Here is a 136,036-nt window from a genome sequence, read left to right as displayed (position 1 = left end):
AGACTCCTCCTCTTCCTCCTCATTCTCCATCGCATTTCCTCTCCTTCCTCACATCTCAGCTCATTCTCCCACTGGGCCTGGGCTCAGGCCCTTCCCACCTCCCTTGTAGGCCAAGCTGCTCTCTCTTGCTTTTTAACCACCGAGGGATGGGCTAAGGATGGTGACATACCTGAGCCTAAAAGAAAAATTTGAGGCAAAGGTAGGAACAGAAGATAGGGAGAGTCAGAGAAGCCAGGGCCTATCCTCTCTGATTCTTCCCCAGCCTGAGGACCAGGCTCACCATTCAGCTTTGGGGTGCATCATCACATACACACACCCCACACCATCCCTCACCCCAGCTCTCTTTATGGCCTCAGCCCCCCACAACTCACTGGTCTCCAGGCAACAGCACAAAGGGAAAGTGGAGAGAGGGGCCAGGGAGGCCCAGATGGAGCTAGCTGTAACCCAATCCAACCCAGTACCTGGGGGAGGGGGGGGAGGCATGGCTACCAGAGGAGGCCACCTAGCAAGGAGTGGGGGGAAAGGGCAGAGGTTAGGAAATATGGCTTCAATCACAATCGTCTTGATCAGTCCAGGAATTGGAGGAGAAAGATGGATATCACGAACCCCAGAGAAAACGGAGAGGCACAGAGAAAAGCGTGCCCCAAAGGGAACAGAAAGGGGCGCCAGGAGATAGGAGGGAAGAGAAAGATGAGTTGCCCACCCTGAAATTAAGAGGCATAGAGGAGCAGAGGCAAGAAGCTCTCTGAACTGAAAATGGCTGAGGTGTCAGTGACACAGGAAGAAGAGCAGAGACATGGGTCCTGCCCATTCAGGACAAAAATCCTCTCCTTGTCCTGGAGCTGGGCAGGATGGCAGAGAGCCCAGGACCAGAACTCAGAGTAGAAACAGTTTAGGAGGCCCACAGAGGGAACAACCTTGAAATTCCTCCCATCACACCCCTAGCTCGGGCTGAGTGTGGCGTCCCACGGAACCTTGCCTCCCTCTAGTGGCCACAGCTCCCTGTGTGTAGCCCTTGCCTGCTGGGTTCTGCTCTGTGTCCCAGCCCCAGGAGAGGGTTTCTCCTCCTGGGGAGTTCCTGGGACCATGTGCCAAAGTCAGGGCTCCCCTGGAGCTGAAGAGTGATAGTGGGTCTCCAGCCACACACTGGGGTCCTGCTCAAAGGCCAACCCAACACTTGTGGCTTTGACTCTCCAGTTTCCTGAAGATTCCATTTCCTCAGACCGTCCTTTGTAGCCCCGGGTACCACTCCCCTCCCTGGGTCCCCATCTTGCAGGGGGTGATGCCCACACAGTGCTCTTACCCAGAATGACCAAGACTGCATGGGGGAGAGGCCTAGATGGGAGCTTTTCCAGTACACAGCTTTATCCCCTCTTTGGTCATGGCCCTCTAGGAACCTGAGAATAGTTTGTACCCCTTTTCCTAAAAAATGCACACACACATTTTTGACACTTCTAGGAATTCTCGGTGGAGAACTTTTGGTTCACCCCGGTCCCAGGGCCAGGCTTGATGCTGAGAAGGCAGGAGGGCAACAAGGGTCCCCACCTGGCCAGGGAGGGGAGGCAGTGCTATCGTCTTAGCCATACTTGTTCAGTTTCTTCCTCTTTTTGGGTCCTCCCCAGCTCTGCTATCCGAGTTCACCAACTTTCGGGTGTGGGCGCTCCATCTTCTCTCCCCGCATATGACTAGAGTAAGACTCTTCAGACACAACAACGCACTGTGATTCAGACTTTAATGGTGGTGCTCATTCCCACGCCACAGATGTGGTGGTGACTGTGGAACATGGCACAGGGGAGCAAGACATTGCTCTGGTGCAGCTGGAGGAAGAACAGGGAAGCCAGGGCTGAGGAGAGAGTGATGGGGAAGCGTCCCTGGGGTACACAGCCCCCACCTCGACCTAGCCGGCTTCGGTTCAGGGCTGGTGTACACAAAGGGGCGGACACCAAGGCCCTTTCCTTGTTACCCTTCCGGTTCCAGCAAGACCCTCCCAAGCCCAGGCCATCTTCGATTCTACAACCCGTGAAATACACACACAATCTACTCTGGTCAGGCCAGATTTGGGCTCTGGAGTTAGGGAGAAATAATCAATCAATAAGACTAATCAACAATAAATAAATAAATAATCCCCTAAAGTCTCAGGCCAGGTGCATTAGATCATGCAGCCAGCGCTCCCTTCCACCTGGGCATGATGCCCTTCCTGGGCTCCCCGAGACATGGAAAATGGGTGGATGCAGCACAAAGCACAGTGACCCATGGCCCCTCTCTGAACACCTCACCAACCAACCCTGATGCACCTGTGAGACCATGATTGCTCTGCCTGGATGCCCTTATAATCCTCAGTCCCATGGCCAATTTTTGAGGAGAAAGGACAGAGAAGTGGAGAGTATGGAACCAGGGCGGGGGTGGGGGTGGGGAGCACACAGCAGGGGGCCAGACAAGCCAAGGAACATGGCGCAGCAGGTCAGCAGGGGTGTCCAGGGTGAAATGTCCTAGAGCAGGACAGGAAGGAAGAAGCTCCAGGAGGACGGGAGGGGTGTTCCAGGTCTCTGCGCAAAGTCAAGGGATCACAGCACGCTGGGATTGCGGAAATTATGTCCGGCAAAGCGGGCTTCGTCTCCCAGCTCTTCTTCAATTCTGAGAGAGATGAGCCAGAAAGGAAAGAATCAGGGAAGCAGGACGCTTCTGCTCTGAGGAAGCCCCTATGCTCTGAGCCAGGCACACCACCTGCTTCTAGGTCCTGGCCCAAGTGTGGACATGCCCTGGCTTTGACCTCCGGGAGCCGTGGATCAGGCCCTCAGTAAAGCCATCATTCAAAAACAAATATTTTCTGGATATCTACTGTTTTCCAGGCCCTGGGTATTGGAGATGGGATGGTGAGCAAACAGAGCTTTTAACCCTCTGGGCCCTGGGCTCCCATCATTCCCCAGGTGTCCTCACCTCATGAGCTGGTTGTACTTAGCCAGACGCTCAGAACGGCATGGGGCTCCAGTCTTGATCTGAAACATCCCCAGAGATAAGCAGCTCAGTGGCTGCTTCATCCCCTAAAAGAAAACTTACAAGCTCCCTTGACATTCCCTTGACACCTGCGGACCCCTGGAAAGAGAGCCCCACCCACCTGACCAGAACCCACCAATTCCACACAGATCTCTCTTCCACTCACCTGGCCTGTGCATAGCCCCACCACCAGGTCAGCAATGAACGTGTCCTCAGTCTCTCCTGAGCGATGACTCACCATGACCCCCCAGCCATTCTCCTGGGCCAGCTTGCACCTGCAGCCATACACACCAACACTGATCCCCCAGCCCGCACACCAGGCATTCTCTTCCTAGCCCATAGAACCAACATTGGTTCTATGTCAAGAAACCCCTGACAGAAAGCTCTCTGGGAGGAGCACAGAGCGTAGGGTGGATTGGGGGGTGGGGCAGAACCAAAAGAGCTGGGAAGGTGACTGCAGGTTCCCCACTCCCTTCAGCATCTGTGCCAGTATGAGGCTGGGCGTACTTGCCAGAGGTGTCCTATAGAAACGGGCTGGGTTGGGGAGAGTCTGGGGACACTCACGCTTGGATGGCTTCAGTGACCGAACCAATCTGGTTGACCTTGAGCAGCAGACAGTTGCAGGCCTTTTCCTCCACCGCCCGCTCAATACGCTTTGGGTTGGTCACTGTCAGGTCATCACCCACGATCTGGATCCCTACATTAGCTGTGAACTTGGACCAGGCAGCCCAATCATCCTGGTCGAAGGGGTCCTCAATGGAGACCACTGCAGGGAGAGCAGGAGGGGCTGCTGACCCTCCCTGGGGCTCTGCAGCAAGCAGGAACACCTTCCCCTATCACTCTCTGAAATGACGAATCTCCTGGCTAACTGAACCTCCTTATCCTTGCTCCCTGCCTCCAAGATAAGCTTGCCCTGATTCCTATCTCAATTCTTTCAGAAATCCTTCCAGGGGTGCCTGGGGTGGGGGGGGGCAGTTGAGCATCCAACTCTTGGTTTCAGCCCGGGTCCTGATCCTGGGGGTCATGGGATCGAGTCCCTTGATGGGCTCTGTGCTCAGCATGGAGTCTGCTTGAGATTCTTTCCCCCTCCCTCTCGTTCCCCTCTGCTCCTCCCCTGCCTCATGCTCCTTCCCTCTCAAATAAATATTTAAAAAATAAAAGAAAAGCTGCCAAAAAACAAGGATACAGAGTTTTTCTCAAAACTATCTTTGCATTTTTCCCACTTTCACTACTGGGAAGCTTTTCCTTGGTGCTATTCTAAATCCTCATTCTGCTACTTTCTCTTGCTCTGTCTCAGGGAAATAGAAACCAGCTTCCTCCATGCGGGGGTCACAGCCCTTGGAAGGCCTGGAGAGAGGAACCCAGCTCCTCCTCAGCCTTCCTGTTCTGCTCCCATAGAGCTTCCAGCTCCGCTCCACATCCACAACTTCCTTAGTCAAAAACACCTATAAGTACAAGTTCTCTGCTGGGCCCGGTAACCGTCTCACCATCTCTGGTTCCTTCCAAAGCCTTCCCCGTGATGCCAGTAGCTTTGGAACTTTGATCAGGACGAAGTAGATGAAACAGATTCACCATAGGTACCTGCACATTTACACTACAGACACAGCCCGTCTCTGCAGGAGGCTCTTTCACCCCCAGGCCTGATTCTCAAGCTCTTCTCAGACCTCTGTCTGACACCTGAATCAGCACCCCATAAGGTCCAGAGTTGCCCCACACGTCCCTGCCTGCCACTTGACCCTCGCGCTGCCCTCCCTCCCACAACCCTTGTTCTCACCAGGATAGTCCCTGACAAAGTCCTGGTAGAGGGCCCCCAGCTGGTCCCCAGTGATGTATCGAGAAGGATCAGCAGGAGACTTGAAGTCCAAGTCATATTTGCCATCACGATGAAACTCCGAGGCAGCGACATCCATGCCAATGACAATCTTTTCTGTGTAGCCAGCCTTATCGATGGCTTCCTTCACCAGTTCCAAGGCTGGGGATGGAATACAGTGAAATTATCAGCGGGAAGGGTGGGCAAAGGGGAATGAGAGTAAGAAAGGAATTCAGAGCCTAGGCGGAGCACTGTTGCTAAGGAGAAGCCGTACTCCAGTTGCTGGTGGGGTTATCCCCAGAGCTGGGAAGAGAGGCCCATCTTCTAACAGGGCAAAGGAATGCAATTCTGTTCATAACAGATTTTTTGTAAACAGTTATTATTTATTGAGAGCTAACTATGTCACCCAGTACAATGATGCTAAGAGGTAGATACTGTTATTATTCCCATTTTACAGATAAGAAAGATAAGCACAGAGAAGTAAGAAAGATCACGAGGCTCCTGGGTGGCTCAGTGGTTGAGCGTCTGCCTTCGGCTCAGGGCATGATCCTGGGGTCCTGGGATCAAGTCCCACATCGGGCTCCCCACAGGGAGCCTGCTTCTCCCTCACCCTTTGTCTCTGCCTCTCTCTGTGTCTCTCATGAATAAATAAAATCTTTAAAAAAAGGAAAGATCACCAGCCAGTAACTCTTCAAGTCAAGGTTCAAATACAGGCAATTTGGCCCAAGCACCTGAACTCTCTGCCACTTCTTGTTATTGTTTCTATTCATTATACAGCTCCTGCCAAGGCAGAGAAAAATTGGACATCTTCAAGGCCTGAGAGGTTGGGGTGGAAATGGGATAGACTCAGAATAGAATCTCTAGAGTATGGTGTGTCTCATCAAACTGAGAATCCTATGAGGTTCAAGTCCAGGATGGATCCAAGTCACCTAGACCACCTCCCAGCATTCCCAGGGGCTCTAGTAAGAACTTACAGTTGCTCACAGATCTGGCTGTGCAGATGAGGGCTGTCCTCTTAGGCCTGCCTGTGAATGAATGTGGCAGACCCTTGGGGACCCAGCCCCAGCACTAGTACCTCTCTGAGCCACCCATACTCCTCAGGTCCTAATAAAACATGCAGCTCTTCCTGGCCCTCCATCCCAAGACAGAGTGAGACCCAAAGCAGTCAGTGGGGCTCCTGGCCTCACCTTCACTGTTCTCCAGGATGTTGGGGGCAAATCCGCCTTCATCTCCTACGTTGGTGGCATCCTTGCCATACTTGTCTTTGATGACGCCCTTGAGTGTGTGGTAGACCTCCGCCCCAAGTCTCATGGCATCCCGAAAGCTCTCAGCGCCCACTGGGAGGATCATAAACTCCTGCATGGCCAGCTTATTCCCAGCATGAGAGCCACCATTGATCACGTTAAAGGCCTGGGGGCCACAGAGCAGAAAAGTCACAGAGCACTTCCCTCCTCCACTCCTGGGAGTGTTAAGCCCCAGCCTCCCAGACTTGAAGTCTGCTGTCCCCATCTTTTCACTTTGGTTGACTCGATGCACTTTGCCCTCATCATTCCTCACAAGGTTTCATGCTTTCCCCCACCCCACTCCTAGGAGAGGCCTGGGCACGGCGGGCAGGGCTCACCGGCACAGGCAAGATGAGGTCCGAGTTTCCAGCCAGCTGAGCAATGTGACGATACAGGGGCAAGTCCCGCTCGGCCGCCCCTGCCTTACACACGGCCAGGGACACACCCAGGATGGCATTGGCCCCAAACTTGGCTGGGAGATTAGAGAGGAAGGTGCTGAGCATGTCCCCTGTCTTCTTGAGCCCTGGCCTCCACCTATACTCCCCAAAAGGAGCCAGTAAAGGAGACCCCCCCTTCTGCATTCCTATAACACCTCGTTGGTACTCTCCTAAAAACAGTGGGGAGACACGCACACACACATGTGACTTGATGGGAAAGGGCAGAGAGCTCCACCTATTTCTAAAGATCCTGAGACCACAGACTATCTCCTGCCAGCTCACCCTCTTGGTGCTGCAAGAAGTTCTCCCTTCTGTCCTAATGTCACTCCCTCCCACCGCAGTTAAATTAATCCTCTTATTTTGGCTTTGGACGAGAATGGGAGATGGGCTCAGTCCTGGCAGGCCTTCCTTGGGAAGCCCCCACAGTGCTCCATGTGGTCTGCTCCACACGTCCTCCCCCTCATGCCTCCCCACTTGCTCCCAGCCCTGGCTTACATTTGTTCTCAGTCCCATCCAGTTCCAACATCAGATTGTCCAGCTTCTCCTGTTCCACCACGGAGAGACCCTGTGTGCAGAGCCACCATCACCTCCTGCCAGAATGGAGGCTGGGCCCTAAAGCATAGGGCCCTACCCCATACACACATACTCTCCTTGAGAGGAGCTTGTCTGCATCGGGGGACCTGAGCTTCATGGGAGCAGGGGCCAATGAAGGAGCCTTCCCACTCTTCCCTTGGTAACCATGATTCCCAAGAGGTGGGCCTTTCTCCCTTTTCTCCCTCCTCCTCTAATCCAGGATTCCTTCTGGGGACCCTGGTTCTGCCCACCCACATCCCCCACCCCCGCCCCTGCTGCCCCCAGCAAACTGTGGGCCTCACTGAGCTGATGAGGGCAGGAGCAATGGTGGTGTTGATGTGGTCCACTGCCTTCAGGACACCTGGGGAGAGGCAGAGAGGCCAGAATGGGTCAGGCTGGGAGGGGCGGTGGGGGGCATGCAAGAAGGGTGTCAGGAACCTGTGGGAGGTAGGAGTATAAACTGAGCAATGAGAGAGCCTGGAGGAGAGCAAAGTCCTCACCTTTGCCTAAGTAACGCTGCTTGTCCCCATCCCTCAGCTCCAGGGCCTCATAGATACCAGTGGAGGCTCCACTGGGCACTGCAGCCCGGAAAAGACCTGGGAGAGGAACATGAAATAAGGGAGGGGGGAGGGCACAGAAGGATACTAAGGGGACCAGAGATTCCTTCAGCCTTCCAGTTCCAAACAGCCTGCTTCGTCCAGTCCCATCCCCACACTGCTCGCTCGCGCTCTCTCTCTCTCTCACACACACACACACACACACAGTCTCAAGCACAGGCATTGGCCTCCTCATTTGCCCAGCTGAGGTCCCACATGCACAAGTAGGAACCCACAGATATGAAGCTATGCAGGCAGCGCACACATGCACACATGCACACGTACATAGGTGCACACACAAACGTGCAGAGGCACGGTATATTCCATATACTAAAATAGAACACAGAGATGGGCCTATTCTAGCTCCCCTGGACGAGGAGGACCCAACCCCCATAACCCAGGCTTTCAAGCCTGGCCCAGCACCCCATCCCCACTGGGAATCAAGGCAGCTTCCCTCTGGGGCCAGGGGAAATCCAGCCTGAAGGCTGGGGAAAGGCCCATGCCCTGCTCACTACCTTTGGCCGTGTGGAGATCCACCTCCACCGTGGGATTCCCACGGGAGTCCAGGATCTCCCGGGCCCAGATCTTCTCTATCGACATGATGGCTGAGATCTTGGGTGGAAAGGAAGGAAGGAGAAAGATAAGAGGTTTAGAGAGGTGGAGCCTGATCAGTGGGCGGGGCTAAAGGCTGGGAGGGACGGGAAAGAGGTTACTGCAGTGGGTGGGGGGTGGGGAGGCGCTGGCTGCAGTCCGGGCTTTAGGAGGGACCCCCCCCCGCCGTGGGGAGAGAAGGTCAATGCAGTGGGGGGCGGGGTAGGATCAAACGGTTAAAAGGGAGGACACCGCAGGGAGGAGGGAGGGGCACTGGCAGAGGTTCCCTGGCGCCCCCTCCGTAGCTCCAGCAGCCGACTGGTGGGGTTCCCCCATTTCAGAGTGTAATGGCTGCCAGGCTTGCATTTCTCCTTGGAGCCAAGAAGAGGATGGGCTGTCTGGGCAGCTGGGGCCTCTCCTCCGGAGCCCCCATCCCACGCCAACTTAACACCCAACCCCCACTCTACGATCCCAGGTTCACCTCAAACTACGTACGTCCCTCCTCTTCCCAAGAGACATACAGTGGAAAAGTCTGGGGAGGGGGTCCTAAGGAAGCCCTCAGACCCTAGGGGTTGAGCAGGGAGGGAGAAGAGACCTGGGGAAAGAGGCAAGGCTGGGCCCATCCTCCCTGTCCCAACCCCGCCCGCCCCCCCCCCCCCCGCTGCTAGACAAATTCTCCCCTCCTCCCATCCCTCCCCCGTGCAGCAGCAAGAGGTAATGTAAAAGGAGAGAGGCGATGTGGGGGAGGAGTGAGAGAGGAGAGTCTAGAAGTCCAGGGATACTGAGGAATGGGAAAAGAAGATATTTCCCCACAAGCAAAGCCAGGGGACGTGCCAGGATAAAAAAGCACAGTCGGCGGGGGGGGACCCCGAACTTAATTAACATCGACAGAACCGGAGGCGAAGAGGGGCATGGGGAGAGGGTCAGTCAAGGGTGGAGAAAGGCCCAGTTAGAGAGGAACAGGTGTAGAGAGGCCCGAATGAGTTGGGGGCGACGGCCAGAAACCGAGAGGAGAGGTCGCAGAAGGCCGGGGAGGGAGGGTGCCGGGGAAGGTGCGGATGACGGAGCAGGTGCGCAGCGCGGCTGGGCGAGGGATGCGCGCCGGCCAGGGGCGGGGGCGGGGGCGGGGGGCGCGGCGGCTAGGGGAGGGGGCCGGAGGGGCTTAGGGGCCTGCTGGGGCTTCACCTCGGGGCTGCAGACTCAGCCTGTGGCGGCGGCGGCGGCGGCGGCGGCAGTGGCGGCAGCGCAGAGCGAGCGGGAGTGGCGGCGACGGCGGCTGCGGCTCCCGGGCGGGGGGCGGGCGGGGGGAGGCGCCGATAGGGCCGAGCGGGCGCATGTGACCCGGAGCCCCCGATGAGTCAGGAGCCTCGGGCGGAGGAGCACGTAGGAGCGCGGGCGGGGGGCCGACGGCGGTGGGATGAGGGGGGTCCCGGAGGAGAGCGATGCGGAAGAGGCTGGGGGCGACCCAGAACCCGGACCCCAGCACCCACGCGCTCACACCCACGCCCCGCTCCCCTCGAAAGTAACAGGCACAGCCCCGCACCAGTGAAGCCCATGACAGCCTTGGTGTCTCATAAACTCCCTCAGACACAAGAGTATCAAAATGTCTCTTTATTTGATAACCAAATTGTTCCTAACACACCCAGCCGCCTCCGCAGCTCCTCCGCAGCCAACTCTACAAGCGTCCCCTGGGCGCAGGCCTGGTTCCCCCAGACCTGCCTGAGGGCTCCCCCCCGCCCCGCCCCGCCCCACACACGCACCCCGAGGTTCCAGGCGGGGCTCGGGCCCACCCCGAGGCTGCCCAGGTGCCCCTCACAGAGCCTGGACGGCAGGCGGGGATGAATTCCCAGAGCTGAGGCAAGAGAAGGTGGGCTCTGTCTCAGAATGAGGGGTGTGAATGTAGCAGCACGGCTACCTGGGAGACTTCTCAGGTCCTGGGGCCAGTGTCAGATCTCCTGGAGGAAGACAGCAGAAGTAAACCCCCTGGGCCATGCCTCATTCCCCTTGCTGTCTGTGACCAGGTCCAGAGTGCCCAGCCACCACACTTCCTTGGCTCATCTCCTCAGTCTCTTTCTGCCTCATCCTACCCTTCTTTCCCTACCCCAGCTTGTTTCCTGTCATTTTTAGCTTCAGATTTTTAGTGCGAGATCTTCTTCCCCTGCCTCCTCTCCTCCACCCAGCTTCTATCCTCCACCACCACCTCCACCCTCCTTCCCCTACCCCCACCATGCCCCAGACCTGTCCTTTCTGGCTGATCTACAGATGTGTCAGATGTGGCTATCTGCCCCACACGGGCCTCTTCCTTCCTTTCCCTCTCCTAATGTATTCTCCTAAGCCTTTCCTCACCCCTTTCCAGGCCCCTCTGGTCGTCTCTACTCACCCTGAGACACACACCCTCCACCAGACTCCTAAGTCTGTCTTTCCAGGGGTTCTCCTTGCTATATCCCTTCCTCAGCCACCTCCTCAGCGAGCAACTTCTCTTGCCCTGTCTGACAGACCCTTGGCCTCCTCCTCCTGCCTCTCCATCAGCTTCCTTACTCTCCTGGGAGGCGGGAAGAGCTACATAGATGTCTGCTCCAGTTCTGAGTCGTGCTCAACCTCAGCCTCCTGCTCCTGGGTCTCCTTCAACCTCTGACGGATCTCATCAGCATCGGCCCGCTCCTCCTCTTCATAGAAATCTTTATCCAGGCGTTCGAGGTGTGCTATCTGCACCAGGACCTCCTGGCGGTAGTCAGCCTCATCTGTACATGGGTTGTCCAATAGCACCAGGGCTCGCAGCTTGGGCAGGTCCCGAAGCTTGGCCAGCTCCTCCAGGTGGGTCACCATGTTGCCCCTGCCAGTGTGGTCAGGAGGGATTTACCCCGGGGGCATAATGGGTTTGGGGGCCCCTCCACTGCCGGGAATAGGGCCTCTGGGGGACTCTCCCACTGGGTTCCAGTTTCCCTAGAAACTGCTAGGCATAGCCAGATAACATGGCAGAGCCAGGGCTGTCCGACCTTCCTCCACTCCTGCCTCTCCCCTTCCAGGAAGCTGTGAGAGCCACAGTGTGTTCTGCAACACCCCAGTGTGCTGATCATATTTCTCCTTCTGCAGCCACAAAGCTGGGTCACAGCCCTGTCTTGTAGTTGGAGGGATGGGGAATCTCCCTCCCAGGGTCAGACTTCTCTGTCAGTCGTATCTAATCAAAGGTTAGAAAGGAGGCCCCAGGCCAGTGGAGCAGGAACTAGATCTAAGCTCAGGAAGGTGGGTGCTGTGTTGGTGCTCCCCTCAGAAAGGAGCCTAGGGTTAAGGATGGTCTGAGGCCTCCTGGCCTGAAGAACAAGCTTCATCTAATGTGCCTCACTGTGCAGTATGTTTCTTTTCATGTTCTTGCCTCATGCCTTTATGAAATCAGATTTTTTTAAGGTTTTATTTATTTATGAGAGAGAGAGAGAGGCACAGAGACACAGGCAGAGGGAGAAGCAGGCTCCACGCAGGGAGCCCAACGTGGGACTCGATCCCAGGTCTCCAGGATCAGGCCCTGGGCTGAAGGTGGCGCTAAACCGCTGAGCCACCCGGGCTGCCTATGAAATCAGGTTTAATCGTTTCCGCCTTAACCTCAATAGAAGTGACTAAACCTCATGAAGAGTTTATCACCGGAGGGCTCCTTGCACTCTGTGCTGGACTGCACTGTGCTTTGCAGGGCAGGGGGCTTAGTATCTTTGGCCCCAGAGGCATTTCCCAGTCATTGAGATACCTCTTTCCCACTACCCTTACTTCCAAACAACCCCAGTTAGCAGTCACTGAAGGCTGGGGCGGGGGGGGGGGGGGGGGGGGTCTCTTATCTCTATCTGGACCATCAATAAGAAAAGAGCACTCCCCCAACCCTACCCAACCAGAATGGCAGAACTAATTAGCAAAAGATCGCTCTAAGAACCATGGCAGGAACTGGGAGCTTCAAGGTGTAACCATCTCTCCCTACTTGGAGGTTCTCTTTCCATTGCCAGCTTTGAGAATTTGACCGTGTTGACTAAGCAGGCAATTTCCTGACATCTTACTTAAAGAAACATGCATAAAATCCTCCATCAGACAAAGAAAATCCGCCAGATCAATCCCCAGTGGCTTTCTATCTAAAGATTTTCTCTCAAATACTCTTCTCTCCTCAAATAGGAGCACATCTTTTTTTTTTTTTTTTTTTTTTTTTTTTTTTGTATCAGTAAGGGAGCCATCTTCTCAGGAGAAGAGAGGCAGGAAATGGGAAGGGGAAATAGGGGTCCAGGAGATGTATTAGGGCAGTGGAAATTTACATGGAATAGGACCAAGAAAAGAGAATTGGAGCCAGACTGCAAGTCCCTTGAGAATGAGGACCATCTCTGGCACATAGCATGTTCTCAATAACTGTGGATTGATTGAATAGAGAATCAGAGAGGGATGCCCAGGTGGTTCAGTGGTTGAGTGTCTGCCTTTGGCTCAAGTCATGATCTGAGTCTTGGAATCGAGTCCTGCATCAGGGTTCCTGCAGGGAGTCTGCTTCTCCTTCTGCCTTATGTCTCTTCCTCTCTCTGTGTATCCCTCATGAATAAATAAATAAAATCTTTAAAAAGAAAATTATAGCAGAGAACTTCTCTAGTCTGGAGAAGGAAACAGCCATCCAAGTCTAAGAGGCACAGAGAAACTCCCCTCAAAATCTATCTCTTACGAATAAATAAATAAAATCCTAAAAAAAAAAAAAGAATCAGGGATCCCAGGCTATACACAGTCAGAAAAGGAGGGGTAAATATCAGGTTGAAGAATGAGGTGAGAATCTAGGAGTGGACTAGGATTGGGGGTTTGGAACCAGGGAAGAACATGAGGTCAAGAGCTTCTCCTGGTCCAGGGCAGGAACAAGGTGGGACCTGGAAGGGGTGCCTACCTCAGGTTGAGATACTGCAGTGATGCCATTTCCTTGGAGAAGCCACTCAGAGTTTCAATCTGGTTGTCTCGAAGATGCAAGGTAGTGAGATTGCTTAGGTTCTCCAAACCCTCCACCTTCTTCAGCATGTTCTGGGCCTAGCCCCCAGGATACAGTCCATGGATTGGGAAAAGGTGGTAGGGACAGGGAAGAGAAGTCAGAGATGCAGGAAACTTAAGAGTGGAGATGGAAGGGTGAAGGAGGGGAGTGAAGATGGGTAGAGATGGGTGTAAACAGTAAAGAAGCCTAGGAGAAGCTGCTGGTCCAGAGAAAGGCAGCAGTAACCCCCTGCTGCTCATCCCATCAAAGCCACCTCTGATTCAGGAGATGCTTCAAACCACCCGGATGCCCAAGAACCCTCACTGCTCCACCGAGGAGGAATGCCTTCAGCACCATCCTAGAATGAAGAAGCTCACAAGTCAAAAAGACTTAACATTTCAGTGGCTCCCTTGGCTTGATATCTGTACCTCGGTTATGGCAAATTATGCTACTACCTGTATCAAAACAAATTGTCTCTATTCTCATGTATTATGCATTAGCAGCCCTGCTAGGTAGGCCTGTCGTTAATTGCATCCCACAGCATCTGGCACCAAGTGAGTGCTCAATAAATGATAATGATAAATGAACCAAATGATCGTGGTGATGCTGATGGTGTTAGTAGAGCCTACTAGAAACCAGGCATCCTGGCCCCCAGAACACCACCCTTTTCCCTACACCAACCACCCTCTAACCCAGCGAGCTACCAGGTAGAGGTTCTTCAGCTTAGGAAGATTGATTCCCAGAGTGCTCTCCAGCTGGTTCCCCCGAAGCTCCAGTGTGTGCAGGCTGAGCAGCTTCTGGGGGTCCAGACCTGCCACCCTGCGGATGCGGTTCCCTAAGGAGCAGGAGAGTGTTAAGAACTCAGAGGGCCGCTTCAAATGTTCAGCAGCAGAGCCTGAATGTTGGGAGCCTCTGCATCATCCTCTCCCTCCCATATGAGGTGGCTATGAGGAGGGACAGCTCCAGACTTAACACCTCTGGGGCCCTGGGGCACTCCTTCTCCTCCCTCAAATCTTGGCTCAGATGTCAGCTTTTCAATGACCCTTGTCCTAACCAACCTGTTTGCAGTTGCTACCTGTGCCTATCTCTAGTCCCTTTATCCTAATCTATTTTCCACCACACACACATATCTCCTCTTAACATACTCTATAGATTTACTTAGTTATTATGTTTACTGATAGTTGTCTGTCTCCCCCTGACTAGAATGGAAGCTGTATGAGACTAAGGATTTTGTTTGTTCACTGCTACATCTCCAGCACATAGAAATGTCATAATGGAGCATAAGGACTGTCTGAATGAATGGATGGATGGATGGAAATTGCTGTGTGGCACAGCCAAAGACCACACTGCCCACTTCTGTTGGCCCCAAGCTAGGAAGGAGAGAACCTTGTGTAGCCCAACTTAAGGACCTACCTTTGAGATCCAGGCTGCCCAGACGAGGGTGAGAGATGCCCTCAGTGTCAGTGATCTGGTTATAGGCAAAACTGGCAACCTGCAGGTAGGGCAGTTCATTCAGCTGGGCACTCCGCAGATTGTTGCCATCAGCCTTGAGCCAGAGCAGGTGGGTAAGGTAATTGAGTGGCGACAAGTCTGTCAGGTGGTTCTCAGAAACATCCACATAGCGCAGATGGATGTAGGAACGCAACAAGTAGATGTCTGTCAGGTCCCTAAGAGATGAAGGAGGCCAGAGTTAGGGTTAAGTACCCAGTAAGGAGCAGAGGTGCTAAAGCAGAGGACAATGTGGAGATGGAGAAGAATGGGTGACTGATGGGAGTGGTGAGGGAGGAGGAGAGAAGATAGGTGGGTTCTTAACAGTGATCAGGGGCATATGTCTGCAAAGAGCCGAGAACTGACATTCTGATGGACAATTGAAGGAGTCCAGTAGGAATTCCCCAACATACCCTTGCAGCGTCTAATTCCCCAGGCTAGCTCTAATGTGGGGAGTCACAGGGCTCTGGAAAAGCAAGTTCTATCCTTCCCTTCCACTGGCCAGAGTAAGAGAGATCCAAACTCCCAGCAGCAACACCCAGTAAAGAGGGTGAGAAAGGAGATTGGGCCCTACGACGGCAGCCTGGTCCTCCATAAGCGCACCTCTCTTTAACCTCCAGCTTGACATAAGCATGAGCCAGTCCATTGCCTGTCTTACAGAGCAAAGAAAGCCCTTCCTTCAACATGTCCTCTGTGAGTGGCGTGGGCATCCACTGCAAGAGGAAGTGGAATCAGGCATCCCCTTCCAGCCCAACCCGATCCCTTAGCCTTAGGACCCCACCAATTCCAGGATTTCATGCTCTCACTTCCTCTGAGTACTCCTCTCCCTCCTTCTTGTAGTCCTCCCACTCCTCTGTTTCCTTCTCATCATCTTCCTTTTCCAGATCATCCTGATCTGGCTCGAAATCTTCCAGGTCTTCATCTGACATCTTTCTTCTCCGCTGACGACTCTGGAGTAACAGATCAAGCTCAGTGTCCCCCCCCCCCCCCCCCCCCCCGCCAAGAAAGAATGTCTGTCTCCTCGGCTCTCTGTTCCCTTGCCTCCATTGACGGGATACCCTTCCCATCCATCATCCCTGACCTCCTCCCAACTGCGTTTCTCTCCTTATCCCTGCGAACACTTCATTTTGACTCCCAGCCTCCACTTCTGATTTCCCACCAAGGACTTCTGTCCCTTCAGTACGCCTTTCCAGGCCTTTCCAGCCCTCCAGCGGGGCTCCAACTGTCTCATTGTAGCTCCGCCTCCCTGCTTCTTGGCCTTCTCCTCCCCAGTTCTTCTCACCTCCTCCTTAAGCCACGTTCCCCTACCAACCTCCTACAACCCTCCCCTCCTTTCTATTCCTAAGTCATGCTCCATTCATTTCTTTTTTACTTTCCCACCCTATCTAGCCCCATTTCCCTGTCCCCTCTGGGGCACCAGACTGACGCAGTCTCCAACCCGCCCACCCAATCGTTCGCAGAGGGGCGCAGACCCTGGCTCTGCTCCACTAAAGGTGAGGCTCCGGAGAGGGTCTTGGCTCTGACTGGGAAAGGTTGTTTTGGAAGAAGGGAAAGGCTCAAGGAGGCGTTGTGTACTGCTGTTATGGCAACGAGGGGGCGGGACACTTGGCTACTTCTTTGGGGCAACCGCTGAGAGGAGGGCCTCGAGGGGCCCGCGACAAACTGAACGGAAAATCCGCCCCAGAGCAAGCGGACCAGTAGTGGCCCGGTAAAGAGGCCAAATTCCCAATCCGATTACAAGCGTTAATTGGCAGGTAGCAAGAAGCAGTGGGTGGGGCTTGGAATTGAGAAGTGGGAGGGGAGATGGGTGGGGCTATGCGAAGTCACCCAAGACGTTAAAGGGACCGCACATCCTCAAAACAAAAGTATTGTGAATTCAAAAGAAATATGCTCTGAAGCTAAAGGGGGAAGAGGAGCAAGAAATCCCAAGGTACGTGGTCTGGTTTCTACTCCACCCCAGCCTTGCACTCAGTTGACCTTTGGAAGGTGGCTTGGTGGAGTGGAAGGAGCCCAGGCCAATGTACCTTAAGACCTGGGTTGAAGTCTTGGCAGATCTGCAGTTTACTAGCAACTTACCTAAGACTACTTTCTCATCTGTAAAATAGGCTTAGCTACACCAACTGAGGGGTATGAGTACAAGCGTAATCTATGCTAGTACATTGTAGATTGCTAAACCCAATCTACAATGGGTTGGGTTGTAGATTGCTTCTCACTTTTCCTCATAACTTAGACTGGTTTGATACAAACTTCTTGGGGGTGCTAGTAAGAGAGAAAATCCAACAAGTGCCCAATGAAAAACTCTTCATCCAACGTTGTTATATAGACAACAAGACCTGATAGAGCCATGCCCAGGCACTCAGGTCTGTGTGACTTGTTGAAAGAGATGAGAAAAAAGTTAAGATTCAACAAATATTTCCAGAGCATTTGTGTCAGATACTGTATGAGATGCTTTCACAAGTGATTTAATTTTTACATCAATCCTGTGAGATAAATACTTGAAAGAAGAGGAAACTAAAGCTCAGGGCAGTTAATATTTATGACACAATTCCTGCCAGGAGAAAGGAAGACAGTACCAATCTTTTTTAAAAAATATTTTATTTATTTATTCATGAGAGACACACACACAGAGAGAGAGAGAGGCAGAGACACAGACAGAGGGAGAAGCAGGCTCCACGCAGGGAGCCTGATGTGGGACTTGATCTGGGGTCTCCAGGATCACACCCTGGGCTGAAGGCGCTAAACTGCTGAGCCACCACGGCTGCCCCAAGACAGTACCAATCTTATGGAATCTAATATAAATAAAACAATTAGGCAACAAAGTAAGATATCATATGATTAATTGTTAAATTGTGTGTTACAGATATTATAAAACATGCAAAGTGATCTAATGGAAGATGTGGTGGGCTGGAAATCAGGACATGTTTTCTCCTGCCCTGTCCAGCTTGGATAATACAGACAAATCTGTTTGAGGGACGCCTGGGTGGCCCAGTTGGTTAAGCGTCTGTCTTCTGCTCAGGTAGTGATCTTGGGGTCCTGGGATAGAGCCCACAGCAGGGACCCTGCCTCTCCATCTCCCCTGCCTGCCTGCTCCCCATGCTGTGCTCTCTCTCTCTGTCAAATAAATAAATAAAATATTTTTTTAAAAAATCTGTTCACTTGATATCATGGAACTAGTAGGGGCTGTAAAGGCAGACACACCAGGTTCAAAACCCACTCTACCATTTAATAGCTATGTGTTCCTCAGCAGGTTATATGATTTTACTGAGGTTTAATTTTCACATTTGTGAAATGGGGATAAACATGTCCACTTCCAGAAGAATTCGTAGAAGGTTAAAAGAGACAATGGGGGGAAACCGCCTTATACTTAGTTGACCCTCCTCAGCCAGGATCTCCCTGCCCTCCCCACTTCCCGCCTGTTTCCTCAGTCCTGGGATTGTTCTGTGGAGTAAGACAGTAAACATGAAAACACTCGAGAAGGTTAGAAATGCCAGTGCCAATAAATGATACCATATTACTGGAGTGGAAAGGAAGAGTCCATGTGGTTTGATGTAGCCAAAGGGAAAGGATGTGGTTTTTCCCTGGCCCAGAAGAAAGAAGAAGACATATTAGGTGGGAACAAAAAGCAATGACAGAAAGATTGGGGAAGTATCACTGAGCATACTTTTATTAAGCACTTTCTCTGTACCAAGCTGTAAGTACTGGGCACTCAAGAACAGTAAAACGGTTCTCGTCATCTAGAGCCTTACAAGCCACTGACTGGGCTAAGTAAACGAGTAATTCAATATAATGAGACAGATGTTATAATAATGATACCTGACACTTACAGAGCTTTTACTGAGTGCCGGGGGATAATTTTATAGTACATGTATCTAGATAATATCATATGTTCAGGGCAGAGATTCCAGACAGAGGAAGCATTTTTCATAAGGCCTAGAGGAGAAAGAGCCCATTTGGTATCTGTGCAAAGAAAGTAGGTAGTTCTACTGGATGGAACAGTAGATATGCTTACAGGGATGAGGCAGGAGCTGCAAACAGAGCTGATCACACTAAGGCTTTTATCCTAAAAACCATGAGGAACCACTAGAGGTTTTATTTTGTGTTTCATTGACGAGGATTGAATCTACACTGTGTAATGACAGCTAGATGCCTACATCCTCTTTGATGACATCCTTTCCTCTAGAATGGTCTAGGTAGAATTTCCTGGAATTATAAAAGTAATATTGAATTAAACTTAAAATGCAAATACTAGAGAAGTGTATATAGAGGAACACACAAGTCCATGAACTCCATCCAGCATCACTATCATTTATGAATAAAGATATAGATTTTTTTAAAAGACAAAAATGCTATCAATCATACACACTGTTCAACAGGATTATTTTCATTTAATAATATGTCTTGGACATCCTTCATATCATTAATCATATATCTACCTCTTTCTTTTTGATAGTTGCCTATTATATGGACATATGGTCATTTTTAACTGTTCCCTATTGCTGGATATTAACTTTATTATTTTTTTTAAGATTTATTTACTTACTCATGATAGACATAGGGGGGGAGAGAGAGAGAGAGAGAGAGAGAGAGAGAGAGAGAGAGAGAGAGGCAGAGACACAGGATGAGGGAGAAGGGAGAAGCAGGCTCCATGCCGGGAGCCCGTCGTGGGACTCGATCCCGGGACTCCAGGATCGCGCCCTGGGACAAAGGCAGGCGCCAAACTGCTGAGCCACCCAGGGATCCCCTGGATATTAACTTTAAAAAATTGTCAACATTGGGGCACCTGGCTGGCTCAGTGAGTAGAACATGGGACTCCTGATCTTTGGGTTGTGAACTTGAACCCCATGTTGGGGGTAGAGTTTCCTTTGAAAAAATGCTTTTTCAAGTTGTTTTTCATGTTACTGTGAATCATTAATTTTTTAATTGATGTTTAGGAGCTCTTTATGATTTGGAGACTAACTGTGGCAGAAACTGCCAGTTGCTTACCTATTATTGAGTCTACCCTTCTTCCTTACTAACTGAACTGTTTTTAAACAGCATTATTTTATTTTTTAAAAAAAGTTCTTCTGGGACACCTGTGTGGCTCAGCGGTTTGGCACCTGCCTTTGGCCCAGGGCATGGTCTTGGAGTCTCGGGATCGAGTCCCACGTCTTCTGGGGGGCTCAGTGGTTGAGCGTTCGCCTTTGACTCAATTTGTGATCCCGGGTACCCAGGATCGAGTCCCACACTGGGGTCCCCACAGGAAGCCTGCTTCTCTCTCTGCCTAAGTCTCTGTCTCTCTCTCTCTGTGTCTCTCATAAATAAATAAAATATTTAAAAATAAAGTAAAATGAAATGTAGAATGCAGTGGCTTTTAGTGTATTCAGAGTTGTGCAACCATTACCACAATTTTAGAACCTTTTCGTTACCCCAAAAAGGAACCCAATGTCCCTTAGCCATCATGTCCCTCCCTTCTCCCCACTCACCTCTGCCCCTGGTAACCATTAATTTACGTCCTGTCTCTATAGATTTGTCTATTTTGTGTATTTTATATAAATGAAATCCTATAACATGTGGTCCTACGTGACCACCTTCTTTCACCTTAGCATTGTATTTTCTTTTTTTTTTTTTAAAGAATTTATTTATTTAGTCATGAGAGACACAGAGAGAGGCAGAGACATAGGAAGAGAGAGGAGAAGCAGGCTCCATGCAGAGAGCCCAATGCAGGACTCAAACCCAGGACTCCAAGATCACGCCCTGAGCCAAAGGCAGACACCCAACCACTGAGCCACCCAGGTGTCCTAGCATCGTTTTCTTTCTTTCTTTCTTTCTTTCTTTCTTTCTTTCTTTCTTTCTTTCTTTCTTTCTTCTCTTTCTAAAGATTTATTTACTTATTCATGAGAGACACACAGAGAGAAAGAGAGAGAGAGAGAGGCAGAGACACAGGCAGAGGGAGAAGCAGGGTCCATGAAGGGAGCCAGACGCGGGACTCTATCCCGAGTCTCCAGGATCATGCCCTGGGCTGAAGGCAGCGCTAAACCGCTGAGCTACCCGGGTTGCCCAGCATCGTATTTTCAAGGTTCCTCCATGTTGTAGTATCTACCAGTATTTCATCCCTTTTGAGAGCTGAGCAATGTTCCATTGTATGATTTATACCACATTTTATTTTTTCATTCATCAATTGATGGATATTTGGGTTGTTTCCATTTCTTTGCTATTATGAGTAATGCTGTTATGAACATTCATATACAAATTTTTGTGTGGCCATATGTTTTCATTTCTCTTGCTTACATACCCAATTAATATCAATACAAAAATAATACTTTTAGTATCAAAATATTGAATTCTATGCTATCATGAATAGATTCCAAAGGAGGACATAATTCTTTGCCACAGAGATTTCATTCTGAAATATTTACAGTATCAAAATATTCATTCAGTCAACTATATGTTGAGCATTTGCTATGTACTAAGCATTTTGCTAAGAGCCTAATGTTATATGCAAATCCTCAGAAGGAAACTATTTTCATTTGAACAATCTATTACAGGAGTGCCTGGCTGACTCAGTTGGTAGAGCATGCGACTCTTGATCTTGGAGTTGTGAATTCAAGCCCCATGTTAGGTGTAGAGATTACTTAAAAATAAAAAATAAGGGATCCCTGGGTGGCGCAGCAGTTTGGCGCCTGCCTTTGGCCCAGGGCGCGATCCTGGAGACCCGGGATCGAATCCCACGTCGGGTTCCTGGTGCATGGGGCCTGCTTCTCCCTCTGCCTGTGTCTCTGCCCCTCTCTCTCTGTGACTATCATAAATAAATAAATAATTTAAAAAATTAAAATAAATAAATAAAAAATAAAAAAGTTTCAAAAAAATGAAAAATCTATTATAAATACAACCTGACCTCAGACATTTCAACTTAGTTTATTGGCAATTTTTTCCTTACAGGTAGAACTGTAAGGAGTGGAATTGCTGGATCATATGGTAACACTATATTTAACTTTTTAAGGAACTGCCACATTGTTTTCCAAAGTGGCTGCACCATTTAACATTTCCACCAACAGTGTTTGAGGGTTCTAATTTTGCCACATCCTGGTCAACATTTATTATTATCTGTGTTTTTGATTCTAACCATCCTAGCGGCTGTGCTGTGGTATTTTCTTGTGGTTTTGATTTTCATTTCTCTGATGGCTAAAAATGTTGAGCATTTTTTTATGTGTTTATCAGCCATTTGTATATCTTCTTTGGAGAACTGTCTATTCAGACTGTTATTTTTTAACTGGGTTTTTCAGTCTTCTCATTATTAAGCTAACTAACAGAACTTTTATATTACTGGGGGCAGCATTGTACCCAGCTAAAAAATATTTCTCAGCCTGCATTGCTGATAGGTCAATGATATTATTAGTGAAAGTCACTGGATGAAACTTCTAGAAAGTCCCTTTTTCCTCTCCCTTTCTCTTACTGTCTAAAACAGGAATGTGGTGGCTGCCATTCTAGCAACTACATGGGACCATAAGATGATGGCAAGAACATAAGCCACATGCTAAAATGCTAGAACAAATATAGAGAGCAGCATATGAAATATAAACTATCACGAAGCTCTTATACTAACCCTGAACTGCCTCTGGAGACTTAATTTTATAAAAGAGAAAATAGGTTAAGCCACTGGGTTTTGGGGATCTATGTTGTAGCCAGATGCAATTCTTACCTGATTATAACCAATTATCTCAAAACGTAGTAGCTTGAAACAACATTCATTATCTCAGTTTCTCTGATCAGGAATCCAAGAGTGGCTTAGCTGGGCTGCATCCAACTGTTGGCGAGGGCTGCAATCATCTGAAGGCTTGACCGAGGCTGAAAGATTTGCCTCCAAGGTTCATCCATGATATGACAGCTGGCAAGATAGTTCCTTGCCATATGGCTTCTCTATAGGGCCACCTGACTGTCTTCACAATATTGCAGCTGGCCTCCCCCAGAGCAAGGGATCCAAGAGAGAAAGAGGCCAAGAGGAAAGCCACTATGCCTTTTATGACAGTCTCCAAAGCCACATACCACTATTTCCACTTTATTCTGTTCTTTAGGAGCTAGAGCCACCCAGGTGCTCCATACCTTATTATTTCTAATAATAAAATAGATAGCCTGTCTATTTAATAGAAGTGGAAGATTCAATAAAGTTTAAGATGGTGGGTCACCTGGGTGGCTCAGTGGTTGAGTGTCTGCCTTTGGATTGAATCATGATCCTGGAGTCCTAGGATCGAGTCTCCCATTAGGCTCCCCAGAGGGAGCCTGCTTCTCCCTTTGCCTGTGTCTCTGCCATGCTGTGTCTCTCATGAATAAATAAGTAAAATCGAAAGAAAGAAAAGAAAGAAATGAAAGAAAGAAGAAAGAAAGAAAGAAAGAAAGAAAGAAAGAGAAAGAAGAAAGAAAGAAGGAAAGAAAGAAAGAGAAGAGAGAAAAAGAGAGAAGAAAAAGAAGAAAGAAAGAAAGAAAGAAAGAAAGAAAGAAAGAAAGAAAGAAAGAAGAAAGAAAGAAAGAAGGAAAGAAAGAAAGAAAGAAAGAAAGAAAGAAAGAAAGAAAGAAAGAAAGAAAGAAAGAGGGATCCCTGGGTGGTGCAGCGGTTTGGCGCCTGCCTTTGGCCCAGGGCGCGATCCTGGAGACCCGGGATCGAGTCCCACGTCGGGCTTCCGGTGCATGGAGCCTGCTTCTCCCTCTGCCTGTGTGTCTGCCTCTCTCTCTCTCTCTCTCTCTCTCTGTGACTATCATAAATAAGTAAAAATTAAAAAAAATTTAAAAAAAAAAGAAAGAAAGGAAGGAAGGAAGGAAGGAAGGAAGGAAGGAAGGAAGGAAGGAAGGGAGAAAAAAGAAAAAGATCTATTTGGAGGTAGAATGGATTACTCTCCTTACTGGGAGGCCAGTGAGGAAAAGTGTCATTGAGGGAGAAAAAAAATGACAAGGATGACCCCAAGGGTTTCTGGTTTGAAGATCTGAATGGTGATACAGAAGAAAAGCAGAGTTAGGGGGAAAGATACAGGATTTGGTTTTGGCTATGTTAAGTTTGAGATGTCTGTGAGTCACCTAAAGGGAGAAGTAGGAGGTTAGCTAGATAAGCCTGGCACTGAGAAAAGAGTTCTTGGTTGAAAATAGAAATTTGGAATTCAGTGTAATATGCAATGATATGCTGAAGCTGGGTCATACAGGCTTGTAAGAACTGATACTTTTTCATGAATTCTGTAAGCCAGGTGTTAAAGGCAGTCATTTTTTTAAAGAAATTGCATACATATGATTTAAATTGTGTTTTATATATTTTTAAAAAAATTTTTAGGGCTGCCTGGGTGGCTCAGCTGGTCAGTTAGACATCTGCCTTTGGCTCAGGTCATGAGTGTGTGTGTGTGGGGGGGCTGCTTTTCCCTCTGCCTGCTGCTCCCCATGCTTGTGCTCACACTCTCTCTCAAAAACGATTTTAAGTAATCTCCACACCCAACGTAGGCCTCAAACTCACAACTCAGAGATCAAGAGTCGCACACTCTACTTACTGACCCAGCCAGTCAAGCACCCCTAAATAAATTACATATTTTATTTATATATATTTTAAGAATAAGAAGTATTTACAAGTCATCACTTTCCAATTATTTCACTATATTTTTATAGTAGCTTGCCATAACAAAACACTGAGTATTTTAACAAGAAAATTTAATTTTCTCATAGTTCTGGAGGCAAGAAGTCTTAGGGCAACGTGTCAGTAAGTAGGTTTGATTTCTTCTGAGGCCCTTCTTGCAGATGACTGCCTTATTGTGTCCTCACACAGTCTTCTCTGTGCACTGCACTTTTGTGTCAAAATTTCCTCTTCTCAAACTGACACTAGTCAGATTTGGGCCTACCCGACGGCCTCATTTTAACTTAATCATCACTTTAAAGGGCCTATTTCCAAATACACCACATTCTGAGGTACTGGGAGTTAAAGCTTCAAAATATGGACCGGAAGAGGGCAAATTCCACACCTAACAATGTTGCTATTATCTATGTTCTTAAAGTTATTTACCTCTTGAAATCAGTCATGGGGGTAGTATTTAGCATTTCAGTAAATGCTCAAAATTAGGGCTTTTTGTTCTCCCCGCCATGCCCGCAATGCCCGGTGTCATTTAGTAGCACATCACAACTAGGAAGGTGTTAGTCTTGAGTATAATTTGAATCTGAAAAGGAAGAAATACATACACACACACACACACAGGAGTGTGTATATGTAGATGGTATACAGTGCATAACCTACATATAACTTATATATATATATATTTTTTCTATTTTATTTATTCATTCATAAGAGATCCAGAGAGAGAGAGGCAGAGAAAGAGGCAGAGGGAGAAGGAGGCTCCCTGCAGGGAGCCTGATGCAGCACTCTACCTCCGGACCCGGGAACATGACCAGAGCCAAAGGCAGACACTCAACCAGTGAGCTGCCCAGGTGTCCCTCGATGTTCTTTTATTTTTTTAAAAAGAACTCTGAGATTCTTTTTTTTTTTAATTTTTATGATAGTCACACACAGAGAGAGAGAGAGAGGCAGAGACACAGGCAGGAGCAGGTTCCATGCACCGGGAGCCCGACGTGGGACTCGATCCCGGGTCTCCAGGATCGCGCCCTGGGCCAAAGGCAGGCGCCAAACCGCTCGCCACCCAGGGATCCCCCTTGATGTTCTTTTAAAAAGTAATCGGGGACATCCTCCCATCGGTTTGGATTTACCCACAGGGATAAAACGTCCTTCCCTCCTCCCTACACTCTGAGAATCATTGAGGAGGAATGAACCAAGCACAAGCCAGGGCAATACCCCATTAAGATTCACTAGAAGTGGCATCTGGGTGGCTCGGTGGTTGAGCAGCTGCCTTTGGCTCAGGTCGAAATCCCTCGGTCCTAGGGTTAGGATGGGGTCCCAAGGCGGGCTCCCCGCAGGGAGTCTATTCCTCCCTCTGCCTATGTCCCTGCCTCTCTCTCTCATGAATGAATAAATAAAATGTTAAAAAAGAGAGAGAGAGAGAGAGAGAGAGACGGGGGGGGGGGGATTCACTAGAAGTAGAGGCCCTGAAGGATATAAAGGTGGAAGAAAAACTAGAAAAACTCGAGTCAGTGTTTTTAAAATTAGCAAGGATAAACAAAGGCGTATTAGACTCGGCAAGCAAGATATCGGATGACTAATCTAGGTGAGGTTTGCGGAGCTAAAGCGTTTATGATCATCCTAATAGGTGTGCGCTCCTCTACCCTAGCGTTTCTAGCAGAACCGGGGTGTCTCCTACTTCCGGCCTCCCCGCTCCAAGGTGAACAGAGCTTCACTCCCTCAGACTGGGCGGACCTCTACACTGGGCGGGAAGGAGGCCAGGGGGCGGGCGAAGCAAGGAAACTTTCCGAGGTGGAACCCCAGGGGGCCTCTGGCTGTAAAGAGACCCAGCAGGTAAGCCTGGAGCCCGAACCTGGCCGACGGCCCCGGCCCTTCCACGCCTCTCTGGAGCCCTGAACCAGAGCCCCGCTCCGCGGCCCGCTTCAGGGGCCGTCGCCTGCGAGCGCCGGTTCTCAGCTTCGGGCTCTGGCTTCCGCCCCGGGGCCTTTGTTCCGGCGCAGAAAGTTCCAGACGCGCCGGAAGGCGGATGGCGGGGGCGGGGGCGGGGGCGGGGGCGGGGCTGCCTCCGCGGCGGCCGGCCACGGGCGCGGCCGCTGGGGGGCGCGCGAGCCCAGGCTCAGGCCGCCCGCCCACGTGACCGCGGCGCGCCAGGAGGCCGCCCCCGCCCGCCCGCCCGCCCGCCGCGCGCTCCGCCGCGCGCTCCTCCGCCCGCTCCTCCGCCCGCCGCCAGCTCCGCCGCGGTTACGAAACAAGCGCCCGGGGCGGCGGCGCGGGGAGCCGCACGTCGCCCAGGCCGACGGATTTTCCGTCGCCATTTCGTCGCCGCCCTTGTGTTTTGCGAGTGGCTCCCCTCTTTAAGTCCTGGTGGTGCCATCCGGCAGCCCCGTAGTCTGGGGCGGGTCGTGTAGCCTCCCCAGGCCGCGGGTGACGAATCTGTAGAAATGGGATCCCGTGGCGCGGAGGACTTCCTGAGATGCCGCGGAGTTTCATCGTAGGCGCCCGACGTGAACCTGCTGAATAGGGCCGAAGGTCGCCAGCCCGCGTTCCGCGCGGGTCCGACGGGGCCGGACCTTGTTCTCTTTGGCTCCAGTTCCCTCGGTTCCTCTATCCGACGAGGCGGACCGCAATTCTAGTGTTCTGGCTTTAAAACTAGGTTCTAGAGTGTTCAGATGCCTCTCTCGTACCACGCCCCGTGGGAAGGCAGTCACGGCGGTCTGTCCGCCCCCAGCGTGGCACGGAAACCCGACCTCAAGAAATCCTCTCGAGTGGTCAAGATTCCCCACATTTGGGAGCCAGGTCATCAAGTTCTCCCCCAACTGCTAGAGTGACAGCGAAGTACAGGTGATGATAAGCCTTTAATGAAGACTGGAAGAGCACTAAACATACTGGTGGAAAAAAGGAGTCAGGTATATGAGCCTAATGATGGCAGTACATGGCAAGGCAAGGAAAAAGAAACTCAAGTCAGAGTTCAAGCCTCCTGCCAGAGAAGACAGCTTCAGGTGGAAGAATTTCAAACATGGCCAAGGAGAACAGGGAGTAAAACTCACCCAGAGCTACTAAAAACAATTATTGGCCAAATAGCTATCTTCTGTAATAGAACGAGGCTGGTATCTTGGGGTTGGGGGGGGGCGGGGGCGCAGGGGAGAAGGCCCAACTGCTTTTATATTTCCAAACTAGAAACACAGGCCCTTGGTTGAAAACAATTAATGACCTTGTGACCACCGTTCTGTCCCTCTTTCATGGCGGCAGTGTAGCCCTGTATGTAATAAAGCCAGACATGTTCTACAGTGATACAAATGCCAGTGCCCTAAAAAACAAAAAAGATTCGCTTGTACTCCAGCAATTAAATGCAACGTGCTAGGTGACTGCAGCACTTTCCACAATTGGGATTTATAGTTCTACATTCTAGAAATCCAGTAGGACCTTATAGAGAAAGGCTTTGGCTTTAGTGTTGAGCATAGACTACAGTACCATCTGAGGGGCCACACTGTATGAACGTGCTCCAAAAGACATGAAAGGCTACCTCTCCCCAATATCACCCTTGTCCTTCACTTTGCTGACCTAGGCAGGATGTGCTATTTCAAAGCCACATCTATGGGAATGAGTGAGATTCCTCTCTGACTCCCAGAGCCATGAGTGCTGACCCTAATCTAAATGTGATAATGAGGGGTGCCTGGGTGGCTCAGTCAACCAAGCATCTGTCTTTGGCTCTGGTCATGATCCCAGGGTCCTGGTATAGAGCTCTCTGTTGGGTTCCCTGCTCAGCAGGGATCAGAGAGCCTGCTTCTCCCTCTCCCTCTCTGCTTCTTCCTCCCTCTGCTTCTCCCTCTCCTTTTCCCTCTGCCTGCCATTCTGGCTGCTTATACTCTGTGTCACATAGATAAAATTGTTAAAAATAAGTAAATGTGGTAATGTGTTGGAAGAGTTGGACAATCTTCAGTATTGCCAGTTACATCACTTATATTAAACAGTCATGGCTACAATCAAGCTTAAAACAGCCCATGCATGTTAAGAAGAATGTGTTTAGGATTTTAAGGGGTTTCTATTAACCAAGAAATGAAACACACTGTTCAAGTGGCCTAGCAAGTGAATCATGTTGGCTTTGTGAAAGAAACTGAACTTGGAAGCCACAGAGAAACACTAATAAAAAGAATGAGGAACTGATAAAATCATCCCAGAAGATAAAGATATGATAAACAGGAAGGGAAACCCAGATCACTTCTTCATAAATATGTTAAAATTGCTGCAAAAATGCTGAAATACCTGAATGATTTCATTCCTTTTTTTTTTTTTTTTCAAAGTAGGAGCCTCATCTAACATAGAGCTGGACTTGATGAGATGCGGTGGAGTTTCATCATAGGTGCATCTAACGTGAACTAGTTAAATAGGGCAGAAGGTTGCCAGCCACCGTTCCATGCAAGTGTCAGATGGGAGACCAGACTTTGTTCTCTTTGGCTCTCACAACCCTGAGATCAAGACCTGAGACTGAAATCAGGAGTTGGGAATGCTTACCCCCACTGAGCCACGCAGGTGTCACTGAATGATTTAACCTCAGAATAAAATCTCTCTGTGGAAGAAACCAGAAAATTAAATGTGGTTCACACTATATACTTATAACTCAGCAATTCTGCATATAAGTTATACACCCAACAAAAGTGAGTGCCTAGGTCCACTAAAAGACTTGTATAATACTGTACATAGTAGCTTTCTTTAGAACAGTTTGAAAACAACTCAGATGGCCAGCAGCAGTAGAATAAATTGCAGTATGTCCATACAATGGAGTAAAAAAACAATGAAAATGATGAGCTACCATTTCATGCAACAAGATAGAGGACTTACAGTCATAATGGTGAGAAAAATAAGTCAGGCACAAAAGAATATATGCTCTATGGTATCATATGAAATTGAACAGGCAAAGCTAATCTATACTGACAGAAGTTAAATAGGAGTTTACCTTTAAGGATGTAGTGTCAGGGAAAGGGCAAGAAGAAGCCTCTGCAATGCTAGAAACATTCTTGATCTTTTTGGTGATGGTCACACAGCACATGTAAAGATGCATTGAACAATTTAAGATTCGTTTACTTTGTATTTGCTACAGCTCAATACAAAGTAACAAGATAGCATTATGTAATATTTGTAGCATTATGTAATATTTGAGCTGTTATCAACAAATGTTTGAGCAGTTCAAGATTCAGTGGTAACAACTGGAGAATACCATGTTTAAAACAACCAGCAGCTGAGCAGGTGCAGTTCTCAATCTTGAACTAGAGTCGGCCGTGTTTGAGGCTTGCTCTTTGTCCCCGAAGCCTTCATCCACCCGGTTATCATATAGCTCCTGCACTAATATTCATCATAGGCCACTGCCCACAGTCATGATGTCATTTTTGTAGTCACACTGGCAAGAACACCCACATTGGGTAGATGATGGGTATTCAGGTTCACATCTTTTTGATATATTTTCTTGTCTTCAATTAAAATGATACAATTTTATTCATACATCATTGTATGATATTGCCCATACTATATTTTATAAATACAATATAATATTTTATAAATACTAAATGTAAAACTAACATATGCTATGTCTAATAGATGGTATAAATAAGGGATTTTCAAGGGTAACTTTGATGGTAAGACATTGTTGTCCTCTCATCTTTCCCAACTCTCTATCCCCACAAAATGTGAAGCTTGTAGCCTAGTGCCTGACTTACAGAAACTGCCAGTTCACCGCCTTCTGCCTAGACTCCCACCTCCCACAATCCACATGTGCTCTTCCCACCAAAGTTGCCAATGACCGAAAGATCTCCTTTAATCACACTTGAGTTTTCTGTTCAGTGTCTCCTCCTTAACCCTCTTACTCTACACGCTCTCTCTGGGACCCCTCACTGATTCTCATAGTTCAGCTTCTTTTTTCTTTTCTTTTCTTTTTTTTAATTTTTATTTATTTATGATAGTCACACAGAGACAGAGAGAGAGAGGGAGAGAGAGAGAGAGAGAGAGGCAGAGACACAGGCAGAGGGAGAAGCAGGCTCCATGCACCGGGAGCCCGATGTGGGCTTCGATCCCGGGTCTCCAGGATCGCGCCCTGGGCCAAAGGCAGGCGCCAAACCGCTGCGCCACCCAGGGATCCCTCTTTTTCTTTTTTCTTTCTTTCTCTCTTTCTTTCTTTCTTTCTTTCTTTCTTTCTTTCTTTCTTTCTTTCTTTCTTTCTTCTCTCTCTCTCTCTTCTTTCTTTCTTTCTTTCTTTCTTTTTTAAGATTTTATGTATTTGAGTGAGAGAGCAGGAGCAGGAGGGAGGAAGAGGGAAAAGCAGGATCCCTACTGAGCAGGAAGCCTGATTGGGGAGGGGGGGGACTCCAGGACTCAGGATTCAATCCCAGGACCCTGGAATCACGGCCTGAGCCAAAGGCAAATGCAAAACCGGCTGAGCCCCTCAGGTGGCTCAGAAGCTCAGCTTCTGACTAAAGAATGTCGAACCTCCCAAATTTATACCTCCAGCACAGGCCTCTTACTACTGCTCCAGCGCTGCAATTTTCATATGCATTCTGGATGGTTCCATCTGGTTATTGCTCAGGCACCTCAAAAACATGTCCTAAAGTGAACTCACCATCCCTCCCTCACTCCTCTGGCCTGTTCCAATTGTTTGGTACTACCTTCCAACAATTTTCCAGGCTAAACATCCCTTTCTCTCACTTCTGCATCTAATCAGCCCACGAATCTTGCCGTTTCATCAGTGTTTTCTTGAATTCTTTTCTTCCTTATTTCTACTGCCTTATTTCAGGTTCTTGACACTTGTCACCCAGGCTGCTATAACCGGTCTCTTCTAGTTCTCTTTCCCTTGAAGCTTCCTCTATATTTTTGTGCCAGGATGGCTTTTCTAAATTTTTTAAAAGTAATCTTTACACCCAACATGGAGCTCAAACCCATGACCCTGAGATCAAGTGTTGCATGCTCTATCAACTGACCAACCGGGCACCCCCAGGGTGGTTTTTCTAAAATGAGTATCTGACTATGCTTCTCTCTTGCTCCCTTCCTATGTATCTCCCCATGACTGGCCTGTCCTGCGGAGGACATTTGCATTCCTTAACTTGGCCAACAAGGCCACTGTCATCTAGCACTGACTTCTCTATGCTTGTCTCTCATGCTCCCTTCTAGCTGCAGGAAATCTGAAGTCTTCAAACATCCTCAAATCCATTTTTTTTTTTAAGATTTATTTGAGAGAGAGAGAGCATGCACAAGCAAGACAGAGGGAGAAGCAGACTCCCGGCTGGCAGGGAGACCAACACGGGGCTCTATTCTAGGAGCTGGGGATCATGACCAGAACCAAAGTCAGATGTGTAACCAACTGAGCCACCCAGGCGCTCCTGCTTCTGGCTTTTGGCTGACCCCTCTGTCTCAAATGTCTTCTCCATGCAGCAGCCCTGTAGAACACCCATCCTGCAGAGCTACCTCTCCAGGTCAATTCCTCATCATTCTTTGAGATTGAGCCCAGTGTTACCTCCTCCAGGACACTTGCTTAACTGCACTTGATTCTTGGTTAGAAGTCCCATCCCTTTGACTCCCATAATACTTTTATATCTCCACAATTTCATCTATTACATGATTTAAAAAAAATTAGAAATGTCCTGTTAACCTCCTTGGGGATTCACTGTTACACCTTCAGTGGCTTAGCACAAATGGTTAAATTTGAACCAGAACTGCGCTGAGTTCACATGTAACCTCACTGAATGTCCTAGGCAGCAGATACCAACAGGATCTCCATTTTACAGAGGAAGAAACAGGAAGAAACTGAGGAAGTTAAGTAATTTGCTCAAGGGCAAGTGCATATTGGCCTTCAGGAATGCACACCAAGTTAGCCTGGCTCTACATTTGCCATCATTCATCACTATATTACATTGCCTTTCTACAAGAGTGGACACTTAGTAAATATTAACAATAGTTTTGCTTAGTGATTGCATCCTAGGTATCATACTTTGTGCTAAGTGCTTTACCTCAATTATTTCAACTCCACAACAATCCTGTGAGGTTAAGTACCATCATTATTCCCATTTTACATAAGAGAAAACAACTTTGGGGCACCCGGGTGGCTCAGTGGGTTGAGTATGTGACTCTTTGATTTCGGCTCAGGTCTTGATCTCGGGGTCCTGGGATGGAGCTCTGTGCTCAGTGAGGAGTCGACTTGAGATCCTCTCCCTCTGTCCCTTTCCCCCTGTCTCATGAGTGAGAGCTGTCTCTCTCTCTCTCTCAAATAAAAACTTTAATGACAGAGGGAGAGAAAACAGGTTTAGAGAAGTTTGGTGACCTCTCCCCCAAGGTCATAGAGCTAGTTAGTGACATAGCTTCACTCACAACCAAAGTCTTAATCAGTATACTGCACCATATGAGACCGACAGCTCAGGAAGGCACGGACGTCCAAGATGAAGACTAGATAGAACAGCACGGAGACCTAGGACACCTATTCTGAAAACAGAGTTCAGAACCTCAGGTATAGAACAGACCGACTCACAAGTGGGGCAGAAAGAGACCGGTCCAGAAACAGTGACCCAGAATCAAAGGGACATAGAAATAGATTTATGTGCAATGAAAGCCCCTCCTTGAGGAATTGGTTGCCCAAGCAGCTCAAAGGTCTTGACGTCGGAGAACACACTTCCTGGGATCCCAAAGCACTGATAAATCAAAGAGCTCATTCTGAGCCCTGACAGCCTGGTGCAGACTCCGCGGCCGCCAAGAAGGGTTAAGCACCCCGGGGGGGAGGGTGGGGGGACGGGTGGGGACCCGAGGTTACCCATCAGGAAATGGGCTCTAGGGGGGCGTGCCCTCCACTGGAGCGAGCGGCCCAGGGTGTTAACCGCCCACGAGGAGCCCCCGCGGGGGCGTGGCCACGGGGAGGGGCGCGACCTGGGGCGGCGACGAGAGGGTTAACTGCCCGGGTGGGCCGCCGGGGGCGGGGCGGGGCGAGGCCGGGGGAGGTGCTGGAGGCGGAAGCCGCCGGCAGTCTGCGCCCAGCGCGGCTCGCCTTACCTTCGGCCGAGCTCCTCCTGAGGGCTGGTGACCTCTGGGCCTGGGAAGCTGAGCGAGGTTCGAGGGCGGTGACGGGGCACGGGGTGGGCAAAAGGGACAGCCCGTGGAGGGATCCAGAGGGGCGAACTCGCGAGTCTCGAGGGAGCGGGACAGATGAGCGGGGCAAGGTGATGGGCCTAGGACCTTTGGGGGAGCCAGGAGGACGGGGAGGGATGGTGGGCAACCATGCGGCGAAAGCTGGGGTGCCAGGGCAAGGAGCTCCCGCCAGGATGCCGCACTTTAAACCTTCTTCTTTCCCAATTCCTCTCAGGTTAACCCCGAGCGGGAGCTCAACTTTCAGAAGAGAGGGGCCCCAACAAGACTCGGGGATTCCTTCAACTCCTCACCTCCATGGGCCAGACGGCCCTGGCAGGGGGCAGCAGCAGCACCCCCACCCCGCAGACCCTGTACCCTGACCTCTCTTGTCCTGAGGGCTTGGAGGAGCTGTTGTCTGCTCCCCCTCCTGATCTGGGAGCCCAACAGCGCCACGGCTGGAACCCCAAGGACTGCTCAGAGAACATCGAGGTCAAGGAAGGGGGGTTATGCTTTGAGCGGCGGCCCGTGGCCCAGAGCACTGATGGGGCCCGGGGTAAGAAGGGCTACTCGACGGGCCTGCACGCCTGGGAGATCTGCTGGCCCCGGGAGCAGAGGGGTACCCACGCCGTGGTGGGCGTGGCCACGGCCCTCGCCCCGCTGCAGGCTGACCACTATGCGGCGCTGCTGGGCAGCAACAGCGAGTCGTGGGGCTGGGACATTGGGCGAGGGAAGCTGTACCATCAGAGCAAGGGGCCTGGGGCCCCTCAGTATCCGGCCAGACCTCACGGTGAGCAGCTGGAAGTGCCGGAGAGGCTGCTGGTGGTTCTGGACATGGAGGAGGGAACTCTGGGCTACGCTATTGGGGGCACCTACCTGGGGCCAGCCTTCCGCGGACTGAAGGGCAGGACCCTCTATCCGGCAGTAAGCGCTGTCTGGGGCCAGTGCCAGGTCCGCATCCGCTACCTGGGCGGAAGGAGAGGTGAGGCCTGGGGCAGGTGTGGGGAGAGTGTTGTTACTGATGGCCATGGTTTGGGACGGAAGCTCGACGCCTTATAAGAGCAGAGGGAAATGGGCCTTCGTCTGACCTGCCTCTGACTTCTAGTCAGTGCAGGGCAGGGGAATGACAAAAGGTCCACACAGCTGTTACTTATCTTTATCGTCCCGGCAACAGTAGATATGAAAGCTAGGCTTGGGAAGGCCACTCACTAGTTAGTGGTGAGCCCACAGAACAGAGAGGCACTCCGGGGATTAGGACTTTATAGCAGGTGTTATCAGCTCCTGGTGCAAGAGGTGTAAGGCATTAAATGGGGACCGGGCTAGGTGTGTGAAGAGGAGTGGCAGTGCCAAGCACTCAGGGTGTGGACCAGATTCCCTGGGTTCTGACCGGTCTGTGCGTCCTCCCTTCCTCAGACCCCAGTAAGGGGACTTTGAGGCCCTGGGCACTTGGAAGGAAAGCAGTGAAGGGCTCAGGGCCTTTGGGTGGGGCTACAGGGGTGGGGACCTGCTTTAGGAAGGAGGGGGCCAGGGCTTGGGGCTGATGGAACCTCAGGGCGCTCTGCAGCAGTCTTCAGCACAGGGTGGGTACCTCTCCGCCCCTTACCCGTGGTCAGCTATTCTTGAGTGGGGGGAGGGCCATCCTTCCTTTGACTTCATCAGCCCCAGCCCCAAGGCTCTATGCAGCCAAAGCCTGGACCAGCTCCACCACTGTCTGAGCGTCCTTGAACTGTTGATTAGAGGGCCTTAGTGGAGCTTCACCCGCAGCTGACCAGGGACTTGTGAAATCTGTGATGCCTCCCAACCCAAGAGCAGGTGCAGAACTTCCGGGTGCCTTAGATCTCCCTATCAACCAAGATGCAGGGCATGAAAGCAGCAGGGAACCTGGGCAGGACAGTGTAGTTTGAGGAAGTGTGGCTGGTGGCCATACCCCTACTTACCTTCCCCTCCTTCTCTCTCCCAGCGGAGCCACACTCCCTTCTGCACCTGAGCCGCCTGTGTGTGCGCCACGCCCTGGGGGATACCCGGCTTGGCCAGGTATCTGCTCTCCCCTTGCCCCCTGCCATGAAGCGCTACCTGCTCTACCAGTGACTCCTGTGATACCACAGATTGCGCTGGGGCCTTACTACCCATCCCCTGGGGGGTGGGGAGGCGGCACTGCTGGCCTAGACCAGCTACTACTTAAAGCCGGTGAGGCTGGGCCTCTACCCCAACCCAAGCTCTGGGGATCCAGCAGCCCTGAGCCACCCACAGGGGTGGCAGGGAGGGAGCTATTATTTGAGGCTATGGCCACCTGGTATGCAAGACATTTTTTTCCAGTAAAAACAGTAAGAGACACGCTATTGCAGAAACCTGTTTGTGGTATTTTGTACGAGTGTCCTGTGGCTGTCTCAAGAAAGAAAAAGATGATATGGGCAAGTGTTGTGAAGAAGGACAAACCCCAGGACTCAGTGCCAGGTGTTTATTTCCCCCCACATGTGGGATTGCTCACATACACAACACACACAGGCGTTGGCACCATGGGAGAGAGCAGCACCCCTGGCCTCTGAGGGGAGGACAGGGCTTTTCTCTCAGCCCTTGGCCTCATGGAGCGAGATGGGAGAGGAGGACAGCTTCTTTCTCCTGCCCTCACTGGGGACTGAGGGGGCCCATAGGCAAATCCCACCCCTTCCACCTCTCAGCCAAGGAGAAGTCACCTTGGTGACATGTTTAGTTCCAACCATTACAGTAAGTGGAGAAGGGATTGGCCTGGTCCCAACCATTACAGGGTAAGGTGTAAACGGTAAGGAAGAGGTATAGTTTGGCCACAAAGGGGGCAGGTGACACCATCAGAAGCATGTGCAGGGTGGGGGTGGGGGTAGGAGCACAGTTACTGAGCTTCTGAGCTACCTAGTCCCTGGCTTAGCAGGAATAGGGGAGATGGATGGGCTTATTGTTTGGCGTTGATGATATCCACAAACTCAGGCTTGAGGGAAGCCCCGCCCACGAGGAAGCCATCCACATCAGGCTGGCTTGCCAGCTCTTTGCAGGTTGCTCCAGTCACAGAACCTGGGAAGGGAGAAGACAGAGGGAATGGTCAGGGAAAGGACAGGAGGCTGAGTTCACCCCCATCTCAGGCGGGAGCCAAACCTGTTTACCTCCGTAAATGATACGGGTGCTCTGAGCCACTGCATCAGAGACGTTGGACTTGAGCCATCCCCGGAGCTTTTCATGTACTTCCTGGGCCTAGAACAAGAAGCCAGACCAAGTAAGCCCTTTTCTGTTTTTCACTCAAAGGCTAAAAGACCCTGGGCCCCAATGAAGAAAGGTAGTGTGGGGCAAGGACCCACAGATCTGAGCCAGAATACCACAGCTCCAATCCCATCCAGACCCTGGAATTGATGTCCTTGGACAAGTCACTTTCCTCTGGGCCTGGGGACTCCTGTCTTTAAAATGAGCAGTTGGTTCAGATGATCTCTGTTGCACTCTAGTCCTACCGAGGCAGGTAAGATGGGGCAGAGCTCTTGGGCTCAGTTACCTGTTGGGGTGTTGCAGTCTTGCCAGTCCCAATGGCCCATACAGGCTCATAGGCCAGGACAACCTTGCTCCAGTCCTTCACGTTATCTGTGAGACAGAGATCACAGATGGAAGGGTTAATGGGAAGGAGCTGGCCAGCCTGTAGCTCAGGGAATGAAGAAAGATGGTGGCCTAATGCCCCCTGGTGGCTGTTGGAGGAACTCCAAGTGGCATCTAAACCATCTGGGCAGGAACAGACCTGATATGGAGGATGCAAGGGTTCTCACCCTCCCCCTTCCTTTCCAGTGTCAGCATGGAATGGGGAATCAAGTCAGGCCGCAGAGCATCTCACCCTACCCTCTGTGCCTCTAGCCCTAGCCAGGCTCAAAGGTCCCCTTCTCCAGAGTTACCTGCGATGACCTTGGTTTGCTCGAAAACAACCTTCTCAGTGATGCCAGCTTCCCTCTCATCTAGCTTCTCCCCAATGCAGGCAATTACTCCAAGTCCCTCTGCCAGGGCGTGGGCCACTTTCTGTCCAATCAGCTGTTGAGTAGCAGATCTGGTGAGACACCCCTCTTGGAATAAGGGGTCTCTTACCTCCCATTCTGGTTACTCACCTCATCCGACTCCCCAAAGACATGCCTTCTTTCTGAGTGCCCCAGGACTACCCATGTGGCTCCGCAGTCTTTGATCATGCCAGGGCTATTGGAAGAGATAAAGCCATGCTTCAGGAGCCCAGTCACCCTGTAGCCCACCTGTAGCCTCTCCCTCAACAAGGAAAGTGAGGGCACGGTCCCCACCCGCCCCTCTCCTGCCTGCATCTCACCTGATCTCCCCAGTAAAGGCCCCGTTAGTCACTTTGTAGCAGTTCTGTGCAGCCACAGCAATCTTGGCATCTAGCTTCTGCCGAGCGAAGTCGATGTAGGCAGTGGGAGGTGCACAAACCACTTCTGGAGAGATGATGGCACAAGAGGATGAGGTCACAAGGAAGCCCTTCTTCAGACTCCATCCAGTGTTCTGGAGTCCTCTTGCCTTCACCTGATTTCTTAGTTCTGCTTCCTATCCCTTCTCACTCCAGCAAGATCATCTCTGTCCACTTAGCAGCTCAGGCTGGGCCTGTACCCAACTCCTTGAGCCTTCCAGGTGTCCCTGGGAGGCCATGGCCCTGGCCCTGGCCCTGCCCTCTGCTCTTTAACAGCTGTGGTTCTGATTTCTCGGGGCTATTCTGGGCCTGGGCACCTCCTAGACTCAGCATTCTCTTGAAGCCAACCATGCCTCCCTTCTAAAATTGTCCATCCCTACCACCCCCAGGCAAGGATTTTTAGCAAAAGCAGAAGGAGCAGACACTCCTGGGGTTTGCACTGGGGTCTGGGGAGCATAAACCAGGGCCTCTTTTGATCAGGCCCGGGTTTCTGTGAGTTAGATGAGTGGGAGGGTGAGGGCTGAGGACGGCACTCCGGGCCCGCGGGTGGCACGAAGTCGACTGGCTCGTGGAGGCCTTGCGCTTTCCCGTTTCCAGCCTGCACAACGCTGTGGGGTCGCTCCTCATTCCCCCAAAGCGCCTCCCGTCTGGCACCTGCTCAGCCCCTTGGTCGGAAGGCGGGCGTCATCGCGCCGGCGAGGGGAAAGGATGGCGCGGGGAGCGCAGGCCGCCGCCGCCCGGCCGGGGATCCGACCCGCCCCGCGAGGCGCGGGGAGGCGGCGCGGGGAGGAGGCGCGGGGAGGCGGCGCGGGCTACGTGCGGCGGCGCACGGAGCGCACGGCCGAGGGGGCAGGCAGCTGGGTCCCCGCACCGAGGCTCAGCTCCTCCCCCGCACCCCGGGTATGCCCGGGTATGCTCGGGTCCGACCCCCGTCCCGAGTCCGCACCCCGGGCATCTCCCCCACGGTGACCCGAGAAATGCTCTCCCGCCCCGCGGTCGGACAGCACGGTTCGATGCGGCCCCGCTTTCGGCTGCGCGGCCCAAGTCCCGACCCCCGACGGCCCTCGGGCGCAGCCCCGCACCCAGTGCACGCGGGCACCGGCCCACGGGGCTCGGGAGGGGGCGCCGCCACGCCCGGCCTCCCCCCGCGGCCCGGCGAGGCTCACCGGTGTCGGCCGGCACCTTGGCCGCGTTCAGGGTGGTGATGAGCTCCCCCAGGTTCTTCTTGCGCCCGTTCATCTTCCAGTTCCCCCCGACGAAGAACTTCCTGGAGGGCGCCATGGCGCTGGGAGCGACACACTGAAGGTCAGGAGCACCGCGCAGCCGCTGCCACTGCCCGCTTATGTAGAGCGCCGTGAGGCGGAACTCCGCCTCCTCCCCGCCCCCGGCCGCGGCTCGGCCGGCCCCCCGCCCGCCCCGAGGCCCGCCCGCCGCCGCCGCCGCCGCCGCCGCCGCCGCCGCCGCCGCCGTGGCAGGGTTCGGAAGTGACACCCCCATTGTAGCAACGTTCCAGGGCGGCCGGGCGCTCGGGCGCTGCGGATCCACCGCCTGGCTTTGGGGAGGAGGCGGGACCCGGCACTCGGGGGAGCCCCACCCCACGATTCCAGCACCCCCGAGGGCCGGAGGGTTTTCCCAGGGGAGCCTTGGCCTGAGATTACGCCGCGGGCGCGGGCTGAGGGCGCTCCGCGGGGCAGGTCTCCAACCTCCCTTCCCCCCGCCGGAATAGCTGCATCCCTGATCGCTGAGCAGGCACCTCTCACCTATGGGGCGGGGGTGCGGAGTGTCGTCCCAGTTACTGGGCCAGTGGCAGGGTTCAGAGCGGGAGGGACGGTCCACACTGGCCCGAAACTGCAGCTGAGAGAGAGGCAGTTCAGACCCCCTCCCTCCCCAACTCCGGGGGTCCCCCCTCTGCTCCAGCTGGCCCGCCCCACTGGAGACTGCAGGGCCTAGGGGACCCGAGACATCTGGGAAGTAGCCACTTGGGACCTGTCCAGTGTGGCCGCTGGAAGGCAGGTAGAGCTCTTCACCCCCCACGTTTGCTCGGTGTCACCCCCCTCCACTGGCTCTGATTGGACAGCCCCTACCCCTCAGCGTTCCTCTACTGCCCCCGTGTTCACCCCACCTCATCTCACACTCCGCTTCCCAAGAGCTCTAGAACTACTGAAAAGTAGAGAACAGCCAGAGGAGGGGGGCAAAGCGACAAGGGGCCCAAAGGGCTATCTTGCCAGCCCCAGGCAAGGTAAGTCTCCCCCAAAGTATCAAAAAGGACACGACTTAGCCATTATACTTTTATTCACATCGTGTATTTTGGCATTTTTCCAGAGAAGGGGCAGGGAAGAGACTGGGTGGGGAAAAGACAGGCCGGAGGGCAAGGGGGACTCCCATTTCCTTCGCAGTCCTCCCTGCCTGGCCACACAGGGAGCAAACACTAAGAGGGAGGGGAGGCACAGATGCCCCCTCCTGTGGAAGAGGCTGCATGAAGCTGTACCCACGCGCACGCACACACACAAACGAGCCCCCCTCCAAACCAGGGGCCAGCAGGGTTACACAGAGAAGCAGAGCACTGTGGGTTCGAGGGGTGGGGTGGGGGGACAAGGAAGTCTCCTCACAGACAGGTGGCCGGCCCCTCCCATCCCCCTCCTGCTCTATCCGCAAAGTCTCTCAAGTGTCCCCCGCTTTGCTTGGCCATTCTCCTATGGCCTCTAGCTTCTTCCCTGCTGCTGAGGACAAAAAGAAACAGGGTACAGAGCAGGTGGGGGGGGGGGCTGAAGTCCATCGTCCACCCATCAGCCCCTGTCCCTCATGCCAGATAGTCTGTCCCCTGTCCTCCGTGGTAAGGGCTCAGGGCAGGCCTTTAGCTGGCCACTCTCTGGTAGAAGTAGATGTAGCCCAGGTCCTTGGGTGGCTTCTCAGAGGCACACACTTTCTGGTCATTGTAGATCACCCATCTGGGGGAGGGGGGAGAAGGATGAACAGACTGGGCATCCACTTTGCATCAACTTAAGTCTCTGATACAGCCCCAGAGTTGATCCTGGTGATTCTGGGGCAAACATTCCCAACACCCTCAGCCTGGGCCCCAACACCTGCAGTCGAGCTGCTACCTGCCTGAGGGGAGCATCCCAATCTCATTCTCCACCCAAGTCTCTAAATCCTTCAGTATCTCTGTGGCCACCCCCACCCATTCCTGTCAGGCCCAGGTCCGCAAACATTTTCTGGAAAAGGCCAGACAGTAAGTAGTTTAGGTTGCATCGGCCATCCGGTCCCTGACACAATTACTCAACTTTCCTGTTGCAGTAGGAAAGCAGCTACGGATGATACATATGTGAGTAAGTGTGGTTATGCTCATTAAAAGTTTTATTTATAAAAGCAGGTGGCCAGATGTAGCCTTGAGCTGTAGTCTGCTGAGCCCTGCTATCAGGCATTCTATCAATTTCTGGTGTATCTGTGCCATCCCCCCATCCCTAACCAGCAGGCCTTTCCCTTCTCCCACAAATACTCGAAGGACTTCCAGGATGCCCCCACCTGTTCATTCATTCCCACCACACTCCCCAGTTCAGAACATACCCTGCCAGCCCCTCACCTGCCTTCCTTCTTGATGTGGCAGACATAGTGACCACACATGGTAGAGGTGCCCATGTGACTGATGAAGGCAAAGAGCTGATACTCTAGAGACAATGAGAAGGACCCCTGAGCACCAGTCCAAAAGATGCATCTAACAGCCCAAACTCAGGACGCCAATCACAGGGACGGGGGGGGGGGGGGGGCAGGGACTCAGTCATAAGTCTGTCTTGGCCTCCTGGACCCCACCTTCAGAAGCCATGTCAGTGGAAAGAAGCTTCTGACCCTGCTGCCACCTGAGGGAAGCAGAGTGGCCCCGCAATGATGAGCTGGTAGCAGACTGGCTAGATTGCACTGGCCTGTCCTGTTTCCCAGGGACACTCACTTCCAGGGCCATCCCGGACTTTAGGTCCCACCGGCACAGACTCGGAGATGGAGTCGGCAGCCGAGCGGCCCTCCGAGATGTCCATGGCGGCTTCTGCATCCAGGTCATCGATGTGACTGAAGATCCAATCCACGGCCCTTTCTAAACTATTGTTCTTGGAGAGGAGGGAAGTGTTACTCTTTCCAACACGTTCCAAGCAAGAAAACCACTAGCGAAGGCCTCAGCTACTTCAGGACAGCCACAGAAACATGGAGCCTTGGCCTTGGCCACCTCATACTGGCTGTCCTTCGTCTTGCTCACAAAGGACAGAACCTCATCCCCACCCCCTTTTTTTCCCCACAGGCCCCCGGTCCTCAGCCGGGGGCAGCCCATACCGTGGCCCGAAGTGCTTTTAGGGCCTGGTCCCGGGAGAAGCCCATGGAAACGATGGTGCTCACGCAGTCTTCTGGTGGGGGGTCAGCTGCCGCACTGGTGGAGCCAGGCCCACTGGAGCCAGGCAGGATGAGGGGGTTTGCAAAATCTGCAGAGGTGAAGGGGTTGAAGCATGTGTGGGAGGACGGTGGCCCTGTGCCACCCTGCTACCCACCCCTGCCTACCTGGATCGTCCATGTGTGACATGACCCAGTTCATGGCGGCCTCAGCCCCACTGTTGCCCGTGTAGTAGACAGCTTTACGGCAGGCATCCATCGGGAAGCCCATCTCCACCAGCTGGATGATGACTGATTCATCCAACATGGGTGCTGCGGGGGGGAGAAGTGAGGGCACGGTGACCTAACTCCTGAGGCCACCATCAGCTCCTCCTGCCTCCCCGCTCTACCCAGCCCTCTCCCAACCACCCATGCCATGCATTTTTCTCCCACAGCCTGGCCCCTTACTCTAGAACTAAAATGACAGCACAAGACAATGTGGGGCCAGCAGTACTAAAGACACAGAACTGACGCTGAAGATCTCCCCAGGGACCCCTTCCATGCCCATTCTCCCAGAATGGGCCCCATTTCTGGAGTATGCTGCCTCTCCCTATCCCCAAGCAGTGAGGTGACAAGGGTAAAGAGGCAACTGGCCAGCGCACCTGCCAACCACACAGAGAATGTGGCTGGGAGTGCTCTAGCCAGTCCTCATGTCCATCAAAAGAGGGCAGGGGAAATTTCAAAGGGAAGACAGGAGAAACATGAAGGACAAGGCCAAGGGGAGGCAAGCGGAGAAGACCCCCATCAGCAAAGGAGAGAGACAGGCAGGAAGAAGAGTCACTAACATGTCGGAGAGGAGAAGTGAGGGGAGCAGAAGGAGTCTTCGTCTTCGTTGCCATAGAAACCAAGGCTACCTTTGGGCTCATCCGGAGTGACCAGGGGTGGGGCAATGTCAGGCAGCTCCTCCTCCCCAGGCTGTAGCCCTGTACCCCTCAACTGGGAGATGTCTAGCTCCTCTGGCATCTCGATGGACACATCTGTAATCAGAATGGCAGGAAAAGGGTCACCTCAGCAGCTCCCTGGGGCCCTCCCCAAGAAAGAACTTGGGGTTTCTCAAAGCCCTGCCCCACACTTCGGTGCTGCTTTGAGCCAGTACCAATCGCAGGGGTCCTCATGTAATACAGCAGTGGGCCTGGGAATCCGGAGACTCTAGTCCTAAATCAACCTCACATGCGCTATAGACAAGGACGGGGGCCTCCGACTTGTCCCATAGAATGATCTCGTACCTCTGTGGGTCTCGACTTATCTATGACGTGAAGTACAATCAGTAGTTCTCAAAAGTCGCCAGGGGCTGTAAGCCTCATGAGAACGGTTTCAAGGTTATCTAAATGAGAACCTCTTAACAAGTATAAAAATAAAACCCTGAAAATCGTTTTTGGTTGTAAATCATCACTGTAAAATCAAGTGTTTCAATATTTTTAGCCAGTGCTTTTCAAACTTGACTCATTTGGAAACATTTAGGGTAATGTTTTCCTCCTTCCGGGGAAAGGTGGAAGAAATGCTAGTTTACACACAGTGAGGCCCCTTCTTTTTCTAGCATTTTCTACATAACCTCCCTCACTTGTCCCAGCCACCATACCCAGTTTCTTGGGCACCCAGTCTAAGCCGAAGGTGAACTTCTTGATCTGGATGACCAGGTAGTCAGGGAAAGAGGCAAATCGTGTCGTCCTAGGGAAGAGAGAATGTCCTGGTACCCAGAGAATCCCAAAGTTCTCTCCTGGACCCGCCACCCTGGGGTTCAGCCTCTTGCTGGTGGAAGTCCTGATAGCCCAGAAAATAGTCCATATTCTTATTTTGCCCTGGGCAGGCATCAGAGCATCTGCAGACAAGGAGCAGCAGAAGCCAGAGGCCTGTTCAAGGGGGGGCGGGGTGGGGGGGTGGTGATGGCTGAAATCCCTTGAGACTGAAGCATTCTTTCAGATCTTAAGCTTATGCCAATAACAGAATTAGGCCGAAACTAAGGTCATTTGCTAGAAATCCATATTCTGTTCAAAACTGATACTCTGTGCCTTTGCTCTGCCAACGTTGAGGGGATGAGTGGATGGAAGCTGACTACCGTGACCCTGTACCGCAACAAAAGAGGGAGTGGGGGGTGGGGCAGGACAAGGTGATGTGGCAACCATTCACATCTACTCCTGCTCGGGGCAGGGGGCCTCTTGCTTCCCTGGGGGCCAGATTTCAACCCCAGCTGACGCAGCCCTGGGAATCCAACCACAAAGGGATGAGAGAACAAGAAAGAGGTAGTGTATCTGTGGGACTGTCCTGACATCGGCCTGAAACCTTTGGTGCAGACCACCAAGACTTACTTGACAGCTACTGATTTGGCCTGCAGAGCTGTGCTCCAGAAGTCGTCTACCTGCTCTGGGGCCCCATAGGCCTCCAGGCAGGAGCTGAAGGGCACCTGAGCCCGGACCAGTTCTGGCAGTGGCAGCTTCTCCTCCTCAGCTTGCCGCTTCTTTTCCTCATACTCCAGAAGCTCCTCTGGTGACAGAAGTGGTGGGTGAATCCTTCAGGGGCTACATCTCTTTCCCTCCTCAGCCTCACCAGACAGGCTCTATGTCCCTGACTGCTTTAACTCCTCCACCCTCCCTCAAACCTGCATGACACACACCCATATGTGACCTCGTCTCTCATCCTCAGCGTAAAGGTCATCCTGCCTCCCCGAGATGGCCCAGCTTCAGACCTCTGGGTGGGGGAGCAGGGTACACAGTGGGTTCTGCTCCTACAGGGCACCCAGGCACTCTTCCTAGAGCTTGGAGGCCCATGGCACCCAGGCCTCGCTGAGAGCAACTTGCCTTTGTTGAGGGCCGCATCCATGGGCACAGGCAACTGCATGATGTAGTCCACTCGCTGGGTGTACTTCACCTTCTCTGTGGCCAGGCACTTGATCTTTTCCTCCACCAAGAAGCGGAACACCTCATTAGGATTTTCAGAGCTCCGGCAATTCCTCTATGGGAAAGAAGCAGGGTGGGGAGGTCTGTACAGCCAGGGAAGGGGATGGGGGCCTGAAAGAGTCGCTGGGGGGGTCAGAGAGAGAGAAGAGTGGGAGGGGGTCTACCACTAGATCTTTCCCTAATTAACGCCCCCTCCCCAGTTCTGGCACCATGATATACTAGGACACTGTAATGGAACATGACTGTATTTTTCTCTATAGGTGATACGCATCCTCATATCATTTTCTTTGGGTGTATCCTTTTCAGCTGCAAGCCCATCAAGTGTAAGGATCATTGCTTAGCTTTACTGTTCTCACAGGGAAGGCCCAGGGCGTGCAGACCCCTTGGCTCCAGGGGTGGGGCTGGTTGGGGCCGACTGGAAAGAATGGTCAGGAGAGAGAAGGGAGAGAGACTTCGGGCAGATGGAGCGAGCGTGGAGTGCCCTTCCTTACCATCTTCCCGGCTCTTACCTCCACCATGTTGATAAGGTGAAGAAAGAACTCTTGGGCATCCTGCTGCCGGTTGGTGGAGAACTCAGGGTGACCCTTGCCAATGAGGGCCTTGAACATCCGAGGGGCAATGCCATCTTGAACTTCCTAGGCAGAGCAAGCACAGTGATTCAGTCGGGGCTCAAGGGGCCACCAAGGGGCCATGTTTAGACATCTCCCAGACCTCAGTTTCCCCATAATTCCAGACTGAAAGGAAGAGTCCCAGACTCACCTTTTGTTCTGGCACCTGCTCCCCATCGCCTGATTCTGGCGCCGGCTTGGAATACTCTCCCGAGAGAAGGCCATGGCCCAGTTTGGCCCTGCATTAACATCGAAGAGAACCATTTAGCTTCAACCAACTAATGATCGCCTGAAATCTCTCTGTGCCTTTCCCCCCCGAACTCAGCCCCTGCTTACAGCCTTTAGGCAACCCTCTGAGATGTGAAAAACCTTAGATTCCCCCCTGGAACCCAACTCAAGACAGACAGCAGGGCCAGAGGCAGACAGAAAAAAATGCTGCCCACCACAGGTGGTCATGGGAGAGGAAAGAAGACACATGGGCCGCAAGGCTCTCAAGAGCCTTTGAACACAGGACCTGGCTACATACACCTGGGTGCTGAAGTCCTGGGTAGGGTCCGTTGGGGCATTCTGGAAGATCTTCTCCAGTTTATCCACGTACCTAAGAGCCAAGGGAAGCATAATCAGAGGTGCTCTGGCCTGGATTCCAAGGGAGAGGGAAGGGAGTATAATCCACTTGCTCAGGAAACAGGCTCCCCCCTCAGTGGGGAGTTACGTGGTTGAATCGCAGAGTCCCATCTTCTAAGCAGCCTGCCTTTCCTCCCCTTGTCAACCATGCCAGCATGCAATGTATTCTGCTGCACTATTTCCTGGCCTCCTCCCCAGGAGAGAGCCCAGGGAGGGGAGAAGGCAGCCTGGGAGAAGGGGAAGTATGGTTCGCATTCCACGGGATGTAATGGGCCAACATGCTGTGAAGTTTCCACACATGTATTAAGTCCTTCTCAGTTAGAAGGCAGACTTACTTCTGTTCAGAATGTGTCTTTTTGTCTCTCCTAGTGTCCCAGGCTCTCCCCCCACCCCCCAAGTGCTACATATCCTTGTTTGGTCCCCATCTGCTGTCATTGGTCAAAAGCAAAGAGTACCTCCTCCCCTGAGTCAATCAGGAGGCCAGGGAGCACGCTGGGATTCGGGGTTCTGCCCTTGGTGGGGCTTGCATGGCTAGGTGACCATGGTGCTGGAAGCATACCAGCCACAGGGTGACAAGAATGAAGACCGAGCTAGAACATGGAAGTACTGACGGTAGCTAAAGGAGGAGTGTGCCTAAAGGCTGGCATCTAGGAGAGCTGCAAGGTCAGGGGTACAGGGCCTAAGGGCCAGGCATGGGGAGGGGGTGCCACTCACTTCCTCTGGAAGTCAGGGATGCTGAAGAGCACCTGGACCACAGAGTTGAGGTAGCAGCTGTTACCCAGGTTCCGGATGCCCGTGTAGCCAGGCCCAAACAGGGGCTTCAGAGGCACACCCGATTCCTGGATCAGCTCCCATTCGCCAATGCGCTGGTTCATATCTATCTCCAACTCCGTCATCGTCTTATCCGTCTGCAAGGGAAGGTGCATTTCAGACAGGGTGAGAAGCTCAGCCCCATATTTTTTCACACTGATCCCTCAGAGGGTCCAGGACAGCACCCAGCTGAAGCTACGAATCTATTCAATTATGGATTCTAACGTGGGAGACACACTGGCTAAGCTTGGTCCCAGCTCTGGAAGGCCATGAGTGACTGTCCCTGAGACCTGTTAGTCATCAGACCTGCACTTGGGTGAAAGAAAGAAATGAAGGTGAATCCTTCCACTCGACGTATTTTTTCCCATTCTGAAGTCACCCCATCTTACCCCTCAAGCTTCACTTCCTTGATCCCCGCGATGAGCCAGTCTTCCTGCTGTACACTACTCCTCTATCTCTCTCCCCCTCTCTTTTTTAAAAGATTTTATTTATTTATTCATGAGAGAGACAGAGAGAGCAGAGACATAGGCAGAGGGAAAAGCACGCTCCCTGTGGGGAGCCCAATGTGGGACTCGATCCCAGAACCTCAGGATCATGCCCTGAGTGAAAGGCAGATGCTCATACACTGAGCCGCCTAGGTGTCCCACTTTTTCTTTTCTTGAGTAGGCTCCACACCTAGCATGGAGCCCAACATGGGGATGGATGGAACACACAACCCTAAGATCAAGACCTGAACTGAGATCAAGAGTCAGACCCTTGGGCAGCCCCGGTGGCACAGCGGTTTAGCACCGCCTGCAGCCCAGGGTGTGATCCTGGAGACCCGGGATCGAGTCCCACATCAGGCTCCTTGCATGGAGCCTGCTTCTCCCTCTGCCTGTGTCTCTGCCCCCCCACTCCGTGTTTCTCATGAATAAATAAATAAATAATTCTTTAAAAAAAAAAAGAGAGGGATCCCTGGGTGGCGCAGCGGTTTGGCGCCTGCCTTTGGCCCAGGGCGCGATCCTGGAGACCCGGGATCAAATCCCACATCGGGCTCCCGGTGCATGGAGCCTGCTTCTCCCTCTGCCTATGTCTCTGCCTCTCTCTCTCTCATTCTGTGTGACTATCATAAATAAATAAAAATTAAATTAAAAAAAAAAAAAAAAGAGAGAGAGAGAGACCCTTAACTGCTAACTGACTAAGCCGCCCAGGTGCCCCTCTACATCTTTCACAGCGCCCACCGGTTTGTGGTTATTCACTCATTTGCCTGAGCAGACAATGAATGTCTGCCTTTCCATCTAGAATGTAAATTTCTCTTATTCATACAGTGACTGGCACATAGTAGGTACTCCAGTAGCATTCAATGGATGAATAAATTATTCTAGAAAGTTTTTTAAAGGAAGCACAGATGCCCTGGGGACTAGGATAACTGTGGCAGCTGTTGTGGATGGGCTACTTCAGCCTCCGGCCAGGAAGGGCCCTGGCAGGCAGGGATGAGGAGAATCGGAAGCTGAAGGGGGACCTCACCTTCTGCATCTTTAGCATGTCGATGCCAAAGTGGGACAGGTGCTCAGCCAGGTTGGGGTCCAGGACCATGTCATCCTCATCATATGAATACACATCTAGGGCGGGAGGCAGAAGCAGGGTCAGAAGAGGTGGCTCTGGACTGGCCTGGCCACCGACCAATCTCATTCCCTGCCCCAAGGGGGCGTTGATGGGACAGAAAGAGGATCCCAGAAAGGTAACCCTCACAAGCCTTTCTGAGACTGGCTGTCAGGGAAGGGATGACTGAGCATGAGGGCTGGAGTTTCCTGGGACTCTACCATGTAGGATAAGGTGCTAGGGTCAGATGGGTTTGGAAGGATACTCACTAAACACATAATGCTGGTGATCTCTAAGAAAGGGACTGGGATTTGGGGGGCCTAACTGAAGATTTAGTGTTATCTGCAATATGTTCATTGTTAATCAAGAGAACGTACTGATGTGTTACTCGTGTCATACACAATGAGTAACAGTTAAGCACACTTCAGCGCGGAGGGAGCCAGAGGAGGGAGGGAGTACCAGCTCCGTCGGGTGTGATGGTGCCCAGCTTGACAGCTAATGGGTAGCCTGTCTCCCTGTAGTGCTCTACGGCATGGTTGTTGCCACCACTGCCATCGAAGTAGCGTCGGCCACAAAGAATGGAGCCATCTGTCAGGTTGAGCCACAAGTTCTCTCTCATGTCACACTTGGAACACTTCCAGCCACTAAGCCAGGAAGAAGAAAGTTAGCTGAAATAGGGGTCAAGGGTATCTGGGATTGGCCCCCTGCCAGTCAAAGAGCTCTCTCCTCCTCTCCTCTGGAGGTCCCTTTGCTGAGCTCATCTCCCCCAGTCTCCCTCTGGCCCTCTCTCCCACCAGATTCCCCCAGGAGGGGGGCCTCTCTGCCCCTGCTCTGGGGATTGTGCTCCAAGGTGGAGGGGCCAGGCCTCACCAGGGAGGGATTCGAGCAGGGTTGTCCAGCTGCTTGAGGTTGAAGGCATGCTTAGACACCTGCCGTACTTCCCCATCCCACGCCTGTACCTCCTGCTTGCGGGAGGCCGAGTCAGCCGACAGTAGGGCCTCCACCGCACTGGTCACCTGGGGGAAGCAGAGGATCAGAGACGGTCCCCAGCCCGCCCCCCTCCCACGCCCCTCCAGCCCCTCCATCTCCAGCTTTCTCAGTGGCTTGCCCAAGACATCACTGCTTGGGCCTCTGCCTGCCCTAGAGCTCCTGGGAGGGTGGGAAGGTATTCGCACCCGATCTCTGACGAGGTCAGGCAGGCCCCCCAACCCATCCCGGGCAATCTCCAGGTAATCCGGCAAAATGACAATCTTCACATCCTCATCATATTCAAACTTCTCCTCACTGAGGTCAAACCCGCCTTCCATACCTGGTGAAACAGGGAAGAGAGAGGGTGGGACAATCACCACAAGTAAATGTCCCTCCTCTGATACAGCATCTCATTTTGTCCCCTCCACTGATCAGGCCCATTCTTTTGGGGGTTGCCAGCACCTCTGAGAGCAAAAGAGACCAGCTCAAGAGGAGGAGGACTCTAACAGTGCTCACCAATAGCCAGCCGGGTGGGCTTCTTACGCGGGGGGTCTCCAGTGCCTGTAGTGGTGTCCTCCTCTTTCTACAATGAGGCAGGAAGGACAGGATCAGCAATGAGTACCAGGGAAGGGACAAGTGGGGAGGATGGACAGGGCAGAGTCGATTAATCTTGGGAGGGAACGGAGCTTAAAAACAAGACAAAACAAAAACACACAACACGTGTGCTGAGTTCTAATGATACAAACAGAAATAGGTGGGAAACTGAGGCCAACGGGAGGTCAGAATGGATGAGACAGATTCCAAATGGAGGCCCAGTAGCACGTGCCCAAATGTCCCCAGGCCTTGCCCCCACCCTGTCCCTACCGGGCGCCGGGTCCTCCGGAGGTGCAGGTAGACTCGCTGGCCCGTCTTGTTGAAATGTCTCTCCACATACTGTTTCCCAAAGCCCAGGAATGTGTTCATGCAGATGTAGAGGCCACCCTCAGACTCCTGCAGCGCAAGAGGTGGGGACAGAGCACAGGGAGGATGAAGCCTGGCTAGGTGGGGAAACCAAGACCCAGGGCCACACACTGCCTGTTTCCAAAACAATGGTTCTCGAGCACCATGTGGCTCCCAGCAAGTCATTTAGCCTTTCAGGCCCTGGTACGGGGTGAAGATTCTTCCCATTCTCCACTGGCTTTGATAACAACCAAGAAGGACCCCAGGAGCTGAGCAACACCTGTCAATCACATTCCTCTTCCTTCCGGTCTCTTCTTTGGGCTTTGGAGCTTTCCAATCAATTGTAGAGAACTCCCTTTACCTCCATCCTTGAGGTAAATGGAAATCAAATACCATGGACCTCCAGTGCTAGTGCTTACATTCAGAAGGAAAAGGGGTCCTTTCCTGGGAGAGGAAAGACCTGCATGTCAGACACGGAACCTAAACCAGGGACACAATGACAAACCTTGCCTAATCTCCAGGACCAGAAAACTTTCCAGACTGGAGGAGCAGAGATTCGAGTACCTGAACAATACACCCAACTCCTGAGCTTGCCAGCAAGCCCAGACTTTTCTTTTACCACACCCTACAAGGGTGTCAGACCTTGGTCCACACTGAGAGAGAACTCTCCTTTCCTGCTAAAGCCTGGCTTCAAGGTAACAGTGCCTTATCTGGGGCTCACTGCTATACTTGGGCCCAGTTCGACCCTGCTGCCTTCCTTTTGACCAATAACTAAATCCCCACTCTAGTCCATCAACTGCCAACCTCAGAGCCATTCCCCCTGTAGAAGAATCTAGCAACACCTTCTGAGACAGTTAATACACATAAAACCCAGGAAGAAGACAGGGAAAGACAAGGGCCCAACCTAAATCACAGCTAAGGAGGGAGGATGGGCTGCTCTAAAATGCAGCAAATCTGCTAGTGCCTTTGTGAACAGTGATGGATAAGGTGGAGGAGGTAACTGGAGAAAACAAGAGTCTTCCCTCGGATTCAAGTAACGACAAGCATCTTCTTCCTTGAATAAATGCCTCACTGGCCTTGAAAAATTCTCTGCTGTGATACGAAAAATAGGGCATCGTCTAAGGCAGTTCCTGGTCCCATACACTGCTCTGTACCACTCCCTAGAACAGTATGGATTACAATGTTCATGAGCAAGTGGAGCATTTTTCATCAGGGAGATCTAATAAGCTCTCTTCTACCACGAAAACCCAATTTGAAGATAATCAAACATGCCTGAAGTCGGTTAGGAAAGCAACTAAGCCACACTGGAGATCTCCTGACTTGGGATGAGAGAAGGAAAGTATAATAAGCTTACAAAAACACCACTTGGATATTTGAAGCAGTTACTAAGGAGAGACAGGCAGGAGTGTGAAGAGGGAGCCACTGACTTCGACCATCTGTTGGTAATTAAGAAAAACCTTTCTCTCCTGAGAAAGACAGTCCTTCACCAAGCCTTGCACTTGATGAACTGGGTGGCATGTCAGAGCTCGACGGTAACCGAACTCCTGCGTTGGAAATAAAAAATGCTGGTTTTCCCAAGGCTTGGGAACCCTCGAGCACTGCTCTGAGCCGTCCTCTTTTAGCTCTGCCAAAGCTAGACTCCAGAGAAGCAGCACATTGTCTGAGGCTCAGATCAAAGCCTAGCAAACCAAGCAAACCACAAATCACAGTGATGATACCGAACTGGGTCTTAGATCATGTTGCTATCCTCAGCACTGGCGATGCATTAATGAAGCCTTTCCACTCTGACTTGCAGTTTTCCCAGCCATGAGCTGGTCTGGCTGAACACCCTGGGCAGGGCCCAGCCGCCATGGGTCGGGAGGGGTGGTGAGGGGGGCGGGTCCCAACCAGGCTGCTGCCCTCTCAGTTCAGGCTCTGGCCAGGCCAAAGGCTAGTCTCTGCTTGGTGGTGACAGGGGACGGCAGAACTGCAGGAAGGGAGGTTCCGGGTGGAGCCTGCAAAACGTGAAGCATGGTGTGGGTGGAGGCTTTGTCTAACTAGTCAGGAGTGGGAGCAGGTTGGGAATGGGGTCTTAGTATCCTCCACGAAAAACACCTTCTCTCTGGGAATACTTTGAAAAGGGCCCCCTCTGCTCTCTGTGACGGGCGGGGGGGGAAAAGAGACGGGGGTGGGGCCCCAATTCACCTCAAAGGAGAAACCACTAGAGCTCTCCTCCCTTCTTTCCTCTCCTCCCTACCAGCAATGACCCACCTCCCCGCCCCCTGTCCACATTAACCATGGGTGGAGTCTCTCTAACTAGGCCCGTCTCAGACCCGGCCTTCTTCACGGTCACTTCCAGACTACTAGGCGCGTAGCAACTGCAGTCCCCACCCTCCAGCCCTCACCCAGGCCCCGAACAGTGCGGGGTCGCCCCATCCCTCCCACACCAGACTACAAAACCCGGGGAGCCGTGCGCGGCAGGCAAGGCCAACTCCCAGGCTTTCGCGGGGGTCCACTTGGGGGATGTAGTCCGACGATCGGGATGCACCTCTACCTTGGAACGGCAATGAGGGGAGAGAGCGACTACGATCCCCACAGTGCTCCACGAGACCGGGAACGGGTGAGGCGGGCGCGGTGGCTTCCGGGGGTGGTAGTCCCACGACAGCTCCAGCTAACTAAAAGCAACGGCAGGGAGGAGCGTGGGAGACTACAAGTCCCATGGTGCATCGCAGGGAGGCGGTAGCTCAAGCCTTGCAGGCCCCGGCAGAATGACCAGGGCGATGGAAGAAGTCGTGCTCGCTGCGGGCGTGGGGAATGGGCTTACCGGTGTGTCGAAGGAGAAGGCGCACTCGTCTTTGTGGACCCGGTCTCCCGCTTTAGGAACCCGGATCGTCGGTAATACTGACAGCAGCGCCTCCTCACTCAGCTCCGCCATGACACCGGCAGCAGCTCCTCCACACACAGCGGCTCCCACCGTTCCCAGTCCCCCACCCCCTAGGCTTGCCGTCCAATGAGCACTACTCGTTAGGCGCATGCGCTAAAGGGAAGACGCGCGAGAATGGCAGTTGGACGCCGCCTGCCTACTAGTGCTCCGCCCTCTGCCCTACTCCTGACTAACGCCAATGAAAAGCGCCTCTAACGCAACCGATGGTCGAAAGAACCAATCCCGCTCTCCCAGGGCAGAGCGCATGTAGAACAGCGAGGTGCGTCCCGGAGTTTTGGATGCTCGGACTCTGGGACCCCGACGGCCCCCTTCGCGTGTCTTCTATCAAAGAGCAGAAACAGACGGTTGTTTAAACCAATCAATCCCAGAAACTTTCCTGGGCCCTGCCCAATCGGAAAATAGAAGGGCAGTTGTATTTCTTGATATTTGAAAAGGGGCTGCCCAATGAGGCGGAGTCTGAGAGGGCTGGTGAAGAGCGATTGATAATGCTGTCAACCAATAAGGGTTACCGCCTCTCTCACCTCAGAAAAACCCTCAACTACCTCTCCAGCTGAACCTGTACAAAAGAGCTTAAAAATTCAGAATTTTTTTTAAATAAAATCATTTGGTTTTGAAACTGAAGCGAAGACTAGCACTCCTCAAAGTCTCAGGACGGACAACTCGCGACTCGCTGCGGAACAAAAGTCCCCAGCTCCGGCAGGCGTCCGCCCCGGCAAGCCGAGCTGCCGCTCATTGGCCCCCCCCCACGGCCTCATGATAGACGTCGTCCTGGCCCAATGACTCCCTGCGCCGGAGGCGGGTCTCACACACGGGCCTATAGGAGCCTGCGGCGGCTCCACCAATGGAATCAAGGCAGGGGGCGTGGCGGGAGGTTTGAAACTCGGCGTCGGGAGTTGAGGCTCCAGTTCTTGTGCTCCCAAAAGAGGAATCGGGGCCCGGTGAGTGATTTGGATAAATTGAGGAGTCTTTAAGAGGGCCCGGCAGGCCGGAAAGAGCCGGCTTGGCATCTGCACCAGCCATCATCTATCTCCACAGAGGCCTCTGGCTCAGCGGCCCGGAGGCTCCTGGGCGGGGAACCGGGAAGACCGAGTGGTCTGGAGTCACAGGTCGGACGTGGTCGCGGAAATGGCTGAGATCTGAGTCATTTGTCACAGGCATCCCCTCCTCGCCCCGGGCCGGGCCCTGCCCCACCTTATTCCTCCTGGTTGAGATGGGCTCAGCCAAGAGCGCCCCAGTCACTCCGGCGCGGCCCCCGCCGCACAACAAGCTTCTGGCCCGAGTGGCGGACCCCCGTTCACCTAGCGCCGGCATCCTGCGCACTCCCATCCAGGTACTCTGGGCCGGGTTGGGAAGGCAGAGTCGGGATTCTTGGGCCTCTGCTGACCCTGATTCTGAGAAATCCCTTGAGCCCTCCTCCTTCTAACCTGGGGCCTTATTTTCTACTCTCTTAATCCGGATGGGGTAGGCTGAATGCCTAATGGCCTTGGCAGTGCCTCTCTGGAATATCATCCTGGGCCTAGAGTCCTGGGAAGGAGAAAGAATCAGGGTCCAGACTTGTTTTAGCTTTTGGTTCTGCTAGGTGGAGAGCTCTCCACAGGTAAACCTACCAGCAGGCGAGCAGCAGGAGGATCCTAATCAGGCCCAAGACTCAGATCCCCGCTCTCCTACCCTTGGTATTGCACGGACACCTATGAAGACCAGCAGCGGAGGTAAGTGGTGGGTCCAAGGAATTGTGGTAGGGCTGTCACCTAGCATCCTTGGGTTGGGCCAATGAAGCCCTCTTCTCAGAGCTCCTCCTTAAAGGAGCCTCCTTCCTCTTGCTTTGAACCAATCTTGCTCTTCTCTCAACATTTCTCCCTCTTACCTTGATTTCTCTCATCCCAATCCCTCACCCACCAGAGCATGAATCCTATAGTTCCTGTATCTTTTCCTCCTTTTTGAGTTATTTGTATCATAGGGTCACTATTTCACTTTACTTCTCCCCTCTAGAGCCCCCAAGCCCACTGGTGAAACAGCTGAGTGAAGTATTTGAGACCGAAGCCCCCAAGTCGATTCTTCCCCCAGAGCCTGTTCTGCCCCTAGAGGCAACTTCATCTTCTGAATTGGACTTGCCTCTGGGCACTCAATTTTCCCTTGAGGACCAGATGCCACCCTGGAGCCAGACTGAGCTCCCCTCCAAGCAGGTTTTTCCCAAGGAGGAAGCAGGACAGCCCTCAGAAACCCCCATGGCCAGCCAGGGCTCGGACAAGCCCTTGAGAGACCCTGAGACTCCCCGATCTTCAGGTACAGGATCTAAGGGCAAGGTAGAGGGAAGAGAAATCAGGATAATGTCCATGCATGAGTAGAGGAGGAATAAACTGTAAGCCCCTAATTTTGGCTTTTGGCTTTAACTCCTGACCCACCCTAGGTTCTAAGCACAATAGACGGAAAACAAATGGCAAGGCACTAGGGAGATCTCCCCTCACCATTCTACAAGATGACAACTCCCCTGGAACTCTACCACCACGGCAGGTAAAGGGAGAGAGTGTGCAAACTATTACTAAGAAATCCAGGGTAGAGGGAGGGAGGCCTTTTACCCAATCTTCCATCTCCTGAACAACGTCCCTCCCCGCTCCAACTCACACACTGCTTTTGGCAGGGTAAGTGGCCTTCTCCCCTGAGTGAAAATCCTAGGGAACTAAAGGAAGGGGCCTCTCTGGGATCTGGTCGACTTCTGAAAACTGGAGGCCGAGTGTGGGAACAGGACCAGGACCAAGACAAGGAGAATCAGCACTTTCCAAACTTGGTGGAGAACTAGGTGCGTGGCCCCAGTGCTGGGCTCACCAGGGGCCTAGTGACGTAGCATCCCTTCAACCCCATCTTTCCCTGGAAGACGGGAAAGGCTCGACCCCCGCTGAACTCACAGCTTGGGGACTGAGCACTTTCTTGGGCTATCTTTGTGTCTCACGTGTTTCTTGTATATTAAAGAAAGTGGTTTTAAATGATGTTTTTAAGTGTTACACCTAAACCTTTCTGTATATAGAAAAGCAGCCAGGGAAACTTGGGTTCCCTGACGTCCAAGTCGCTTTCACACACTTCGCTTAAGTCCTGGTGTGCCCCAGAGCTCTGTCCTTGGCCTTTTCCTGTTGCTATCGCCTACTTATATTCTGGTAACTTCCAGGTCTTTCCAACTAGCCCTGACCTTTATCCAACTGCCCCATAGGCACAATAGAGTCAGTTTGTCTAAGGTTGAATTTGTGCTCCCCCGCCACCAAGGTTATTCCTCATTCCCTATTCTCTATCCCTGGGAATACTGGCCTTATCCACCCAGTTGCTCAAACCTAAACCTTGACCATTATCTTGAATGCCTCCCTCCTAATACCCCATACCCTAGCACTTGGCACTAAATCCTGTTGTTTCTATGTCTTTCATCTCTTTCCCAACCCTTTCCTTGCTTCCCTGTCCTACTGCTCTTGATTTTTTGCCCTCCTACCTTGTTTCCCTCCAGCCTCCCTTTCCACAATTTCATCAACCTACACTGCAGCTAGGTTCTGAGAAGCACAACTGACCGTGTGACTACTCTGCTCAGAACTCTTCAGTGGTTCCCTTGCTGCCCTTAGGATAAAGTCTCCGCTGGTATTCAAGGTCTCCTGTAATCTGATTCCTTCTCAACCTAACCTTCTTAAACACACACATACACAGCATCGGCCGGTTGTAGTGAACTGTTGGGCATACGCTCCCCTGGCCCCCTGGTGAATATCTCCTCCTGACCCATCTCAGGCCTCCATGAGGCTTGGGCTTCTGCCTCCACCCAAACTTTCTGCTCACAGGCTGTTTGGTACGCAGCCTTTATCAACTGCGCCTGTAATACTTTATTACTTAGGTTGGTCCTATGTCTTCTTGGAACCGAAGTGGGGCAGAAGCCAAACATCACAGACATAGTAGGGCGCTACACTTTATTGTCCTTTAGGTCCTTTAGGAGGGAAATAAAGGGAGAGAAGAAAAATCATGAGGAAGGGGGCCAGGATCCTAGTGATGCCAGAGCCATAGTCACAAAGCTGACACCTCTGCCACCCAGGTCTGGACAAAGTTAGTGGCTCCAGGGAGGAATTCTAGGGCGTGGGGCCTCAGACTGGAAGCCTGCTAGGCCTGCCAAGGGCTGAGGAGGGATCAGTTGTCCTTGCTCATTAAGGGAGAAGCTGCAGGACCATGGAGAGGGGAGGCCATGGGAGGAGATGGAGCATTTCTTTGCCCTGTGTCCCTGATGCTGTCTCCCAAAGGCATACTCCCCATTTTCCCCACTGCCCTCAAAGGACAAAGCTGGGTGGGAATGGCAGCTGGGGTATAGAAAAAAACAATAAAGAAACCTCAGAAGAAAAATTGGGCAGGGGAGGGGAGGGGGTAGCTGAGTGTCTTCATGGCCTTTTACCTCCCCTCGTCCAGCCTCCTTAGTTCCAGACTTTGAGGAAGCTGTCCCAGGAGCCAGTGGCCACAGCCATCCCATCAGCTGTGACCCCTAGGCAGCTGACCCTGTTGTCATGGCCAGAGAGGATGCCTGAGGAAGAGGGAGAGGAGTCAGCCTGTTTGCCCTGTGCTGCTTTGGCAGAGAGCACATGTGCAGATGCAGGAATCTACCATTAGATGGCCTTGGACTTTCAGCCTTGGCAGGGACCGAAAAAGGATTATCCTAAGGGGCAGGGTTTCTTTTATGGCCAATCTGTAAGGAAGTCGGTGGGGGGTTGGGGGGGTAGTGCGGAGGGATAGGAAAAGTTGGCATTGACTTGTGCTATGGGAAAAGCAAGGGGTGAGGTGCCTGGGTGGTTTAGTTGGTTAAGCATCTGCCTTGGGGCTCAGGTCATGTCTCAGGGTTCTGGAATCGAGTCCCACACCAGGCTCCCTACTCAGCAGGTAGTCTGCTTCTCCCTCCCCCTCTGCCGCTCCCCCTGCTTATGCTCTTTCTTTCTCTCAAATAAATAATAAAGTCTTTTAAAAAGTAAAAAAAAAGAAAGAAAAGAAAAGAAGGGGCATCTTGGTGAGCACTGGAAAGTGGGGAGGTAGCTCTTTAGTCTCATGCCTGAGTTTCCAAATGAAGAGACTGCGAGGCCCAGAGAGGAGTGACTTGCCTGAGGGCCCTCAGCTCCTAAGCAACAGAATTCAGATTTGGCTCCTGACTCTCAGGCCAGTGTTATTTTTGCTCAGCACCTGGCCTCTCCCAAGAGAAGCCACACTATGTGATTCAGCTTCAGACCAGAGTGGTCCCAGAGAAGCAATCTCCTAGGTCAGGGTCAGGGCCCCCAGATCGCTCCAGACAAGATCTTGATTCTGCTTATTGCAGTTGCCTGAGATGCCCCTGAAACTATAGAGGCCCTGGAGATCCAGACATGACTGGACATTTCTAGTCTATAGGTCTCTGGTGTCACAGGAGCTCCTTTGGCAGGAAGCAGCTAGAGCTTTAGGGCCCTGGGCGGTAGAGAAGACCCTCTAAAGAAGATGGTCCTAGGTTGGGGACCAAGAGGTACTGGATTGTAGGGGTAGAGCTCAGAGTCATCCAGTAATTAGGAAATGGTAGAGAGTCCCCCAGAAAGGGAGCTTGCAGCTGAGGTGGCAGCAGGGGGGCTGGCCCTTACCCACACGCTCGCCCTTCATGGAGTCCCAGATGTTGCAATTGAAGTCGTCGTAGCCTGCAAAGAGCAGGCGGCCGCTGAGGGAGAAGGCCACAGATGTGATGCCACAGATGATGCTCTCGTGGGAGTAGGCAGTCAGCTCCTGGTCAGCCCGCAGGTCAAACAGGCGGCAGGAGGCGTCGTCCGAGCCTGTGCAGATGGCCTCTCCGTTGGGGAAAAACTGGGTATAGGTGGCAAAGGGAGTCAGGACTCCGCCCTGGATAGCTCTGCTCGCTTCCTCTCTCTGGCTCCTGCCTGGGTGGCGCCAGAGCAAGCTCTTTCCCTCAGCCTCTCTGCCTTTCCCTTCCCTAGCACTCTTCACCTCTGACATTTATGCCACGCCAGCTGCATGCCAGTGGCTCCCCTACACCCTTCACTTGCCCCTCACTACAGCGCAGCAGGCAGGCATTATTTCCACATTGCCCATGAGAGCACGAGGCTCCGGGAGAGTGGGCAGCTTGCCCAGGGTCACATGGCTAGAAGGGCAGAGGCTCTCCCAGACTCTAGGCTCCAGGCTGGATCAGAGTGTATATCTCAGGGCCAAGTGCAAATGCATGACCTGAGTCTCATCATGATGACATAGGGGCCTAACATCTACAACTTACTCTCCAGGGAAGAAAAAATAATAATAACAAAAGATATCTATATCCACATCTAGGTGTATGTGTCCTTTTGATCCATCCCTCCATCTACAGAGAATGATACAGCAGGTGTGGTAAAATGCTAGCAGTGAATATGGATGAAGGGTAGATGGGAGCTCTTTTGGTTACTTTCTCAACTTTTCTCTAAGGTGAAATTATCCCAAACAGGAAAGTTAAAAAGAAAAGGGGGAGGGAGCTGGATGGGGGCGGGGAGTTGGGCCTGATGAGGAGGTCTGGGGAGTTGGGGTGCAGTGGGGGGGCTCACACAGATAGCATTGATGTCAGACTCATGGCCAGTGAAAGTCTGCCGGCAGGTCCCCTCCCGCACATCCCAGAGCTTGGCGCTGGCGTCACAGGCCCCCGAAATGAAGAGTTTGAAGTCAGGAGACACAGCCAGACTCATGCAATCCCCTGTGTGTCCCACAAACACCGTCTTTTGCTGCCCGGTCTCGATATCCCACAGAGCACTGCCAGGAGGAGAGAATGCTGTCACTGTGATGGAAAGGCCAGGACAGAGCCACGCCTCAAGCCCTGGCCCCTATGGGACCCCCATAGTATTCAGTCCTTACCAAGTGGTGTCCCCAGAGCTGGTCACAATGTTGTTGTCATCCAGGAAGCGGCAGCAGGAGAGATATCCTGGGGGGGTTGGGGTAAGGACAGTGCCCTGGCTGCAGCACCACACCAGAGTGCTGCGCCTTTCCCTGGGCCTCTCCAAACGGACAGGAAGAGAGGGTCCATCACTCACCTGTGTGAGCAGACAGCTCCCGGCTGACCTTGACATTACCCTCACGGGATTTGAGGCTGTAGATGGAGCACATGTTGTCCAGCCCCCCGCATGCCACAAAGTTCCCTGATGGTGCATAGGCACAGGTCATGACCCAAGAGGAGCGCAGTGGGATAGCATGCACCTGCAGGAGGGTAGGCATAAGCTGAACCTGAGCTGAGTTCCCAGATGGGGAGGGCAGAGGAGGATAAGCACAATGTCCCCAAGGAAGGACAGGCGGGTGGAGGGGTGGGGAGACAGGTACCTTATTGGTGGTATAGGTGTCCCACACGATCAGCTTCCCATCTTGCGAGGCACTTACCAGCAGCCTGGGGAGAAGGCACCCCACATCACTCAAGCCTCTCTTTCTTGCCTCCTGCCTCCCCCACCAGGTACCCCTCAAGCCTCACTTGGAATCGGTGGCCCAGTGCATGGCATAGATCTTGGCTAGGTGTCCCCTTAACGTCCGCCTTGTCCGCATCTGGACTCTTCCTACAACCTCTAGGCCTGACACCAGCTGCAGAAAAGAAGGCACTAGAAATCAGGCTGAGTAGGGTACATGCCTAGATGTCAGTGTCACAGCCACTGATTTGGACAAGTTTCTGTTCTGTGCCAGGCTCTGGATCAGACCCCCAGCATTAGAGAACTAAGCCCCTGCCCTGGAGTGGCATAAACCAATGTGGGAGAGATTATGCATGGCCAGTGGCATGTTGCTAAGTGTTTAACAAGCATCTCTCTGGTGTGGGGTAGGGGAGGAGGTGGGTGCGGGAGAGTGATTTCCATCACGGAAATATTCCCACCTTGACCAATTTCAAGCCGCCAGTGTGAACTGACGAAACATTGGCTTAGGAAGAGATAGATGCACACATTTGCATCCTAGGCCACTAGGGTCCCTCACAACACTGCAGTACTATTGGGGAGCCCCGTGACCCTGAACTGCACCTCCTGAAATTTGTGGTCCTATGTCCCTTAAACTCTGTCCAGCCTCTAGATTTTGGCTGGGGCTCACGTCAATGGCCTTGACTTGTCATTCACTTGCTTTGTTCTTTTAGGCAAGTTGCTTACCCTCTCCAAGCCTGTTTCCTCATCTCTAAAATGAGGTTGATAGCATCAACTTATGTGGCTGTTGTGAAAATTAAATTATGCCCTGAGGCAATTTAGCCCAACATTTGGTTCACGGCAAGTGTTCAATGTTCACTCCTACTATTAACATATTTAAATCCAACATAAGATGCCACCAACTCTATGAAGCACCACGCTTTCAGATATCACTGAGAAAGAAAAAAAAATGTTGCCAATTATAATCGTAAGGCATCATCTATTTTTGGATGCATCTTGATCTCAGAGATGTCAAAATGTGAAAAGACATGACCTTAGAATTGATGAAGTATGCTATTAGAAAACTAGCAACTGCTCCGGAAGGGCTTTATGGCTTACAAAGTGCTGTCCCTCTCTTCATCCTTGCCACCCTGTGAGGGGGTGTAATCGTTCTTGTTTTATGGTTGAGGTCAGAGACAGCATCTGTATACTTAGCTTCCAATAAGGTGCCTGCCCCAGAGCAGAGCTCACTAAATGTTTGTTGAATGAATTAATTAATGTCGTTCCTCATTCCCAGAACATGCTGTACTAGAGCTTGGGCACCAGGCTCCCCTCCCCTCCGCTCCCCTCTGGCCCTACCTTAGGGGGATAGGAGGTCTCACCTCTGCCAGAGTAATGTCAGCACAGGCTTTCCTGGCATCCTGGGGGAAAGCAGACATCAGGGGGGGCAGAAGGGCAAAGCGAGGAGAATGGGCCCCTGAGGTAGGTGGGCTTGGGGCTCTAGGGTTTGGGGGGCATCTCCAAGATGAGATCCAAGTTCAGAAACTCTGTCACTGCCAGGTCAGGGGTCGCTAAGGTGTCACTCAAGAATGAATCCAGCCCCCGACCCCCCCCCAAGTCTACACTCCCTCGTGTCCCAGTTCCACGTTTTCTGGGGTCCCCTGGTGGGAGGGTTCTGGAGTTACTGCAATCTGCTTCTTGAGCTGCTCTGCTTCCTGCCGTAGCTGCTCCATCTCCCCCATGGCTGATAGGTTGAGGTGTAGCTCCGGCTCCTGTCAGGAACATGGGGTAGGTGTAAGGGGTCCCCACCAGGTCAAGTTTCTGTATCTCACACCCACACCAGACTCAAGGGCTGGAGCCCACTCCAAGAAATAAAGAAATGGCTGGGTGGCTTACACCGGCTCCCCACTAGCCCCTCCACGTTTGGAGTCTGGTGTGCAGCCAAGCCCGGCCTTGCCCAAGCCCTCCCCTCAGACCCCGGGCCCGACCAGCAGTGCCATGCCAGCTCCCTCTTACTTGGACTCTGACTGCACCTCTCCTGGGTTTCCAGCTCCAGTTCCCAGGCACCTCTTCACTCCCTCAGCTGCGACGCCAACCCGTCACCTGCCCCAGCTCTGCTGCCAGAGGAGCTGGCCTGGCCTGGCCCCAACTCTGGGGGGGTTGGGGGGAGCACTGACAGAGAAGGTAGGGCCAATGAGGACAACGTCAGGCAAATGAAATCAGCTGGCAACAGTGTGGAGAGAGGGCAGGAAGGGAGGTGTGTGGCTTCCAGAGAGCCTTGGGCCCAGCCCAGGGGACCAGGGGGGCGGTAAGTGGGAGCAAGAGTGTGGGGTGATAGGAGCAGCCCCCCCACAAGGCCTGGGGGGAAGAGGGGTCGAAGGGGCGCTTCCCTGAGCAGTCTCCCTGTAGGCAGAGATAAGAGCATCAGGCCCCATGGGATTAGAGCAAAGCTGTGAGGATTAAAGGTTGGGGTTTGGGAGGAGTACAGAGAAGCAGAAGCAACCACAGCTCCAATGCCACCCCCACCCCCACCCCAGGCCCTGTCTCCCACCAGTGCTGATGATCGTGGCAGTCAGGACCTGCCTAGCAACTGGTCCAGGAGCCAGAATATGAGGGAGAGAGGTGGCCCATTATCAATCCCCAAGATTTTGTCTCTAAGCTCAGGGTTGTGGGCAAAAGGGGTTCTGGCAAATATAGGCAGGGTGCAGGCAGGAGCTGAGATTAGAAGGGACTGATCTGGATAATCCTTATTCTCAGCAAACCCCAACCAGCTGCCTCTGGGTCTGATCCTGGGGGTGGGGAAAGGTACAGGGGATCCAGAGATAGGGATGGACAGGCCTGCTCCTGCTCTGAGTAGACAGAGTGTGGGAAGTGGGGTGCAGCCTCAGCCTGGCTTCCATCTGGGGTCTGGCCCATTCCTTGCCCCCATGACTCACGGAGTCCTGCTGGGGTTGTGAAGGCTGGAACCAGAGGGATCAGGCTGCTGCTATATGTCTTGGCCAAGCTCAGAGAGGGAAGACAGGGCTTAGAGTTAGAGGCCCAAGGAGCAGCTGTCAGGGGTTTGGGTCCATTTGCATGTGGGGAGCAGGTGGCCCAGATTTCCCTGACAAATCACGGGTTTTGAGTGGCCCCGCCTCTGGGAGGCCCAAAGACACCTGTCTCCTCCCAGGCCTGTCACAGCCACTCCCTGCAGCAGACACCACAGAAACTGTGATACACTCGACTGGGCCCTGGCTGAGGGATCTTCAGATGTTTATTACAAGCCGGGACAGGGCACTAGGGTTATCCTCCCTCTCATCTCCACATATGACACAGTCAGGCCCTATATCCCCTGCCATTTGTTTCCAGGGAGGTGTCCTTGGTCTGTCCTAGGGCTGGAGGTCCATCAACCAGGCCTGGTGAGCTCTAGGCTAGTCTGTGCAGTTATCCTCTGAGTCCAGGGCTGGACAGCCCTTGTGATCCCCAAGGTAGTAGGGGTGCAGGGGCAGAGAGCTCACTGTTCTGCTCCCATCACATGGGGGCCTCTCAGGGGTCCTGGCATCAACATGGCGCTTCACAAGCCAAGTGGCCACATCCCAAGATGCTGGCTCAGCCCCTCATAGTTCCTCTCGGACCCGAGGCAGTTTCCCAGTCTTGTCCTGGACCCGCTGCAGCCTGCGGCTGGGGGGTTCTGGGGAGGGGTCTCTGCTGGGCATTTCTTCCTCTTCTTCTTCCTCCTCCTCTTCCTCCTCTGGCTCCTTTAGCAGCTCTTTGGCTTCTGTCCACTCCTGAGGAGTAGGGAGGAGAGTCTGGCCCCATCCCCTACATCATCTGGGCCGGAGGACCCTCCCTAGGACATCTCAGCCACCGCCCTCATCCTTCACACACCAGGAGGGACATCCCTTCCTCCTCCCATGCCTCCTCACCTGCTCCCTGTGCTCAGGCGCCCAGGTGTGCCACAGTGCCAGGGCGCAGCGCCGCCCGCGTGTCACAGCCCACACACCATGGGGATTCTCCCCACCGGAGCTGAAGGCCACAAGCCGTCCACAGCGAGGCCGAACCTGAGCCTAGGGGATGAGGGCAGCTTCAGCGCCACGGCCAGGTGCTCTTGGAGAACTTGGCCCTGACTCCCTATGGCCAGTGGCAGGCAGGTACACAAGCATTCAGCTCTTCTGCTCATCACTTCCCACTCCTTAATTCAGGGACCATGGATGGGGCAGTGGGGGGAAGGGGGAGATGGGAAGTCAGCCTCAAGTTGGGGAGCACAGATGCCAGACTGAAGCTAGAGGAATCAGAGCCAAAGAAAAGGGGCCTCCTCACCCCCTGCCCAGGCCCTGACTTGTCCTACCCAACCCTTCAAACCCCAGGTGTGAAGCAATCAGAGGGTATGAATGCAGTACCACACTCTGGGTACTGGGGATAAGGATCTTGGGGACATTTTTGCACCTCAGGGAGGCCTTGGATTATCAGGAGCTGGTGGCAGTCAGCAGAGAAGGAGGTATCTGGGTAAGACAGAGCAGCACCTAATGCAAAATCACTGCCCCTCCCCTTCTGCCCAATTCTAGCTCCTGGTTTCTACCTGGAATAGGGCCTTGGGGACCTGTGCTTTCACCCATCCTCCTTGAGGGGGTGAGGCAAACACTGAAGGCAGGGTCTGGAGGGGCCACTTGAAATCTCCTGGGAAGATGTGATCAACCTCTGCTAGGAGAACCCCCAAAACCCAGACAAGGAGTGAAGAGGGCTGGGAGACCAGGAAAGGAAAGGGTAAATGCTCCCCCACCCCCCATTTCCCTGCATTTGCCTCTGCGAAGCTTCTATTTTGAATTCAGAGCCCACAGCTGGGCTCCCTGCCCACCCCCACCCCTCACCCCCCTACCCCCACTTACTGTGACTGTGAGGGCATTGGGCTCTGTGAAGAACAGGTCCCCACCGTGGAAGTCATCGTTGAGGTAGAGGAGCCCACTGCAAAGGGAGGAAGCGGCAGGCAGTGAGACCCCAGCCCAGGTCCACCTGCCTGACCCCTGGGGTGGGAGTGCTGCCCACCTGTAGTCCCGATAGGTATAGGCTGGGGGCTCCCGCCAGCACTCCCCCGTGTCAGGGTCCAGGACACAATTGTCTGCATGCACCGGGTGACTCAGGTCCATGCGCTGGTCCTGCTCTCCTGGGAAGCAAAGGGACGTGGTGAATGCACCTGTGCCCATCCGCTGCCACCCATCCTCGCCCCGTGGTTTTGGGGGATCATGGCTGGGCAGAGGAGCTAGGCCCTCACCCGGGCAGGAGAGTCAGGAGCCCACAGAGTCTGGGGATGCTAAGAGTGTGCAGTGCCCGGCCGGGGCGCAAGGTCGGGGAGGCACAGCTAGGGTCCCTGGCAGTCACCTTCTATGGCGCTACGGCACACCAGCTGCGTGAAGGAGAGATGCAAGGGCCGCTCCGGGGAGAAGTAAGCCTGTGTCAAGGTCCTCACACGCTCGCTCACCTCCAGAAGCAGCTTAGCCCCCTGACTGCCCACAGCTCCAGTGTGTGCCAGCTGCAAGCCCGGAGAGAAAGGATGGGAAAGGAGGGGGCAATGGAAGGGCGGCCCTGCCCCAGCCCCTGCCCTACTTCCATGCCCTCCACCCACGGCTTTGGTCTCAGCAGCCAGCTCTGTCCTGCTCCTTCCCATTGGCTCTGTGACCATAACCCAGGTTCTGATGTCTTAGAACACTTCCCCTCCTGCCTCCCTCAACTCTAGGTGGGTGGTGAAGGGTGGTTGGGGGCCCTTGGGTGTTCTCAGTCCCAGGAGACCCCTCCATGGGAGAGGCCCAGGCCTGGGCACCCAGCCTCCTGCGTGCCCTCTCCTCTGATTCTGGGCATCAGACCAGGGCACGGGGGCCTCCTCTTACCTGTGCAGCCTTGAGCACTGTGAGCCCCTCGAAGCGTTCATGGGGGCTGTGAGGGGAGCGGCGGCCTCGATAGCCAGATCTGGCTCCAGCCTCAGTGGCATCCTATGGAGGGAGAGAGTTGGCTGTGGAGTCTCACTCCCTAGGCCCCAGGCCATGCCCCACCTCCCTGCCCACAGGGCTACAAGACCCTCCTCCGATCCTCCCTCTCCACAAAAGAGGCTAGCAGCCTGCAGGGTCCTCTGGTGACTCCCGTTCCCTGAGCTGCTGCCCCTTCCCACAGAACGACTGTCTTCAGGTCTATATCATCACTTTCTGGTAAAGATCTGGAATTCCACCAGCCAAGGGAGCTATGCCCAGAGCTCTGAAAAGCCTCCTACAGTGGAGAAGGGGCCTCTGAGAGGGCAGGGGTGGTTAGAGAAGGGGGGGCAGGAAGGGCTCGCTCATTCGTTTCTGATGAGCCAAGGATAGAGGAGTCTTTCCAGAACCAGGGTCCGAGTAGCAAGTTGGATAGTCAAGGCCGGGTCCTGGGCAGCTCGAGGTGGGGAGACAGCATCAGCCGAGGGCCCTCTCTCTGACACCCTTGACACACTCCTGGAGGATGTGGGAACCCTGGTGCTGAGCCCCAACTACTCCACCACCTACCCGAGTCTTACTCCCTGGGGGGCTCCTGGTATCTGGATGTCGCTTTCCTGACATCTATTCTTTTGGCAGCTTTTTGCCACCACTACCCAGTTACCCTGTATATAAACCCCATCTCTGAGAGACCACATACTCACCCAAGCCATCTAACCTCCCCTTCTGGTATGTATTCATTTGACAAATTTGTACTGAGCACTTCCTATATGCCAGGCACTGTTATGGGCAGAGGACACACCCGTGGACATGAAAAGTTCCCTGCTCTCATGCGGTTTGTTTGTTTATTTTAAAATATTTATTTATTCATGAGAGACACACAGAGAGAGGCAAAGACACAGGCAGAGGGAGAAGCAGGCTCCCTGTGGGTAGCCCGATGTGGGACTTGATCCCAGGACCCCAGGATCATGACTTGAGTCAAAGGCAGATGCTCAACCACAGAGCCACCCAGGTGCCCCTATAATGCCCCTATATTTTGAGTAAATAAACAAACCAACCAACCAGATCAATTCAGATGGTGATAAGTGGTATACAGAAAATTATAACAGGGCTACAAACTTGAGAGTGCCCAGGCAGTGGTTAGGGGGCAGCAAATTGCTGAGTGAGGTGACATTTAAATTGAAAGCAGGGATGCCTGGGTGGCTCAGTGGTTGAACGCCTGCCTTGGGCCCAGGGCATGATCCTGGAGACCTGGGATCGAGTCCCACGTTGGGCTCCCTGCATGGAGGCTGCTTCTCTCTATGCCTATGTCTCTGCCTCTCTCTCTGTGTGTCTCTCATGAATAAATAAATAAAATCTTTAAAAAAAATAAATAAATTGAAAGCAAATGATATGAAGGAGCCGCTTGAATATGTGAAAGAAAAAAATGTTCCAGGAAGTAGAAATAGCAAGTGCAAAGGTCCTGAAACCAGAGTGAATTTAGTGTGATGGAGGAATAGAAAGAAGGGCTGATACTTGAGAGTTATCCCTGACTCCATCCTTTCATCCATCGTCTTCCACATAGATTTAGTCCTGAACTTCTCTAGCTTTTTTTTTTTTTAAGATTTCATTTATTTATTCATGAGAGACACAGAGAGATGCAGAGAGAGAGGCAGAGACACAGGCAGAGGGAGAAGCAAGCTCCATGCAGGGAGCCCGATGCGGGACTTGATCCCGGGTCTCTAGGATCACACCCTGGGCTGAAGGCGGCGCTACACCACTGAGCCACCCAGGCTGCCCTGAACTTCTCTAGTTTTGATTTTCTAGATAGTTCTCATCTGTCCCCCTCTCTTCATTTCCTAGAAACGAGGATATAACCTAAGGCAGTGGCACTCTTGCATCATCCCAGAAGCTTCCCCTCCTTCCTTTCATCTCCCAGTGCATTCTCCACAGTTCCACTAGAGGGATCTACCAGTTCTGGAGGATGGTGACTCCAGACCCAGCTCCTGCTAATGCATGGGGACAGAAAAGCTAACCCCTCCTTATATTCTCCGATAAGCTGTCCACCAGTGACAAACCCCTTGGCAGGGTACAGAAGGCCCTTCGTCATCTCTCCTGTGTCTCCACCTCTGGCTTCTCTCTGTTACCTCTTCTGGATAACATACATCTTGATGACATAGTGACAGCTAATCCTGAGCACTTTTTTTTTAAGGTTTTTTTTTTTTAAGATTTTATTTATTTATTCATGAGAGAGACACACACACAGAGAGAGAGGCAGAGACACAGGCAGAGAGAGGCAGGCTCCATGCAGGGAGCCCGACGTGGGACTCGATCCCGGGTCTCCAGGATCACACCCTGGGCCGAAGGCAGCACTAAACCGCTAAGCCACCCGGGCTGCCCCTGAGCACTTTTTATATTCTTCCAATAGCTTTACCATGTACTACCTTGGTCCTCACAACAACTCTAAAAGAACCCACTGTATTTAGGCCCATTTTACAGATGAGGGAACGAGGCTCAGAGACATTAAAATACATTGCACGAGGTCACCCAGCTAATCGCCGTTGGGGCTGGCCCATGCTCTTAACTCCTGTGCTCTACTGCACTTGCCAGACTACCCCCTTATCCTCCTTCCTTATGACCTGGCTTTCCTCCCCTTCTCTGCCTTAATTCATCCTTAAGACTGAGCTCAAGAGGCACCTGGGTGGCTCAGTCAGTTAAGTGTCTGCTTTCAGGGGAATCCCTGGGTGGCTCAGCGGTTTAGCGCCTGCCTTTGGCCCAGGGCGTGATCCTGGAGTCCCGGGATCGAGTCCTACATTGGGCTCCCGGCATGGAGCCTGCTTCTCCCTCCTCCTGTGTCTCTGCCTCTCTCTCTCTCTGTCTATCATGAATAAATAAATAAATAAATCTTTTTTAAAAAAAAAGTGTCTGCTTTCAGCTCAGGTCATGATCCCTGAGTCCTGGGATGGAGCCCTCAGTCCAGCTCCTAGCTCAGCTAGGAGTCTATTTCTCCCTCTGCCCCTCCCTACTGCTCATGTGCTCTCTCTCTCTCTTTCAAATAAATAAATAAAATAGTTTCTTTTTTAAAAAAAGACTGAGCTCAAGTGCTCCCCTGTAAGCCTTGGCATTTTGGTGCTTCTATTTGGATGGGTACATGCTTCTTGTTAGCAAACTTAACCACTCGCTCTAATTAGGTGTCTCCATGTCTGATTCCTTCTCTATATGTGAGCTCCTGAATGCACATCTATGTTGTGTTTCCTCTCCCTGGAACCTAGTAGTTCTAAGTATGCAGCAGATACTCAGTGAGTGTGTACAGAAGGAATGTTAACCTAGAATGAAGATGGAAGCTTCCCAAAATGGCAGACTCAACCTGGTGAATATGGATCATTCAACCCAAACTAGCAGGGGATGCAACAGGTGGGGAAAGAGGCCTATGTGTCCGCTAAGCCACTGGCCAAGCCGATATTTTTTTTTTTTTAATTTATGATAGTCACAGAGAGAGAGAGAGAGGCAGAGACATAGGCAGAGGGAGAAGCAGGCTCCATGCACCGGGAGCCCAATGTGGGATTTGATCCCGGGTCTCCAGGATCGCACCCTGGGCCAAAGGCAGGTGCCAAACCGCTGTGCCACCCAGGGATCCCGGTTTTTTATTTTTTATTTTATTTATTTTTTTTGCCAAGCCGATAATTAAACTCTTGGCTAACCAAGGAAACCTCACCTGCACACTCACCCTTTTTTATGCCTTTACAGGTTTTTTTGTTTTGTTCTTCCCATCAATTTCTAGTAAAATTCCTTTGTAAAGAGTGTCCATCAACCCCATGTTGAGAAGAACAGGACTTGTCCACAGCAGTGAGGTGGGGCCAAGTGCAGTGCCCCCTGGAGAACCAGAGAGGGCAGAACAGGGGCAGGCGGGGCTGCACCTGAGGTCCCTAATTAGCCACCTACTCACAGGGCTTACTTTGGCCAGCTGCAGCAGCACCCCACACTCGGCAGGGGTGAGCAGCCCGTCCAACACCACGCGCTCTGACCCATTCAGCTGTCTTGAGTCATGGGTTAGGGTTACCCCCTCCAGGAGGAGCACATCTGCAGGGGAAGGACAGGGAAGGGGGTGTTGAGCACCCCTTGAGGGCAAGCCCACCTGCAGCTGGCAGCCCCCAGACTCTCTGCGCTCCTGCTTCCTGCTCTCCTAGGAACCTACCCTTCCAGTGAGTCAAGGGCTTCGGCTGTGGCGGCTCATGGTCCCAAGGCCTCTTCTCTTGATCCTCTCTCAGGGGTGAGAGATGTGCTCAGTGTATGTGCAGGCCAGTCCAGACCCATCTTCCCCAGACCTCCCAGGACCCCTCCCTCACCTTCCAGCTCAGGCCAGGCCCCTCCTACCACAGGGCATCACCTACCTGAGCTTTTCTCTGAGCGCCTCAGGGATGACAGCTGCTGGGGTCCAGGGATCCTGGGAGAGTCAGGAAAAGCACCATGACCTACCAAGTCCAGCCTGAGTCCCTGACATTAGACTCTCAACTACCAAATTAAGGTCCTTCTGCTTCCAGAGTGGAAGGCAGAGGTGGGAGAAGCCCTGGACTCATGCTCGGGAGCTCTGGGAACTGGGCCAGACTACCACAATTCACATATTTGCTAGGCGCTATTCTAGCAGCTTTTTTTTTTTTTAAGATTTGATTTTTTTTAAATTAATAAATTTATTTATGATAGTCACACACACACAGAGAGAGAGAGAGGCAGAGACATAGGCAGAGGGAGAAGCAGGCTCCATGCACCAGGAGCCCGATGTGGGATTCGATCCCGGGTCTCCAGGATCGTGCCCTGGGTCAAAGGCAGGCGCCAAACCGCTGCGCCACCGAGGGATTCCTATTCTAGCAGCTTTATCTACAGAAGTGGAATACGTGGAGCTTTATCATGTAATGTTCACAATAGTCTTATGGAACACATTGTATGAATGTGCCCATTTTGCAATTGAAGACTCTAAGACACAGACAGGTAAAGTAACATGCCCCAGGTCACATAGCTAGTAAGTGACAGAGTTGGGATTCAAAGTAGCTTTCGAGGGGCACCTGGTGGCTCAGTTGTAGAGCGTGTGACTCTTGCTCTTAGGATCATGAGTTCCAGCCCCATGTTGGATATGGAGCCTACTTAACACACACACACACACACACACACACAATAAACTAGCGTTGGAGCAATGCTTTGATCCAGCAGTTTTCAACCAGGGATTTTGCTCCCCAGGGGACATTAGGCAATGCCTGAAAACATTTTTGATTGTCGTGACTCAGAGAGTGCTATTGATATCGACTGGGTAGAGGTCAGGGAAGCTGCTGAACATCCCACAATGCCTAGGAAAGCCCCCTTCTTCTGCCCTACAAAGAATGACAGTTCAAAAATGTCAATAGTGGGCAGCCCCCGTGGTGCAGCGGCTTAGCGCCGCCTGCATCCCAGGGCGTGATCCTGGAGACCCTGGATCGAGTCCCACGTCAGGCTCTCTGTATGATGCCTGCTTCTTCCTCTGCCTGTGTCTCTGCCTCTCCCTCTATCTGTCTCTATGAATAAATAAATAAAATCTTTTTTTTTTAATTTACGATAGTCATACAGAGAGAGAGAGAGGCAGAGAGAGAAGCAGGCTCCATGCACCGGGAGCCTGACGTGGGATTCGATCCCGGGTCTCCAGGATCGCGCCCTGGGCCAAAGGCAGGCGCCAAACCGCTGCGCCACCCAGGGATCCCAAATAAATAAAATCTTAAAAAAAATGTCAATAGTGCCAAGAAGGTGAAGAAAAAGATTTCTGTCTGTTATTGTCCTAGCAATGAACAAACCTCTGCCCTTTAGTTTCCTCTCATAACTACAACAAAAAGAACTGTAACAAAAGCAGCAGCAACAGAGCCTTCTCTAGTGTGCAGCAAATGATACAGCTTCAGTAATTATGAGATAGGTGTGATGTGCCCATTTTACCAGTAAGGAAATTGAGGCTGAGGCAAGTGAAGGTCCAGAGCTTGTTTATGGCAGAGAAGAGACCAACACTCAGGCCTGTGTGACCCCAAAGTCGCCCTCTACTATAGGTACCTGCCCCTGCCCCTCAGAAACTGGGACTGTGGACTCCTCTCCAAGCCTCCCAGGGATGTGGGAAATGGGAAGCCTTGTTGCAAACTGAAGTGACACAAATGTAGGGCATCATTGTTCTCTTCCTCTGGAGGTGGTAGCACTAAGGGGCCAGATGGAGACAAGGGGATATATTCACCGGATCCTTGAAGCTGGCCCCCAGGTGCTCCATGGCATAGTAAAGCTGTCTCTTCTCCCCCAGGGATCGAAGGATGAAGCGCTGGATGTCCTGAGGTGGAGCAGGCAATAGGGAGGAAGGGGTGAGATGAGGAATAGAGTGAGGCAGGGAAGTGAAGGCTAGAAGAGGGCATGGCAGCCCCAGGTTCTAGGGGATAGCCTGCATGCTCCTAAACCTCTCCCTGTGCCTTTTGGTTCAACAACTTCAGGGCATCTTGGCTCAAAGGGGCGGGTGGGGGGTGGGGGGGTGGGGGGGTGGGGGAGAGGGGATTACCTATGCATGCAGGTGTCATAGGAGGGCACATAAGGGGGGAGTGAGTAGGGGGGAGGTGAAGGCAAAAGGGGTGTGGGCTGGCACTTGGACCCAGAAAGTAGAGTCTGCAGCAGGGAGCAGGAGGTGGAGGTAGGTCAGATGCTGGACTTGGGGTTGCCTATGGTGACTGGATAGGGGGTACAGAGTCCAGGTTTGCTTCTCAGGTATATTTGATTTAGGGTCACCTCACAAGGTAAGAATGGAGCAGGGGGTTACCTCTCTTGGCCCGAGGCCAGGTCTCGGCTCTCCCAGCTGGGTCTGGTACTCATTCAGGGCCTTCTTGGCAGCCTCATCCTCCGGGTAGAAGAGCAGAACACTCAGGACATTTTCCATAGCTTGGGACAGATTCCCCACTGAACAGACAGAGCGATAGGGTGGGGTGGGACATGGGGATTGAGGACAACAGGGATCCGTGGGCAGAGGCAGAGAAGACAGGCAGACAGGCAGAGCTGGAGAAGGTGGTCTCCCGCTGCCAAGCCACTCCAAAGCCCCCACCCCGCCCTGGTGGACCTGCTCATCCCTTGCTTCTTTCCAAAGCTCACTCAAACACACCTAAGCTGGCAGAGTTCATTGGGGAAGGAAGAGAGGAGGGAATTAAGAAAGGTGAGAAACAGCAAGGGCAGAAGGAGCCCCGTGACCCATCTCCTGAGCTTTCCACAGAGGTGCCAAAGGGGAGCCAATGAGAATCCTCCTGCCCAGCAAACGGATCCAGATAGACAGGAGGGATGGAGAGAGGGGACTCAGGACATCATCAGAGACAAACCTTCGCTTCCCCTTTCCCACCCCAGTCACCCCCAGCACCCCATCTTCCCCAACTGACCCTGAGCATGGGCCTTGTGCAGCTGCCTCAGCAGGCTGGGGAGGAAGTCAGGGACAGGGAAGCTGCGGCCAGGACGCGTGGCTGTGTCTCCCACACAGTGCTGCCGGCACTGCAGGACCCGAATCCAGTGCCCTGCAGACAACACACATGAACCGTTCAGCTTGTGGCGCTCCTCTCCATGGCACCCTGAACCCCCCAGCTCCTTACCTGCAATGATCTCATAGAGGCCTCCCTGGCTCCCAGCCCCTTCCTCCTCTTCCTCACTCTGCTGCTCCTCAGGTCCTTCACAGCCAGCCCGGCAGCTCTCCATCTGGGCCAGGCTCTCCTGCAGGGCCTCCTCCAGCCTGGGCAAAGCCAGCCCTGCCTCCTGGCGCCCCAGTAGCTCCAGGCCCTCATCATAGGCTGCCTGTCGGGGAGGGGAGTGAGCAGTCACCTGAGATCCTGCAGGCAAGGTGCCAAACAAGATTGGGAGGTGGAAAGATGGGAAGGGGTGTTGCTCTCATTGGGGGCATGGACTTCAGGTCCCACTTTCACCTTGGGGAAGATAGGGTGGGCCTCAGGACCAGAATGGTAGAACATGGGACCTTAGTGATCCTCAGGAAGAAAACTAAGTCCCAGAGAGGGATTTTCCATCTGGGGTTACTGAGGACAGTACCCAGATCTCGTGAGGCCTGAGCCACACAGGTCCCAGTCCAGTAAGCCTGGTGTATTCCACCAAAGTGTCTCACCCAGTGTGGTGGTGTCTCCAGGTCCCGGAAGCTCTGGGGCCGCACCCGAGACATGCGTCTGTACTTAGCCATGTCCTCCCGCATCTGCAAGTGTGTTGGGTTTGCTACAAAGAAGGTGTGTGCTGCAGCTGCTGCCAGGTCCAACTTCTTCAGCTGAGAAGCAGGAGGGAGGGGGGAGTCAGTGCCCTCAGGCAGGGGTGTCAGACCCTCTGCCTGCTCACAGGCATCCCCCTCCCACACCTGGAACTGCCCCAGAACCTTCTAGAAGATTTGTCAGTCAGAACTGCCCACCTCTCAACCTCCAGAGCCCCTAGAAACAGTGTGCCTGGGGAAGCTCAGGAAAGAGGGGTTTGAAGACTTTGGAGTGGGTGCGATATTGGCAGAGGGATCTCAGGGCCTCAGTTTGGGAGACAAGGCACAGGTGATGTCTAAATGAGGTGGGGAAGAGGGGGAGACCAGAGGGACCAGCAAAACCCGCAGGTCTCTAGGACCCTGGGCAGAGGTGTGTGTGACCAGCAGCCACCCCCCCTCCCCCAGCCACGTAGGCAATAGCTACCGGACTGGTAGCTGCGCAGTGTCCGCTGCCCTCCCCCCAGATGCCAGGCCTCTGGCTCCTCAGCCTTGCCCCTGCCCCGCAAATGCTCACACTCAACACCTCTCCCCCCACCATGCTTCCTGTCCCGCGGCGGGGTTCCCCCCATCCCCTCCGCTTCACTATGCCCCCACGTCGGTCTCAGTAAGACCTAAGGTTTCAGGCCCCTTCCCTCCATCTCCGACCTACTTCCACCCTGCCTTGGGATCCCATGCAGCCCCGCTCCAGCTCTGTTCCCCCCTCCCTTAGACTGTCCCTCGACGACCCCCGTGGGCACGACGCGGTTTTGATGGGACCGACTCAAAAGGAGACGTCGGCTGACCGCCCCCCGGGGCCCCACCCGGAGTCCGGGGCGCCGGCCTTCCGCCCTCTCCTGGCGCGCTCCAAGTAGCTGCGCGGCGTGGGTCCGGCAGGACCCCCGGAAGGACCCGGTGGGGGGGGGGGGCTCCCGCACCTGGTAGTAGGCCCTCTGCAGGTAGTTGTAGGGCTCCCGGCGGCGGAAGGCGTCCCGCAGCGCGCCCCCCAAGCGGAGCCGCGCCGCGCCCCCGGGGCCCAGCCTCCGCGCCCCGCACTGGGTCAGGCACTCGGCCCGGCGGAGCGCCGCGCGGAGCAGCAGGCGCTCCCAGGCCCCCTGAGCCCGGCCGGGCCCCGAGTCCGGCCCCGGGGCGTCGAGCGGCACCGCGGGGAGCGCGGCCCCCGGCTCCGCCGCGCAGAGCGCCCCGCAGTCCCGGCGCGCGCGGCCCAGCGCCGCCCGGCTCCGCAGCGCCTCCCGCAGCAGCGCCACGGCCGGCGCCCAAGCCCCGGCCGCGTAGGCGCGCAGACCGTCGGCGTAGAGCAAGTCGGGAGCCTGGGGGGGCGCCCCGGGGACAGCGGGGCCAGGCCCGGGGGCTCGGGGGACCCCGGCGGGGGCAGCAGCAGTAGCAGCAGCAACCGGAGGAGCCGGAGCATGGTGCCAGGGGCGCCGGCCGGCTGCCGAAGCGGAATGCGGGAGCCGAGAGGGGGAGACAGGGAAGGGGGAAGGAGGAAGGGAGAGGGAGGGGAAAGGAAGAAGAGATGGAGAGGAGGGAGGAGAGGAAGAAAGAAGGAATGAGCCGGGCCTGGGAGAGCTGATGCGGCCCAGACTCAACCCTGGGAGAGGCCACATGAGAGCCAGAGACGTCAGGAAGCCTGGCAGAAAGTGGGGAAAGCAGTCTTCAAGACAAGGGACAGTGTGGGACGAGAAACAGGCCCTGAGGAGCAGATGTCAAGCAAGCCGCAGGAAGCAGAGTAGGCTGGGGCTTCGGAAAACGGCCTGGGGAGCCTCTTAGGACCCTTGACTCCAATCCCTGAGGCCCATGGGGTCAGGGGAACCACTGGGCCTGTGTTCCCCTCTGCTCTGTCTGCACACCACAGGCACTCTTGAGTCCAGGACAAGGATGGTGGATGCCTCCCACACACCTACCCACACCCACTTTTGGAAAAAAGAGCTTTAGGTTGCAGCAGGGAATTCGGACATGTGACACCAAGTCAGGCCCAAGTCCTTTCCTGTCCAGAATGTGAGGTCTAGGTGGATTTGGGGGAAGGAGGAGAGTTGGGGCATGGCACATGGACTCACACTCTGCAACAACTTCCACAAATCTGGACAGAGATCCTTCATACCCGAAACCAGTAAACTCAAGTGTCCCCCACCCCCATGCCCATGCCCAGCACATGATGCTTTAACCAGCCTGTCCCTCTGTATGTCTTCGTGTTTGAGTTGGTCTTTGTCCAGGTGTATTTCTGTGCCGCTGTTCGTGGCCTCTGCTCTATGTTGTCTTCTGTGAGCCACCTCACCCCCAAGCCTCCCACCATACCCTCTGCCACCCAGGCACACTGGACACGGAGGTTTCCATGGTAACACTTCAGGCTTTAATACATTTTGCTAAGGATGATGGAAGGTGAGTAGGACATCTGGTCATTGAGATGGGAGGCAGCAGAGGGGTGGGGGGCCTCCAGGCCCCAGATCCAGTGCCCATCTCCATGGAGTCTGGAGGCAGCTGCCCTAGGCTCAGGGCCAGAAGTGGTATTACTCACTCTGGGCCCCTCCTCTGAGTCTTGCAGGCCCACGTGGGCTCACAGGGTCAGCTGGGGGAAGATGGGGTTACCTGGGCCCCAGGATCCTCCCCAAGGTCTTGCGCTCCCCTCACCCCCTGTCAGGGAACAGCGTCTCCCTGCACTTAACCCCAAAGGAAGTCCAACGGCTCTGCTGTCAGGGGACCCAAGGGAGAGCCTGCGGGGTGAGAGGCCCAGGGGTCTGGGCCGGCGAGGAGAGGGTCCTGGGGAAGCAGTCGGAGAAGGCAGAGGTGTCTCATCGATGAAGGTGGTGATCTCTTCCCGGAAGAAGCCAGGACCCCGTGGAGGTCCCCCACCTGACCCCAACACCCCACCCTCCAGGAATTGGCGAAGGCTAGCCAGCCCTCCACCTTCACCTTCCTCCTCATCCTCCTCATCCTCCAGCCTTTGCCTCCTACCCAGGTACTCAGGAGGGCCCCCCAGGGCTCTGCTCTGGGCCGGGAGGACCCGGATGTCATCAGAGGATGACCACTTATGCAGGATGGAGCCTGGTGCCCGAGGAGTAGAGAAGACGTTGGTCTCATCATGGGACAGACGGCGGGATAGAGGGACCTGGGAAGAGGAGCAGGTAGACGCAGAGATGCTACAGGGACAAAGTGGGGGTAGAGGCAGGAACCAAAGTGGGGACTCTGCAAGATGGCTCCACCCCCTTAAGCTTTTGCAAAACATCTCTAATGGGCAAACCTGGTTCTGAGAGGTCTGAAGGGGAGCCAATCTCACCACACCTTTCACCTACCCCTTAGGTGCCCTGCAGGCCAGGGCTAGGGAGTGGGGAGTCAGGATGGTTAGCAGAGACTGGAGACAAATAGTAAGGGGGTACCTAGAATAGGAGGTGCACTCCCTAGTTCCATACCTGTAAGTAGTGGACCCTCTCAAGAGGGGGAAAGAGCATGTGCCGTCCAGGCAGCAGCTTCACCTGGGAGGGGTCCCTGCTCCCTGGTCCTGTGGCACCGTTAGCATCAAAACGAACTTTACAAACTCGGCCATCTGCATAGTCATCACAGCCCCCGTCTAGGAGAGAAAAGGGGCAGAGTGGTTACAGGCAGGGAATACCCACTTCCCTCCCCACCCCCCTTTAAAACCTCCTGCCTCCTTTGTAAGCTTGGGTGCAGTGGGGTGTGGAATCCTTCTGTTCCCACTAGTCTGTAAGCTCCAAGAGGAAAAGCAAGAGTTTCTAACGTCTTTGCATTCAGAGTTAGGTCCCTAGGGCTTCATACATAAAGAGGCATTTATTGAAACAGTTAGAACCCCACCCAAGAACTGTCCCTCCAGGTGGGGGTCTCTCTTAGGGAGCTCAGCCTCCTCTTAGTTCCACAGCCTCCCTTTATAGTTGTGTTAGGGCTCTGGACTGTTTTTCGGGTACTCGGCCTGGAGAGTGGAGGCAGAGCTGGGTAGTGTGGGCTTCCAGAGGGAAACTGACACCGGGTGCAGGGAGCCCTCGGTGCAGAAGGAAGCGGTGGGTGTACATGGGGTTCGTGATTAGGGAAAGGGGAGCCGAGTCAGCTCAGGGCCCGCGCAGGTTCTGTCCAGGAGGGGGCACTCCAGAGCAGCCCGTCCCCACACAGAGAAGGGCCGGTGGAAAGGCGCAGAAAAGGGAGCCGAAGCCCGGGAACGCCAAAGCCCAGTCCTTCCTCTGACCGTCGTCGCCGTCCTCCTCGGACATGATGGCCACGCACTGCTCCCACACGGTGCGCACGTCGGCCCGGTAGCGCTCGCAGGACCAGATGAAGGAGGGCAGCAGCAGTGTCTGTGCCATGGAGCACCACAGCACAGCCAGCACCATCCACGGCGGAGCCGAGTCCGACTTAAGGGAGAAGAAGCTCACCACCTAGCGGGAGGATGGGGAATGGAAAGGCGCGGGGTCACGACCCAGCCGGCTCCCAGAGGTCCCACTTGGCCCCCCACCCAATATCCTAGTGCGGGGGAGGGGGTGCCGAAAAAGGATGGCCCAGTTCACAGAGGATCGTGATGGAGGCAGAGTTGGAAGGGGAGATGGGATGAACAGAGGGAAGGGACTGATTCAGGGGAAGGTCCGGGGTAAGTACTGCAGACAAAGCCCTGACATCCAGAGGGACAGAACACTTGAACACAGAGAGAAATTCAGGAATCCGAACTAGCTGGGGATGCATAAAGCTGGGGTGGTGGGGTGAGCTCTCTGGGGTTGCCACCCTGGAGTGCTCAGGGACCCTGTGGGATGTCCTGAGACTGTTAGGGAATGGAGACTGGACTGGGCTGCTGGACAGTGCGCTGGGGGGCTTAAGTGTGGAGCCACAGGATAGATGGTGGAGCTGGAAGACGGGGAGTGCGGTTGAGTAGCAGAAGCTGGAAAGCAGATGACAAGACTGGAGGCAATGGGAACTGGGAGCTGGATGATAGGGGTGGGGAGCTCACAGATGGGGGTGGGCAGAAGAGACGAAGGTGGATGGCAGAGTTGCTGTATGGCTAAAGGACTTGGAAGTCAAGCGATTGTGCTGGGGCCCGGACTAGGGAGAGCAGGTGGGGGACCCCAATCTCACCAAGATGGGCACCCCTGTGAGTGAGTCATAGAGAAAGACGATGGCGCTGACCAAGTTGGTGACCTGCAGGGATGTCTTGGCCGACTCAGAGCCATCCAGCGAGGACCGCCGCTTCCCTCTGGCATCCTCCACCACAATGGCTGGCACCTCAAAGGCTGGCCGGGTACCCAACCCCCCTGGCCCACCCCCCTTGGCACCACCCCCAGCCCCTGCTCTCGGGCCGCCCAGCCGAGCCCTCCGGGGCCTGGCCCACAATGTCTGATAGAAGGTGATGGCCACACAGACCAGCCCCATGACAATGCCCCCAAGTAGCAAGAGGCTGAAGCACACGCCAAAGCCCAGGCCGATCTTGGAGACTATGAACTGGCAGCCACGGGCATAGTACCGCTCGCCATTGTTGTGCCAGCCAATGGAGGGTAGTGTGGAGAGGATGAAGCTGACCATCCAGATGCCCATGACAGCGTGCAGCGCCTGCTTCTTGGCGTTGCTAAGGCGGTAGTTGACAGGCCAACGCACCATCCACATGCGATGATAGGAGAGTGAGGCGACTGTGAAGCAGGTGGCCAGGGCCAGGGTATAGTAGGTGGACACGAAGACCTTGCAGATGCTCTCGTTCCAGTCATAGTCGGAGGAAGCCTGGCGCCGTAGCTGCACCACAGCGAAGGTGGTGAGGGGCACAGCCGCCATGAGTATGTGTGTGCCCGCCAGGAAGCAGAGCAGCAACTCCAGCGGCTTGTGCTTCTGCTGCTTGGCCGAGATGCTGAGGATGATCCAGGCATTGGCCAGCAGCGCCAGGAGCCCACAGGCAAGCCAGGACAAGGCGTTTGAGCGCAGGGAGGCCTCCTCTGCCCCTGCTCCTCCCCGAGCCATCCTATCCCCGGCTCCCCCCACCCCCTTGAACTCCTGGGGGTGGGGGCTGGGTCTCACCCAGGAGCCCCACTCACACACACACCCATGATGCACACAATTCCTGCCCTGTGGTGAAGCAGGCCGCCTCTAGGCCTACCCAGCTGCTCAGCATTGCATGACTGACCCAGCTAAAGTCCGGTGTGGAGGGCAGGGGAGGAGACTGAGGGTCAGCAGAGGTGGTCCTCAGCCTCCATATCAGGTGGTGCCCTTCCTGAAGTATCTCTGTGGTCAATGAGGGAGGCAGGCTGACTGCTTTCCCAACTATGAGGCTGGCTGAGGAGCTTTGGTACCCATGCCGGGACTTCCAGGTCTCCTCTTTCTCTGGTTCTTGACCAGTCAAGGATCTTCTGGGCACCCCCAAGGGGTGTGGAGGGTTAGGCTCAGCCACCTGGACAAACAGCAAGGGAGAAATGACATGTGGGGGGGGGGTAAAGGTAGGGCAAGCTGGTCTCCGACAGATTTCTCATACCCCCTTCTCTTGAAATCATAGAAATAACGGATTACTAGGGGCCATGGGGGCCATTCAGAACATTCTTCTGCCTCCAATCAGATGGCCAGTCACAGCCCACACAGGTAGGAGACCTGCTTTCCAGACCTTGAGAAAGAAGGTATTCAGACCCCCGTCTCCTATACTTTTTGGCCCTTTTTCATCCCTCTGGCATTCCCAGGTCCCCTCTTCTTATAAACCCTGCTCAGGCTATTCAACCCTTATCTTCACGTTCCCGAATCTCTCTCCAGAGCTACTGCTGGAGATGTATGACTTGTTTCTTCTTGAGGGTTCGCAGTAAACTGGGATATGTAACCTATTCCAGTTCCTGGGCCCAGGGGTGTTGGTGCTTAGCCCTATTTCCTCAAGCCTGCATGATTCCCCTTGAGCTCACCAGGGATCTGGGAAGATAGAAGAAAGGAGGCTGGGACCAAGGGAGGGGGGCTAGGGAACACGCAGGCGGGGAAACCACTGACATCAGAAGCATCCAGAAATGGAAAGATGGGGATCTAGGGGGAAGGAGGAGAGTTTGAGCAGAAGAGAAAGAGGGGGCAAAGTGATAGTATCTGAAAATAGAAGGGAACCCCCAGAGACCCCTGGAGTGGAGGCTTGGGAGGGAGAGGGATTGTGTGGAGGGAGGGAGCAGGAAACAGGGAGGCTGAGAAGAAAAGCCAGATTTCAATAAGGTGCTGACTCCCACTGGTGGACCTCCATTCTTTTCTCCCCTGCCCCAGCCTCAGTCTCCCTCTGCAGGGAGGGAGGAGAGTCCTGACTTGCCAGAAGCTGAGCTTCAGGGAGTCCTGGGGAGGGGGCTAAGAGGAAATCAGGTGAAACCCTGAACAGAGTGGAGGCAAGAAGGATGAGCTAACGGCTTTGGCTTTGGGGGGGGGGTGGTGGTAATAGGGGTGGTGTAAAAATGGGGCACAGTAGTGAGAGGGTCTGCTTTCTGTGGAAGACCCTCAGATCCTTGATCCTTGCCCTCCCAGAGAGGTCCTAGTCCGCCCCCCACCTTTGTTCCCTTCAGAGCCCAGTACACCCCAGTTGCCATGGCAATGGCCAGCCAGAGGGAGGTGGAAGGAATTGGTCAGCAGCGCCCCCCCACTACTCTCCTCTACAGCCTGGCACCCCTTCCCACCTACCCCCCCACCCCAGTCCCAGCGGGTGGTCTCGGGAAGAAAGAGATGGGGAGTCAGAGAGGGAGGGAGGCAGGAAGGATGTGAAGGACAGAGAGGAGGTGAAGGACAGAGGAAGGCGGGGGGGTTTCTGGGGGACTCTGCCGCGGGCAGGGGTCCCTCGCCCTTCGGCGTGAAGGGGTCAGGTCAGGTGGCTCCTCCCTCCCGCCACCCACCCTATTCTCCCGGGCAGTGACAGCAGGTGGCTGGGGAGGAGGGGCCGGCCGGAGGGGAGAGGAGGAGGCGGCGGCGGCGGCGGCGTGGGGGAGGCGGGGAGGGGGCCGCGGGGCCGGGGCCGGGGTCGTCTTACCTCTGGCCGCGCCCGGCACTGCCATGGAGACCGCGCTCCCGACGCGGCTCGCCCGGGCTCCCGCCGCCCGCCGGCTCCGGCTCGCCCGCCCTCCTCCTTCCCTCCCTCTTCCCTCCGGGCCTCCCTCCCCCCGCGGTCCCGGCCTCCGGGGCTCGGGCCGCCGCTCCCTCGGGCTCTGCCCCCGGCCGCCCCGCGCTGTCGGGGCCCCCTCTCCCGGAGGCCCGCGCCGAGAGCCCCAGGTCGGGGGCCGGCGGGGAGCGGCTCGGGGGGCGCGGGGGCGAGTGCGGGGCGGGGAACCGGACGGCGGCGACTTGGAGGGGGAGGGGCAGCGAAGGCGCCGGCAGGGAGGGGGCGAGGACGCTGGCTGGGAACCGGCTTCATTGGTGAGACGGTTCGTGTCCTGCCCCCACCCCACCCCGCTTTCCGACACGAACACTAGCTTCGGAGGCAGCTGGTGGTGTTCGGGGAGGAGGAAGCGTGTGTCACTGTGTGTATCCGCGAGGGCTGCGCCCGGCGTGTAGCCCCGGAGGGACAGGTGCTGGAGGTTGTGAGGAAGCTGGGGCTGCTGGGGGACGGGGGGCACAGGTCTAAAAGAATGCACCCCCCAACACACACACACACACACACACACACACGCGCGCGCGCGCGCGCGCGCGCATCGCTTCCTCCTCCTGGAACACAAACTCACACTTCTGTTGGGGATGCACACAATTGGCAGGCACACATTACAGTTTCTCTTGGTCCCTTTTCACCATACACATACGTGTACGTGTGTAGCACACACGACCTTGCAGCCTCTCCCTCAGTACATGAGCGGGGCCTGACTAGGAATCTGGGCCTCCTGCAAGCACACCCGACCCCCGTGGGGTGGGCAGGTGGGTGATCAGCCTCCCGGGAATGTTTCTTTCTCCAGGGAAGCTTCGTCTCCTTCCCCTGGCGAGCCTGGCAACCTCTTCTCTGGGTCTGATCCCAGAGATCAGAAGATCCGGGTCCCGGGAGAAGAGTCTGTCTGCCTGTCTCTCTCACATACACACATGTACACACGAAGGAGAGCATCTTCTTGACAGTAAGTTTATTGTATTCTTCTGTCAGCTCAGGGAGGCAGGGGCGGGAGTGGGCAGCAATGCGGAGCCAGCAGTGGGGAGTCCTGGCAGCAACTGGGTGTTCTTCCTGGAAGGGGCAAGCTGGAAAGAGAAGACTCCTCGGGAAAGGCGGTAGGGACTGAGACAGATGGTGAGAAAGGGAAGGAAGGAGAGGCAGAGGAGCCCGCGGATCCTGAGAGAAATGGATCAAGAAGAGGAGGAAGAATAATCGTAACCCCAATTTTCCTGTATCCTGAATGGTTTTGGGGGGGAAATGAAGGAAAGTACAGGGCAGTGGCACTGAAGCCCAGCACCGTCAATCCTTCATAGGAGGTCCCTCAGAGGGTTCCCTCTCCAGCCAACTTCCCACCTCCTCCCCCTGGCAAAGCTCACCTTCCAGAAGGTTCTGCAACAGGGTGAGTGGTAGGTCACTGGGCACTCTCCCACAGGGCCTGTGCTCCCAGCCTGTGCTCTGATTAGGAGAATTGGCAGCTTTGTCCTCTGGTAACATGATTCTGCCACCAGCAGGTGATAGAGCAGGGATTTTAGGCAGGGAAGTCTTCTTCTGTGTTTCTGAACTCTCTGAGGCAGGCCCTGCCTGGGGTGGTGTGCCCTTATGAATCCAGGGGTAAGGACTGGGCATCAGTGACTAATTAGCTGCAGAGATCTGTGGGATTCTTGTCTCTGTGTTTGGGATAGAGCCCTGGAACTAGGGGTTAAGAGACCTGGGCTAGTCCTGACACTGGCACTTCCTAGCTGTGTGACCTTGGGCAATCATCTGACCCCTCCGAGTTCCATTTCTGATCTATAAATTGGAGATACTAGTCTTGGTCCTGACACTACTGCTCTGTAAGATTTTCTTAAGGTTTAAACAAACAAAGGATGTGAAACTGGCTCTGAAATTGAGTGGTTCTGTTTGGGTGACAAGGAATTGTGTCTGTGTACAAGTGTGGGCTCTGTACATGGGTGTGTGTCCAGGGCTGCCTGTTTGCGCACATGTCAGGATGTGAGCTATGCCCTGCCGACACAGAGTGAGAAGTGGGCAGGATGGAGCAGTGGAGGCTGGCAGTCAGGAGCCTTTTGATCTGGATCTACCCTCCACTGGCTGTGTCCCAAGGTCCTTCCAGTAATATGACAGTCCTGTGCTTCATGCTTCAGACAGCCTGCCTTGCCCTCCAAGCCAGGCAGGGCTGGTCCCGCATGATTCCCTGGGATCAGGGGGCAGTGGGGGAGAGAGTTGGGAAAAAGTCACCCATAGGGCTAGGCTTGATGCAAAGGAAACGGGAAGAAATGGCGTAAGCCTCTGCAAGAGGAGGACCAATGGCTAAGTGTGAATAAGGAGAGCTGGAGAGGGCTGGAAGTGCTGGGGTCTGCTACATTCATCTGGTCCGCAGGCCCAGAAGCCCAGCAGGAAAGGCAGGGGAAGACAGCCGGTGAGCTTGCAAGCCGGAAGCTCCACCTGGCCCCGCGCCTCAAATGAGACTACATGTCTTCTGGATCCGGCTGAAGGACAAGGAAGAGCAAGTTTATTCTTCTCCAAATCGCTTTGCATCCTCGAAGCTCCATGTCTCCCAGACCACTCTCCCCCTTCTTGGGCAGTGGTGGTCTGTCTCTGGGCCATAGCTGCTGGGTGGCACCCAGAAATATCCCAGGCCTGCTGCCCCCTCACCTCTGCTCTCCGCCTTCTTCCTGCTTCCTACCTCTTCAACCACCCCACCTTTGCACCCTTCTTTGCCCTCCACCACCTTCCTTGAGTACCCACTTTCTCACTTCCATCCTATAACCCCGCCCCCCACCTCTCCCCACCAATTCCTTACTGGGAGCACTGGCAGGTCTTCTTCTCACTGAGGAGTCTCTTGATCTGAGACATCCGCTCTGCCTGGCGCTGTCCAGGAAGAAGGAGGGGAGTGGTGAGGGTCCCAGGCCTCCAGAAGGGACATGCCCCTTGGAGGGGGGAGGAGGGAGAGCTGGGAGAGGAGAAGCAGTTACTGTAACTGAGGCCACCTGTCCCAGGGTTAACTCTTTGCTCTTTCTGCTCTCTCCCAGTGCATGGATGGGTGCATGGGTGGGATCTGGGACTGGGAGAGAGCGGTGCTGGGGGTTGGGGGGGGCGGGCGGGAGGCAGGCAGAGGGAGCCAGAGCAGAAGCAGGCCACAAGCACAGGGCTGCCCTTGTTTCTCTATGGGCCTCAGGTGCTCAGATGCCCTGTGGGGGTACAAGGGGGGCTTGGGGAGGTGCACTCACCCTGCGGCGCCAGCACTTAACACAACAGAAGACGCAGAGCCCAATTAGAAGCAGAAGGCCTAAGATCCCGCCCAGCGCGATAGCCAAGAACTTTGGCCAGGACTTGATGAGCACTGGGGATGAAACTGCAAAGGAGAGAGAGATGTTCCCACTCACTGCCCTCCGTCAGGGTGTTCTGGAAGGCCCCAGGAAGGCCTTGCTTCCCAGGTACACCTGGCGCTGGGAGAGCAGAGCAAGGTCCGTGGGGCTCTCTCCCAGGCCATCAGGGCTGAAGGGGAAAGGCTGGGAAAGGGGCCTGAAGGTTTAGAGACTACAGGGCACTCTGGGGAACCGGAAGCAGCGGTTTCAGGCTGTGCACAGTGCATGCGTGTGTACCTGCATGAGTGTGTGCGGGTGTCCAGGTTTGGAAAGGAGGTAGGGAGGGGGCTCTTGGTCAGATGCGCTGCATTCCGGGACTGTGAACCTTAGGGAGGTGAGAACTTGTGGGGTTACAGGTAGGAACCACGCCTCGCCTTATCTCCTTCCCCCTGTGGGTCCAGGCAGTTTGAGAATAACCTACCCATCTCAGGGGAAGAGGGAAGCTGGGACTCTGGGTGGTCTCCACCAACCCGGGGAAGGTCCCAGAGCTGAAGAGGGAGGGGCTTGAGGTTAGGCCAGGAGCCTGGATCATCACTCACCATTGAGGCTGGATGCCAGCAGGACTTTGTCCTTGTCACTCAGGAGACACTGCCACGTTCCCCCCTCAGGATCCACCACCCATACCAGCTTCTGCTGCTTTGAGACCTTGGCAGCCTGCTCTTTCAGATTCAAGCTCAGTGTCAGCTCAGGGGAGGTGGGTCCCAGCACCTCACAGGTCAGATTGTTCTGAGAACTATTTGCTGTGGGAGGGACAAGAGCCTGAGGGTGGGAGCCTGGATCTCTTAAGTTCCTGGCACCTCCATACTTTAAGGGGATTCAGTAGAACAATCAAAATGCTTCACATGGATGCTCCTCTTTGAGCCTCTCAGAGCACATTTTCAAGTAGTTATAGAAAACACACACACACACACACACACACACACACACGCAGCTTTTGAGACCTGGGTCTTGGACTTGTATCTTAACCCCACTGCTTACTATCTGTGTGTCCCTGCAAGTTACTTGACAATCCAAGCCCCAGACATTAATTAAATACACAATAAATTCACAAACACATGTAAAGTTCTCAGATGGGTCTGGCATGTACTGAGCATCAAATATTAGCCATTACTATTTGTGGAGTTATGGTGATGGGGGAGATAAGGAAGTGAAGAGCTCAATGCAGAGCCTGATGATACCCTCCTCACTACCCTAATAAGAATGGATTTCGCTATCCTCAGAAGAAAGAGGCCCACAGAGGCAGGGGGCTTAGGACCATAGAGGGGTGGGCAGAAGCAGAATTAGAGTCCTGGTTCTCAGCTCACACTCTTTGGGGATTCTCAGCAGAGCCCATTCCAGGCTGGCTCATAGATGTCAAGGAAGAACATGTGGATTCCAGTCTCAGTTCAAAACCAGCCCCAAGCCAGAAGGCCCTGGTTCAGCTCCATCAGGGAAGCAGGGCGGAGGGATCCCTTTTGGGGCCTCAGAGTGAACCCTGGGCCAGGTCCCTCTACCTCCTGCCCCCACCCTCCCCTTCTCAGCCTACCTCCTCACCTCTCATTACCACGAGGTTCACTTTCTGGTACAACGTCCCCTTGGCAAGATTCAGGGTCAGGGTTCCAGAACCAGCATACCGAGACAAAGCGTGGGGCAAGGTAAAGCGGAGTGGGAGCGATTCCTTCATCTGAAGTTTGAGGGGGGCATGGGCCTCTTTCATAGACAGCTTCCTGTTCTCTAAGGTGAAGGAGATCCAGAGCAAGGACGAGGAGGCCCCCTGTGCCTGCCACCTCAGTTCCCCGACCAGGTTTTCATCTTCGAAGCTAAGTGGGAAGGAGAACTCCACCTGGTCCCCTTCTCTTGCATAGAATGTGTTAGAGACCTTCTGGAAAGCTGGAGGTGGGAAGAGAGAGAAGCTGGGTCAGGAGATAGGAAGTTGGGGATATACGGGGGTACGGTAGGCATGGGCCAGGAGCACAAAGAGATGGAAGGGGAGGGACCGGGTGAAACCAAATCTTTAGGTTGCCACATCAAGCCCTTAAATTCTCATCTACTTCTTCAGTCCTCTCTGGTCTCTCCACCTGGCATGTTCCCAAGGCAGTGCCTCCTCCCGCTGGAAGCCCTCATAGAGTGGCCCAGTCACAGGAGGCCTCTCCCTCCTCAGGATCTCTGGAGCACACGGCATTTGGCATGCACTACTTAGGTGCATAATTTATCAGCCTTCACAAGATAAGGAGCAAATGCTTGCCTTGGGCTTACTTTGTGCCATGCACTGTTCTGTTAAGTGCATTGCACGTATTAGTTCTCGTGGTAACACTACAAGGTAGGTACTATCACGGTGAGCATCATCCCTGAAACCAAGGCACAGAGAAGTTCAGTGACTGGCCCAAGGTCTCATGGTTAAGTCACAGCCAGGACTTCTGTTGGTCTGTGTGTTTAACCACCATACTACCCTCCCTGGGTCACATGAGGACCCAGCGGACAGGATCTGGGGTAGGACTTCCATTTTGGGCTCTTGGTGCAACAACCTCCCACCCCACTGGGGTGTGCAGCCTGGGATTCTACAGGTGCAATGTATACAACAGGGCGGGCTTGCTGGTGTTAATGTCCTCTGAGTAAATGGATCTGCAGCTCGGTGGGAATGGGGGGCTAGGCAGCAAAGAAAACATGAGGCCTCCCTTGTTTCCTCCCTTGGGGCCTCCTCCAGGGGTCTTTGGGGCCCCTCACATCCTTATATCCCTTGTCCCTTCCTTCCTGTCTCTGTGTCCACCACTCAGAGGGGCGGCTCTTAGCACCCCTAGGAAGAGAGGGCTCAGTGTACCCCTTGGGACAGATTTCAGTTTCCCGGGGTGGCAGGGGGGAGACTGGCTCCGGCCTCTCTCTGTTGGCCAGAAGTAGAGGGAGATGCAGAGCAGTGAGAGCAGAGGGCCCGTCTGTGTGCCACTGAAGCAGACGGGAGAGGTGCCCCTCTTACCCAGCACCAAGACGTTTATGTTGAACACCACTGTCTTCTGGCTCTGGGAGATGATACATGTCCAGGTGCCACCGTCCTGCAGCTCCGGCCAGGACAGTGAAAGGTTTTGGCCACCATGCTTGCTTTTGTTCCCTGGACCTTTCCATTGCACTGAAGGGCTACTCCCTGAGGGGTTTTCCAGGGTCAGGGTCAGCTGCTGCCCTTGCAGCAGGCGGATATTGCTGCTGCCACTGCTGCTGCCAGAGTCCCACTTGGCAGTCACTGTGGAAGGAACAGGCCACCTGTGTCACACACGCCCTCCCCAAGGAGAAGGCAGAAGCCAGGAAACCAAGAATGTCTCTCCATTCCTCCCCCACCCCAACACCCAGGGACCCAGCCCCAGCCCAAGGCAGAGTTTCCCTCTCTCCTCCTCCTGCTGGCTCCAGTCCTCTCTGCCTTTGTCACTGCCCTACTCCCTCCTTCCTCTGGCTCCTTCCCGCCCCGCCCCCCCCCCTCTGGATTTCTTTCTTTCCCACTGGCCCACCAACTGGGGCGCCCAGAGGGGGATTTAAGGAGACAGGGGGGCCAGTTAGGCCAGGGTCTGTTTTCCCTGTAGGAACGGGAGTCAGGGAGGAAGACAGATTGGTTGGAGGGATCCTCTTCTACTCACAGTTGAACACCAGCAATTCCACCTCTTGCCTCTTGTCTGTGTCACAGAAGTAAATTCCTGAGTCAGCAACTTCGAGATCCTTGATGACCAGAGGAAAGGATCCTTGGTCCCACAGGTTTTTTTTCGATTCAACACGATGCTTCAGCCTGGAGCTGCCTGGGAGCAGAAGCCACATGGAAGAGGTTGGGGTAGCCTGAAGATGTGACAGCCCTGTGGAGGGCAATGCCCACGACTTTTCTGAGCTCAGCTGCTAACTTCCCACAAAATTTGCCCCAAGTCAGAAAACCCCAGACTGGTGAGGAGGAGATTCCATCCCATAAGCTTGATTGGCCAGGATCTCATTAAGCCAAAATAAAATACTATCTTTATTTCAAGAGCACCAGCCCCTACATGCCCAATACTTAACATGCATCATCTCGAGAAATCTTCACAACAATTCCAAGAAGTGAGTGAAGTGGCTTATTTTGCAGATTAAATAGTTGCCCCGATTCTTACGCATTGTTGACAGGAATATAAACCGGTACAATTTCTTTGGGAGGTAATTTATAATATCTATCAGAATGACAAATGCACATACAAAGATACCTGTCCACCAAAAAGGAATAGGGTAAGTAAATTATAGTTTGCCCATTCAGTGGAATGCTGTACGAGAAGAAGGAAGCTCTGTATCTACTGAATGGAGTAATAGCTAAGAAATATAATTAACTGAAAAGAGCAAGATATTGGACAGGCTTTGTTTGTTTACAAAGGAGGGAGAAATTTCTCTCTCTGTCATCTGCTTTGCATGGGAACAAATATTTCTAGAAGTAAACAGAAGAACACAGTAACTTTGGTTGCCCCTGGGGAGGAGTGAATACCCACCGACAGGTGTGGGATGGGGGGGGTGATTCTCACTACATACCCTTTTCTACCTTTTGGATTTGACTCCAGTAAGTGGCGGAGCCAGGATTAAAATCCAAGCCCATTGGGTATACTATGCAGTACTGTGTCTGGAAAGTTCCTCAAGCAGGGACACGTGGCCTCCCCCAGTCTCCTCTCCTAGTACGCAATAACCATCACCAGGAGGAAGTTCTTCTCTTTAGCTAATCACTTTCTGGGTGTGGTGGCACCTTCAGAATTCCTGTAGAGGAAGGTTTTAAAGGCTATTCTCACATAGCAAACGCACAATTTTTTTACTTAGAATACATATTTGGAGGGATGGGGTGAAGGTAGCTGAGAACAAAACCCCACCTTCAGCCCCTCGGGCTCTACTTCTGAGCAGTTATGGGTCTTCTCTCTGTTTGCACCTGGGTGTGGGAGACTGGGTGTCACATTGGCCCAGCATTCTCCCCTGCCTCCCTCTGCAGGCCTGGTAGGCCCATTCCCACTGCCCAGGTTCATCCTCCACAGGAGACCTTTCCAGATTAGCTGTAGCCCTGGGCTCTCCCTCAGCATAGCACCAAGCCCTCTGTCCTTGGTTCTTTGTGGGTCCCTGCCCTCTGGCTCCTTCCCTTGCTCTGTACTTGGCTTAGTTCCTAGTTACTCTAAAATCCTGCTGCATTCTTTTCACAATCTACCAAGCTTCTTGGACTAGTAAGTAGCCTTCTTGGGTTCTGCCCCCTTTTCTACTTTGTTGGCCCTCTCCTCCTATGTGAGCACCATTTCCTTTTCTTCCTCTTGGGCTCTTGCTCTGACAATAGCATTTAAGTGTTCCCCAGACTCTGTCTCACATCCTCTTCCCAATTTCTACAGACATTCTAAATTCCAGGGCACCACCTGTGAGTGCTATGGGTGACTCCCAAACTGATATTCCTGGACTCAGCCTCTCTTCTAAATTCTGAGATAGTTCCAGTGGCCCAAGGGATAACTTTATCTGAAAATCCTGCCATCCCCCAAAACTCACTTGGTTGTAAATGAAGTGGGTCACCTTTCCCTAAATTAACTCTCCCTCCTTGCTTTCCCCTTCCTCTTCTGGGCCCTATCATGGCCCTGTCACTTGTATAGGCTATCACACACTTTGTAAAAGAGATCACAAGGTGGTGTGAAAGATATAAGAGTATGGATGAGTCTGGGATACATCGTGGAGAAGATCGGTATTGCACCAAGCCTTGAAAGAAGAATAGGCAACAGGCCAGAACAAAGGGGAGAAATGAGCATATCTGGGAAGTGGAAAGGCTCCAGTGAGGAAACCACGAAGGCGTCTAGGTTTCCAACTGGGAAGCTGTGGGAAGTGATGCCTGGTAGTGAATGTCCAGCAGAGGCTTCCAGACCTGATCCAATGGACTAGGGGGTGATGTGTACAAGGCATTGCTTTACTAGTCAGTACTGAAGCAGGTGGAAGAGAAATCTAAGTAGGAGAGACTAGGAAGAGAGAGAATTGCCAAACTGCCAAGAAGCTTCCACTGTAATCCAGATAGGAGTTCTGTGGCCTTGGCTAATGACGGTGCCATTCTCAGAGGAAATAACAAAATAAATAACAAAATTCAACTGAATGAATCGTGGAGATCTAACTGGCTTTATTAATGCATTCATGAGTTGGGCAGTATCCTATCTAGCAAGTAAAGGAGAACTCTGAAGGCCTACAGAGAAGGAAAGGTTTGTGGGGTTTTTAAAAAAGATTTTTATGTATTTGAGAGAGAGAAAAAAAAAGCATTAGCAGAGGAGGTGCAGAGGGACAAGCAGACTCCCTGCTGAGTGGGACTCCATCTCAGGACCCTGAGATAATCTGAGCAAAGTCAGACGCACCACCCAGGCACCCTCAAAAGGAAAGATTTTTAAAGGTAGAGAGGAGTTGGAAAAAAGGACATTATTAGCAGAGAATCCATTGTTTTCTGCAAGATCACCCTCCTAAGGGAAACAGAAGGGGTCCATCAGTAAATTTCCTAGTGCTGACCAGGAAATGCCCATGTTGATGGGTCAAAGGTCACATTTCTGGGGGTTGAAACTGCAGTTAAGTTAGCTCTTAAGTCTTGGTTTACTGACTCAGGGCCTTACCCCAAGTGACACCATTTTGGGCCTGTCACTTTCATTTTAACAAGATGAAACAGCAAAAGGAAGGAATAGGCTATTCCTTTTAAAGGAAGGAATAGCCATCATGGGTGACTGATGGGAAAACAGGATTGAAGTAGAGAAAAAGAAAAAATCCTGACTCCCTAGTTCAGAAATTGGGGGGAGTGAGGAGAATGAAACTGTCCTTGTCAGAGATCAGGAACTTGAGAAGGGGAGCTGTTCTGGAAGAAGATCAAATCCTAGAAACAGAACAAAAGCACTGACACAAAAGACAAGAATTTTTAGAAAGGAGCACATTGTAACACCTCACAGGCAATTGAAAAATGCAAATTAAAAACAACACTGATATATTTTTCAATATCAAATGAGAAAAAAAAAAAAAAAAGAAAGAAAAAGAAAGTGTTAAATAATACTACCCAGTACTGGCTGCTAGTGGAAAAGGCATAGTTTAACTAGACTTCATGTAAATGAAAAGAAACTCTCCAGAAGCAATCCTGCAGTATATACCATCTGTTATTAAAACTTTATGTCCTTAATTTCATTTCTAGTATGTTATTCTTAAAACAATAATTTAAAAATGCAAACCAGTACATATAAAAATAATAGTGTTGTCAATAAGGTGCAACATTAGATAAAAAGATAATGGCTGTGTATTAGAGTATATTAATTTTTTTAAAGACTTTAGTTATTTGGGATCCCTGGGTGGCGCAGCGGTTTGGCGCCTGCCTTTGGCCCAGGGCGCGATCCTGGAGACCCGGGATCGAGTCCCACGTCGGGCTCCCGGTGCATGGAGCCTGCTTCTCCCTCTGCCTGTGTCTCTGCCTCTCTCTCTCTCTCTGTATGACTATCGTAAATTAAAAAAAAAAAAAAAAAGATTTTAGTTATTTATTCACGAGAAACACAGAAAGAGGCAGAGACATAGGCAGAGGGAGAAGCAGGCTCTCTGTGGGGAACCAGATGTGGGACTCGATCCCAGGACCCCAGGATCATGACTTGAGCCAAAGGCAGATGCTCAACCACTGAGCCACCCAGGTGTCCCTAGAGTATATTAATTTTTTTAGAGTATATTAATTTGATGGAATATCAAGTTGGCACTAAAATAACCCAAATAATATTATTTCTTTCTTCCTATTAACCCATCCCCCCACCCACCTCTCCTCAGTAACCATCAGTTTGTTCTCTATGGGTAAGAATCTGTTTCTTGGTTTGCCTCTCTCTTTTATTTTTTTCCCCTTGACTTGTTTGTTTTGTTTCTTAAATTCACATATGAGTGAGATTATATGGTATTTGTCTTTCTCTGACTGACTTATTTTGCTTAGTATCATACTTTCTGGGTCTGTCCACATTGTTGCAAATGGCCAGATTTCTTTCTGTGTAATAGTCCACTGTATGTATGGACTACATCCTCTATATACATAGGGATGCATGTATCCCTTTCAATTAGTATTCTTGTGGGGATCCCTGGGTGGCTCAGTGATTTAGTGCCTGCCTTCAACCCAGGGTGTGATCCTGGAGACCCAGGATTGAGTCCCACGTCAGGCTCCCTGCATGGAGCCTGCTTCTCCCTCTGCCTGTGTCTGCCTCTCTCTGTGTCTCTCATGAATAAATAAATACAATTTTTTAAGGGTTCCTTTTCCTCCACATCCTCACCAACATTTGTTCTTTCTTATGTTTTTGATGTTTGATTTAGCCACTCTGACAGGTACAAGGTGATAGCACATTGTGATTTTTATTTGCATCGATTTGCATTTCCCTCATGATGAGTGAAGTTGAGCATCTTTCCGTGTGTCTATGAGCATCTATATGTCTTCTTTGGAGAAATATCTGTTCGTATCTTTTGTGCATTTTAAAATAGGATTATTTGTTTTTTGAGTGTTGAGTTGTATCAGTTCTCTACATATTTTGGATACTAACCTTCCATTAGGTATGTCATTTGCAAATACCTTCTCCCATTCAGGAGGTTGCCTTTTAGTTTGGTTGATTGATTCCTTCACTGTGCAGAAGCTTTTATTTTGATGTAGTCCCTACAGATTATTTTTGTTTTTATTTCTCTGGCCTCAGAATACATTTTTGAAAGACACTGCTATGGCTGATGTCAAAGAAGTTACTGTCTGTGTTCTCTTCTAGGTTTTTTATGGTTTCAGGTCTCAAACTGAGGTCTTTAAGCCATTTTGACTTTACTTTTGTGTGTGGTATAAGAAAGTGATGCAGTTTCATTCTTTTACATGTTGCTGTCCAGTTTTCCCAACACTATTTGTTGAAGAGACTGTCTTTTTCCCATTGGATAGTTTTGCCTTCTTTGTTAAAGATTAATAGACCATGTAATTGTGGGTTTATTTCTGGATTTTCTCCTTTGTTCTGTTAACCTATGTGTCTATTTTTATGCCAGTACCATACTGTTTTGATTACTGATGCTTTGTAATATAACTTGGAAGTCTGGAATCGTGATGCCTCTGGCTTTGCTTTTCTTTTTCAAGATTTCTCTGGCTCTTTGGGGTCCTTTATGGTTCCATACAAATTTTAGGATTGTTTGTTCTAGTTCTGTGAAAACTGCTGTTGGTACTTTGACAGGGATTGCATTAAATCTGCAGATTTCTTTGGGTAGTATAGACATCTTAACAATATTTGTTCTTCCCATCCATGAGCATGGAATGTTTTTCCATTTCTTTGTGTCATCTTCAATTTCTTTATCAGTTTATATTTTTCAGAATACAGATCTTTCACCCCCTTGGTTAGGTTTATTCCTAGGTATCTTATTATTTTTGGTGCAATTATATTAAAACAGTTTTTAATGAAATGGGAAATATTCATCATATGCATTTTAGACATTACATTAGAGTAGACTACTTTTTAGTTTTGAATTACAATGTTTATACAGACTCAGTACTTCCCTTTTCCCTTGCCTACCTTTCTAATATTACTGTAGAGAGTTTGGTATACATTCCTCCATACTTTCTTCTTTGTTCATGCAAACATATATTCACACATATTGAATTTTTAAATTAAAATGGAATTATACTGAGTGCCTGGGTGGCTCAGTCGGTTAAACATCAGACTCTTGGTTTTGGCTCAGGTCATGATCACACAGGAGATAGGACTGAGCCCTGCATTGGGCTCCAGGCTCAACAGGGACTCTGCCTGAAGATTCTCTCCCTCTGCCCCTCCCCCAATTCTCTCTCTGGAATACATATATCCTTAAAATAGGATTATATTAACATATACTCTTTTCACTTAAAATATGCTTTGACATCCTCCTAAGAATATACATGTGGAGCATGTTCATTCTTTTTGTTTATTTTGAAATTATGAGAGCTAATCTTTTAATTCTCAAATGTTTTAAATCAAAATTTTTATTTCAATAGAACTATAAGAAATAATACAGAAATCTTGAGTACCCTTTACCCAGGTCACCCCAATGGTAACAACTTGCAAAATTGTAGAATATCACAGCCAGGATATTGACATTGACACAGTCAAGATACAGAACGTTTCCAACACCACAATGATGTTGCCGTTTTCTGGCCATCTCTCCTTCCTCCCAAACTCCTCCCTCACTTAACCTCTGGTAATCACTAATCTGTTCTCCATGTCTAATGATCTGTCATTTCTTTTTTTTTAATTTTTATTTATTTATGATAGTCACAGAGAGAGAGAGAGAGAGAGGCAGAGACATAGGCAGAGGGAGAAGCAGGCTCCATGCACCGGGAGCCCGACGGGGGATTCGATCCCGGGTCTCCAGGATCGCGCCCTGGGCCAAAGGCAGGCGCCAAACTGCTGCGCCACCCGGGGATCCCTGATCTGTCATTTCAAGAATGTTACATAAATGGAATTATACAGTATGTTACCTTTTGGGATTGACTTCTTTTCAGGTTACTGTATGTATCTATAGTTCATTCTTTTTACTGCTAAACAGTATTCCATTGTATAGATATAGCTAGTCACTCATTGAAGGACATTTTGGTTATTTCTAGTTGTTGGCTATTATGAATAAATCTGCTATAAACAATTGTATACAAATTTCTGGGTCGACAGAAATCTTCATCTCATTTCTCTGGGATAAATGCCTAGGAGTGCAATTGCTGGGTTGTTGAACATTTAGTTAAGAAACTGCTGAACTTTTTTCCAGAATGGCTATACCATTATATACTCCCACCAACAATGCCAGAGTAAACCAGTTTCTTGGCTTCTTCACCAGCATTTTGTGTTGCTATTATTTTTTTTATTTTGGTCTTTCTGATAGGTATGTAGTGATATCTCATTGTAGTGCTGATTTGCATTTCCTTAATGACTAATGATGTTGAACACCATTTTATGTACTTTTTGCCATCTCTATATCCTCTTTATAAGATATCTGTTCATATCTTTTACCCATTTTCTAATTGGATTGAGGTTTTGTTTTTTATTTTTTGGTAGTGAGTTCTGAGAGTTGTTTACATATTCTAGGTACTAGTCCTTTGTTGGATAGGTGGTTTGCATATATTTTCTTACATTTTATACATTGTCTTTATGTCTTCTTAGTAGACTTTTGCAGAGCAAAAAAGTTTTTAATTTTGATAAAGACCAATTTATGCATGTTTCCTTTTAGGGATTGTGCTTTTGTGGTTTTGTTTGTTTTAAAGATTTTATTTATTTATTCATGAGAGACACACAGAGTGAGAGGCAGAGAGACACAGCCGGCTCCATGCAGGGAGCCTGACGTGGAACTCGATCCAGGTCTTCAGGATCACGCTCTGGGCTGAAGTTGGAGCTAAACCGCTGAGCCACCTGGGCTGCCCGGGATTATGCTTTTGGTATCAAGTTTAGGAACTCTTTGCCCAGTCCTGATCCTGAAAACTCTCTCATATATGTTATAATTTTACATTGAAGTTCATAGTCCATTTTGAGTTAGCTTTTAAAGAAGGCATGAGATTTAGGTCACGGGTTTGTTGTTGCTGGTGATCATTTTTACCTATGGATGTCCAATTTTCTAGCGCCATTTATTGAAAAAGCTATCTTTCCTTCAATGAATTGCTTTTGCACCTTTGTAAAAAAAAGGAAGTCTGTTGGGCATATTTATGAGGATATATTTATGGGTTCTCTATTTTGCTCCATTTATCTGTGTCTGTCTACCTCTCTACAAATATCACACGATTTTTAGTACTTCAGTTGTAGAAGCCTTGAAAGCTAGACTGATTTCTCCTACTTTATGTTCCTTTTTCAAAATTGGTTTCACTATCTTTGAGTTCTTTAGATTTCCTTATGAATTTTTGAATAATATTATTTAGATCTACACAAAAATCTTTCTGGGACTTTGATAGGAATTATGTTAAACCTGTATATCAATTTGGGGAGAACTGACAACTTTACAGTGTTAAGTCTTCCACTTATAAACAAGGCATGTCTCTCCATTTATTAGGTCTTCTTTGACTATTTTCATCAGTACTGTGTAGTATTTAGCATACAAATCCTGTACATATTTGTTTCATTTACCTAAGTATTTTTGAGCATTTGTAAATGACATTTTATTTTTAATTTCTGTATGTACACATCCATTTCTAGTATATAGGAAAACAATAAATTTGCCTACGTATCTCTTATATTCTGTAACCTTACTAAACTCACATATTGATTCTAAGAAGTTTTTAAGATAAATATTCTTTAAGATTTTCTATATAAACAATCATGTCATTTGCAAATAGGAACAGTTTTATTTCTTCTCTTCTAATCAGTATTTCTTTTTTATCCTTTCCTTGCCTCATTGCACTGCTAGGGGTTGCAGTACCATGTTGAATACAGGTAGTAAAGCAGGTATATTTGCTCTGTTCCTGATCTTAGGGGAAAGTATTCAGTCTTTCATTATTAGTTATAATGTTAGTTGTAAGATATTTTTTTAGATTCTTTTTAAATTTTCACTCAATTTGAGGTGCTCAAGTGGCTCAGTTGGTTAAGGGTCCAAATCTTGATTTTGGCTCAGGTTATGATCTCAGGGTTGCAAGATTAAGCCCCATGTTGGGCTTCACTCTGGGCATGGAATCTGCTTAAGATTCTCTCTCTCTCCTTCTCCTTCTGCCCCTCCTCCCTCCCTCCCTCCCTTCTCTCAAAAAAATAAATACATAAATAAATAAAATCTTGAAAAAATTTTTTTTCACTTGATTTAATGTATTCTTCTCTTTTTCTTGAGACTTCATTAGTGACCCATGGAATACTGAAAATTTGTTGTTTTCAAGTTATAGAGATTTTCCTGTTATATTTCTGGTTTGATTCCATGTGGTCAGAGAACATACTGCACAATTTCAATTCTTTTAAGTTTGTTGAGTTTTTTTTTTTTATGGCTCAAGATATAGACCATTTTGGTATATGTTCTGTGGACATTTGTAAAAGATGTGCATTCTGCTGCTGTAGGATAGAGTGCTCTATAAATGTCAGATCCTGTTGATTGATGGTGTTGTTGAGTTCTTCTATACCCTTGCTGATTTCTATGTAGTTGTTTTGTCAGTTGTTGGGAGAGGGGTGTTGAAGACTCAACTATTTCTCCTTTTAGTGTTATCAGCTTTCCTTCACATATTTTGCAGACCTGCTGTTTAGTACATACTCATTTAGGATTACGAAGTCTTCTTGAAAGATTGACACTGTCATTATTATTTTCTTTTAAGATTTTATTTATTTTTTCATGAGAGACACAGAGAGAGAAAGAGAGAGACACAGAGACAGAGACAGAGACACAGGGAGAGTGAGAAGCAGGCTCTATGCAGGGAGCCTGACATGGGACTCAACCCGGGTCTCCAGGATCAGGCCCTGGGCTGAAGGTGGCGCTAAACCACTGAGCCACCCAGGTTGCCCCTGCCACTGTCATTATATAATGTCCCTCTCTGACTGGTAGTTTTTTTGCTCTGACATTGACTTTATCTGATATTAATATATCCAATCTTGCTTTTCTTTGATTAATGCTTACATAGCATGTCCTTTTCTCCATCCTTTTACTTGTCAATCTGTCTGTGTCATTATATTTGAAGTGAGTTTCTAATAGACAATATATTGTTGGGTTTTGCTTTTTCATCTTCTCTGTCAAATCTTTGTTTTTAATTGGTATATTTAGACCATTTACATTTAATGTACTTATTGGTAAGTTAGAGCTTAAGTCTGCTTGTTCTGATTTCCGTTTTCTTTCTCCTTTCTTTTTTTTTTAAGATTTTATTTATTTATTCATGAGAGACACACACACACAGAGGCAGAGACATAGGCAGAGGGAAAGGGAGAAGTAGGCTCCATGCAGGGAGCCCAACGAGGGACTTGATCCCGGGACTCCAGGATCACGCCCTGGGCTAAAGGCAGGCACTAATCTGCTGAGCCACCCAGAGGTCCCTCTCCTTTCTTTTTAAATTTTATTTTATTTTATTTTATTTTCCTTTCTTTTTTAAAAAAAGATTTTATTTATTTGAGAAAGAGAGAGAGAAAGAGCACAAGCTGGTGGGACAGGCAGAAGGAGAAGGAGAAGCAGACTCTCCACTGAGCATGGAGCCCACACAGGATCTATTCCAGGACCCTGAAATCATGATCTGAGCTGAAGGCTGATGCTTAACTGACTGAGCCACCTAGGCACCCTTTTTCTTGTCTATGTGTTACTTAAATGTCTTTTTTTTTAAGTTTTATTTTTATTTAAGCAATCTTTACACCCAATGTAGGGCTTGAACTCACAACCCTGAGATCAAGAATCACATGCTTTTCTGACTGAGCCAGCCAGGTGCTTCTTGAACTTCTTTTTGTAACACACTTTTTAGAATAGTTTTAGATTTATAGAAATATTATGAAAATGGTAGAGTTTCCCTATGCTCTATACCAAATTTCTCCTCTTATTAACACTTTACATTAGTATTAAATATTTGTTATAAATAATAAAACAATTTTGGCACATTGTCATTAACTAGTCCATACTTTACTCAGATTTCCTTAGTTTTTATCTAATGTCCCTTTTTCACCCCAAGATCCCATCTAGGAGACCATTTACACTCAGTTGTCATGTTTCCATTGGCTCTCCTTGGCTATGACAGTTTCCTCAGATTTTCTTTGTTTTCAATGACTTTGACATTTTTGAAAAGTACTGGCCAGTTATTTTGTAGAATGTCTCTTTACTTGGGGGGGGTGGTTCTAATGTCTTTCTCTTGATTAGACTACGTTTATGGGTTTTAGGGAGGAAGATCACAGAGATACAGTGCCATTTTCATTACATATCAAGGGTACATACTATCCACATGACTTATGAGTGTTGATTTTGATCACGTGGCTGAGGTAGTGTTCTTCAGCTTTCTCCACTGTAAAGTTATTCTTACCTCCTTCCCATACTATACACTTTGGAAATTAATAACTATGAACAACCCACACTTAAAGAGTGAAGAGCTATGTTCCACCTCCTTGAGGGCATATTATCTACATAAATTATTTGGAATTCTTCTATTCTATGTAGGAAATTTGTCTCTTTCTCTCATTTATTTATTTAGTCAATGAGTTATTGTATCAGTGTGGACTCATAGATATTTATTTTATACTTTGGTATGTAAACATTTTAAAATGTGTTTTAGAATCCATTTTAATTGACCTGTGGTAATTTTGAGTGTTTCTCTTTGTACATTTTTAGTGATTACTGTAGGTACTATAGGTACTACATTTTACATGTATATAACCTATCATGGTCTACTTTTGTTATCATTTTACCTTATCTGCCTTTACATTCTTTTAACCTCCCCATTTATTATTTTATTTTATTTTTTAAGATTTTATGTATTTATTCATGAGAGACACACACACAGAGAGAGAGAGGCAGAGACACAGGCAGAGGGAGAAGCAGGCTCCATGCAGGGAGCCCAACGTGGGCCTGACTCACCCTGGGTCTCCAGGATCAGGCCCTGGGCTGAAGGCAGCCCTAAACCACTGAGCCACCCGGCTGCCCTTTATTTTATTTTATTTAAAGATTTTCTTTATTTATTTGAAAGAGACAGAAAGTACGAGAGAGAGCGAGCACAAGCAGGGGGTGCGGTGCAGACAGACAGGGAGAAGCAGGCTCCCCACTGAGCAAGGAGCCTGACTCAGAGCTCAATCCCAAGACCTTGAGACCACAGCCTGAGCCAAAAGCAGATGTTACCGACTGAGCCACCTAGGTGCCCATATCTAATTAGTTGTCTTAAATATTTCCCCTATGTACATTTAGAAATACATAGATAATGTTTTCATTTTTGCTTCAAACATAATTTAGAAAACTCAAGAAGAAAAGGAAAGCCTAATATATTTATTAATATATTTGTTTACCTTGTTCTTTCTTCCTGATATTCTAAGATTCCTTCTCCATTATTTCCTTTCTGTTTAAAAAACTTCTATGAACCATTCTTTTGGGCTAAGTCTGGCAACAAATTCTTAAGTTTTCTTTCATCTGAAGGTGTCTCGACTTCTCCTTAATTCCTTTTTTTTTTATAAAAGATTTTATTCATTTATTCATGATAGATGGAGAGATAGAGAGAGAGAGAGGCAGAGGGAGAAGCAGGCTCCATGCAGGGAGCCTGAGGTGGGACTCGATCCCAGGTCTCCAGGATCAGGCCCTGGGCTGAAGGCAGTGCTAAACCGCTGAGCCACCTGGGCTGCCCTTCTCCTTAATTCCTAAAGATATTTTCTCTGGGTATAGGGGCTTATTGTTCTCTTCTTTTAGTATTTGAATAATATCATGTCACTTTCTTCAGACTTGCATTGTTTCTGACAAGAAATCTGCTGTCATTTAAAATGTTACCCTGTAGGTAAGGTAGTCAATTTTCTCTGGTTATTTTGAAGATTTTTTTTTGTCTTTATTGCTCAGAAGTTTAATTATGGTATTTTAATATATGATAATAATACATAATATATTTCCTTAGATATATCCTGCTTAAGGTTTGCTCAGCTTCTTGAATCTATAGGCTAATATCTTACCAAATTTGGGACATTTTTCAGCCATTATTTTTTCAAGTATTTTTTCAGCCCCATATTCTTTTTCCTCTCCTTCTGGGACTCCACTGACACAAATACTAGATCTTCTGTTATAGTCCCACAGGTCCCTAGGCTTTGTTCATTTTTTTCCAGTTTATTTTCTTTCTGTTGTTCAGATTACATAATTTCTATTATTTCTATTTTGCAGTTTACTGATTTTTTCCCCTGTCTTTTTCACTTTTTTGTTGGGTCCATCTGCTGATCTTTGTAGTTGGGTTATTATATTTTTCAGTTCTAAAATTTCCATTTGTGGAGCACCTGCATGGCTTAGTCGGTTAAGCATCTGCCTTTGGCTCAGGTCATGATCCCAGGGTCCTGGGATGGAGCCCTGCATTGGGTTTTCTGCTCAGCTGGGAACCTGCTTCTCCCTCTCCTTCTGCCTGCTGCTCCCCCTGTTTGTGTGCTCTCTCCCTCTCTCTCAAATGGATGAATGAATTTTTTTTTAAGATTTTATTTATTTATTCATGAGAGACACGCACACAGAGAGAGGCAGAGACACAGGAAGAAGGAGAAGGAGGCTCTTCACAAGGAGCCTGATGCGGGGCTCGATCCCAGACCCTGGGATCACGTCCCGAGTCAAAGGCAGCCGCTGAAGCGCTGAGCCATCCAGGCGTCCCCCGATAAATAAAATCTTTAAAAAGTAAAAATAAAATTTCCATTTGTTCTTCTTTGATTATATCTTTTATTCCTTTGCTGAGTCTTTCCATTTTCATTTATTTGTTCCAAGTATGTTTGTAATTGCTTGCTAAGAACTTTTTACACCAGCCAAGTGCCCCTCATGAATGATTTTTTATTGTAACCTGGGCACTTGAATGTTATGTTACGGGACTTTGGATCTTATTTAATTCTTCTATTTCAACTGGCTTTATCTGACATCACTCTGACAAGGGAAGAGAATGGTGCCACCTTACTACTGTCAGGTAGAAATAGAAATCGAGGTTCCCCTCTCATTCTCCATTGCCACTAGAAGGGGATGCTCCTTATAATTGGGCAGGGGTAGCAGTTCCAGCTCCCCACCTGGTCTCCATAAACCCTTTGGTTGTGGCTTTGTTATTGTTGAGTGATGGTGAAAGTCTTGACTCTCCACTAGACCTCCTCTGACAACCACCCAACAAAGAGGGGTGCCTCATGACTGCTGGTTGGAGGTGGAAATCCTGGCTTCATATGTGATCTTTACTAACAGTACAGAGGGTTGAGGACCCTTGCCACTGGCTTATGGGAATGAATGGCCCAATTTTCTACTGGGGCCAGTGGGGATATTGGGGTGCCTCATTATAGCCTCAGCAGGGTAGAAGTTTAGGCTCCCCATTCAACCTTTTCTGGCATGGGAAGGGGCCACTGTTTTTCTTCTGATGTTTAATAGGAGTAGAGCAGTTATTATCTAAAAGTAGTTCGTCTTTCTAGGTTGCTTCTTTCCTGGTCCTTTGGCTAAGAGAGCAGGCTTTTTGTTGAGGCTTATTTTCATCTGTATCCATTGAAGTTTCCCGGTTGCTGGCTTCTTTACCTCTGAGACTGGGATATACAAGACAAAAGAAAACTTACTACCGTGTTGTTCCTCAGACCCTGAGGTCCTTACCAGTCTGCCCTCTTCTCTACACCCTTCAGAGTCTTCTTATGTTAGTTCTATATGTAATGGGGTTTTCTGTTATATTTAGTGTGTTTAGCAAACAGTATGTTACTATGGATTGAATTGTGTCTCCCCTCTCCAAATTCATATGTTGTAGCCTAACATTCAATGTGATAATATTTGGAGATGGGGCCTTTGAAAGGTAATTAGATTTATATTTAGATGAGGTCCTGAGGTCCTCATGATGGGATTTGTGCCCTTATAAGAAGAGACACCTGAGAGCTTGCTTCTTTCTTTCTGCCATGTGAAGACACAGCAAGAAGGCACTACCTGTAGGCCAGGAAGAGAGTTATCTCCAGAGCCCAACCGTGTTGACACTCTAATCTTGATCTTCTAGCCGACAGTACTGTGAAAATATAAATTTCCATTGTTGGAGCCACCTAGTTTATGGTATTTTATTATGGCAGCATAAGCTAATACATGTGTCTACTCCATTTTCCTGAAAGCCCTCACTTTTTAAATTACCTGAATAGTTTTCCATGATTGTAGCATAGTTCAATTCTTTCGTCATTCATGGATATTCAGGTTAAATTTTGTTCTTTCATATTATAAACAATTCTTATAACAACAGATATCATGAAATACTTACAATTTTATATCTGTCCATTAAATTTTCCAGAGTAGGGAGGCCTGGGTGGCTCAGTGGTTAAGCATCTGCCTTTGGCTCAGGGCGTGATCCCAGAGTTCCAGGATCAAGTCCCACATCAGGCTCCCTGCAAGGAGCATGCTTCTCCCTCTGCCTGTGTCTCTGCCTTCTCTCTGTCTCTCATGAGTAAATAAATAAAAATCTTTAACAATAAGTAAATAAATAAATAAATTTTCCAGAGTAGCTATCATTGTATAAAAAAGTTATAATTTTGTATTTATTAAACTTTGGCAGATTACTTTTTAAAAATTACTTTAATAATTGATTGTCCCACCATGACAAAATGTTAGGAGGGTGTAGGATAAAAGGTATATATAGCATAATATCACCTATGTAAAAATATATATACTATATTTTCCACACCAAACAAAGCCTGGGGGATGCCTGGGTGGCTCAGCGGTTGAGCATGTGCCTTTGGCTCAGGGCGTGATCCCCGGGGTTCCGGGATTGAGTCCCATGTCAGGTTCCCTGCATGGAGCCTGCTTCTCCTTTTGTCTGTGTCTCTGCCTCTCTCTATGCCTCTCATGAATGAATCAATAAATAAATAATATTAAAAAAAAACAAAGCCTGGAAGGAAATAAATCAAAAGTTAACAGAGGATATCTCTAAATAGTGGAAATATGCATGCACTTGATTTTATTCCTTATTCTTTTTTGTATTTGCCAAATATTCTGTAATGAGTATGTAATACTTTTTAAATCTGGAGAAAAAAAAACAATAATATCAATATAATTTGCATAAAGGAAGTAATTATTGGAAAGTGCAAATTAATTTATAGTCAAATCTTATAGCAGTTGCCATTTGAGAAAAATCTGTATAACAGAAAGATATTTAAAGATCAAGCTGACCTGACCCACCAATTTCAGTTCTAGGAATCTATCTTACAAAGACGTTTGCATATATGTCCAGAGATACGCAGTTTGATTCACTGCTTGTGATAGCAATAAACAGAAGATGCCCTAAATGTGCAACAATATGGAATCAGTCAAATAAATCACAGTATAATTATGAAAAAGAACAATGCAGTCCCTGAAAAGAAATGAGGTAAAAATAGATAGATATAGATATATATAAACACACACAAATGAATATAAAACAACCTTCAAGATAGCTTTCTAATTTAAAAAAAAAAAAAAAGGTTAGAACCACTATCTGAATGTCTCTTTTGTTTTCCACTATATTATATCCCGAGCACCAGAGGGAATATAGAACATCACCTAGCACTTGTAGCTGTTCACTATATACATATACATGTACATCCATATATGATGAATTTATTAATTTATGTAAGAAAAGAGGGGACTGTATACATATATGCATAGATAATCTCTTGAAGAAAACACAAAAACTGGTTAAAAGTTGCCTTTGGGGAAGGAAACTAAGAAACTGGGGATCAAGGGTAGAGGAAGATTCATTGTCACTTATTAAAAATGAGACAATAGGCCCAAAATAGAGTCACTTATGCTAATCCCCACATCAGCAAACCAAGACCCTCCTAGGTATGTAATCTTTAGCCAGTCTGGAATTACCTGGTTAGACAGCATGATATATGCTGTCTCTCCCCCTTATGGAGGTGATCCTGCTTGAAACATGCACTCTTTGCTAATGAACTTCCTTCTTAATCTAATTAACTTTCCAGTCAGCTCCTCATTTGTCTAGAATCACTAGTTCCATGTTGGGAACTGGTGGTAATTCAGATCACAGTTCAGCATTTGATTGGAAAACCCAGATCTTGGCTTCATCCCCTGATTCCAAACTGGGAACTGCTAGCAATTTAGTCTGCAATTCCTCTTTTACTTGGAATTTTCCTAGATTCCACCATAGGAACTGCTGGTTGGTATCAGCCCACAGTCCCCATTTTGGGAAGTTTGCGAATACAATCCTTTCTTCCAACCCCAGCTTCATATTGGGAATTGCTGGTGGTTCACACAGGGCCTCATTTTGGCCAGGCTACAGTAACATCTCTTGGTTACTACTGGTGTGTTAAGATGCACGTATTTGTTTTGTTTTGTGTAGATAAAGGCTCTTGCTACTCAGGAGCAGCTGCAAAATTGGTGGACACAGGTTGAGCATTTAAAAGCTGTCAGAGCACTTGCCACCTAACTCAAAGACTCCTGTGTCAGTACAAGTTGCTCATAGGTTTAGACTGACATTAGGCCACCCAACAATCTCAAGACTGAGATACATTGTAAAAGATCACACAATTCCCAACCCAGCATTACATCCCCTTTAGGCTCCAAGAGACCCAAAGGTTTAGCTTAAAAGATAAATAAATAATGATAAAGATGGGATCCTTAAAATTCTAAAAAGTTAATCATGTCACTTTCCAAGCATACATGCTTATTTTATGTCTAAGAACTATGGTTCAGAGCCATAAATCTCTACAAAAATGACCAAATCCTACTAAAAACAACCTAAGGGACGCCTGGGTGGCTCAGTGGTTGAGTGTCTTCGCCTTTTGCTCAGGGCTTGATCTCGGGGTCCAGGATTGAGTCCTGCACTGGGCTCCCTGCAGGGAGCCTGCCTTCGGCACAGGGCTTAATCCTGGAGTCTTGGGATCAAGTTCTATATCAGGCTTCCTGCAGAGAGCCTGCTTCTCTCACTGCCCCCACCTCTCTCTCTCTCTCTCTCTCTCTGAGTCTCTCATGAATAAATAAATAAAATCTAAAAATAAATAAATAAACAAAAACAACCTAAGATTAAACAAGATCATTTTTGTATCCTGAGAACTTAGATAGGTAACAGCCAGGTTGAGGGCCCCAAAACATGGCTACACAGAAATGTGGTTTGACCTCCATTTGTGGCTAAGGGTCCTATAAAAACTTCAGCCAGCCCTCATGGAAATTGTAATAATCATTATGAGAAATACTCCAATTAGATAAGGTCATTTAAGAAATGCACTTGAGGGACACCTGGGTGAATCAGCAGTTAAGTGTCTCTGCCTTTTGCTCAGGGCATGATCCCGGGGTCCAGGATTGAGTCCTTCATTGTGCTCCCTGCAGGGAGCCTGTTTGTCTCCCTCTGTCTATGTCTCTGCCTCTCTCTGTGTGTCTCTCACGAGTAAATAAATCAATCTTCAAAAAAAAATGTGCACTTGATAAAGTTTCCTAAATTAAGCAAGTAGAATGGGGTGCTTATTTGCAGAAGCCTCCAAAAGGTGCAAAAATTCCAAAGATAAACAAAATTGATAAACCACTAGTCAGACTCATTAAAAAAAAAGAAGAAGAAGAGAAGCTGAGAGGACCCAAATAAACAAATGTAATAATGAAAAAGGAAAATAGCAACCAACACCGTAGAAATACAGTTACAACAGAAGATGAAAACCTATGTCAGGACACCTGGGTGGCTCAGTGGTTGAGCATCTGCCTTTGGCCCAGAGCATGATCCTAGGGTCCTGGGATCAAGTCCCACATCGGGTTTCCTGTATGGAGCCTGCTTCTCTCTCTGCCTTTATCTCTGCCTCTCTCTCTCTCTCTCTCTCTCTCTCTCTATGTCTTTCATGAATAAATAAAATCTTGGGGGAAAAAAAGAAAACCTATGTGTCAACAAATTGACAGCTTAGAAGAAATGGATAAATTCCTAGAAACATATAACCTACCAAACTAAAGCAAGAAGAAATAGAAAATTTGAACAAACCCAATTATCAGCAATGAAATTGAATCAGTAATCAAAGAAGTCCCAAAAAACAAAAGTCTAGGACCAAATGGCTTCCAGGTGAGTTCTACCAAACACTTATTTATTTGTTTATTGATTGCCCATAACCAAAACTTTATTGGAAAATAAAATAGGAGATGACTGTTATATACCTACAAAATTAAACATAATATCTTGGTATATTAACAGGAATTACTGAACTGAAAAGGCTTTCTTCGATATAACACTAATTCAGGAGGTTGTGTAGATCATTAGTGTTACTTTCTTCTAAATGAACACCCTTCTGTGAGTCTGGCCTTTTCTCCTGTTTGCTTCAACACTGTTGAGCAGCCTTCACAAAGAACCACTGTCTGAGCATGGCTGAAAACCATGGTTGTCTTGTAGCAACCTGGACATTTTATAACCATAAAATAGGAATTTGAGTTTTGAACTACCCATTTCTTTTTATGTTTTTTCTTTTCCTCTTCTAAGGATAGATGTAGTAAATCTCTAGCCCAAGGCATATTGATCCTTTCACAAACCCAGCCAACCAAATCTCCAAGGTGACACCCCTAGTGAGAAGCATGTGACTTTTACCAAACATTTAAATTTTTTTTTAAATTTATGATAGTCACACACACAGAGAGAGAGAGAGGCAGAGACACAGGCAGAGGGAGAAGCAGGCTCCATGCACCGGGAGCCCGACATGGGATTTGATCCCGGGTCTCCAGGATTGCGCCCCGGGCCAAAGACAGGCGCTAAACTGCTGCGCCACCCAGGGATCCCATTACCAAACATTTAAAGAAGTATTAATACCTATTCTCAAACCATTTCAAAAAATTCAAGAAGAAGGAAAACTTCCAAAGTCAATCTATGAGGCCAGTATCACTCTGATTCCAAAACCGGATAAAGACACCACCAAAAAACAACAGCAACAAAAAAACACAAAACTACAAGCCAATATCTCTCATGAATATAAAATACAAAAATCTTCAACAAAGTATCAGCAAACTGAATTCAATAATACATTAAAAAAATCATACACCACAATCAAATGGGGGTTTATTCTTGGAATGCAAGGATGGTTCAATGTTCATAAAACAATGTAATACATTACATCAATAAGAGAAAAGATAAAAACCATATGATCATTTCAGTAGACACAGAAAAAGCATTTGAAAAAGTACAACATCCATGTATGATAAAAACCCAAGGGATGCCTGGGTGGCTCAGTGGTTGAGCATCTGCCTTTGGCTCAGGGTGTGGTCCTGGGGTCCCAGGAACAAGTCCCACATCAGGCTCCCTTTGAGGAGTTTGTCTCTCCCTCTGCCTGTGTCTCTGCCTCTCAGTGTCTCTCATGAATAAATAAAATCTTAAAAAAAAAAAAACCTCTGTGAGGTAGGTTTAGAGGGAATATATCCCAACATAATAAAGGACATATGAAAAATCCACAGCTAACATCATACTCAATGGTGAAGATCTGAGATCTTTCCCTCTACGGTCAAGAACAAGACAAAGATGTTCACTCTCACCCCATTTATTCAACATAGTACTGAAAGTCCTAGCCACAGCAATTAGACAACATAAAGAAATAAAAGGCATCCAAATAGAAAGGAAGAAGTAAAACTATATGCAGATGACATACTATATATAGAAAACCCTAAAGCCTCCACCAAAAAACTTTTAGAACTGATAAATGAATTCAGTAAAGTTGTAGGATACAAAATCAATGTACAGAAATCTGTTGCGTTCCTATACTAACTAATAAAGCAGGAGAAACTGAAATTAAGAAAACAATCCCAGTTATAATTGCACCAAAACCAATAAAATATCTAGGAATAAACTTAACCAGTACTCTGGAAGCTATAAAACACTGATGAGGGGATCCCTGGGTGGCTCAGCGGTTTAGTGCCTGCCTTTGGCCCAGAGCGCGATCCTGGAGTCCCGGGATTGAGTCCCACATCGGTGCTCCCTGCATGGAGCCTGCTTCTCCCTCTGCCTATGTCTCTGCCTCTCTCTGTGTGTCTCTCATGAATAAATAAGATCTTTAAGAAAGAAAGAAAGAAAGAAAGAAAGAAAGAAAGAAAGAAAGAAAGAAAGAAAGAAAGAAAAAACTGGAGATATCACAAATCCAGATTTCAAGTTATATTACAAAGTGGTGGTAAGTATAACAGTATAGTACTGGCATAAAAATAGACACATATATCAATGAAATAGAACAGAAAACTCAGAAATAACCAAAATTATTTGGTCAATTAATCTTTGACAAAGGAGGGTGGCTCAGCGGTTTGGTGCCTTCCTCTGGCCCAGGGCGTGATCCTGGAGTCCCTGGATCGAGTCCCGCATTGGGCTCCCTGCATGGAGCCTGCTTCTCCCTCTGCCTGTGTCTCTGCCTTTCTCTCTCTCTGTGTGTCTCTCATGAATAAATAAATTAAATATTTAAAAAAAAATCTTTGACAAAGGAGATGAGAATATGTCATGAGAAAAAGATAGTTTCTTCAACAAATGGTGTTGGGAAAACTGAACAACAACATGCAAAAGAATGAAACTGGACCACTTTCTTTCACCATACACAAAAATAAACTCAAAGTGGATTAAAGACCTAAATGTGTGGGATTCCTGGGTGGCTCAGCAGCTGAGCATCTTGCCTTTGGCTTAGGGCCTGATCTCAGGATCCATGATTGAGTCCCACATCAGGCTCTCTGCAAGGAGCCTGCTTCTCCCTCTGCCTTCTCTGTCTCTCTGTGTTTCTCACGAATAAATAAATAAATTTTAAAAAAGGGGGGCCTAAATGTGAGACCTAAAACCTTAAAAATCCCTTTCCCCCCAAATTTTTATTTAAATTAAAAAAATACAAGAACACTAACTCAAAGGGATACATTCACCCCTGTGTTTATTGCAGTATTATTCACAATCCCCAAGATATAGAAGCAGTGCAAGTGTCCATCAGTAGGTGAATGGATAAAGAAGAGGTGGTATATATACTACTAAGCTACAAAAAAAAAAAAAAGAACAAAATTTTGCCATTTGTAACAACATGGATGGAGCAAGAGTATAATGCTAAGCAAAATAAATCAGTCAGAGAAAGGCAAACACTATATGATCTCACTCATATGTGGAATTTAAGAAACAAAACAAGCAAAGAAAAAAGAGAGGGAAAGAGAAAGAGGGGGAGAGAGAGAAACCAAGAAACAGGTTCTTAACTATAGAGAACAAACTGATGGTTATCAGAGTGGTGGGGGTACGGGGACAGGGGACACAGGGGATGGGGATTAAAGAGTACATTTATCATGATGAAAAAGAAAGGTTTCTGGGGCACCTGGGTGACTCAGTGGTTGAGCAGCTGCCTTCAGCTCAGGTGGTAATCCCCGGGTCCTGGCATCCAGTCCCGCATGAGGCTCCCCACAGGAAGCCTGCTTCTCCCTCTGCCTATGTCTTTGCCTCTCTCTGTGTGTCTCTCAGGAATAAATAAAATCTTAAAAAAAAAAAAAAGAAAGAAAGAAAGAAAGGTTTCAAAATTCCAAAATACCTTCATTAAAAAATTCATTGCAGGGCAGCCCTGGTGGCGCAGCAGTTTGGCGCCGCCTGCAGCCTGGGGTGTGATCCTGGAGACCCCAGATCGAGTCCCACATAGGGCTCCCTGCATGGAGCCTGCTTCTCCTTCTGCCTGTGTCTCTGCCTCTCTCTCTGTGTGTCTATGAATAAATAAATAAAATCTTTAAAAAAAATTCATTGCAAAAAAGCAAATGAAAAATTAAAGACACAAGTGGTACCTAAAACAAAAGACTGTAAGGCTGAAGTAACACCTACTACTCCCCTCTATCCTTCATGTGAGGATTCATTGTAGTAACCCTCCACCTGAATTGTCTTTCCACTCTGAAGGGACTACAAGACCATAAACAAAAGTCTGTCAAACGAGTGACCTTACACACACACCCTTACTACCCTCAAAAGAGGGCCCCTGTCTGCACCCCTCCCAGAATTGATGAGACTCTATGGGATTTTATGGTAAACTGCTATGTTCTTTGCTTCAAGCAGCCAAGGGAAAACTAAAATAAAAACTAATGGAAAGAGGTGCCTGAGTGGCTCAGTTGGCTAAGTGTCTGCCTTTGGCTCAGGTCATGATCTTGTGGTCCTGGAATCGAGTCCTGTGTCAGGCTCCCTGCTCAGCAGGGAGTCTGCTTCTCCCTCTCCCTCTGTCTGCCTGCCCGCCATTCTGCCTTCTTGTGCTCTTTCTCTCTGTGTGTGTCAGATAAATAAATAAAATCTTAAAAAAAAAAACTAATGGAAAACTTTGCCAGATTCTGGTAGATAGCAGAGCTACAGATGGGATCCTGGAAAAACTAGCAGAGCCCAGCTATAGGTGAGAACTCCTACCAGTGTCAGCTCTTCTGTATCTCTGACTATAGTACCAGGTGGAGAGAGAAAATAAAATATCTTTTACATCCTCTTTGCGGCTACCTCTTGAGTCCAAGGGGTTGTTCAATACTGCTAAGAATATTTACTGTTTGTCCTAGCTGAACACTGACAAGGTATTTAAAAGGATTTCTTTTTTTTTAAGATTTTATTTATTTACTTGAGAGAGAGAGACACAGAGAGCATGAGCTGGGGAATGTGCAGAGGGAGAAGCAGACTCCGGGCTGAGTGCAGAGCCTGATGTGGGGCTCCTTTCCAGGACCCTGAGATCATGACCTGAGCTGAAGTCAGATGCTTAACTGACTGAGCCACCCAGGCACCCCTAAAATGATTTCTTTTAAGTTTTTCAGTCTTCTCTCCCTTATGCTAAAAGGAAACTTTGTGCCCAGAGAAGGTGGGGGAGCAATTTGAAGATAATGTGACTGGATGGATGGCCAGATGGGCTTCTTGCTATCTTTTAGGCTACAGCCCAACTCCTTGAAGAATTGAAAGCAGCTGCCTTTACCTAGAAACAATTCAAAAAACATCTATTTTTTTTAAAATCAATCCCAAAACCTCCTCTATTTATCTCAAAAGACTTGTAAGTACTGTAAAAATTTTTGGCTCTAAGAAACAAAAATTCTTCTTAAGGGAACTTGCCTTCTTTCCCTGTGCCTTTGAGAAGTGTATATCCTATTAGTCTATAAATTTAAGGGAGATAATTCTTATCAGAAGAAAAACAAAAGGGGAGAAATGTTATTTGGGACTTGGACAAATTAAAAATATTGTGTCTTGCCACTAATATCAAGAAAAAGCTTTAGCCATCTCAGCAGGTAATCTTAACTTTTTCCAACTGTTCTTTTATAAGCTAGTAAGTTTTGCTTTAAATTACTGGTCTCGTAATTTAAAAATGAAACCTATAAGGTCTCTGCATCTGTTATATGTTTACATGAGTATATATGTGTGTGTGTGTGTGTGTGTATTACAGATGTGTGGTATTTTCTACTTCCAGATGATATTGTCAAAATTAATTTGTGGAAGAACTCTATTTAAATGGGCTAAAGATAATTAAGTGCCTATATGAATCATATATTCATAAAATTCTTAGAAATGTAGTAAAAATGAAACCAAACACTTTTCAGGTTCATGTGATCTGAGGAATCTTTGGTAAGTAAAAAAAATAGTTTACATTTGTTTGGCTTAATTAAAATAGACATGTCTTTAGAATTCTCAACATTAAAAACAATGCAGATATAGAACTTTTATTATACCTGGGCTTACTAGTCAAATAAGTTCCTGTTATCTCTGTTAAAAAACTTCTCTGTGAAAAAAAAAAAACTCTGTGGGCAGCCCTGGTGGTGCAGCGGTTTGGCGCCGCCTGCAGCCTAGGGCGTGATCCTGGAGACCCAGGATGAGTCCCATGTCAGTCTCCTTGCATGGATCCTGCTTCTCCCTCTGCCTCTGTCCTTGCCTCTCTCTGTGCGTGTCTCTATGAATAAATAAATAATCTTAAAAAAAACTTACCTGCAAGAAAAAAATAACTTGGCATGATGAAATTTTTATAATTAATCTAAAAATAATAATTGTTGAAAACAAGTAAATAGATAAAAGTTTTTAGGTGAATTTTTTATGGTTTCCCCCAACCTTTTTAGTAAACTAAGACCTTAAAATTTTGCTAAGTTAAATTAAACAATGGATAGTCTAAATATCTGGATCATTTCTAAATAAGATAAAATACTGAAACATGAATTACTGAATGTAGGTTTATCCACGTTTGGCTTCCCTTTATAAAGGAACTAAAGATATTTGCATCTACTAGTAAAACATGTTTTGTGCCACATTAAAAAAATTACTATGAGAAAGCATATGTTTCTAGAAATTATAAAATGTATTTATATATCTGCCAAACCACAGAATGCTAATGTAAAAAATAGTTCATAATTGCTTACTTCATAGTTTCTGCTAGAAATTAAAGGTTTCTATGGGCTGAAAATGTCTAATATATATAATTTAAACTACTTGAAATAATAAGGGAAACATCTCCATTTACAAGGAAAGTAGGATGTAAGTTTTTGGTAAAAGAAGGTATGGAAGGGATGCCTTGATAGCTCGTCAGTTAAGCATCTGAGTCTTGATTTCAGCTCAGGTCTTGATCTCAGGATCATTGAGTTCAGGCCCTGTGATTGATTGATTGATTTAAGATTTTATTTATTTGAGAGCGAGAAGGAGAGAGAGAGAGAGAGAGCATGAGTTGGGGGGAGTGGCAGAGGAAGCTGCAGACACCCCATTGAGCAGGGAGCCAGACATAGGGCTCGATTCCAGAATCCTGGGATCATGACCTGAGCTGAAGGCAGATGGTTTCACCAACTAAGCCACTGAGGATCTTAAAAAAAAAAAAAAAAAAGTATGGTAAAAGAAAAATGGAAATGCTTTTTTTGTTGAGGGAAGAGAAAATGTCCTACAGTAAGGCTCCAATTGTCATTTTAAAATGTATTTCAGAGTGCCTAGGTGGCTTAGTTGGTTGAATATCTGACTTTTGATTTTGGCTCAGGTCATGATCTCAGGGTCATGAGGATGGAACCCCACATCCAGCTCTGTACTGAGCATGGAGCCTGCTTGGGGTTCTCGTCCTCTCCCTCTGCCCCTGCTTGTGCACGCGCTCTCTCTCTCTCTCAAAAAATAAAATAAAATAAAAATTGTGTGTCACAGAAATAACCAAATTTCCTTGTCAATTCCATTATAATCAACTTTTATCATGTCTTTAACACTGAGCCTTTTTTAGGAGGCTTTTGTCATTTATTTATTTTTATTTTTATTTTTAAAAAGATTTTATTTATTTATTCATGAGAGAGAGAGAGAGAGAGGCAGAGACACAGGCAGAGGGAGAAGCAGGCTCCATGCAGGGAGCCTGATCCCAGGACTCCAGGGGGAGGCAGGCGCTAAACCCTGAGCCACCCAGGGATCCCCGTTTTTTGTCATTTATAGATGGTTCATGTTTTACGCAGATGCTTTTGCATAAATTCCTACAATAGTGCTTCACCAAGAAGATTCATTGAAAGGACTCTGGCAAACACACGGTTCTGATAACTTTAAAATAAAAAAGTGAACTAGGTAAGAATTTCCAGAATTAATGGGGAAAAAAACTGGATTTAAGCAAGAATTAATAACATGGGACTTAATGAGCTGAGGAGGATGATTATAATTTTTATGATTTCTTGCTTGAAACATTGCTCGTTCTTTAATGTTTTATCTTTCCAGACTGAGGAAATTTTTCCTCTTAAGCCATTTATGACTTGTAATGTTAGTAAAGTATGATGCCTCTGTGATCAAAAATGAAACATTTACTTTTTCTCCCTATCTGATCCCTCCAAAATTTGAAAACTCTTGAGTATTCTTTTTATGACAAAATAGTTATTTACACAAGTTCAATGAGAATATGTTATCCTTGTAATAGGGCACAAATGGAAACATTGGTTAGATGACAAGGCTTTTTTAAAGATTTTATTTATTTATTCACGAGAGACTCACAGAGAGAGGCAGAGGCAGAGGGAGAAGCAGGCTCCCCCCAGGGAGCCCGAAGTGGGACTCCAGGATCAGGCCCTGGACTGAAGGCGGCGCTAAACCGCAGAGCCACCTGGGCTGCCCTATTACCAAGACTTTGACTAGAATGTTTTATTTAAGAGAGATGGACATAGACCCAGATATGACTAGACAGCTTTGAAGATATAAGGTTAAAAAAAAAAAAAAGAAAGAAAGAAATAAGGTGGACTTCATGGAGCCAATAAAGCCCCTTGGAAAAATTGGCCTGGTACCTTATTCATAAGGTTTCAGCAAAGCAGTCTTTTTTTTTTTTTTTCCTTAAAGATTTTATTTATTTATTCATGAGAGACAGAGAGAGAGAGAGACAGGCAGAGACACAGGCAGAGCGAGAAGCAGGCTCCCTGCAGGGAGCCCAATGTGGGACTTCCCAGGATCATGCCCTGAGCCAAAGGCAGACACTCAACCACTGAGCCACCCAGGCATCCCTCCAGCAAAGTAGTAAAAAAAAAAAGTTTATATGGTCAATTACTATTCTTGCTGCACTTATGTAAATAACCAGACCAAGTTTAATGCAAGCAAATTTGTTTTATTGTGATTATCTTTGATAAAAATGGGGATAATTGTAGAGACAAACATTATGTTTGCATCTTTGTCCATGTCAGATTCTAACCCTGTTAGCGGTCTTTGAGTTGTTCTTATATACCTGTATACCAGACTGGGTCCTGAATTCTTCTACTTTCCTCAAATATCTGGCTACAACTCCAAATGAACATTTCTGATTTTCTTTCCTCCTTTTGATCTGGAATCACTAAGAATAAAAACTGCCTTTGAATCTCCTTGGATGGAACTAAACCAGGTCCTCCTTGCTACCTGGATGGCAGCCAAACTCCAGGGACGTGAGCCTTGGGTACATGTCTTACAGCTGAAGAAGTCTCCACCTGCCATCTGGCCCTGTGCACCTCAAAACCTTTAAGCTGGAGACCTCAGAATCAAATTGTCTAAGAAAAGATGTAGCTGACAGTAGATAAATTGCTTCCACCAAAGAAGCTGGATCAAGACTTCATACTTAAACTGAACATGAAGCTCTTTCTTTTCTCTTTCTTTCCTTCACTCTGGTATTGGCTTGGAAAGATAACACCCTCATCTGTATCTCCCAGGTCGTTACTAAGGGTGGGGTGCGGGGGGTGGGGGGGGTGGAGGTTAACCTTTCAGACTGCTAGATTTGTCACCAAGAAATTTGATCTGTCCATGATGCTAGAGACTTCCCCTGGTCCATTTCCCTGCCTCTGGTTTACAATCCCAAACCTAGGAAAGGGACACAAGACAAGGGTAGTCAGAATAAAACCACCTGTATGGTCTACAGACCCTTACATTTTACTGGTCTCCCTGTCACCTTTCCAGTCCTGAACCACAGACTCAAGCAGGAATTACCAGGAGGCATTCATGATTCAAAATTACCTTGGTAGCTCAGGGCTCCCCTGGCTACTATTAAATGCAAATGAGGCTACAATCAAGAACTTCTCCTTAACTCTAGAAAGTATTGCAGATGGGGGCAGCCCAGGTGGCTCAGCAGTTTAGCGCCGCCTTCCGCGCAGGGCGTGGTCCTGGAGACGTGGGAGGGATGAGTCCCGAGTCCACGTCGGGCTCCCTGCATGGAAAACCTGCTTCTCCCTCTGCCTGTGTCTCTGCCTCTCTCTCTCTCTCTCTCTCTCTCTCTCTCTCTCATGAATAAAATAAAATAAAATAAAATCTTTAAAAAAAAAAGTATTGCAGAATCCACTGCTAAAATAAAAAGTGCCTGGCAAAAATCCTTAGATTCTGGCCAAAGTTATTCCTGATGATAAGACAGACTTTAAATCTCTTTTAGCTGAGCAAGGAGGTGTCTGTGTTGTGGCCAACACCACCTGCTGGGCCTGGATTAACACCTCTGGGGAAGTTGAAACTCCATTACATAAGGCCACTGAACAAGCCTCTTGGTTTGAAAAGTGACTCTTTTAGTGGTGCCTTTCTTTTTGACTTACTTGATTTTTATTGTTTTGGGTTTTAGGGATCATGACTCCAAAGTGCACTCCAAACATTGGGAATTACCCTGCTTATAATGATCACAGTAGTCTATCTGGTGCACTGTATCTTCTCAAAGGCTTTATTTATTCATTTATTTATTTATTTATTTATTTATTTATTTATTTATTTATTTAATTTATTTGAGAGAGAGAGAGGGCACAAGCAGGGGGAGGGGCAGAGGAAGAGGGAGAAGCAGACTCCCTGCTAAGAGGTGTGCCCAACCCGACCTGGGGTTCAATCCCAGGACCCCAGGATCATGACTTGAGCTGAAGGCAAATGCCTTCACAGGTGACACTGAGCCACAGGTACCCCCCTCTCAAAGGCTTTAAATGCATGTTTGCACTTGCTAACCACCAAGCAAATGATCTCCCTAAGCCTGGAACATCAGAAAAGGAACAAAAAGACAACCAACTTAAAATTTGTAAGCCTGAAGTTATAATCTGTGAATGTCACAAAGATTGGGGGCGGGAGGGGGGGTGAGAGGAGTCACAACCTGTGAGTACCAAAGAATCAACAGAAACTTCAAGAAAGTTAGAGTAGTAGCTGGGAGTGGCACTAATGCCACTCTATTTTGCTGAAAGATGTAATCAAAAGAGGGGAACTGTTTTTTTTTTTTTTTTTTAATTTATTTTTTTATTTATGATAGTCACAGAGAGAGAGGCAGAGAGGCAGAGACACAGGCAGAGAGAGAAGCAGGCTCCATGCACCAGGAGCCCGACGTGGGATTCGATCCCAGGTCTCCAGGATCGCGCCCTGGGCCAAAGGCAGGCGCCAAACCGCTGCACCACCCAGGGATCCCTTTTTTTTTTTTTTTTAATTTATTTTTTTATTTATGAAAAGAGGGGAACTGTTAAAAAAAAGAGCCAACAGGACCAAAATGGAATCAGTTATGCTAACCCCCACATCAGCAAACCAAGACTTAATATCTAACCTAATTGCAGTTTCAGCTTTTCCCAGGAACATAACCTTTAATGAGTTAATCTCAAATTACCTGGTCAGCACTAGTGAGGAAATCTGCCTGACAGACCCCTTCCGTCCCCTTAAGCAGGTGACCTTGCCTGAAACAATGCATTCTTTGCTAATAAACTTCCTTTTCTGCCTTTACAAATCTTTCCTCTCCCCAGCTCTTCGGAGCTCTTTTCTATTTGCTAGACCAGATGCTGCCCAATTTATGAATCACTGAATATAAAGCCTATTAGACCTTCAAATTTACTCAGCTGAACTTTGTTTTTAACCCACTGGGTATCATTCATATGGTTTTAAATGTTTGCCGTGTACCGGTATAATTTTTTTCAAATCATTTTAACTTTAAAATTAATAAGCTAAAAGTCTACTTATTTAGCAAGCAATTTAGCAGAATGAAATTCTGAGACAAGAAAATCACTTGCAGAGTTTGTGAGAGTGTTTTGAGCTCTATCCAGGGGTGAAAATTACATAACCGGTACCAGGGGCCCACAGGCCAGGGGAGGACCCAGGTTACTTTGATCATCGGGTCCTCTTTATTTTATTTATTTTTAAGATTTTATTTATTTATTCATGAGAGACACATGGAGAGAGGCAGAGACATAGACAGAGGGAGAAGCAGGCTCCCTGTGGGGAACGGGATGCGAGACTATCCCAGGACCCCAGGATCACAACCCAAACCACAGGCAGACAGATGCTCAACCACTAAGCCACCCAGAGGCCCCCATAGGGTCTTCTTTAAATAGCTGTTTGAAGGACAAGACACGGGCAGGCAAAGAGCAGTTAACCTGGTGATTTCTGCTTTGTGTGTCTTTACCAGAAAGAGACCAGGGATTGGGGGTTTTGTAAATTTTAGGGAATGGCTTTGATCCAGCCCACGGGATCCCTGGGTGGCTCCGTGGTTGAGCATCATCCCTTTGGCTCAGGGTGTGATTCTGGAGTCCCGGGATCAAGTCCTACATCAGGCTTCCTGCATGGAGCCTGCTTCTCCATCTGTCTATGTCTCTACCTCTCACTGTGTGTGTCTCTCATGAATAAATAAATAAAATATGGGATCCCTGGGTGGCGCAGCGGTTTGGCGCCTGCCTTTGGCCCGGGGCGCGATCCTGGGGACCCGGGATCGAATCCCACATCCGGCTCCCGGTGCATGGAACCTGCTTCTCCCTCTGCCTGTGTTTCTGCCTCTCTCTCTCTCTGTGTGACTATCATAAATAAATAATAAAAATTTTAAAAATAAATAAATAAATAAATAAATAAAATATATTTTAATAATAAAAAAAAAAGATCCAGCCCAATATTCCCCTTTTTCTTCATGTCCAAACATGAAGAATGGACATGGGTGGGTGTCTGAATTGTAACTCTGGAGGCCCAGCAAGAACCACCTTGCCAAAAACAGAGGACTTTTCTCCCACTGGTCAGAGGCAGGAAGAGGAGACATCCATTTTTAACAAAGATGATTTTCTTTTCTTTTCTTTTCTTTTTTTAACAAAGATGGTTTTCAATACACTGTGGCCAGTTCAGGTTTTTCTGCCCTGAGGATGACTTTCCATGGGAGAGCCTAGGCCTGAAAGTTGAAAGACCAAAGCTCTAGCCCCAGCTCTGCCTCTAATCTAGCACAAACTAAGGCCAGGGACTTCTCCCTGGTAAAATCAAAGTCTTGTACTAGAGCCATATTTCCCAGACTTCAACCATTCACACATCTTATACATGATTTTGGCCAAATTTACCTATCTTATTAATGTAACATTTTAAATGCATTCACTTTTTTAGATTAAATAAATCTATCTTAAAAGGAAAGTTGAGGTGGCTCAGTTGGTTAAACATCCTACTCGGTTTTTTTTTTTTTTAATAAAGATTTTATTTATTTTTTCATTAGAGACACACAGAGAGAGGAAGAGACACGGGCAGAGGAGGAAGCAGACTCCTTGTGGGGAGCCAGATGCCAGACTAGATCCCAGGATCATGGGTTCACGACCTGAGCCAAATACAGACATCAACCACTGAGCCACCCAGGCATCCCAAGGATCCTACTCTTGATTTCACCTCAATTCATGATCTTGGAGTTGTGAGATCAAGCCCCACATTGAGCTTTCACACTGAGTGTGGAGCTTACTTAAGATTCTCTCTCTCTCCCTTTCCCTCCGCCCCTCCCATCCCGGGCTCATGCTCTCTCTCTAAAAAATAAAAATAAATAAATAAAAAGAAAGTTTACATCACTATAATAAACAGAAAGTCCATATCATCTGACATAAACAAAAGGCAATTATAAAAAAACTAAGAGGGCAGCCCAGGTGGCTCAGCAGCTTAGCGCCACCTTCAGCCCAGGGTGTGATTCTGGAGTACCGGAATTGAGTCCCACATCAGGCTCCCTGCATGGAGCCTTCTCTGCCTGTGTCTCTGTCTCTGTCTCTCTCTCTCTCTCCCCCCTTTCTGTGTCTCTTGTGAATAAATAAATAAAATCTTTAGAAAAAAACTAAGAAACTAAAAATAGTGTTTTATAATTACCACTTAAAGCTAACACTTGAACCCAGCAATTAGTCTTAATAGCACAAAAAGAATGATAGACATCACATAGCTTCTGATGTGATGAAATTGGTAGTACAAACCACCACTTATGAGGTATTCCTATCAAAAAAATTAAATGAAAACTTAATCAAGTCTCTAGATTTAACCACCAATCTATAGGAGGTTCAAAGGACAGAGGAACATGCTAAATAATACCATGGAAATGCAGCCAGCTCCTACTCAAATGTACAAAACTTCACAGGACAATTGCCTGGTTTCTTCAACCAATCAGTGGTAAGGGGAAAAAAGTAAATATAGACATTCAAAGGGACTTAAGGGACATATCAACCAAATACCATGCATAAATTTTTATGTGGATCCTGTTCAAATAAACAAAATGTAAAAATAATATTAGAGGTAGTTGGGAAAATTTGAACACTGGCTGGATATTAATCATCATTAAGGGATTATATTTCATTTTTAATGGATGATAATGATACTGTGGATATGTTTCTATTTTTTTAAAGATTTTATTTATTTATTTATTTAAGATTTTATTTATTTATTCATGAGAGACACACAGACAGGCAGAGACACAGGCAGAGGGGGAAGCAGGCTCCTTGTGGGGAGCCTGACGCAGAAATGGTCCCAAGATCCCAGGATCATGACCTGAGCCAAAGACAGATGCTCAACCACGGAGCCACCCAGATGCCCCAAGTTCAATTTCTTTAGTAGAAAGAGCTATTCAAAAATTTTCTGTTTCTTCTTGTGTCAGTTGGTAAATTGTAAATTGTGATTTTCAAGGAATTTTTCCATTTTATATAAATTGTTAAATTTATTGGCTTGCAGATATATTTGCATATTATCCTTTTAATGTCTTTATAGTAATATAAAGAAGATATTTTATAGAAATATCTTCATTCTTGATATTCATATTTTATCTTCTCTCTGTTTCTTGGTAAGTAAAAATGTATCAACATGGGTCTATCGCAATAATATTCATGAAATCACAGGTTTTATATGATAGTTATTTTTCTAATATCTATTAAACTAAGTCCATGAATATTAAAATTCTGAAATTATAATAGACACCAAATGCCATTCCCCAGGCCACCTGCAGTTAGCACAGGGAAACTCTGGACTGGGAGAGTGCACCTGAGTCTGTCAACCAGAGCCCTCTGGGATCTCAGAGTTTACCAAGAGCAGAGCTCTGACACCAGGGATGCTCAGTTCATGGTGGTTTCCTCCCTGCATGGGAGCTGGGCCGCCCTACCTACAGTCCAGAAGGAGCCCTGATTTCCCAGAATCTTGACCATGGAAGAATCTCTCCAGTTGAAGTATATGTTCTTCTTCTGGGAAGTTTGGCAGGGCAGCTCCACTGCATCTCCTGCCTTCCCCAACACCACTTCTCTTACAGGAGTGACCGCTGAAAGCATCACTAGGTAGAAAAGAAGGAAATCAGGCCTCAAGGCTGTCGCTGCCCTGCCTCCACCCCATCTCCCCACCCTGGCATTTACCAGGCAGGCCCTCCTCCCACTGGATCTCCAAATCTGCACACTCACCCAATTGCAGCATCAGGAGCAGGTGCCTAAAAGCCACTTCTCGATTCATTGTGGCTTCCCTGAGGCAGGCAGGGACCTGGGCCTTCCCCCCACACCGTACAAAGCGCAGGGCCTAAGGGAGATACTGATCATTAGTTAGTAGGCATTTACTGAGCCTGGGGTGCAAAGGGACATATGGGGATGGTATGCAATCTCACCCATACAGCCAAGCCAGGGACCTAAATGTGCATACTTCTAAGCAGACATCCACCAGGACACACCACACAATGCTGTGCCCAGGCCATCTAAGTGGAATCAGAAAAGGATTCACAGGGATGCCTGGGTGGCTCAGGGGTTGAGTGTCTGCCTTTGGCTTAGGTGGTGATCCCGGGGTCTGGGATTCAGTCCTGCATCAGGAAGCCTGCTGCTCCCTCTGCCTATGTCTCTGCCTGTGTCATGAATAAATAAATTAAATTAAATTAAATTAAATTTAAAAAAAGATTCAGAAAGAAGGTGGCAAATTGGTGGAGACTGAGAAGGGGTGGGGGGGGATGGGGCGTGGCCAGGTCATGAAGGTCCTTGAATGCCATGCTATGATACCGAGCTGTGACCCTAGGCACTACGGAGCCACTCAAGGACTTTATGTCGAGAAGTACATGATTTGATTTGCAGAATGGACCCCTTCAGCTGTTGTGTGAAAGACAAGCTAGAAGAGGCTGAGCGCAGGAGGTATGATTGAAATGATCCTGGTGAGAGAAGATAGGCCTGAGCTCAGACAACTCAGAATGATGGAAGTGTAGAAAAACAGACTGCCTCGAGGGCAGGTTTGAGGCAGATTCCCAGGACTTGGGGAGGGCCACACTGTGTGGGGTGAGGAAGAGACGGAGCAGTAGGTAAACTCCCTGCTTGCTCTCAGACCAACCCTGTAAAGCCTCTGAGGGAGAGCAGAAAAATGCTATTTCAGAGTCAGTTTCTGTGAGCTCCGGAGGTGGTTGAGGCTGGGGGGTGGAGAGAATTTAGGGGCGGGGGGCAGCATGAAATCCTCTAGAGCTTGGCAAGATGAGGTCCTGCATCCAACCTTGTTTTTCTATCCCCTAGCCCAGTCTTTGTTGTCTGAGCTCTGCAGCTACCTGCCCACTCCTACAACACCCTGTTGATGCCCTGAGGGCACAACCCACCTTCTGTCTCATGATGTGGTGATTTGGGTTCCCTCCCATCTTCGCCCCCAGCCCTGAAGCCTGATCTCATTCAGAATGAAGATGATGGCCCAGCCAGTTCTGCCACCAGTGTAGGCCTGGCACCAGCTGGAGCGTAGAGAGGGGATTTGGAATGTTTGGTTAAGTTAAACGAAAATTGAATTGAATGAAGGAGGAAAAATCACTGATTTCTTTCTGTACTCAACATATTAAATCTGTTACTAAAGTGGGTCATTGAGGGACACCTGGGTGGCTAACTGGTTGAGTGTCTGCCTTCTGTTCAGGGCGTGATCCCGGGGTCCTGGGATAGAGTCCTGCATTAGGCTCCCCACAGGGAGCCTACTTCTCCCTCTGCCTGTCTCTCATGAATAAATAAATAAAATTGTTTAAAAAATAATAAAGTGGGTCATTGAAGTATGTGTACGCAGCCAACCCTGGCCTGAATGAAGCCAAGTCATCCCCATCCATGCTGCTTGTTCTTGTGCCCCCTCATCACCACCACCTCTCCCCCACCGCCCCATCCCTGGGCCATTCTCCTACCTCTCTGCCCTGCTCTCTATAAGGAGATTGACTTGGGCAGACTGTACCACCCAGGCTCCCTTGCCCTCCTGCTACTAGTTGGGGTTGGCCAGTGGAAAGAACCCACAAGAGGTGGGAGGGGCAGGGAAAGAAGTGGGAGCATTTTTCCTAACTCTCTTCCTCGTCTGGCATGCTTTCTAGCAATAGCTATACTCCTTCCCTCACCCCTTCTTCTCTCCACACCCTGACTGTAGCTCCTTTCAGGTGGCTCAGCTCAAACCCTCACTGGGTTCCAGAAACATCATTCCACCCTTGCCCCTTCAGGACCCTGCCTGCTATTGGTAACATCTGTGTGCCTCCATGTTCTGGTTCCCTCTTCACACCCCTGGGAATAACGCCGTTTCTGCAGTCTCTTGAACCATCCGAGGCAGTTTCTGTTTCCTGTTGGGTACTGATCCATGATAGGGCTGTCGTACTCAGATGGGTGCTGGGGACATTCGCCTCCTAATGAGATTTGCCGGAAGATTTAAAACAAGACAAAAAAGCCAACTCCACTCATTCCATCTGCCTGAAGGAAGAATGTCCCAGGGCCTAACTCAAGGCAGAGGCTTGACAGAATTTTTTGTTGTTGTTTATTTATTTTTTGAGTAATCTCTACACCCAAAGTGAGGCTTGAACTCATGACCCTGAGATCACCAGTTGCATGATCTTCCGACTGAGTCCGTCAGACGCCCCTGATAGAATTGTTTTCTAAACAAGGGAAATAGGAAGTGAAGAAATCATGAGGTCTCCAGAAGAGGAGGAAAGAGGCTAGTCATGGGTGTAGTTGTTTACCAGTTAGCATGGGGCATGGGGAGGGGAGAGACTACGGTACAGCCACTCTTCCATCTGAGAGTGGCTTCCACTGTCCCCCTATCACAACTCACTGTGTTCTTAGTGAGCAGAGATTAAAGGAGTCTCCATTTGGAATATCCCTTCCCTGGTGTCCAAATTCAGCATGAATGCCTGGAGAAGGCTAGGAACATTCTTGACCCTTCCCCAAATGGTGGTCATTTCCTTCTTCTTCACGCCATGATCCTGTGGTCTGCGCCAGAGGGCTACTTCCCCACCTCCAGCTCCTTGTAGTGCCCCAACTTACCCAGGGCTCAGCTAGGTGGAGGAGGCTATGGGTTTCCATCTGCTGCTTGCTTTGGTGACTTGGGCTTCCGCTGCCGCCCCAGAGAGCAGGCTTTTGATTCCCACATCCTCATCCTCCCCAGAGGCACTGTGCCCCAGTACAGTAGCATCCTGTACACCATAGCCCCTTGAGAGAGGCTGGGAGGGCTTGCTGGTCCCCCAGGTCCTGGCATCACTCTCTCGCTCTCTCTCTCATTCTCTCTCTCTTCTTATTTCTCTGCTCACATCTGGGCATTTCTGTATCCTGTCTTCAACTCCCCACATCTGTAGCTCTCTTCCTCTTGGTCCCACATGCCAGGACCCAATTCTGGCTCTGTCGATCTTGCCTAGAGTGCCCCTGGCCTCTCCCTCTCTTTCGTCTCCACCTCCAGCTGCCACTAAGCTCTAGCCCCTTCTTGCCAGTAAATAGGCTTCCAGGCTTCTGGCAGGAATGCTAGCTTTCAACAAGCTTTGATGTGAAGGGAGCCTGCAGAGCACAGCCTGGAGCCGAAGGTGGGTGCAAGGAAGATGTCCGCAGGGTGGACCAAGGGAAAAGGACAGATTCCAAGAAACAGACAGAGGCCCCAAAGGAGGATGAGGAAGGATGGGCCGGAGAGACCCAGAGCAGCTCATTAAAGTCACAGCTACACTACACACGAGCCCTGACCCCACGCCAAGCCCAGGGTAGTACAAACCGGATAGTCAGAGAGAAAGAGGTGAAGACATTCTGAGAGGCAAGACACAGCCCCAGAGCAAGAGACCACAAGAGAGCTCAAAAGAGAATGAGAGAACTATAAGAGCAAAATGGCAACACACTGGCAAACTCTCAGAGCTTTTGAGGTTCCTGTTGCCCTGGCCCTGGCCTCCCAGGTGGGATGAGGAGCGAGACTGGGGAGAGGAAGAGGGCACAGCCCCACCACAGCAACAGTCTGTGGTCCCATAGACACTTTCATCTTCTCCCCAGAGCCCCCAGGCAGCCCCTCAAGCCTCGCCACGGGATGTGCCCCCCCACCACATACACCCTCTCTACTGCTCATTGGCTTCATTTAAACTTCCTAGAGACCATGACCCTCTAAGGGACCCTTGTGGTTCAGTGGCTACAACCTCCGCCATCCTCTCCTTTGCCTCAGACGCCCACGTGGGTGGGGGAGCCATGCCCTCCTTCCTTACCCTAAATCCCCCAAAAGGTGTGGAACAGAGCTCAACCAAAGAGCCCTCCAAACTCAGGCCCCCATCTGCCCCCTTCCATTGCCCACCCTCCTCAAATTTATTTTATTTAACATTTACTGAGTGTCCAAAATGTGCAAGGCCCTTGGTCTGCTGAACTCCCCATGTCACCATTATGGCCAGGATCAAGGCCTAAGATGCTACAAGTCTTCTGCCTAGAACCAGTTGATGAGGGGGAATTCTTATTTCAAGGTAGAACTCTTTTGTATACGTGTCCCCTAACTGAAAGACCAAAATCTTATTGGGTGTTCTCTTTGACCCTGACCTCTGGGAAGTCTTCCATCTGAGGTTAAGAGGGCGGCCATTTTGTGTGAGCCCACAGACTCTAACACAGCCCAAGAAATTATTTGTCAAAATATGAAACGGAGTCACCTCCCTCATCAGGTTCTACTCTTAGCCTTATGCCCCTAAAATTTTGTCCAACAACGGGACTTTCAGGAAGAGCTATTCCACCCAAAGGGAAATGTTTGAATTAGCAATAATGGGGCCTTTCTATTTTGAAGAATCCGCCGGTACCAAGAAGGTCCTTCTCCCAGAATATGTCTAGAAGGGAAGGCAGAGGACACCTGTGGGGTAGCACAGCAAAGCCACGGAGATCTTAGGAAAGGGGAAAGGACAAAAAGCCTGGAGGTGGGAGGTTAGAGTTGTACAGGGTGTCCCATCTTGAGGGGTACCACCTCCTGGATCCCCTACATCCCACCAAGCCCAAGACGGGCCTGCAAATCCTTTTCTAAACCACCTAGCCTCCTTTTCTAGAACAGCTGAGACATCTAAAACTAATGCCTTAGAATCCCTTTTTCTAATGACATATTTACCTAAAGAATATGTATCTATCACTTGTATAGTATTGCATACCTAAGAGCTCAGTTTCAACCCTTTTTGAGAATTGCGTTAATCATTTTAAAGCTCATTAAAACGGGTCCTTAGACATATTATTCAAAAATCACAAAAAATGCCCAAAAGTAAAAAAAAAAAAAAGGTAGAAATACGTGTTAACAGAAAAGATAGTTAAAGGAGGCTACCTCAACCATAGGGCTTTTGAAATACTGCAAACAAGTATGATTTCTGGTATAAATTTCTGGCAATTGCGTCACTGGGAAAATTGATTTGAGGAGAATTGCTTCTAGACTAGATTTCACTTCTTTCTCATTTTATTGCTTTTCCTTTGTTTCCCTTTTTCATTTTTTTATAGGCATCCTTTCTCCTTAATGTGTATTTATTCTTTCTATTCATTTCCTACCCTTTCTTCCGTCTTTTCTCCCTCTTTCCCCTCTTCCTATCTTCATCTCCTCCACTGCCCCTTGACTAGTTGCCTCCCATGGCCTTTCTCAGCCCAAGATGGCCTAAAGTCTCTGTGCCTTCTCTGATCTTATAATCCAGCTCAACGCCGCTCTGAGGAGCACCGTCTGCTCCAAGCACTAAAGGGATATGCACAGGGGGATGCAGAGAGAAATTTTCCATAATCCCCAGCCTCAAAAAAAAAAAAAAAAAAATCCCCAGCCTCTTGAAACTCACAGATCCAGTGTGAAATACAAGACAAGGTGGCCAGAATTGTGGGCAGAAAACTGGGAGTCCAGAACATTTCACCACATCTGCTGCCGCGTTCTCCTCCCCTTCCCAGACCCATGGAAAGGAATGAAGCTGAGTCTGTCCATCTTACCTCCGGGCCTGTGTCTTTCCTCCCCTCTGCTTCTCACGCAGGTGTGTCTATGTGAAGGCTAGGAGCCCACTGGGAAGAACGCTTGTTACTTCTGCAGAGATGTATGTAAACGAAGAGACAGGAAGCCCGGCGGTAAGGCTCCTCCACACCCCAGGCCTGGGCCAGCCCCCAGTGTCACCATTTGGGGCTGGGGTGCCCACCCCCTGCCTCTTGGGGAAGATGTCAAAGTGAAAATGCCAAAGTCAAAGGAAAAAGTTGAGCAGAACCAGGCTGGAGAATAGAGTGTCACAGCACTTCTTGTTGTGTAACAAGAAAAAAAAGATGGCCTCAGTGATACTTGCAAGCTGGTCTGGATTTCAGTGGAAGAAGTAGAAAGGAAGTAGAGGGCACATGAGGACACTCGTGGTAAGCCCCAAACATCCCTTGCTCCAGAGTCCTGAGGGCATTTGTTCAGCAAGGAGGCACCAAAGGCATTCCAGCTGGCCCCGTGTGGCAGAGAGGGTCTGGGCAGTTACCTGAGACCTGAGGACTGACCCCCAGAGTGACCATGGACCAGACCCTTTTCCTCTGGACCTTCCTGTCTGGCCAGGCCTCAAGTGTTTCTCCAGCCCATGTCTCTCTTGAGCTCCAGATGTGTAATGTAGATCCATCTGCTCATCCGACATCTCCTTTTGGATGTTCACCACACATAGCAAACCCAACATGCCCCAAACTACACTTATCATCTGCTTACCGCTACCCTCCAGACCTACTTGTACAAGTCCCCCACTTAGCGAAGGCTTTGGCACCTCCCAGCTGCTCATGCCAAATAAACTGGGTGTAATCTCTGACTCCTTCACCCAACTCCTTGCATGTGTTTATTCGCCATTTCCTGTGGATGTTACCTTCAAACTCTCTTAGATGTCTATCCGAGTCACTCTGCCCAACTACCACTGTTCCATCCATTCTAACCCCAAATGCCATCTCCATCCTGTGCCTGGGCAACAGCCCCTGCCTCCTCACTGGTCTCCTGGCCTCCCCATTCTGTTGTCCTCTAGGCTATCCTGCACCAGCAGCCCAAGTGCTCATTTAAATGTGCCCATGTGGGGATCCCTGGGTGGCGCAGCGGTTTAGCGCCTGCCTTTGGCCCAGGGCGTGATCCTGGAGACCCAGGATCGAATCCCACGTCTGGCTCCCGGTGCATGGAGTCTGCTTCTCCCTCTGCCTGTGTCTCTGCCTCTCTCTCTCTGTCTCTCATGAATAAATAAAATCTTAAAAAAAAAAAAGATTTAAAAAAAAATAAATGTGCCCATGTGACCATAATCTTTCCCTGCTATGAAAAAAGTGGCTAGTTGAGCTTGCAACTACCAACAATTAATGCAGGTGTTTCTATTTGAGACAACATTGTGATTCATTTGCAGCAGAAAGGCAGTCATGCTACTTCTCATTTTATAGCACAGTGTACTCAAGGTTTGAGATTTAATAACATTAATATTTACTGCTTCATCAAAGGCATTCTTAAGTGAAAGTGGCATTAATATTTTTATTCTTTTTTTACTGCAAGTGCTGGCAGTTGAAGAACAAAATGACTACAGCGCAGTTTGGCTCTGCTGCCTTGATTTATGCTAAGGCAGCAGTCTAACCCAGATTGCTTTTGCAACATCATTGCAATGTCAACATAGTGACAAAAGCCAATAATGTCTTATTATTTTTATGCAAGTAGCTTGACCTCAAGATCTCCCTGAAAGGGTCTCAGGAACCACCCCCCCACACACACACACACATACTGCGGGTCACACTGTTAGAGCCACTGATCTAGGACATTTTTGTTCATTCTTCAGATCTTCTCTATTTCTCTGCACAAACTTTTGGTTGTCCCCAAAAGTTCTATTTTCTTCCTTTATAATAGAACCCTCCCTTTTTAGCTGAGCTCATGGCTGCCCAGATTTAATGTATACTGAATCCCAGTCTCCCTTACAACTGGATATAGTTAAATGACTTAATTGTGGTTAAAGGATGTAAGTGCAAGTGTTCTGTGCAACCTCTAAGGACTGTCCCTACAGGATGGTTATGTGTCCTCCGCAGGCTATATCTCCTTCCTGCAGGCTTATTTATAGCCAGGCTGCTTTTCTTGTTTGCATTACCTTGCAGATCCTAATGGGCATTTAAGTATCTAACCTCTGATCTAATCCAGTCTGCCCATTCATTCATATATTCAACAAGTTGGATTTTTTTTTTTAAGATTTTATTTTACTTTTTTAAAAGATTTATTTATTTATTTATTTATTTATTTATTTATTTATTTATTTATGATAGACATAGAGAGAGAGAGAGAGAGGCAGAGACACAGGAGGAGGGAGAAGCAGGCTCCGTGCTGGGAGCCCGATGCGGAACTTGATCCTGGGACTCCAGGATCGCGCCCTGGGCCAAAGGCAGGCACCAAACCACTGAGCCACCAAGGATGGCTTTTTTTTTTTTTTAAGATTTTATTTTTAAGTAATTTCTACAACCAATGTCAGGCTCAGACCCATAACCCCGAGATCAAGAGTCGCAGGTTCTACTGACTGAGCCAGCCAGGTGCCCCTATGCAAGTGTCTTCCAGACCCAAGTCACTCTCTGTGGGTGCTGGGGATGTAATAAGTAAGCCAGACATGGTCACAACTCCAGCTTGTGTCATCGACACTGAACAATTAATACCATCACAATTAGTCATGTGCTACAAAAGAGAAGTCCAGAGGGCTGGGGATCTTATTATAGAGAGCCTTATTTCAACTAGAAGATCAAGAAAGACTTCCCTGGGAAGTGTGTAACAAGGAGCACTGGGCTCTGCTACCAGTGAAAGAAAATTCAACATAATAGAGGCTTAACTGAGACTGCTGATTTCTTACCTGAAAGAAGTCTGGAGGCAGGTGCTTCAGAGGCAAGGGAGGTGAGGGAGCACCCTGCCATACGTCTCGGCAGGATTTGTGTGTCTGGATCTTGTTGCTTGGCTATCCTCTGCACATGACCCCTCCTCTCAAGCTCCTCAGTTGAAACAAGGCTCCTTTAATAAGGTAGGATCTCCCAGTACTGTGTGCTTCCTCTCCCTTGCAAGCACTGGTATAAGTGTAATAATTATGAAATTGTTGTTTAGTGCTTTTTGGCAGGGTTGAGTGGTGACCATGTCTTAGCTGGCTCCTTACTTAGCAACCAGCAGAGTGCCTTGGGCCTGGTAAACCCTTAGTATTGAATCTTTTATTAAAAATATTGAGGGGTGCCTGGGTGACTCAGTCTGTTTAATGTCCAACTCTTGATTTTGGCTCAGGTCATGATCTCAGGGTCCTGGGATGGAGCCCCACATGAGAGTGGGGTGGTCCCTGCTCTGCAGGGAGTCTGCTTATCTCTCTTTCCCTCCCCCTACTCTTGTTCTCCTTCTCTCTCTAATAAATAATTAAAATCTTTAACAAAAATTTGTTGTGATAAAATATGCATACTGTAAAATTTACCATTTTAACCACTCCTAAGTCTACAGTTCTGTGGCCTTAAGTGCATTCATGTTATTAGGCAGCCATTACCACCGTCCCTCTCCAGGACTTTTTCATCTTCCTCAACTAAAGCTCTGCACCCTTTAGACTGCCCATCATCCTCCCCCAGTCCCACTGTTGAATACTCTTTGAATGAATGAAAGGAAAGCAATGATCACAAAATCAAATGTCTCATGTAACAAGGGCAGCCACTGACCACACAGCTCCAGCTGAGTTGATAGGAGAGGTCGCACCAGAATGTGAACACAGACTTGCCTTCCAGGTCTGCCAAACTTTCAGGGAAGGTGGAAAACCAAACTTTTATATGATATCCCCTAATTTTTTTTTTTAAGATTTTATTTATTCATGAGAGAGAGAGATGCAGAGACACAGGCAGAGGGAGAAGCAGGCTCCATGCAGGGAGCCCGATGTGGAACTGGATCCCAAGTCTCCAGGATCAGGCCCTGGGCTGAAGGCAGTGCTAAACCGCTGCCCGACATCCCCTAACTTTAATGTTGGCAACTAATTTCCTGTTGTTCCAACCCTGAGAGAGTCAAACAAAGCATTCCAAAGGGCTGGATCTAGCTTAGGGCCACCAATTTGCAAGCAGTGGACCAGATGGAACTGTGTGAGGACTTCTAGCCCTTGGGTCTGTGACTTTGAGAGCCTATTAAGATGTATTCTCGGCAGTTAACAGGCCCCAGGAAACTGGATTTTCCTCTGTGATTTCCAAACAGGAAAAGACAACAGGGGGATCCCTGGGTGGCGCAGTGGTTTGGCGCCTGCCTTTGGCTCAGGGCGTGATCCTGGAGACCCGGGATCGAATCCCACGTCGGGCTCCCAGTGCATGGAGCCTGCTTCTCCCTCTGCCTGTGTGTGTCTCTGCCTTTCTCTCTCTCTGTATGACTATCGTAAAAAAAAAAAAAAAAAAATTAAAAATAAAAAAAAAAGGAAAAGACAACAGGAGGAAAGAGGAAGTTTCTGTTAACAGGACTGCTATGTGATTTGTACGGCTGTGTATTTGATTTAATTCTCAGGACATCGACTGGGCATAAGTATTTTTCTTCAGATCACACAGAGGAGGAAACTAAGCCTCAAAGAGTTGAAGAAAATTGCTAACAGTCAGAGCTGGTAACTATAATTGGTGGAACTGGGATTCCAACTTACCTGCTGGGGCCCCAGCCCTTGATGGTCCCCCTCACTCCACTATCTCTATTCTGCATTCAGAAAGACCAAGATGGGGGGAGGGGTATGCCTGGCTGGCTCAGTCGGGAGAGCATGCAACTCTGGATCCCAGGGGCATGAGTTTGAGCCCCGTGTTAGGTGGAGAGATTGCTTAAAAATAAATAAATAAATAAACCTTTTACCAAAAGGGAAAAAAGAAAGACCAGGCTGATGGCTAAGAGAAGTCTTCTCCCACAGTGATGGAGGGATATGAGGCTGACAAGCATGTCTGGGGCTTCTGACCACTGTAATCCCTTACATCTACTTTCCAAGCACTTTCACATACATTAGCACGTGGAACTTTTTGATAGGTATTACTATGCCCCACCCCCACCCCTGCCTCCTTTACAGAATCAAAAACTGAAGTGAAGCTGTCTGCTCCGTCATAGGCCTGTAAGCATGGAGTATGGGGATTTCCAGAAGTCTCTTGCTTCCTGGTAGAGAGCTATTATTTGCTGCGGATTCTGTCTCCAGGCTGGAGGAGGGGAGGGAGCCTAAGGTGGGAGAAGAGTGGAAAGTTGAGTGAAGCCCATCTACCAGGGTGACCTGCTGATGGAGTGTCAGGAACCAGGCTGCTGGAGAAGGGGTAGGACAGCCCGTGGAGTAGGGAGTTGGAAGCCCCAGGTGCAGTCTTGTGGTGGCCTCCTTACCAGAAACATCTGCAGCTGCATTGACACCCTCTGCAAAGGGGGTTGGGGGCAGGGTTAGGGATGGGGGTGTGGGGGAAGGGTGACGGGCCATTCTTTGGGAAGCAGAGTCTTGGAGGGCTGACCCACCTCTACCCCAGCCATATTGTCCCTAGTTCCATGATCATGTTTGGCAACTCTGGGGAAGGCTCCTGGGCCTCCCACATCCTGTGGGAGGCTTGAGAGGGCAAATTTCAGAGCTAGGCCTGGACTCAGCCAGCTGGCACCTGCAGCCCTTGGAGAAACTGTCAGTGAGAGTGGAGCAGCTAGAAGCCATCCCCACCCCAACTCCATTCCCTTCAAAGGGCTAACTCCAACTGGGGGTGGGCCTGAGCAGGAACACCTAAGCTCTTTGCTCACCTCCTTTAGAGAGGGGTGGGTGGCAAGAGCAGGAACTCAGGCCTGAACCCTAATACTTCTTGCCTGGTCGGGGAGGTGGGCTGGGAAATTTCTGCACCTGCCCTGGGCAGGGAAATGAGAGACCAAGTCAAAGTTTAGGGGAGACACTGGCAAATGTGACCATGGGTCTGAATGAGCACAGTATGGCCTCTTGCCTGACACATTTGTCTTGGCAAGGCTCTGGACCTCGTTTGGCCTCTAGAACTTCTGGACAGTAGACAGTGGAGGAAGCTGTCAGGCCCAAGGCTAGGGATGGAGGAACTCAGAGATGCTCCCTCTCCTCATTCGGCCTATCTCTCTTTATAGGCACTGTTCCCCCATGATAGCCAGGCTATCATAAGCAAGATGGCCCACAATGATTCCTACTATTTCTAATTCACACCTGTATGTTGTCGCCTCCTATTTATTGTACCAGCATCAGTCTGTGTGACCAATAGAATAGGGCAGAAGTGATGGTATATCACTTTCT

General features: G+C 49.7%; 11 protein-coding genes across 17 annotated transcripts; 2 read left to right on the top strand and 9 right to left on the bottom strand.

Annotated features, from left to right (window-relative positions):
• Positions 1 to 1,715: 1,715 nt before the first annotated feature.
• On the bottom strand, positions 1,716 to 9,795 carry ENO2 (enolase 2). Its single transcript, XM_055315640.1, has 12 exons — positions 9,470 to 9,795; positions 8,209 to 8,305; positions 7,598 to 7,693; positions 7,400 to 7,458; positions 7,020 to 7,089; positions 6,426 to 6,559; positions 5,992 to 6,214; positions 4,769 to 4,966; positions 3,559 to 3,760; positions 3,161 to 3,269; positions 2,938 to 2,996; positions 1,716 to 2,634 (listed from the first exon to the last, which is right to left on the bottom strand). Exons 2-12 carry the CDS (start codon positions 8,291 to 8,293, stop codon positions 2,565 to 2,567), a joined length of 1,305 nt encoding a protein of 434 aa, XP_055171615.1. The 5' UTR covers positions 8,294 to 8,305; positions 9,470 to 9,795; the 3' UTR covers positions 1,716 to 2,564.
• A 274-nt stretch (positions 9,796 to 10,069) lies between these two features.
• On the bottom strand, positions 10,070 to 16,258 carry LRRC23 (leucine rich repeat containing 23). 2 transcript variants are annotated; one of them, XM_055315641.1, is made up of 8 exons: positions 16,214 to 16,258; positions 15,548 to 15,691; positions 15,345 to 15,454; positions 14,667 to 14,920; positions 13,958 to 14,088; positions 13,176 to 13,312; positions 10,823 to 11,117; positions 10,070 to 10,239 (listed from the first exon to the last, which is right to left on the bottom strand). In XM_055315641.1, the coding sequence occupies exons 2-7, from the start codon at positions 15,668 to 15,670 to the stop codon at positions 10,844 to 10,846; spliced, it is 1,029 nt and encodes a 342-aa protein (XP_055171616.1). In that variant the 5' UTR covers positions 15,671 to 15,691; positions 16,214 to 16,258; the 3' UTR covers positions 10,070 to 10,239; positions 10,823 to 10,843. The 2 variants fall into 2 exon arrangements, with proteins under 2 accessions (XP_055171616.1, XP_055171617.1); XM_055315642.1 differs by having other exon boundaries at positions 10,883 to 11,117.
• A 9,818-nt stretch (positions 16,259 to 26,076) lies between these two features.
• SPSB2 (splA/ryanodine receptor domain and SOCS box containing 2) lies at positions 26,077 to 35,747 on the top strand. 2 transcript variants are annotated; one of them, XM_055315628.1, is made up of 3 exons: positions 26,077 to 26,148; positions 33,647 to 34,390; positions 35,369 to 35,747. In XM_055315628.1, exons 2-3 carry the CDS (start codon positions 33,727 to 33,729, stop codon positions 35,494 to 35,496), a joined length of 792 nt encoding a protein of 263 aa, XP_055171603.1. In that variant the 5' UTR covers positions 26,077 to 26,148; positions 33,647 to 33,726; the 3' UTR covers positions 35,497 to 35,747. The 2 variants fall into 2 exon arrangements, with proteins under 2 accessions (XP_055171603.1, XP_055171604.1); XM_055315629.1 differs by lacking the exon at positions 26,077 to 26,148 and adding an exon at positions 33,296 to 33,393.
• A 105-nt stretch (positions 35,748 to 35,852) lies between these two features.
• On the bottom strand, positions 35,853 to 39,153 carry TPI1 (triosephosphate isomerase 1). The gene is made up of 7 exons (XM_055315630.1): positions 38,989 to 39,153; positions 37,727 to 37,850; positions 37,518 to 37,602; positions 37,311 to 37,443; positions 36,923 to 37,008; positions 36,543 to 36,630; positions 35,853 to 36,453 (listed from the first exon to the last, which is right to left on the bottom strand). Exons 1-7 carry the CDS (start codon positions 39,101 to 39,103, stop codon positions 36,335 to 36,337), a joined length of 750 nt encoding a protein of 249 aa, XP_055171605.1. The 5' UTR covers positions 39,104 to 39,153; the 3' UTR covers positions 35,853 to 36,334.
• Positions 39,154 to 40,096: 943 nt separating this feature from the next.
• On the bottom strand, positions 40,097 to 53,638 carry USP5 (ubiquitin specific peptidase 5). Of its 3 annotated transcripts, none has more exons than XM_055315587.1 (20): positions 53,461 to 53,638; positions 50,583 to 50,708; positions 50,235 to 50,301; positions 49,925 to 50,058; positions 49,620 to 49,765; positions 49,209 to 49,393; positions 48,675 to 48,769; positions 47,073 to 47,266; positions 46,261 to 46,332; positions 45,886 to 45,973; positions 45,636 to 45,761; positions 45,028 to 45,181; positions 44,539 to 44,713; positions 43,812 to 43,900; positions 43,018 to 43,209; positions 42,362 to 42,505; positions 42,140 to 42,285; positions 41,766 to 41,919; positions 41,403 to 41,487; positions 40,097 to 40,770 (listed from the first exon to the last, which is right to left on the bottom strand). In XM_055315587.1, the coding sequence occupies exons 1-20, from the start codon at positions 53,569 to 53,571 to the stop codon at positions 40,677 to 40,679; spliced, it is 2,577 nt and encodes an 858-aa protein (XP_055171562.1). In that variant the 5' UTR covers positions 53,572 to 53,638; the 3' UTR covers positions 40,097 to 40,676. The 3 variants fall into 3 exon arrangements, with proteins under 3 accessions (XP_055171562.1, XP_055171563.1, XP_055171564.1); XM_055315588.1 differs by having other exon boundaries at positions 43,087 to 43,209; XM_055315589.1 differs by lacking the exon at positions 53,461 to 53,638 and adding an exon at positions 53,191 to 53,282.
• An 807-nt stretch (positions 53,639 to 54,445) lies between these two features.
• CDCA3 (cell division cycle associated 3) lies at positions 54,446 to 56,564 on the top strand. Of its 2 annotated transcripts, none has more exons than XM_055315553.1 (6): positions 54,446 to 54,518; positions 54,616 to 54,910; positions 55,160 to 55,289; positions 55,570 to 55,863; positions 55,988 to 56,091; positions 56,219 to 56,564. In XM_055315553.1, exons 2-6 carry the CDS (start codon positions 54,791 to 54,793, stop codon positions 56,375 to 56,377), a joined length of 807 nt encoding a protein of 268 aa, XP_055171528.1. In that variant the 5' UTR covers positions 54,446 to 54,518; positions 54,616 to 54,790; the 3' UTR covers positions 56,378 to 56,564. The 2 variants fall into 2 exon arrangements, with proteins under 2 accessions (XP_055171528.1, XP_055171529.1); XM_055315554.1 differs by having other exon boundaries at positions 54,447 to 54,518; positions 54,735 to 54,910.
• Positions 56,565 to 57,500: 936 nt separating this feature from the next.
• On the bottom strand, positions 57,501 to 64,086 carry GNB3 (G protein subunit beta 3). Its single transcript, XM_055315552.1, has 10 exons — positions 62,961 to 64,086; positions 62,630 to 62,716; positions 62,327 to 62,365; positions 61,037 to 61,143; positions 60,892 to 60,955; positions 60,609 to 60,771; positions 60,433 to 60,499; positions 60,129 to 60,330; positions 59,187 to 59,403; positions 57,501 to 58,114 (listed from the first exon to the last, which is right to left on the bottom strand). The coding sequence occupies exons 2-10, from the start codon at positions 62,684 to 62,686 to the stop codon at positions 58,008 to 58,010; spliced, it is 1,023 nt and encodes a 340-aa protein (XP_055171527.1). The 5' UTR covers positions 62,687 to 62,716; positions 62,961 to 64,086; the 3' UTR covers positions 57,501 to 58,007.
• A 93-nt stretch (positions 64,087 to 64,179) lies between these two features.
• Positions 64,180 to 76,635, bottom strand: P3H3 (prolyl 3-hydroxylase 3). The gene is given in 16 exon segments (XM_055315550.1): positions 64,180 to 64,711; positions 64,850 to 64,990; positions 65,810 to 65,885; positions 65,967 to 66,084; positions 66,300 to 66,450; positions 66,806 to 66,907; positions 70,812 to 70,936; positions 71,052 to 71,119; positions 71,248 to 71,300; positions 73,095 to 73,184; positions 73,662 to 73,798; positions 74,266 to 74,397; positions 74,473 to 74,671; positions 74,994 to 75,146; positions 76,040 to 76,452; positions 76,455 to 76,635. Coding segments are annotated over 16 exon segments (2,208 nt in total). The 5' UTR covers positions 76,534 to 76,635; the 3' UTR covers positions 64,180 to 64,540.
• An 823-nt stretch (positions 76,636 to 77,458) lies between these two features.
• Positions 77,459 to 83,422, bottom strand: GPR162 (G protein-coupled receptor 162). The gene is made up of 5 exons (XM_055315632.1): positions 83,071 to 83,422; positions 80,193 to 81,489; positions 79,315 to 79,504; positions 78,530 to 78,687; positions 77,459 to 78,228 (listed from the first exon to the last, which is right to left on the bottom strand). The coding sequence occupies exons 2-5, from the start codon at positions 81,060 to 81,062 to the stop codon at positions 77,677 to 77,679; spliced, it is 1,770 nt and encodes a 589-aa protein (XP_055171607.1). The 5' UTR covers positions 81,063 to 81,489; positions 83,071 to 83,422; the 3' UTR covers positions 77,459 to 77,676.
• Positions 83,423 to 84,158: 736 nt separating this feature from the next.
• CD4 (CD4 molecule) lies at positions 84,159 to 129,950 on the bottom strand. 2 transcript variants are annotated; one of them, XM_055315634.1, is made up of 10 exons: positions 129,777 to 129,950; positions 124,041 to 124,152; positions 123,752 to 123,916; positions 90,134 to 90,289; positions 89,485 to 89,745; positions 88,068 to 88,403; positions 87,074 to 87,274; positions 86,397 to 86,521; positions 85,970 to 86,037; positions 84,159 to 85,655 (listed from the first exon to the last, which is right to left on the bottom strand). In XM_055315634.1, exons 2-10 carry the CDS (start codon positions 124,087 to 124,089, stop codon positions 85,625 to 85,627), a joined length of 1,392 nt encoding a protein of 463 aa, XP_055171609.1. In that variant the 5' UTR covers positions 124,090 to 124,152; positions 129,777 to 129,950; the 3' UTR covers positions 84,159 to 85,624. The 2 variants fall into 2 exon arrangements, 1 of the variants encoding a protein (XP_055171609.1); XR_008663183.1 differs by lacking the exons at positions 84,159 to 85,655; positions 85,970 to 86,037 and having other exon boundaries at positions 86,462 to 86,521; positions 86,772 to 87,274.
• On the bottom strand, positions 109,290 to 109,535 carry LOC129503502 (40S ribosomal protein S27-like). Its single transcript, XM_055315635.1, has one exon. The coding sequence runs from the start codon at positions 109,533 to 109,535 to the stop codon at positions 109,290 to 109,292; it is 246 nt and encodes an 81-aa protein (XP_055171610.1).
• Positions 129,951 to 136,036: the final 6,086 nt, after the last annotated feature.

Source organism: Nyctereutes procyonoides, unplaced genomic scaffold (genome assembly GCF_905146905.1).
Source record: "Nyctereutes procyonoides isolate TBG_1078 unplaced genomic scaffold, NYPRO_anot_genome, whole genome shotgun sequence".
In the NCBI taxonomy this organism is placed as follows: Eukaryota; Metazoa; Chordata; class Mammalia; order Carnivora; family Canidae; genus Nyctereutes; species Nyctereutes procyonoides.
Note: the sequence above shows the minus strand (reverse complement) of the source record. Positions and strands in the feature narration are given on the sequence as shown.

Coding starts and splice junctions, on each gene's coding strand:
- ENO2 (XM_055315640.1), bottom strand. CDS start 8,293: ATGTCGATAGAGAAGATCTGGGCCCGGGAGATCCTGGACTCCCGTGGG. Junction 2,997..3,160: donor TGGGGCTATGCACAGGCCAG/GTGAGTGGAAGA, acceptor GGGATGTTTCAG/ATCAAGACTGGAGCCCCATG. Junction 2,635..2,937: donor AAGTACAACCAGCTCATGAG/GTGAGGACACCT, acceptor CATCTCTCTCAG/AATTGAAGAAGAGCTGGGAG.
- LRRC23 (XM_055315641.1), bottom strand. CDS start 15,670: ATGTCAGATGAAGACCTGGAAGATTTCGAGCCAGATCAGGATGATCTG. Junction 14,089..14,666: donor GGGCAGCCTGGATCTCAAAG/GTAGGTCCTTAA, acceptor CCTGCTCCTTAG/GGAACCGCATCCGCAGGGTG. Junction 11,118..13,175: donor CTGCAGTATCTCAACCTGAG/GTAGGCACCCCT, acceptor CCACACTGGCAG/GGGCAACATGGTGACCCACC.
- SPSB2 (XM_055315628.1), top strand. CDS start 33,727: ATGGGCCAGACGGCCCTGGCAGGGGGCAGCAGCAGCACCCCCACCCCG. Junction 34,391..35,368: donor CTACCTGGGCGGAAGGAGAG/GTGAGGCCTGGG, acceptor TCTCTCTCCCAG/CGGAGCCACACTCCCTTCTG.
- TPI1 (XM_055315630.1), bottom strand. CDS start 39,103: ATGGCGCCCTCCAGGAAGTTCTTCGTCGGGGGGAACTGGAAGATGAAC. Junction 36,631..36,922: donor AGACTGCAACACCCCAACAG/GTAACTGAGCCC, acceptor TTCTTGTTCTAG/GCCCAGGAAGTACATGAAAA. Junction 36,454..36,542: donor CACCCGTATCATTTACGGAG/GTAAACAGGTTT, acceptor CTCCCTTCCCAG/GTTCTGTGACTGGAGCAACC.
- USP5 (XM_055315587.1), bottom strand. CDS start 53,571: ATGGCGGAGCTGAGTGAGGAGGCGCTGCTGTCAGTATTACCGACGATC. Junction 48,770..49,208: donor CATCACACCCGACGGAGCTG/GTACTCCCTCCC, acceptor CTCCCGCCCTAG/ATGTGTATTCATATGATGAG. Junction 43,901..44,538: donor GCCAAATCAGTAGCTGTCAA/GTAAGTCTTGGT, acceptor TCTCTTCCCTAG/GACGACACGATTTGCCTCTT.
- CDCA3 (XM_055315553.1), top strand. CDS start 54,791: ATGGGCTCAGCCAAGAGCGCCCCAGTCACTCCGGCGCGGCCCCCGCCG. Junction 55,864..55,987: donor TGAGACTCCCCGATCTTCAG/GTACAGGATCTA, acceptor GACCCACCCTAG/GTTCTAAGCACAATAGACGG. Junction 56,092..56,218: donor GAACTCTACCACCACGGCAG/GTAAAGGGAGAG, acceptor TGCTTTTGGCAG/GGTAAGTGGCCTTCTCCCCT.
- GNB3 (XM_055315552.1), bottom strand. CDS start 62,686: ATGGGGGAGATGGAGCAGCTACGGCAGGAAGCAGAGCAGCTCAAGAAG. Junction 59,404..60,128: donor CTGACATCAATGCTATCTGT/GTGAGCCCCCCC, acceptor ACCTATACCCAG/TTTTTCCCCAACGGAGAGGC. Junction 58,115..59,186: donor CATGAAGGGCGAGCGTGTGG/GTAAGGGCCAGC, acceptor CCTCTTCCTCAG/GCATCCTCTCTGGCCATGAC.
- GPR162 (XM_055315632.1), bottom strand. CDS start 81,062: ATGGCTCGGGGAGGAGCAGGGGCAGAGGAGGCCTCCCTGCGCTCAAAC. Junction 78,688..79,314: donor CGAGGAGGACGGCGACGACG/GTCAGAGGAAGG, acceptor TTTCTCTCCTAG/ACGGGGGCTGTGATGACTAT. Junction 78,229..78,529: donor AGAGGGTCCACTACTTACAG/GTATGGAACTAG, acceptor TCCTCTTCCCAG/GTCCCTCTATCCCGCCGTCT.
- LOC129503502 (XM_055315635.1), bottom strand. CDS start 109,535: ATGCCTTGGGCTAGAGATTTACTACATCTATCCTTAGAAGAGGAAAAG.
- CD4 (XM_055315634.1), bottom strand. CDS start 124,089: ATGAATCGAGAAGTGGCTTTTAGGCACCTGCTCCTGATGCTGCAATTG. Junction 86,038..86,396: donor TTAAGTGCTGGCGCCGCAGG/GTGAGTGCACCT, acceptor CTTCCTGGACAG/CGCCAGGCAGAGCGGATGTC. Junction 85,656..85,969: donor AAGACCTGCCAGTGCTCCCA/GTAAGGAATTGG, acceptor CTTGTCCTTCAG/CCGGATCCAGAAGACATGTA.